The following is a 144179-nucleotide window of genomic DNA, read 5'->3' as shown; positions in this document are numbered from 1 at the left end:
AATCCTTAGCACCTAAGTTCTCACTCAGTAATAAAGGTCTATGACTTTTTAAAAATTTTCACTAAGTAATATAAAGACATGACATTGTTAGGTTACATATGCTGACTACTCGGAGTATTAATTATGCTTGAATCAATTGTTTTCTAAATGGTGAGCGTTATTTTATTAGAGTGAATCTATTCTTTTTATATAATCCTCAGTTCAGTTCAGTCGCTCAGTCGTGTCCGACTCTCCGCGACCCCATGAATCACAGCACGCCAGGCCTCCCTGTCCATCACCAACTCCCGGAGTTCATTCAAACTCATGTCCACAGAGTCAGTGATGCCATCCAGCCATCTCATTCTCGGTCGTCCCCTTCTCCTCCTGCCCCCGACCCTTCCCAGCATCAGAGTCTTCTCCAGTGAGTCAACTCGTCGCATGAGGTGACCAAAGTATTGGAGTTTCAGCTTTAGCATCAGTCCTTCCAATGAACACCCAGGATCGATCTCCCCTAGAATGGACTGGTTGGATCTCCTTGCAGTACAAGGGACTCTCAAGAGTCTTCTCCAGCACCACAGTTCAAAAGCATCAATTCTTCAGCGATCAGCTTTCTTCACAGTCCAACTCTCACATCCATACATGACCATGGGAAAAACCATAGCCTTGACTAGACGGACCTTTGTTGGCAACGTAATGTCTCTGCATTTTAATATATTATCAAGGTTGATCATAACTTTCCTTCCAAGGAGTAAGCGTCTTTTAATTTCATGGCTGCAATCAGCATCTTCAGTGATTTTGGAACCCAAAAAAATAAAGTCTGACACTGTTTCCACTGTTTTTCCATCTATTTCCCATGAAGTGATGGGACCAGATGCCATGATCTTTGTTTTCTGAATGTTGAGCTTCAAGCCAACCTTTTCACTCTCCTCTTTCACTTTCATCAAGAGGCTTTTTAGTTCCTCTTCACTTTCTGCCATAAGGGTAGTGTCATCTGCATATCTGAGATTATTGATATTTCTCCCAGCAATCTTGATTCCAGCTTGTGCTTCTTCCAGCCCAGCGTTCCCCATTATGTACTCTGCATATAAGTTAAATAAGAAAGGTGACAATATACAGCCTTGATGCACTCCTTTTCCTATTTGGAATCAGTCTGTTGTTCCATGTAAAGTTCTGACTGTTGCTTCCTGACCTGCATACAGGTTTCTCAAGAGGCAGGTCAGGTGGTCTGGGATTCCCATCTCTTTCAGAATGTTCCACAGTTTATTGTGATCCACACAGTCAAAGGCTTTGGCGTAGTCAATGAAGCAGAAATAGATGTTTTTCTGGAACTCTCTTGCTTTCTCCATGATCCAGCGGATGTTGGCAATTTGATCTCTGGTGCCTCTGCCTTTTCTAAAACCTGCTTGAACATCTGGGAGTTCACGGTTCACATATTGCTGAAGCCTGGCTTGGAGAATTTTGAGCATGACTTTACTAGCGTGTGAGATGAGTGCAATTGTGTGGTAGTTTGAGCATTCTTTGGCATTGCCTTTCTTTGGGATTGGAATGAAGACTGACCTCTTCCAGTCCTGTGGCCACTGCTGAGTTTTCCAAATCTGCTGGCATATTGAGTGCACCACTTTCACAGCATCATCTTTCAAGATTTGAAATAGCTCAACTGGAATTCCATCACCACCACTAGCTTTGTTCCTAGTGATGCTTTCTAAGGCCCACTTGACTTCACATTCCAACATGTCTGGCTCTAGGTCAGTGATCACGCTATCGTGACTATCTTGGTCGTGAAGATCTTTTTTGTACAGTTCTTCTGTGTATTCTTGCCACCTCTTCTTAATATCTTCTGCTTCTGTTAGGTCCATACCATTTCTGTCCTTTATCGAGCCCATCTTTGCATGAAATGTTCCCTTGGAATCTCTAATTTTCTTGAAGAGATCTCTTGTTTTTCCTATTCTGTTGTTTTCCTCTATTTCTTTGTATTGATCACTGAGGAAGGCTTTCTTATCTCTCCTTGCTAATCTTTGGAACTCTGCATTCAGATGCTTATATCTTTCCTTTTCTCCTTTGCTTTTCACTTCTCTTCTTTTCACAGCTATTTGTAAGGCCTCCTCAGACAGCCATTTTGCTTTTTTGCATTTCTTTTCCATGGGGATGGTCTTGGTCCCTGTCTCCTGTACAATGTCACGAACCTCCATCCAGAGTTCATCAGGCACTCTATCTATCAGATCTAGTCCCTTAAATCTATTCCTCACTTCCACTGTATAATCATAAGTTTGATACGCCCCGGCGGCGCAGACGCAAGAGACCCCGGCCCCGGCGCCCCGGCGCAACCGATATGGCAAAGAGGTGCGGCAGGGAGGAGCTACCCCACGCCTGAGGCCAGGGCCAGGGGCCGAGAGGAGCTGCCCCCCATCCAACAGGCAGTGGCTGTGCAGGCACAGGAGGGCCGAGAGGAACTATTCCACGTTCAAGGTCAGGAGGGGTGGCCTTGAGGAGATACCCCTCATCAAAGGTAAGGTACAGTGGCTGCACTTTGCTGGAGCGGCTGTGAAGAGATTTTCCACGACCAAGGTAAGAGAAACCCAAATAAGACGGTAGGTATTGGGAGGGGACATCAGAGGGCAGACACACTGAAATCATAATCACAGCAAACTAGTTGATCTGATCACATGGACCACAGCCGAATGTGGTCTACTGGAGAAGGGAATGGCAAACCACTTCAGTATACTTGCCTTGAGAACCCCATGAACAGTATCACAGGGCAAAATGATAGGATAATGGATGAGGAATTCCCCAGGTCGGTAGGTGCCCAGTATGCTACTGGAGATCAGTGGAGAAGTAACTCTAGAAGGAATAAAGGGATGGAGCAAAAGCAAAACCAATACCCAGTTATGGATGTGACCGATGATAGAAGCAAGGTCCGGTGCTGTAAAGAGCAATATTGCATAGGAACCTGGAATGTTAGGTCCATGAATCAAGGCAAATTGTAAGTGGTCAAACAGGAGATGGCAAGAGTGAACATAGACACTCTAGGAATCAGTGAATATAATCCTCAAGGCAAAACCTAATGGCAGCTGAGTGATGATCTCAAATTTTCCCTCCCTCTGCATGTCACTTCAGATCTCCAAAGCTGCTATCAGCTGACTTTATAGAAATACAGTTCTTTTGTTGTAGCCACGCGTTCCAGGAAACAAACTGACTCAGAAGGACAATGCAGATAGTGGACTGCAGTTTATTACACCACAGGCCCAAGGCAGAGTCTCCTCTTAGCCAAGGACCCCGACCAGTTTAAAACTTTATATACCCTAAGTGTACTTGCTCAAACCCACCTCCCCAAATTCCTTGAAACTAGTCTGGACAAGGTAAAAGAGAGATACGATCAAAGTTAACCCATGATTCATGTGTCACAAGACTAGATAAACAGTGGACATTTATCAATAAGACTGTGGTCATATCTTGATAAATATAATGGAATTTATGACTTTGCTCTGTTACAGAGATAATTAGCATATATTTTTAGGCAACAGAGAGTCTAAGTACAAGTCCTGAGGCTCTTTTATCCGGGGGGTCTGGTTTTCCATTGGTATGCCGCTTCTATAGACACCAGGCGCAAAGTTCAGAGTCCATTGGAGGGTGACCATGCATGTAGCCTAATGTTCACACACTGGCCTGAAACGGAGTCCAGCTCTGTCTGTTTCCTCCTTCACTTTAAAGCAACCTACTGCGAAATCTGCGAAGGCTAGTGTTATACTGATGATTCTTACAGGTGAATAAAGGTTTTCCTCTGGGGAGGACAAAAAGTTGCTATAAATGTGAATTCTAATAGCTATGGAAGTAGGTGAATAGAGGCATCTCTCTCTTTTGAAAATCATTTTCCACTAGTCAGTAAAGATTAAGCAATCTTTTGGTTCAAAAAATGTATAAAGAGGACTCTTTTCTAAATAGAGCTACAATTCACTATATATGTATTTCATTTTCCCCTTCTAGTTAAAGATGTGCTGACCCACCTAAATCTAAGAAGTTCGGTTCTTAGAGTGCAGCTTTCAGAGAACAGTCTACACAATATTAGAAAGTGGGAAGAGACAGCAAAATGATCTACTCCAGCAGTCTTTATTACATTTCAAGTTCGAGAACCTTCTGTGTTGTTCTTACTTCCCAAACCTCAACAGCTTGAAGTGATCTGAGAATAGAGTTCAAAGGATGTGCAGTAGGAAATAAAACATGTCCGGAAAGACCAATAGATCCTTAAAACCTCTCTTGAAATTTACTAATTCCCGTAAATGCTTTTTATACTTCACAGGTGTGACTTCCTCATCCATTTCTCTTGAACAACCTCCAGCCTATCAGACATCTCTGCGCCACTGCCTATTCTCTCAAACCCATCCTTCACGGAGACATGGTAACAACTTGTTTTCTGAGCAATCAGCTGCAATTCGACAATGCAGCACACTCCAAATCTAAGCCTTCACCTACACACCTCCCTGCCTACCCACCACTACCAGACAGCCATGGAATAAATGTTTCTTGTGGGGGTTAATTCTGTGTGTCAACTCAGCTGGCCAAAGGGTGAAACATTATTTCTGGGTGTGTCTATGAGGGTGTTTCCTGATGAGATTATCATTTAAATCAGTGGATTCAATGTAGATTGACCTCCTCAATGCGGGTGGGCACCATCCAATCCATTGTTGGCCTGAATACACAAAAAGGTGAAGGAAGGAGGGAATTCAGTTCAGTTCAGGTCCTCAGTCATGTCTTTGTGTGACTCTTTGCGACCCCGTGAATCACAGCACGCCAGGCCTCCCTGTCCATCACCAACTCCCAGAGTTCACTCAAACTCATGTCCATTGAGTTGGTGAAATCATCTAGCCATCTCATTCTCTGTCGTCCCCGTTTCCTCCCACCCCCAATCCCTCCTAGCATCAGACTCTTTTCCAGTGAGTCGGAGGGAATTACTCCTTTTCTTTTTCTGCCTTGCTATTGAGCTGGGACATTTTATCTTCTCTGCCCTTTGAGTAGGACTTAAAATAATCAGTTCCCCTGGCTGTCAGGTCCTGGAACTCTGATTGGAATGACATAACTGACTTTCCTGGGTCTCCAGCTTACAGATGGGAGATCATGATATTTCTCAACCTGCATCATCAGATTAAATCTCCCTCTATATTCTACTGGTCTTACGTCTCTGCCTGCCTGCTAAGTCACTTCAGTCATGTCCAACTCTTTGCGACCCTATGAACTATATAGCCCCCCAGGCTCCTCTGTCCATGGGATTCTCCAGGCAAGAAACCTGGAGTGGGTTACCATATGCTTCTCCAGGGGATCTTCCCAACCCAGGGATCGAACTTGTGTCTTATATCGCCTGCATTGGTAGGCGGATTCTTTACCACTACTGCTATCTGGGTATGCCCCTCTACTTCTCCAGGGAACCCTAATACATTTCTCTTTTTAGACAATTTTAAGACACCTTTCATAAGACTCTTCAGAAAGTCCTGACAAGAGTGAAAGCACTAAGTAGCTTCAGTCATGTCCAGCTCTTAGTGACCCCAACTCTTAGGAGCCCACCAAGCTCCTCTGCCCATGGGATTCTCCAGGCCAGAATATTGGAGTGGGTTGCCATGCCCTTCTCCAGATGATCTTCCTAGATTGAAAGCTGAGTCTCTTTCATCTCCTGCATTGGAGTTCTTTACCACTAGAGTGAATATGTCACCTGTAGCAGTGACTGATGCAATCTCTTCATAGGGGTTTCCCTCCCTCTGTAGTCCACAATCCCAGGCCCTCCCTTCTACTCCCTGGACTTAATTTCCCAAATCACTTACCTACACCCAAGGCTCTGATTCAGGCTCCACTTTGAGAAAGGCCTAGCCTAAGATACCTAGGACATTGTAATCATAACTCTGGTTACCTTTGACCAAGCCTGCCATAAACTGTTTTCCAGACTCAGAAAGCTGACAGTCCTAAATAAGATCATTGGTGCTGACTGATGTAGTGAGAATGCAAAGTGAAAGTGAAAGTTGCTCAGTCATGTCCAACTCTTTGCAACTCCATGGACGGACGATAGCCTGCCAGGTTCCTCTGTCCATGGGGATTCTCCAGGCAAGCATGCTGGAGTGGGTTGCCATGTCCTCCTCCAGGGGATCTTTCCAACCCAGGGATGGAAGCCAGATCTCCCTCATTGCAGGTAGATGTAAGTAGGATTCAAATCCACATGTGCTGGAGACTCAACGACTTTCAGCATTGCCTTTCATGTGTTACTGTTAAGATCTACACTCCTTAGACATTGAGAATTTGGCATCAACCAAATATAACATTACCAAGTGTTTCAAGCTGTCCAGGTGCTTACTAATACTAACAACAATAACTCTGTTTATTGAGAGCTTCCCATGTGCCCGGTTCTGTGCATCTTTGTGATCTCATTTCATCTTTATGACAAGCGGTGAAATAATCCAGACCTATTTCCTCATCTTTTTGTCCCATAGTACTGGTTAAATAGACACTTGGTGCTTGCTTATTGGATTAAAGTGAGTTGAAATAAAATTTAGAAAACACAGATCTTTTCTGTGACCCCACTTCCTTTCAGAGAAATGAAGTGAACCTCATGCTCACAAATTTCCTGAAAATCTCCACTTTGTTCTTTGATAACATGTTCTGATGCCTTAAGAACAAAGAGAAACATATTTTCAAAGCCTGGGTTACCAATCCCTTCAAATGAGGAATAGAAATGTTAGATTCACTCAAAGAGATTAGTATCGTGGAATTATGGAGTCACAGGAAACCTCAGGAGGTTGACTAGTTTATAACTTTGCCTCCAGGCAGAACTACAACAAAGCTATCATGAATACATCTCTGCTTGTGTCTCCAGTTCAAATCTTATTATAACCCATGATAATGCCAATCTCCAAACGATAAAAAGATCCCTCTGATCCAACAATTGGCCAGTTTATTTCAAGCAGTGTTTGATAAGGCCAAATTCCAACAAGAAACATTTTAGTGGGCCAGAGAGTGAAAAATCAACAGGAGCAGAATTTCAAAAAGCTCCATAAAGGCCAAAGACTCTGGGAGCATGGATTTGCATCATCATGTTCTTTTTATTTTTTTGAAACTGCAAATCCTGAACTCTGGGAGAAATTAAAGAGCAAAGAAATTCTGTAACTATAAAACTTCATTACGCCAATAAAATAAATACCTGTTTCCTATAGGTCAGGAGTAAATGATCATCATTATATATACTCTTTATTGGACTAATAAACAGGGTCTTGTTCAAGAACCCAAAGGCAAATGTGCAATAAAATGTGAACAAGAACAGGAAGAGAAGCATAATATCTTTGAGCACTTTCTAACCCAACAAGTAAAAGTTTTATGTACACATTTTTCCATTAAAAATGCAAAGATCATTTATGAAAATAGGATGATAACAATGGGGCTTAAAGTGCAGGCATCAGAAGTCCATTATAATCTCACTCGTTATTAGATGTTTTCTGCATTCAGCATGGGTCACAGGACATCCCCCTAGAGACATCTCAACTACACTTAGCAAACACACCATCAGGTTTTCTCACAGTAACAGGTTTATTGAAACAGAGTTGAATATCTTCATTCACTACAAATGAATGAAGATTAGCAAATGAACTTAATTAATCAGTTAATTTATTAATTAAGGAAAGAGGTCTTAAAACCAGTGCGATGTTGTCCATTGAGGATAAAGATGCTGATATTCTGCAGAGTCAGCTACATAATGGGAATGAAAAGTGGCTTTGCCATGATGAAATCACACAAGAATAGAGTGTTAGTTTCCCATTTTCCCTTCATGCCTGTGCCCTATGAACACTTGACATGCTGCCTCAGTGTTACCCAGGCTTCCCAGGTGGCTCAGTGGTAAAGAAACTACCTGACAATATAGGAGCCAACAGGAAATGGAAAAGCTGGTTTGATTCCTGCTTCAGGAAGATTTTCTTGGAGGAGGGAATGGCAACCCACTCCAGTATTTTTGCCTGGAAAATCCTATGGACAACGGAGCCCTGGTAGGCTACAGTCCATAGGGGTTGCAAAAAGTCAGACATGACTGAGCACACACACACACATGCACTCACTGTTACTCAGGTAAAGGCACTGCTGCATCCAGTACTGTGCATGTCATGTGGCTGCAATTTTTTAATGAAGTATAGTTGATTTATCATGTTCTACTAATTTTAGGTTTACAACAAAGTGATTCTGTTTGTTTGCCATGCTGCTGTCATCGCCAGACAGTGGAAAGGTAAAGAGAAGGTACAAGGGGTCATCAACTTGGTGTAAGTCTGAAGCAGGAGTACCTCTCATCATTTTCACTCTCATTCCACTGGTGAGAAGCAGTGTGTGCCTAGGGCAGCCAGAGCACCATATCTAGATTCAAATAGGGTTGGACAGTTCAACCCCTGGCTGGGCAACCACTCTCCAGCTAAAAGTCTATTATGTGTATAATGCAAACAAATTTCACTTTTTCTTTCATTCTCTCATATTGTTCTAAAGCACACCCTTAAAAGGCTTATACTCTTATTGGTTGTTTTTTGAGAGGTGAGGGTTTCAGAGAGGTGAAATTTGGTCTATGGTTGAAGTGTGTGTGTGTGTATGTGTGTTTAGTTGCTAAAGCTGTGTCTGACTCTGTGAAACCATGAACTGCAGCCCACCAGGCTCCTCTGTCCATGAGATTTCCCAGGTAAGAATACTGCAGTGAGTTGCCATTTCCTTCTCCAGGCTATGGTTAAAGTACAAGATATTTAATGAAAAGGTCACCTCTCCTTAATATACTTGCTTTACTCACAGCCAAATTCATTGTCTGAAGTTCCTGTCCAACTGGGTAAAATATTGACTGAATATCTAAATGGCTATTCTTCTTTCTGGTTCTAGATCCATAATTATATGATATCAAATTATTATTGAAATTGGCAAAGTTGGTCACTCCATGAGGGACCTTGTGTAGACATACTCTAACAAGTTTCATGACCTTTTCTTTTTCCTGAATGTATTGATTCCAAAGTGGAGGTGATGTTCTTTGGTTAAATCCTTACAGATTTAATCTATTATGGAAAAAGGAAATTCTGATTAGCTCTTCATTTACTTAATATTGAGCATCTGCTGTGTACAAGATGCTGTGCTAGACTGTGAGACTCCTGAATTATATAAAATGTAGCTCCTACTCCCATATAATCTTTAGGTAACCTTAGAAAATATCATTTAGTTGCTTAGTCGTGTCCAACTCTTTTGCAACCCCATGGACTGTAGCCTACCAGGCTTTTCTTTGCATGGGATTTTCCAGACAAGAATACTGAACTGGGTTGCCATTTCTTTTTCCAGGGCATCTTTTTAACACAGGAATTGAACTCACATCTCTTACATTGGCAGGCAGATTCTTTACCACTGAGCCACCTGGGAAGCCGCAACCCTATGGACTATACAGTCCATGGAATTCTCTAGGCCAGAATACTGGAGTGGGGAGCCTTTCCCCTTCTCCAGGGGATCTTCCCAACCCAGAGATCGAACCCAGGTCTCCCGCATTGCGGGAAGATTCTTTACCTGCTGAGCCACAGGGAAGCCCCCATAAGAAATAGTCCTCCCTAATTTCTCTTTCTTTTTTCCTTAAAAGAAAAAGAAAAAAAAACCTTCCAAAAGCTTACTTAGAAATTAGTCCAGTAGAGGGCAGCACACACACATACACACACCTCCACTAGCACCCGGCACCCCCAATTAAAGAAGCTAAGTAGACTGAACAAAGCAATTCTTTGTGCAGTACCCAGAACATGGTAGGTATGAAACTGACTCTGAAGGAAAAAGACAGACATAGAGTAGCAAGAGAGAACACATTTACAAACAGGCAAATGTGCCTTAAATAAAATTAGTATTCTAAAAGATAACAAAGAACAACCTAATTTATTCCTCACGTCTTAGTAATTGTTTAAAAAACACAGTGTACATAGAATGCAGTAAAAATCCACTTATGGTGAAAATGCTCCATAATTCAGCTCTATTATCATATTACTGTGTTTGATTTGTTTTCTCTGAACTCTGATAAAGCTATGAAAATGAGAAAATCAAGTGTAACATTTTTTTCATCAGGGAAAATAGAGATAGATGGAATCTAATTATTAAAACTGTCATGTACCTTAGTCACCCACATGCTTAGATAAATTATCCAGTTCTTCAACACATTTTAACTATGAAGCAAGAGATAAGCACTAACTCATTAACACTATATGAAATGGTTCGGTTTATTAATAAAAGACTCTAATAACAAAGCCTTGTGGGTCTATAAGGGAGATTTATGACTAGCATTTGCTAAGGGAAAAAATGTATACATTTGCTATTAATAAATTGACAGCAAAAGTTTTTTCTTCTTGCAATAAGCCTATATACAAAGGTTTGTGTATTGGGTTGTAATTATGGTCTTCAAGCCAGAGAATTGCTAAATTAGCACTTCTAATGAAATCAATACATTCTGAGGCACAAAGAACCTTTGTGAGGTCTGCAAGGAAAACTTTAGCAAGGCATGACTGCCTTTTATTTCCATAGAGTGCTGATTCATTACCTCTAAGCAGACAAATGATGACTGACCATCTATTATTGAAAGAGTAAGAAAGATACAATATTAATAAGTTCATTCCTACTTAACCAAAGAGTAAAACAAAAAAAATCCCTTTCATTTGAGAGTAACAAAGTTTTTTTCGGCAACATCAGTAGTAGAAATATAGATGAGTGCAATTGAGGTGAATAAATAAAAAGTAGAAAAACTAAAATAGCACAAAGGAAAAATAAGGCATTTTCAGGAACCCTGGGTCACAAAAGACATTTTATCCTTCTTTCCAGTAAGGTTGCAGCCCATCAGATTTTCACCCTGACATTTGGGTTTTTTAATACTGTGTGGGGTATCAGAGTAAACATTTGTCATGCTTTCAGATCAATTTAGAAAAAAAAATCAATATTTTAAAAGAGTCTGTGTCAAAACATCCCTACCCTTTTACCACTTTGAACTTTTTCAAACTTAAAAAAGTTTTCTTCAATTTCTTCTTTCTAGAATCTAAGTGCTTTTTCTTTCCTATTTCATCAATTCTTGAAAGTAAAAAAAAAAAAATCTGAAATGTTCAATCTAACTTTGTTGATAAAGGAGAGAAAATGGGTTCCCATAGTTTATTCTGACTGGTAAGGACAATCTCCTGAGGCATAATTCTTACAAATACATGCATTTTGGCTGAAGATGCCATCTGAGAGGGGGCAAGCAGCACAGGGGGAACACGAGTTTGGCCAGTTGAACACTGTAGCACCTGGAACTCCCTTCTACTCTAGAAGGAACAAAATAACTTAGAAGTGCTGCACCAATAGCACTTTTGCTTAATAGGTTTTTTCAGATGATGGAACCTATTGACTTTGATTTCATGAAAGGTCTTTAAATTATGTATTTCCCCCAAATCAAGAAAAGGGTAGACCCTCACTGGTTCCTGAGCTGGAAATATTCTTATTTGTGTTTGGAAAAGTTCAGTTCATTGCCCTGAGAATTTTTATTCTGTATTTGTCTCCCACAGTTTTAAGTTGGTCAGCTAACTTAAAGGTCTTCATATCCATGACTCTCAAGTCTTAGAATTTCTCACTGGAAGAAGAGATCAGTTTTGCAAAGTCACCTACCCTGCTTCCAGATAGTGATGATAAATGTTTGGATAGAGCTTTACAGTATATGAAGTACTGCATGATGTATCATGTAAAGCACAGACTAACTGTGATGTAAACAATGTTAACTTTGTGGAATACTGAACTATAACACACTTATACCAAAAACAGATATACATTGACTCTGCCGGTCATTAGGCATGCAATTATATGCTAAATTTTGCTTCTACTTTGCTGCTCTGTATGATTTTTTTTCTCTTCAATCAGCTTTTAAAACCTTTCAGAGATCATATCACTTTTTTATCACTTTCACCCCTAGAACAATACTGAATAAAAAATAAATGTTCAATAAATAATTGAAGAAATGATAAAAAGTGAGTGAATACACGAACTAAGAATGACCCATTATGGAAGAAGCCATTAAAATTTAGCCTGATAACTCTAAAACCAGAACCTTTGAGCGTTAAAAAATGTGACTTCATATCTAGGCTGACTCCCTGCCTATTCAATTTTGGGCTTTAACCACTTTCACAATATGAAGTAGAGATGGAACATAACTAATATTATTTTTTCTCTGCTGGGTACCTCTACCTCAACGTCAAGATACATTTGGCCATTTCCCCCACCCTCCATAAAGTCCTCCTTATCTAAGCCTTAAGATCTTTGCTTCCTCTGAACTTTTGTAGCATTTATAGTCAAACTAGCACTCGGTAATTTCTTAGCCATTTTTGGGGGGGTGGGGGGGCAAACTTGTCTCTGTTTTTGACTGTCTTTTATAACATTTGGATCTGCCAGAGTATTTGTCAGAGTAACAGTCACATGACAGGCATGTATTAGATATTGTTATTTAGATAATGTTTTTAAAGAGATGGGAATACCAGACCACCTGACCTGCCTCCTGAGAAATCTGTATGAAGGTCAGGAAGCAACAGTTAGAACTGTACAGGGAACAACAGACTGGTTCCAAATTGGGAAAGGAGTACATCAAGGCTGTATATTGTCACCCTGCTTATTTAACTTAAATGCAGAGTACATCATGAGAAGTGTTGGACTGGATGAAGCACAAGCTAGAATCAAGATTGCTGGGAGAAATATCAATAAACTCATATATGCAGATGACACCACACTTATGGCAGAAAGTGAAGAAGAACTAAAGAGCCTCTTGATAAAAGTGAAAGAGGAGAGCGAAAAAGTTGTCTTAAAACTCAGCATTCATAAAACTAAGATCATGGCATCTGGTCCCATCACTTCATAGGAAATAGATGGGGAAACAGTGACAGACTTTATTTTGGGGGGCTCCAAAATCACTGCAGATGGTGGCTGCAGCCATGAAATTAAAAGACACTTGCTCCTTGGAAGAAAAGTTATGACCAACCTAGACAGCATATTAAAAAGCAGAGACATTATTTTGTCAACAAAGTTCCGTCTAGTCAAAGCTATGGTTTTTCCAGTAGTCATGGATGGATGTGAGAGTTGGACTATAAAGAAAGATGAGTGCTGAAGAATTTATTCTTTCAAACTGTGGTGTTGGAGAAGACTCTTGAGAGTCCCTTGGACAGCCAAGAGATCAAACTAGTCCATCCTAAAGTAAATCAGTCCTGAATATTCATTGGAAGGACTGATGCTAAAGCTGAAACTCCAATACTTTGGCCACCTGATACAGAGAGCTGACCCTTTTGAAAAGACCCTGATGCTGGGAAAGATTGAAGGCAGGAGGAGAAGGAGAAGGGGACGACAGAGGATGAGATGGTTGGACAACATCACTGGTTCAATGGACATGAGTTCGAGTAAGCTCCGGGAGCTGGTGATGGACAAGGAAGGCTGGTGTGCTGCAGTCCATGGGATCACAAAGAGTCAGACACAACTGAGCAACTGAACTAAACTTTATTCATTCATGCATTCAACAAATATTGTCAAATACTTAGTCTTTGCCAGGGACTGCTCTGAATCATAGAAAGAAAGCAGGAAACAAAGCCATTGCCTTCATGGAGTTTACATTCCAGTTGTGGGAAACAGACAAATTAGCTGACATCTTCCACTCCAAGAATACTATGCCCTATGTCAGCACGAAGTTATAGAAGCTGTACCTTTGCCCCTAATCCCATAGAAATGGAATGATATCTGACAAATGGGGACTTAAGAAGCTCTAACCCTTTTCTGCTTGCCTTTTTCTGTTCCCTTTAACCCTTAATTATAGAAATGAGATCAGGAGGCAATTTAACCCCTGACAAGCTCTCCTGAATGCACACCACACCTTGCTGAACTTGTTGACTATTTTGCTAAAGTGAATGAAACTGCAGCCTATTATACAGAGTGAAGTAAGCCAGAAAGAAAAACATCAATACAGTATACTAACACATATATATGGAATTTAGAAAGATGGCAATGATAAACCTGTATACGAGATAGCAAAAGAGACACAGGTGTATAGAACAGTCTTTGGGACTCGGTGGGAGAGGGTGAGGGTGGGATGATTTGGGAGGATGGCATTTAAACATGTATATTATCATATGTGAAACGAATCACCAGTCCAGGTTCACCACGTGATACAGGATGCTCAGGGCTGGTGCACAGGGATGACCCAGAGGGAGGTAAGGGGAGGAGGGAGGTGGGAGGGGGGTTCAGGAAGGGGAACATACGTACACCCGGGGAGGATTCATTTCAATGTATGGCAAAACCAGCCAATATAATATTGTAAAATAATTAGCCTCCAATAAAAAAGAAAAAAATTATAAAATAAAAAAAAGAAAAGTGAAGAATTAAGTTGTTAAAGAATGACGAGCCCTCTACCTCCAGTGGTTTGCTTAGTAATCCTGCAGGCAGACCATGCGGGTAAGATAACATCTGAAGAGAGAAAACAAGGAGTCAGCCGTTCTTTAATGGAGAATGACACAGAGCTTGACTTCCTTCCTTGATGACTCACTGACATTCTTTCCCCTTTAACACCTGTCATGGCAGAGCAGAATCCTGAGAGTTGGTTTTGAGGAAATGAATCTGCCTTCTCCCCAGGTTGCCGGCCTTTGGGTTAAAGCAAACTTTCCTTTCTACCAACAATTGCCTCTCCAGTATTGGTTATTTATTCTCATTTGTGTACCTGGGTTTTGTTATTGGTTTCTATCTGTTTGGTATCTTTGATGGAATCAAGGTATTCCTTTCCATTCCATTTGCTCCCTTCTGTGCTTTCATTTTGTATTGTGATATCTCAAAATGTTGCTTTTCATAAAAAAGAGAATCACAGGGTAAAATACAGGCATAGGCTGAATAAGGCTGTTGTTTGAGCTGGCCTCACAGATTGGTGGGATTCTCATTAGATTGGTGTCAGTTTGGACAAATTTGGCTTTATAGTGGTTTAGAGAAAGTCTTTGGAGAAGGAAATGGCAACCCACTCCAGTGTTCTTCCCTGAAGGATCCCAGGGATGGCGGAGCCTTGTGGGCTGCCGTCTATGGGGTTGCACAGAGTCAGACATGACTGAAGCGACTTAGCAGCAGAGAAAGTCGCTCAGTCATGTCCGAGTCTCTGCAACCCCATGTTCTATACAGTCCATGGAATTCTCCAGGTCAGAATAGTGGAGTGGGTAGCCTTTCCCTTCTGCAGGGGATCTTTTCAACCAGGGATTGAACTCAGGTCTCCCACATTGCAGGCAGATTCTTTACCAGCTGAACCGCAAGAGAAGCCCAAACTTGGCTTTGAGTCACCAATATAATTTGATGAGGTTTTTCTTCTGTCTTAATTTTGTTTGTCCTGAGAGCCTTACTTTGATAGAGAGACTGTGCTCTTCCTGGTTTTCTGCTTGCTGGGGGTGTACATTGTTGGCTCTGCATCCAGAAGACAGACATCTGGGGTGGGTACCCAGGACATGAAGTAAACAACCGTTACCACCGCTCATAGGGTCATCTAAGTCTAAATCTTCTCTTCCAATAGAAACTCCTGTTTCTCCAATATACTCTCGTTATCATCCTTATTTTTATAACTATCTTTCTAAATGGCATCATCTTGGCAAGGATGATTTGGGCTTTCAGTGGCTCCTCTGGGAAACATTTGACATGGACAATATTGCTCATTTGAGGGACATCATAGAAAAGAGAGGATAAGATTACTTAGCCCAAATTGCTAGAGTTTTTGTATTGGTATGCAGAGGCTACCAAATGAACTCGGAATCAAAAATTGCTTCACTAAAAAATTCTTTGTCCAAGGCTAACAAACCATTTGACAAACCTAAACAACAATAAATTAGACTCATTTCCCTAGTAAATCCACCTTTTCCTGGTCTTCCACTTGCTTACCTACATCCAGCCCACTCTGTCCCCTTGTCCTGTTCCCTCTCCCTCACTGCTGTCATCTCCTCTCTCCTCCCCCTTGTCAAGACTCCTTGATTTTTTCCCAGTGATTTTCCTAGGACTCCAAAATACCAGTTGTTTTAAAGGTCCATCTTCCTATGAGCAAGGTTGCAGGAAACTGTAGAACTTAACCTTTAGACTCAAGCTGAACTAAGAGCTATAATTAAGGATTTTCCTAAACTCTGAGAGGACCAGCAACTATCCAAAGAAAAACTTATAATTCTTTTGAGTACATAAGGCCGAGGGTTACCTGATCCATATTAAAATGCACATGTTGGGCAGAACATGTTAGAAGGTTGGATTCAACCATCACAGAGGTTGAATCTTAAATGGCAAAACCTGATTGGACTGACCCAGAAAGGGACCTATAAGATATGTTTTCACAATAAGCCTAAGTGTCCAAAATTAAAAAAACAAAGTTTAAAGCTCAAAATATATGTCAAAGTTCACTAGAAACTACACTTGAACACTCTAATAAAATTCTGTCAGATGATAAATCAATCATATAAACAAAAGAAAAAACTATAAGATAATTTCAAGCTACACTAGGAGACACCTTCAAACAATACTCAGGAGATGAAGATGCTGAGGCAATAACAGTTCTTTCATCTCACTTTTCATCAGAACTAAAACTTATATTAGAGACCTACTTAAATGACAGAAATTAGAATGAGAAAGCTCCTTTACCTGAATTACAGCTCCTGGCAGAACATTTTGAAAGGCCTTAAGAACAGAAACCATACAGGACCCAAAATAAATGTATGGCCCTGCAGATGGGACATTTGGGGGCCCCCTCTCCAACCTCATAACAAAGACATTTGTACATGCTCTAAACAGAAAGGACACTGCAAAAGAAGATTGACCTAGTTTGCAAAATGGAAGCCAGAACAAAATCCCAGAAAATTCACATTAGTAAGCATGTTCTAAAGAAAAATTGCCCAATATTGCACCTTACTCTTAAACACTGAAGGTTAACTTGCTTATTAACTTCAGGTAGTTGCTCAGTCATGTCTGACTCTTTGCGACTCCATGGACTATATAGCCGGCCAGGCTCCTCTGTCCATGGAATTTTCCAGAAAAGAATACTGGAATGGGTAGCCATTCCCTTCTCCAGGGGATCTTCATGACTCAGGGATCAAACCAAGGTCTTTCACATAGCAGACAGATTCTTTACCAACTTAGCCAAAAGGGAAACCTAAAACACTGAAGGTTCAGTTCAGGTCAGTTCAGTCGCTCAGTCGCGTCCAGCTCTTTGTGACCCCATGAATCACAACACGTCAGGGCTCCCTGTCCATCACCAACTCCCGGAGTTCACTCAAACTCATGTCCATCGAGTCAGTGATGCCATCCAGCCATCTCATTCTCTGTCGTCCCCTTCTCCTCCCGCCCCCAATCCCTCCCAGCATCAGTGTCTTTTCCAGTCAGTCAACTCGTCGCATGAGGTGGTCAAAGTATTGGAGTTTCAGCTTTAGCATCAGTCCTTCCAATGAACACCCAGGATTGATCTCCTTTAGAATGGACTGGTTGGATCTCCTTGCAGTATAAGGGACTCTCAAGAGTCTTCTCCAACACCACAATTCAAAAGCATCAATTCTTCGGCGATCAGCTTTCTTCAGAGTCCAACTCTCACATCCATACATGACCACGGGAAAAACCATAGCCTTGACTAGACGGACCTTGGTTGGCAAACTAATGTCTCTGCTTTTTAGTATGCTATCTAGGTTGGTCATAACTTTCCTTCCAAGGAGTAAGCGTCTTTTAATTTCATGGCTGCAATCAGCATCCGCAGTGATTTTGGAGGCCAAAAAAATACTGTCTGACACTGTTTCCACTGTTTCCCCATCTATTTCCCATGAAGTGATGGGACCAGATGCCATGATCTTCGTTTTCTGAATGTTGAGCTTTAAGCCAAACTTTTCACTCTCCTCTTTCACTTTCATCAAGAGGCTCTTTATTTCTTCTTCGCTTTCTGCTATAAGATGGTATCATCTGCATATCTGAGGTTATTGATATTTCTCCTGGAAATTTTGATTCCAGCTTGTGCTTCTTCCAGCCCAGCATTCCTCATGATGTACTCTGCATATAAGTTAAATAAGCAGGGTGACAATATACAGCCTTGATATACACCTTTTCCTATTTGGAACCAGTCTGTGGTTCCATGTCCAGTTCTAACTGTTGCTTCTTGACCTGCATACAGGTTTCTCAAGAGGCAGGTCAGGCATTCCCAGGCAGGTCTGGTATTCCCAGCTCTTTCAGAATTTTCCACAGTTTATTGTGAGCCACACAGTCAAAGGCTTTGGCATAGTCAATAAAGCAGAAATAGATGTTTTCCTGGAACTCTTGCTTTTTTGATGAGCGGATGTTGCCAATTTGATCTCTGGTTCCTCTGCTTTCCCTAAAACCAGCTTGAACATCTGGAAGTTCACGGTTCACGTATTGCTGAAGCCTGGCTTGGAGTATTTTAAGCATTACTTTACTAGCATGTGAGATGAGTGCAATTGTGCCGCAGTTTGCACATTCTTTGGCATTGCCTTTGTTTGGGATTGGAATGAAGACTGACCTTTTCCAGTCCTGTGGCCACTGCTGAGTTTTCCAAATTTGCTGGCATATTGGGTGCACCACTTTCACAGCATCATCTTTTAGGATTTGAAATAGCTCAACTGGAATTCCATCACCTCCACTAACTTTGTTCATAGTGATGCTTTCTAAAGCCCACTTGACTTCACATTCCAGGATGTTTGGCTGTAGGTGAGTGATCACACCATGGTGATTATCTGGGTCGTGAAGTTCTTTTTTGTACAGTTATTCTGTGTATTCTTGCCACCTCTTCTTAATATCTTCTATTTCTTTTGGGTCCATACCATTTCTGTCCTTTAAGTACTGATGGTTACTTCATCAATTTCTGGTAGATGAGAGGGTGACTCTTTTCACTTAAGGCTCTGCCATCCTTTCCCAGCTTCCTCTCTGGAGAACATATTGCACACATGGTAGGTATTTCAAGTAACCCATCTATTTCCCCGTGTCCTGGGCCTTAACTGTAACCCTTTGGGCCTTTACTGGCACTCTATGACACCACCTTTACTTTTTAATAAAAGGATAATTGGCTTTACTGTAGAGCATATCCACCTTCTTCACTGTGTTTCTGGACCAGACCAATTTCTATGTTTCTATCTTCATCTGGAAAGGACAACAACATACCTGACAGGCATGCCCAGAAGCTCACTGAAGCCCCCTTCTATTTCTCCCTGTTCCTCAATCAGATTTAAACGATCTCAATTTCCATCATGATCCAGTTCTAATGCAATGTGTAGATGGCCTCTGTTAACCTTTGTTCAGAAAACAATAAAGACTGTCATGAAGATTCCATTTTCTTGCTCACATCCTTAGCAAAAGAAGGACATACAGTTTTTTCTTTGCCAAACAGTTCATTTTTTATGATCTAAGCGAGGAAAAATACTCTCCCCTGATATATTACAAAGTATCATAATGTATCCTAGATCCCTTAAAAAATAGCAACCATGATTTCTAGGTTTCAATGGATATTGTAGACAATGAGTGCTGAATGTTTCTGAGACTGTGACACCTCAGTGTGAGTTGACCAACTCCTCAGTAAGAGACCCTCTCTTCTGGAAACCCAAATATGAACAGGCCTCTGTAACTTGGATAAGTCCTTCTCTTCCACAACCTCCTTCCCTAGACACCCCTAACAACAGAAAGGCTTTTTTTTGCTTATACATGAGATCTAGACAAACCCCTGGGATTTTAATTCAACTTCTTGGGAACCATCAAAAACCCATCACTTACTATAACCTCATCCTTGACCCTATTGCAAAAGTTTACATCTGTCTTAGGGCAATGGAACCTCATGGTTCCTCATGCAGGACAGACGTTACTACTGACAGAACACACAACAGCCAGACAAGTAAGCTCTTATGAGACTGTTTTTCTATCCTCACGTTACTATTCACTGCAGCCATACCCTGAGTTTTGCCACTCACTTGCCCCCACCAGACAGAGGGGAATCTCCTGAATGCCTTGACTCAGAGAGCTTTCCTATATCTCATACAACTTTGTTACAGACTCCAGTCAAGAATCCTGACTGAACATTTTCTTACTGATAGAAAACTGAAACCAGAGGTTATTGAGCAGGATATGATGTCACTAATTTAAGCTCTACTTTAGAATATCATCCCCTATAAGAGATAAAATCATCCCAGATGGAGGTTATTTGGGCTTCCTAGGTAGTATGAGTGGTAAAGAGCCCACCTACCAGTGCAGAAGATGTAAGAGACATGGGTTCAATCCCTGGGTTGGGAAGGTCCCCTGAAGAAGGAAATGGCAACCCATTCCAGCATTCTTGCCTGGAGAATCCCATGGACAGAGGAACCTGGCAGGCTACAGTCTGTGGGATTGCACAGAATCAGACACGACTGAAGTGACTGAGCACACACATACCAGAGCTTATTAATTAGCCAAATATGCAGATAGCAGGTATGCTCTTGGAATAATACATGACTTTGAGATGCCTTGGAAACAAAAAGTATTTCTTATTTCTACTGGAACCATCATCAAAAATGGACAAGGAACTTTTAAATGCATCCAGAGGGCCAATATGCACAAGAGAAAATGCTAAACATTGTTAATTATTAGAGAAACGCAAATAAAAACTACAATGAGGTACCACCTCACACCAGTCAGAATGACCATCATCAAAAAGTCTACAAATAACAAATGCTGAGGAGGGCATGGAAAAAAGGAGACCCCCCCACACTGTTGGTGGGAACATAAATTGGCAGAGCTACTGTGGAGAACAGCATGGCATTTTCTCAAAAGACTGAAAATAGAGCTACCACACGATCCTAGCAACTCCACTCCTGGGCATATATCCAAACAAAACTGTAATTCAGTAAGATAAACACACCCCACTGTTCATTATAGCACTACTTACAACAACCAGGACACAGAAGCAACCTAAATGTCCATCAACAGATGAATGGATAAAGAATATGTATTTCATACATGGAATGGAATATTACCATTACATATATGGAATGGAATGGAATATTACTCAGCCATTAAAAGAATGAAATAATGCCACTTGCAGGGATATGGATGAACCTGGAGATTATCTTACTAAGTGAAATAAGTTGGACAGAGAAAGACAAATACCATATGATATGGTTTATATGCCTAAAAATGATACAAATGAATTTATTTACAAAACAGACTCACAGACTTACAGAATGAACTTATGGTTACCAGGAGAGATGGGTAGGGAGGAGGGACAGATTGAGAGTTTGGGGTTGACATGTACCTACTGCTATATATAAAATAGATAGCAAACAAGGATCTATTCTAAAAAAACAAAAATTGAAACCCTGTCAACCCAGAGCAAAAGAACAAATCCCATAGGCCAAGATAGGTTCTTTTATCTTGCTTATTTCCTTGACCTAGAGACAAGTATTAGCACTGGTACAGACACTACCATAGTTAGCCAACGAGAAATCAAGAGCAGTGCAATTGCCCATTTATACTCATGACAATGAATTTCTCTTGCTCTCTATTCCATCTTGGGCAGAGATAGTACGGCTAATAGCTGTAACTAGGGCTAGCAAATTTCATTATAGTCCTTTCTAGTTGTATAATTCCCACCAGTGGGATCAATGATTTAATTTTTCACATAAATGAGCTATGTGAACAGCTGGTAAAAATGCCTAAATAATCAAAAATGAGCTTCATTTTGGAGCTCTTATCTTGAGTTGGAGTATCCTTTCAATTGGGTCAAATTTGGAATTGCTTCTTTTGTTGTGAAATATGAACCCAAGGATAGACTGCCTGAAGTCTCACTTCTGCATGTTATTAATAATACTTCCTAAGGTCCCTGTCAGTGAGATTCTCTCTGATGTCTCTTCCAAAACACAAAATCTTCTGGTCCAAGATCATGTTGCGTATTTTTAAGAAGACGTTGTAGGAAGGCAGTTTTACATTGTTGGTAATGGGACTACCTAAGCCATCTGACTCCTTTGCAATATTTTCCATAACTGCATGAAGCAGGGCAAGTCTAGTTTCAGAAATAAAATCCTAAAATGCATGAACCTTTCAGTTTCAAATCCATAAGGTGGTAACAGATGTGTTCTCAAGGGACTGGACTCCATATGGCTATAAGAGCTAGAATCTTTGGCCAAGTGTTTCTGAAGATTTTTATAATTTTAATTTAAAGATTATATTGATTCTTTCAACACGTCCAGAAGATTGTGGTGATAAGCACAGTATTGGATTTTTAAAACTTTGTATTGGAGTATAGTTGATTATACTGTTTGTAGCTGAAGACATCCAAGCTCTATACCGTCAGCAAAAACAAGACAGGAAGCTGATGTAGACTCAGATCATGACCTTCTTATTGCAAAATTCAGACTTAAATTGAAGAAAGTAGGGGAAACCACTAGATCATTCAGGTATGACCTAAGTCAAATCCCTTACGATTATACAAGTGAAATGAAAAATAGATTCAAGGGATTAGATCTGATAGAGTGCTGGAAGAACTATGGACAGAGTTCATAACATTGTACAAGAGGTGGTGATCAAAACCATCCCCAAGAAAAAGAAATGCGAAAAGGCAAAATGATTGTATGAGGAGGCCTTACAAATAGTTGAGAACAGAAGATCAGCAAAAGGCAAAGGAGAAAAGGAAAGATACACTCATGTGAATGCAGACTTTCAGAGAGTAGCAAGGAGAGATAAGAAAGCCTTTTTAAGTGAACAATGCAAAGACATAGAGGAAAACAATAGAATGGGAAAGACTAGAGATCTCTTCAAGAAAATTAGAGATTCCAAGGGAACATTTCATGCAAAGATGGGCACAATAAAGGACAAAAATGGTATGAGCCTAACAGAAGAAAAAGATATTAAGAAGAGGTGGCAAAAATACACAGAAGAACTGTACAAAAAAGATCTTAATGACCCAGATAACCACAATGGTGTGATCACTCACCTAGAGCCAATCATCCTGGAGGGCAAAGTCAAGTGAGACTTAAGAAGCATCACTATGAACAAAGTTAGTGGAGGTGATGTAATTCCAGCTGAGCTATTTCAAATCCTATAAGGTGATGCTGTGAAAGTACTGCACTCAATATGTCAACAAATTTGGAAAATTCATAAGTGACACGGGACTGGAAAAGGGCAGTTTTCATTCCAATCCCAAAGAAGGGCAGTGCCAAAGAATGTTCAAACTACCACCCAACTATGCTCATTTCATATGCTAACAAGGTAGTGTTCAAAATCATTTAAGTTATGTTTCACAGTATGTGAACCAAGAACTTCCAGATGTTCAAGTTGGGTTTAGAAAAGGCAGAGGTACCAGAGTCTCCTGGACAGCAAGGAGATCAAACCAGTTAGTCCTAAAAAAAGTGAACCCTGAATATTCATTAGAAAGGCTGATGCTGAAGCTCCAATACTTTGGCCACCTGATGTGAAGAGCCGACTCCTTGGAAAAGACCCTGGTGCTGGGAAAGATTGAAGGCACGATGAGAAGGGGACGACAGAGGATGAGATGGTTGGATGGCATCACTGACTCAATGGACACGAGTTTGAGCAAACTTTGGATGATAGTGAAGGATAGGGAAGCCTGGTGTGCTGTAGTCCATTTGGTCACAAAGAATCAGACATGACTGAACGACTGAGCAACATAGTTGACTTACAATGCAGGATAGTATTGTTTTTGAGTGAGGGGTAATACCTGACTGAAGATAATACCTTCTTTGATAATGGTTCTCATAAAATGTGATCCTCAGTTATTTGGTACAAAAGTTGGTCTGCTCCAGGTTGGAAACAAAATCACACAGCATTTTAGCAACTGTTAGGCTGTAGCTTTTTGGCAAGGAAATATCTCAACCCATACTGAATTCAGACATACGATAACTGAAATACATTCAAAGCTCACAGAGAACAGAAACTGAGTACAATCCATCCAAAAGTGTTCTAAAGCCCCGTGAGGTTTTGGTTTCTGGTTGTGTTCCAGCTTTATAGTTTTTCCATCATTATGTATTGTCCCTCTTTATCTCTTGAAACGGTATTTTTATTTTATTTGGAACAGGGTTCCAAATTTTAAAGAATCTTATAGGGATTATTGCTCTTGTTCTCATCATGGCGATCGTGATGCTGGACCACTGCATTCTATTCAGAGCCTTAAATGCTTCTGCACAGCTGCTCTCTCATGAGATGATTGCCATGATGACATATTAAAAGGGTCCAGAAAACCTCATGATAATAGTGACTATGGAGACAACTAGATAAACTGCAGGAGGGGAATATCTGAATCTCTAGGGTTCTGTTAATTACTCAACCTATCGCAATCATGAGAATGAATAAAAGGAAGAACGAAGAGACTGAACACATTACACAAATGCATAATTACCAGAGTATATATGACCACGGAACTCTGACTGGCAACTTTTGTAACAGCACAGAATCCAAACCAACCTCTACAGTATCCAGTCCAGGACGTCAAACCATAACGTCTGCAGCAATTGTCTCAGAGTGGTCAGCACTTGGTCACTGACTTCCAAATTCCATATTTTTTGCCCCTTCTTTCAATTAGAGAAACCAAATACATTCCTCAAAATCCACCATATAAGAGGCTCCACTTTGGGTTAGACTGCTTCTGACTTCCCAAACAACTTCTTTAGTCAGAGCATAACTGAAGCCATCTTCCTTCTGCACTATAAAGCTTTCCTACCATTCTGCCTGCCTTTGCGTCTCTGCCAAACACAAAGTGAGGGTAGCTGACCACCTACTTACAGCAAGTTCTGAGTAAGTAGCCTCTGTACTTACTGGGGTGATTGTTACTTACACAAAGGAAAGAGAGGTGAGGGACAGACCCTGGCTGAACCCGAGAGAAGAAGCCATGATCTGATTTAGAGGGAAATTAGAAATCAAAGTTTTCCCTGGATCTCAGATCCTTCAAAACAAATTCATGCATTTCAAGATGTCTATGTTCAGGTTCTGAAAAAAGAAAAAACTATTCCATAATGTATATTTTAATTTAAAAAAACAGTGTCCATTATTCAGTTGTCTTCAGCAACAGACAAGGTATTAAATGGGATTTCTTTAGGCAATATTCCAATGAAAATGTTGGTCTGTTTAATTGATGGCTATTATGATATTGGACCCTGGGATTGCCTGAATTTTTTTTATGGTCTATAAAGGTGATAAATCATATTTCATTTGGGACCGGAGTCTAATTCACAGCTTATGTGCTTTTGTATTACTTGCTGATATGCTAACAGATGATGTAGACACCTAAATAAACCATACAAATTGTTAAAAGTTTAAATAGCCACTTTGCAGAATCCTAAAAACTACTGAGTTTGGTGGGTTTAAGCAATCAAATATGTGCAGATTCTTGAAGAGAAAATGCTGTTTGGGGGAAATATGCTTCTATGGTGTTTTGGATTCTTCTTCCCAAAATATTTATTACTCAATTATCTCCACAAATGAAATGCAACTTGATTTTCTCTGCCTTACAAAAAGAAAACTGCCTTCCTAATTTTTGTTTTGTTTTAGACAAGTATATTGAGAATGGAAGAAACCCTGGAACAAAGATCAAGACTTGTTTCATTTCCTAACAACAGAGGGAAGAATACTGTGCAGTCATTTAGAGCTCAGAAGTCAAGCAGCCATCAACTGGGACACTCTAAATGCAGAGCCTGCAGAGAGGCCTGCTGAGCTGGGAAAATGGTTGGTGTGGTTTACATGTAGGGAATATCATTTGCTATTTAAAATTTAGGCTAACTTTAAGAGCCACTTTTTAAAAAAAAATAGTTTGTAAGACTGCTTAATCTTAGGGATAACCTGTAGGAACACTGGAGAAGAAGACATCAATTAAAGGCCCCTCAAACTTTAGCTGATAACCAAGAAGGGTATTGCCAGAATCAATATCCAAGGATTTCCCCAGTAGCCCAGTGGTTAAGACTCCACACTTCCCCTAAAGTGGCACAGGTTCAACCCCTGGTCTGGAGACTAAGGTCTAGCATGGTGTGCAATGCAGCAAAAAAAAAAGAAAGAAAGAAAGAAAGAAAATCAGTATGTAGAGTCAGAAAAAATCTCACATTAGACCTTTGATCTCCCAGTGACTACACAGATGAAGGTTCAGCTCATCAGCTAGTTTCACAAGGCTGAATACTATGTTAGGAGACTCAATAGAAATGACTCAATGATTCTTGATTATATCACTTGGCAGTGACTGCTGATATCAGCCCAGTCTTTTAACATTGGTCTGGGAGCATTTAAGGGCATGAGGTTCCTCCAAGGCATATATGGGCATTTTCTAAGCCATAATGGAGTGATTTAAGTATTTCTGAGTGGCAAGTTTCTTCCCCAAGTTTGCTAATCCATGCCTATAGTGAACTCAAACAGAACAACCTCATCACCTCCTCAGAATAGTGATTACACTTTAGAGAACTTTCACATATATTATGTCATTGGTTTTGAAAGGCCACCTAGGGTCTGAGCAATTGGAGGTTTAGGGATCTCTCACCAGCCCTTACTGAGGTTATTTAGACTTTGCAGGAACAGAAAAGAAAGAAAGATAGCTCTAAGTCATGGTCCAACTCTTGGGATCCCATGAACTGTAGCCCGTCAGGCTCCTCTGTCCGTGGGATTCTCCAGGCAAGAATACTGGAGTGGATTTCTATTTCCTTCTCCAGGGGAACTTCCCAATCCAGGAATTGAACCCCGGTCTCCCGCATTGTAGGCAGATGCTTTACCGACTAAGCTACATGGGAAGCCCTTTCCAGGAATGGGATCCTGTAATTTGTATTCTTATTAGTAAGCTCAGCATGTGAATTTTGGGCTTCCCAGGAGGCACTAATGGTAAAGAACCTGCTTGCCAATGCAGGAGACATAAGAAACATAGGTTCGATCCCTGGGTCGAGAGGATCTGCTGGTGGAGACAGCACCCTACTCTAATACTCATGTCTGGAGAATCCCATGGACAAGGAGACTGGTGGGCTACATTCCATAGGGCTGAAAAGAGTTGGACACAACTGAAGAGACTTAGCACAACACATGCCATGTGAGTCTTATTTAAACAGACATTTCAGAACCATTGTCCGTGATCCTCAATCCAGTCATGTAGAACAGTATACCAGGGATCTCGTCTTACTTGTTTTCAGCAACAAATAATTATTTGTTGACTAAATGAGTGAGTGAAACATTAAATGATAAATTAATTGAAGTATGAGGCAAATAAGAATTAAAGATCGCTCATTTTATATATATATAAATATTTTGTCTTATATTCCATTTCATTTTGTATCAGAATGCCTAGCGATCCTGTTAGAAATTAAGATTCCCTATCCAATTCTAGATCCACACTCCCCATTCCTATAATAACAGGGCTTTGTTCAGTCCTCTGGACATCAGCCACTTTTCATTATTAACAAAACACAGTGAAGATAATGATTGCAATTAAATAAGATGTAATTTATTATCACAAAGGCCCGGAATAGAAGATTCTGCTATCCACATTTTATATATGGAGAAACATAAGGTGAAAAAGATAAATCATTTTCTTATTATCTAGTAAGAAGGAGATCTACAAGATTAATTCACACCACTATTCCCCAGTACTTCTAACATCATGGAAAAGAGAGCCTACACATATATAGAGTATATTCATCCCCCAATCCTAAATGCTGAGATTGAAAGAGGACAGCATGCAAAGTTACCATATCACAGAGTCCTTTCTAACAAATCAAATCAATAAGTATGCAGCGACAGTCTCATAGGTGCAGCAAAAATTTAACAGTAATATTGGAACCAGATATCAAGGAAAGACGGTATAGAAAAGCTTCAGAACAATGCCCCACTCTCAAATTAATGGCAAAAAAGTAAACTATAGATCCAAAGTTGTAAAAGCAGGTCATGCTTGCAATGAACTGAGAAGATATCTAGGAAAAGGGATTCAAGCCAGACATGTAGAGGGAGACAAGTTTTAATAGCCAAAATGGAGTGAACAGGTGTTCTTTTTATCTCTTTATTCAGCAATTATTTATTATCTTTTAGATGCTAAAAGCTATCTTAATTAACAAGAAGGCAGTTTTGCCAATATGCCATTCATCTGGGAATCATCTGTATCCTATTTCCTGTGGACTGAGTGGGACTGACTGTATCCACCTGCCTCAGGAGTAGCCACATGATTCAAACATGGGCAGTTAAGTCCTCCATTCTCTTGGCCCCAGTGGGATAACCATGGGACCCGAGATGAATTGACCAGAGTCCTCTCAGAAGTACCTTTTCAGAGAAATGAAAACATACTAACTTTCCGATCACAAGCTATATATTCCAAGTATGTAGTTGCTGCATAAGGCCATCTTCTCTGGCTGCATGGTGGGAGCCTTATTCTATGAGAGAAAATATAGGCAGCAAGCAAAACAGTGAATACTAATATTAATAAAAAATTATTTGACTCTCTGAACCCAGGTCTGACTCAAGTCTAAAACTTATCAGTTTTTGAGCCAATGAACTTCCTTTTATGCTTAGGGGGTTTAAGTTTAGTTCCTTTCTTTTGTAGCCAAAAGATATTCCAACCAGTAATGCAATGGTAGAAAGTAAAGAAATCAGCAAGATAATAGCTAAGCAAACAAGAACACTAATAATTGTAATGCAGTGTGATACAAGTTGTAATAAATCTTAAGCACCAGTTGCTAGACCAGCGTAGAAAAGGGTCACCTTATTCCTTATCTGGAGTTAGAACTATCGCACTTCTACCACTGAATGGTATTAGCAGGGATTATTTAGACTTTATCCCTCTAATTAATCTTTTTCCTTTATTATAAGTGGAAATGATCCAACCAAAGAGTAGATATTGTCTCCCAAACACACAGAATGTAAGCATTAAAAAATGGCACAGAAACCATGAAAGAGAGTCTTCCTTTATTTTCTTGACTTATTAATGAAGGTATAATTTATAAGCAATTTTAAATTAGACCTTTCTTTACTAGGGAAACTCCCTGAAACTCAACATCGAAAGTACTGTTTACCACCTCTTAAAATCCTTTATTTTCTAGTTAAGTAGAAGATGCCCAGCTCAACAATGATCTTTAGGTCCAGAGATCCTCTGAAGCTAAATAAATATTCTCTGAAAATCGTTCTAATGTGTTTTTAGCCTCAAAGGAGTTGAGGAAAGAGGTAGCACAAAATGCGGGAAAGGGAAGAACCTGAAAGGAGATAACTCTGCATGTACAAAATCATGTCTATGTTGTGTTAAGTACAGTGATGGATAGCAAGTAGTTACCAGTCACATCAAAGTTAGCCTGATTTCAAGTTACAGCCAGTATTCATCAGTGGCAGGGGAAAAAATAGCAAATATTGTATAGGATTCGGAGAAGGCAACAGCAAGCCACTCCAGTACTCTTGCCTGGAAAATCCCATGGATGGAGGAGCCTGGTGGGCTGCAGTCCATGGGGTCGCTAGGGGTCGGACACGACTGAGTAACTTCACTTTCACTTTTCACTTTCACACATTGGAGAAGGAAATGGCAACCCACTCCAGTGTTCTTGCCTGGAGAATCCCAGGGACAGGGGAGCCTGGTGGACTTCCATCTATGGGGTCACACAGAGTCGGACACGACTGAAGTGACTTAGCAGCAGCAGTAGCAGCATTGTATAGGATTTAGAGAAGAAGCACCAAAATTTGGTAGGCTTCACTGTAATTCAAGGAAAGGGAAAATTCTCAGTTCTAGAAAATATAAAAAAGTCAGTCTGAATCTCTAGATCAAAGGGTAAAAGATGCTGGGAAGCAGAAGCAAATGGGCTTCAGAAACACATGCTAATTCAAAGTGTGGAGAATTTAAGTAAAAATAATGGACTAAATTCTGTTGCAAGGACCAGCTGAGATTGTCTTCTATGTAGAGAAGAGAAGAGGGAAAATAACTCCCTAAAATTATTTTCTGTATGCTGATTCCATGATTTGATGAGGACTGGAGACTTTCAGTGAGCTGAATTTATGGAAAATTAGCCCTAGTTGTTGTTCTCCCTTACTGCCAAACCGAGTTTGCCTTGCCACTTAGGCAAACTCGAGAACTATAGCAACTCATACTACAGCTCCACCTTCAGAAGGACAGGTGGAGTAGGGGAGAGGAAGCACTTTAATCTACAGTTTATAACTTGCTGCTTCTAAAAGAGGGCTTAGAGAAAACTCAATAATAGACAGGAAACTTGTTAAGGATGAGCACTCCGTCATCTCCATGTCCATCTCTTTTCCAACACTACTCTCATAGCTCTGCACGTGGTAGAAGGCGATTGTGCTCAGACACTCAGTCATGTCTGACTCTTTGTGACCCCAAGGATTGTAGCCCACCAGGATCCTTTGTTCACAGGATTCTCTATGCAAGAATACTGGAGTGGGTGGTCATCTCCTCCTCGAGGGGATTTTCCCAACCCATGGCTCAGTCTGTTACGTCTCTTGCATTGGCAGGCAGATTGTTCATCACTAGCATCATCTGGGAAGTCCAAAGAGGAATAATAGCTGGCGTGCTGTGATTCATGGGGTCACGGAGAGTCGGACACGACTGAGCAACTGAACTGAACTGAATAAATGCAGGCAGATTAATTAATATTCAGAAGAATAAACAAAGCTAAGAGGCCATCATTCATTTGTTCTACTGAAATAACTGGGTCCCTGGTAACCAAATCTCTCTAGGACAATCTCCGAGCCTACCATAATCCCTGCCTCACAGTGCGAGCTAAGTTATTTCAGTCGTATCCAACTCTTTTCAACCCTCTGGACTCTAGTCTAACAGGCTCTTGTGTCCATGGGAATCTCCAGGCAAGAATGCTGGGCTGGGTTGCCATTTCCTCATCCAGGGGATTTTCCTGACCCAGGGATCGAACCTGAGTCTCTTATGTCTCCTGCATTGGCAGGCCGTTTCTTTACCACTGGTGCCAGCTGGGAAGCCTTGCAGTAGATGCTCTAAATAACTGGCATTTTAATGAATGCATGCATGCATGCATTCATTTAAACTGCTATATTGAATCTTTCATCTGGTTCATTTATATCCCCAAACCAGTAATGTAGCATCCAATGCAGACTGATCATTTCCTGAGGCAAAATGTCTAGCTTCTCCCCATCTGGGTCTCACAGTTTTGACAATGTTAGATGAGCATTGGTTGCAGCAGTCAGAAAACTGTCCTTCTCCAAGGAAAAATTCCCCAATTACTGAGATAGTTTCTTCAGGGCCTCCAGATGAATTCACAGAGACATAGATGTTGACCTTGAGGGAGAAATTTTTTTTTTTCTCTACTTGCTGTTATTCAAATGCTGTGCCCAAGTCTGTGACTTTGTGGATTATTTGCAGAAGAGCTTCTGTGCATAGGCATGTTATTCTTTAGAGAGCACATCGTGTGCCCAGCTCTGGAAGACTGCACACTGTTTAACCAAAGGATCTAAATCCTTGGATACATTTTGTCTCTCTCCACTGCTTTATGCCTGATGGAAAAGGAAAGATGCAGAATATTTTCCAAGCAACAGATCTATGGTTTTTCACTTTAAGTGTAGAGTGCCCTTGGTAGGACTACACGAACACCTCGAGTGAAGGAAGCACACTTAGGAATGGGCTGAAGTTTAGTTCAACTCAAATGGTTTATCTGAAACATTTCTTAAAGCAGGTGGTGGCACTAAGCAACACTTCAAAGTCCCTTGTCAGTCCTAAGAGAATGTGAAATCCCACATAAACTGTTGTGTTTGAGCTCTGCTACTGTTCTGGGAGTTGGTGATGGACAGGGAGGCCAGGCGTGCTGTGATTCATGGGGTTGCAAAGAGTCGGACATGACTGAGCGACTGAACTGAACTGAACTGAACTGTTCATTGGAAGGACTGATACTTTGGCCACCTCATGCGAAGAGTTGACTCACTGGAAAAGACTCTGATGCTGGGAGGGATTGGGGGCAGGGGAGAAGGGGACAACAGAGAAAGAGATGGCTGAATGGCATCACTCACTTGATGGAGGTGAGTTTGAGTGAACTCAGGGAGTTGGTGATAGACAGGGAGGCCTGGAATGCTGTGATTCATGGGGTCACAAAGAGTCGGACACAACTGAGCAACTGAACTGAACTGAACTGAATCCTTATCCCCTCCTTGTTTACTAAAGGAATGTCAGAATCACTGCCTTCACTCCCAATGGGAAAGAAGTATCAGCCTGACCCATTCTTTCAGGGAGGTTTCTTCCTCAAACTACCTATTAAGCAAGAATACAAATAATTTCTTTCGTTGAGTCAAATGTGGTGACAAAAGTGCTAAAAAAGGGAAGCTTGAAACTGAAGTAGAGCAGCCTGAAGTCAAGGCAGGCTTCCTGGAATCTACTTCTCCACAGCTGCACCAACTCTTCTAACAGAATTCCTGGGCCACTTTTGAGAACATAAGAAAAGCTCTGAGTTTCTTCCAGGAACATACTCCAAAATAAGTCATGTATCTACAGTCAAGTGGCCTTCAAGGCCCCATGAAACACATTCATAAAATTTCTAAAGGATTCTTGTGCTCCAGGTTAAACATTCTCACACCAAACTTTGTTTTTTTCTGTACCTTCTTGCATTGATTAGACTAGGGGAAGTATCTCACATTGTGTTTAAAAAAAAAAAAAAGAGGAAATAACAAGAATCAGAAACCTTTGGACCAGCTCTAAGCTCTTCAGTTCAATTCAGTTCAGTTCAGTTGCTCAGTTGTGTCCTACTCTTTGCGACCCTACGAATCACAGCACGCCGGGCCTCCCTGTCCATCACCAACTCCCGGAGTTCACTCAAACTCATCTCCATCGAGTCGGTGATGCCATCCAGCCATCCCATTCTCTGTTGTCCCCTTCTCCCCCTGCCCCCAACCCCTCCCAGCATCAGAGTCTTTTCCAGAGGGTCAACTCTTTGCGTGAGGTGGTCAAAGTATTGGAGTTTCAGCTTTAGCATCAGTCCTTCCAATGAACACCCAGGACTGATCTCTTTTAGAATGGACTGGTTGGATCTCCTTGCAGTCCAAAGGACTCTCAAGCGTCTTCTCCAAAACCACAGTTCAAAAGCATCAATTCTTTGGCAATCAGCTTTCTTCACAGTCCAACTCTCACATCCATACATGACCACTGGAAAAACCATAGCCTTGACTAGATGGACCTTGGTTAGCAAAGTAATGTCTCTGCTTTTTAATATACTATCTAGGTTGGTCATAACTTTCCTTCCAAGGAGTAAGTGTCTTTTAATTTCACGGCTGCAATCAGCATCCGCAGTGATTTTGGAGCCCAAAAAAATAAAGTCTGACACTGTTTCCAAGAAACCATTTAAGCTTCCAATTACCCAAGCTGAAGTTTTGACTCCCACTCTAGGATGTGGAACTTTCACGTACAATGAGAATAGGACAGTCTTTCATTTAACAAGTACTTCTTGAACATCTCTTACATCAGCCAGGTGCTAGAGTAGCCACTAAGGTTAGAGATGAACGGTCTATAAAGAGCTCATTTTAAAAATATAGACAAGGGACTTCCCTGGCAGTCCAGTGGTTAGAACTCTGAGATGCCACCGCAGGGGGCATGGGTTCCATCCCTGCTTGGGGAACTATGATCCCACATGATGTGCAGTATAGCCAAAAAAAGGCAAGCACTGCATTATAATACAGTATGATGCTAACATGGATGTTAAGATGGGTGTTTTATGGGAGTGAGGATTGGGAGGAGGTGGGGAATGGCTGGAGAGGACCAAGGAGGTCTCCATAGAAAGCTAATGCCTAGGTTGTGTGTGTGTGTTAGTCACTCAGTCGCATCTGACTCTTTGCAACCCCGTGAATTGTAGCCCACAAAGCTCTTCTGTCCATGGAATTCTCCAGGCCAGAATACTGGAGTGGGTTGCCATGCCCTTCTCCAGGGGATCTCCTGACTCAGGGATCAAATCTGGGTCTCCCTCATTGCGAGCAGGTGCTTTACTGTTTGAGCTACCAGTGAAGTCCTAACGCCTAGGTTGAGTCATCAGTAAATAGGAGCAAGCTGTGGGGAGAAGATGGTGGTGGGAACATGTGCAATGACATGGAGGTGAGAAAAAATAGGATGCTTTCAGGAGGGCAAGGGACTTCCCTGGTGGTCTGGTGGTTAAGAATTCACTTTGCAGTGCAGGGGACACAGGTTCCACCCCTGGAGGGGAACTAAGATTCCACATGCTGCAGAGCAATGAAGCCCAAGAGCTGCAACTAGAGAGCCCATGCATTACGATGAAGGATGCTGCATTGACACCATAACTAAGATCAGATGCAGTCAAACAAACCATTCTTAAAATAAATTAATTTTTAAAAAGAGGGGCAAGCAGTGGTGTGACTAGAAGAGAGGAGATGTAAAATGGAAGGCTGGAGGAACAGGCAGAATCTAACTTGAAGAGCCTCAAAGAGCATGCTAAGAAGCCTGGCTTTTATTGAAGGCAAAGAGCAACTAAAGAACTTAAATGAGGAGTGTCATCCATCTAGCATTTTCAAAAGGTCATGTGTACATGCCCTCAAAATGTTTGATTGCTGGACTGCCAAAGAGTTCTAAGACATCACAGAAGAGATGTCAGTCACTCCCACTCGCCATGATTCCAACGCAAATAGCAATCAGGGCACGTGCACATTCATACCTTCCTGAGACCCTTAGCATTATGTGGATGGGCAGTAACTCACTGTGCTGCAAGTCCTTCTGAATGCAATGACATATTTCCAATAAAAATGAAAAATACATTTACTGTCATAAATATATTTACTTTCATTGTATTTCTTTTGAAATACCATGTGTCAGCACTCTATGGTTGTTATAACAAATTGCCACAAAGTCAGTGGCTTAAACAATACAGATTCATTACTTTATAGTAGATCAGAAGTCGAACACCCATCTCACTAGGCTATAACCAAGGTGTCAGCAACACTGCATTGCTATCTGGAAATTCTAGGGGAGAATAGGTTTCCTCACCTTTTCTAACTTCAAGAGGCCATTCAGATTCCTTGACTTGTGGGCCCCTTTCTCCATCTTCCAAGCCAGTAAGTTGAATCTGTCTGACTTTTATTTCATAGGATAATAACATCGCCCTCTGACCACAGCTGGGAAAGGGTTTTCATTTGAGATACTCATGTGATAAGACTGGACCCACCTGGAAAATCTGAGGTAATCTCCCTATCTCAAGGTCTATAACTTTAACTACATCATCAGTGTAAATTAATATATTCAAACCTTTACGGGGTTAGGACATGGGCATTTTGGGGAGGGTGGAAAGGTGTATTATTCTACCTATCCCAAAGGAATTTGACAATTTGTCCCACATGCCATTATTACTACTTGACCAATGAAAAGCAATTCAACAACAAAATATAATAGAGCCTTATCTACTTTTGTCTTTTATTTTTAGCTCATTGAAAGCATTTAATAAAATGTTTATTTATATTCAAGATGTGGATTAAGGCCTTGAACGTGCGCTCAATATCTTCAACCACTGCTGCTGCTGCTGAGTCACTTCAGTCATGTCCGACTCTGTGTGACCCCATAGACGGAAGTCCACCAGGCTCCCCCATCCCTGGGATTCTCCAGGCAAGAACACTGGAGTGGGTTGCCATTTCCTTCTCCAATGTGTGAAAGTGAAAAGTGAAAGTGAAGTCGCTCAGTTGTGTCCGACCCTTAGCGACCCCACAGACTACAGCCAACCAGGCTCCTCCATCCATGGGATTTACTAGGCAAGAGTACTGGAGTGGCTTGCCATTGCCTTCTCCGTCAACCACTGCAGGGAAAGGTAAACCAGTGAAGGAATCAGTGCTGGCAAAAGAGGCCAACCATGGAAACTCAATGTGAGAATCTAGGACACATGAAGGCTGAAGAACAAGGCAGATTCAGGCCTTTGAAGTATCATCTGAGTAACAGGATTGCCCTGAGACTAAGACAAGCTATAAAGTTGAAAATAATATCAAAGCACTGAAAACTAGTGAAGTGCGATCACAAATATCCATGTGTTTAAAATGAACTAATCAACACAGTCAACAAGCATTCCACATCTACCACATACGTCCCAAAGGCAAAGCTCATGCATGTATTTGCACAGCAACGAGCCTATTGTCAATACTGCACCAATAAATTGTAACAGCTTAAGCTTTTGAACTGTGGTGCTGGAGAAGACTCTTGAGAGTCCCTTGGACTGCAAAGAGATCCAACCAGTTCATTCTAAAGGAGATCGATCCTGGGTGTTCATTGGAAGGTCTGATGCTAAAGCTGAAACTCCAATACTTTGGCCACCTCATGTGAAGAGTTGACTCACTGGAAAAGACTCTGATGCTGGGAGGGATTGGGGGCGGGAGGAGAAGGGGATGACAGAGGATGAGATGGCTGGATGGCATCACCGACTCAATGGACATGAGTTTGAGTGAACTCCGGGAGTTGGTGATGGACAGGGAGGCCTGGCGTGCTGTGATTCATGGGGTTGCAAAGAGTCTGTCACGACTGAGCGACTGAACTGAACTGAACTGAAGCTGACTAAGCTGGCCAGTGTCTGGGAAAGCTTACATTTCAGAAAAGAACCAGAGCTTTCAGCCCTCTCTGGCCATTCACCATTTTAGAACACCCTGTGTTTCCCAAGAAAAGCCCATCTGTCTCAAAAGGTATTGCCTTTTCAATATTCACTTTGAGGAGACTGAGCCAAGCGTGCATATTAAGCAAATATTAAATCGCAATCATCTGGCGATATTCAATATGTTTCCAGAGAACCCAACTACTCATTCTATTCTAAATTCATCGCTAGTTCAATCTTCAGTTCTGTTTTGACTTTTTGCTGTGTTGTCTTGGGCTTCCCAGGTGGCCCAGTGGAAAAGAATCTGCCTGCCAGTGCAGGAGATGAAAGAAATGTGGGTTCAATCCCAAAGTCAGGAAGACCTCCTGGAGAAGAAAAAGGCAACCCACTCTAGTAATCTTGCCTGGGAAATTCCATGGACAGAGAAGCCTGGTGGACTACAGTCCATGGAGTCATAACAGAGTCAGACCCAACTAAGCACCCTTGCACTACTGCTACTACTGTATTTTATGATACCAATTCTGAAATAAATGGAAGGTATTTTGTTTTGGGGAATGAGATGCCTAGACAGGCTGTGAGGCCACCATCACGTGGGGCCCTGGGATGCTCAGAAGGGACTCACACATTAGGTAGAGGTATTAGATAGATTCTTCTCCAAATCTGAGATGCATCCTTTCAATGATACGTATATACATCATTAGGATGCTTCTGGATATTGCTGAGCTATACTAGAAAAAAGGCCCCTGAGTGATGTCTCCTGACGGCTCTGCTCCAGATCAAGCCATCTTCCTTAGAGACATGAGATGCAATCCTAAAGACAAAGTCAACAGACAGCTCTGGGGTGTGATCTCACTCGCACCAAAGGTCGTCTCTCTCCCTGTTCTATGAGAGTCCTGCAGAAAAGGAAGGATTTGAGGGGTCCTAGGAAGCCAGATAGGATTTGAATCAGCTGAGATTACTGGGAGAAGATTCAAGAAGGCCATGAGCAAACAAGGTTGATGTGTTTGGAAACGAGTAAAACAATCTTGGAGAAGTGTCTGCTGGGAGAGAGAGGAAGAGACAGTTGTGGGGGGTTGGGGGGAGGGGCAGGACATTTGGGGTCTTCTAGTGTAATCCTGTACAAAAGCCCATTAGGTCAAATCAGACACAGAGGAAACCGACAGTTTTCAGAGTCCAAACTCTAACCTCCAGGCAACTGGAAAGTAGGCACTGGGGAGAAGGATATCCCATATGAAGCTACCTTGGGTGGGAATTTGCTAGAAGAGGTTAAGGAGAGCTGTGTGTTCAGTAAAAGTTAACAGGAAAGAAAGACTAGACATTCCTCTCTGCTTCAATGGTTTGATGTTGCCTTTATTTATTCCTTTTTATTTTGATCTTTCAAATTATTGAATTCATGATGTTTCAGAAAGTCTCCATTTAGAGGCATATATAAAATTAAAAGATCTATTTCATATAAAACATCCTCACATTTATCTATTTCATTAGTTAATAATTTATTCTTCCAGAATTATTTTTATTTTTTTATTTTTTTTAAAAGTTAAAAGCATTTTTATTGAAAAAGCACAAATGCAAAGAAATGAAAAGAGGAAAATTTATGCGTCAAACCTGGACTGGTCACTTATGATAATATACATGCTACAATTCCATTCTCCCCTAAATACATATCCTTATATTGAGATTTGGTATATGTATATGGACAAGTATATATATATCTGTATATATATACCTATATATATAAACATTGGTATAGAGCATATGTAATACATATATGCATACATACATATATATTTTTGCTTACTTGAGACTCTCCCATTACTGTTTAGCTATCCCAGTAATGGTTTTGAAAAAAATTCTGCTTCACTTAGCTGTACTGAGTGGAAAGGAAAGAACAGTGTATATATGTATCTGCTTCTCCACCTGGCCTAGGTGTGTCCCATTCAGGGGAGCATTTATGCCCACAAACAGAAGCCCTTGAGGCACAGGGCTGGGTAACAGTTAAAAGGGAAAAAAGGATCAGGGAGCAAGTGAGTCCTCAGAAATTCATTCGTGCCAAATAACCCATTCCCAAACACTGTTTTTTTCTTTTTTTTAAGGAATTATCTTGGCATGACAGGAGGACTCAAATGAAAAGTTATGAAAGGATTAACTGACAAGTCAGAACATTTTATACACAGAAGAGATATACGGAGAAAATTGTCAAAAGTTGTTATGTTTTTGCTTTTATACCCAGTGCTCATCAAACAGCAGAGGCCCTGACTCCAGACCCAGTGAAGGGTTATACCAGTAATCTAATCATTCATACTCCTGAAACCTAGCACACTTTCAGGAGCTCCAGTATCTGCTGCAAAGTGGACTGTAGGTGTTTTACTCAATCACTCCTATCAGCCACAGTGTTTGAGCATGGACCTTCAATATCAGCATATTTATTTACAAATTGTTATAACACACCCATATAAAATGTCATAAATAGAGATCTACAAAAGGCATAAAATGGGACAAACTATATGCTTAAACTAACATTTGTATCACATACACCATATGTTGGGCACTTGTTTAAGCATGTTACACATATTAACTCATTTAATCTTCATAATAACCCTCTAAGATAGGTACTATATCAACCCCCACTTTACAAATGGGGAAACTGAGTCATGAGGAATGTAAGTAACTCATCCAAGGTCACACAGCTTGTAAGAACCAGAACTTCAATTCAAACCCAGTAGTCTGACTCTAGCATCTGGGTCCTAACCTCTGCACTATACTCTAATTTTTTGAATGCTTCTCTAACAGTTATTCTTCCCTGTTGACCAGATTGACACTAGTTAATCTCTCAGGACACATTAGGCATTTTGAAAGAAGTTCATCATTAATGACATCACTATTAATCCATATTAGAAATCATCTTCTTGGTAATTGTATCTGATTAGATTGCCATTATTTTTTTTTACACCTTGATAGAGCTAACCAGGAGCTTTGAATGAACAGGTCAATTATCAGCATGGCCATTTTATTGTGCTCCCTTGTGGCATTATGCTCCCTTGTGATAATGCTCCTTTGGCATTATCATCAATTCACAGGTTCTTTGTAGAATACTTGTTTAAGCCACTTGTTTATGCTGTGAGGGGTAGTTTAATTAAACAAGATCATTGACCCTTAAATCCATTTACCCCAGGCAACATAAATCTCTTTATATCAGAGTAAGCAAAACCCAAGTTAACTTCCACCCTCAGTCAATTTATCATGATTCTAAACACTTTGTCCAGGACATGACCAGAAGACTATCAAACAGATTCAACCGGAACACTGGGGTCAATCTGCAGAAAGCTTGGGAACTGTCTTTTCTTAAGATAAACATGGGTAGAAGTTCTAAACTTGTGTTCCTGCACCACAAAGGACTCTTCCTTTGGGACAGAGATGTACAGATCCTACTTTGGAGACCACTCCATTAGCAGAGTATTTCTCAAAGTGGAGCCCTCAAACCATTTAGATCAGAATTAACAAAGTTCTTATAAAAATTTGGATTCCTGGGTTTAAGTCCATGTTTACTGAATGGGAATCTTGTGGTAGGACTCAGGAAATCCAAATTTTACATTATTCTTCATATGATCCTTACATACATCAATATTTGTAGCTGCTATGTTAGGGGCTGCTCAGTCTCTGATACAACATTAACTCCCAAGGTTACAAGAGCCTTTCAGTGGCATCTACCTCAATATTTGACCATCAGAGTAAAGAACCAGATACAGTGGTACTGAGTCTCCCTCCTGGGAAGAGAAGATACATTTGATTACTGCTTTTCAATTACTTAGATATGTTCTATTTATTTAGTTTATTTATAACCACCTGGGAAACACATGTACTTGCTTTTCCATAATACCTATAATTCTAATTCAGCACTAGAATACAGTAGGCCACAGCCAGAGAATAGCTTTTATCTCATGTGATGCCTGATTAATCACTAGTTGCTACCATGAGTGCTCTGTGGACAAGGATTCTGAGACAGAATTGGAGCACAGTAATCAATCTCTGATGAGTTATCAATGTCTGCCATGGAAATCATGTGGAGAAGCGGCAACGTGGGATGGGCATATGGTGATACAAATGAGCCATCTCAACTGCATAGTCTCAAAAAGAATGAACACAGAAAGATATCCCAAGCACTGCATATGTGAGCACATCATCTCTCACTTAGGGAAGTGTATTTTTTTTCAGGTCATTCCTGTCAGAGAAGCCACTGCAGTGAGAAGCCTGCTCACCACCACGAAGAATAGCTCCCACTTGCTCCAACTAGAGAAAAGTCCTCATAGAATTGAAGATCCAACACAGCCAAAATAATAAAATTATTTTTTAAAATAAGTCATAATGAGAAAGACAAATATTGTATATCATATGTATAATCCAAAAAACTCAAATTCATAGAAAAAGACAAAAGATTAGTGGTTGCCAGTGATGTTAGGGGGTGGGGTGGGAATTGGATAAAGGTGGCCAAAAGATACAAACTTACAGCTGTAAGTAAGTTCTGAAGATGTAATATGCAGCATGATGACTATATTAGCTCACAATACGGTACAGCATATTTGAAAGTTGGCAAGAGAGTAAATCTTAAAAGCTCTCATCACAAGAAAAAATTATAACTGTGAGGTTTTGGATGTTACCTTAGTTTATTATTTATACACACACACATAAATATAACATTACACACATAAATACATCATTATATTGCACACACATTCATACAATGGTATATGCCAAATATATCTCAATAAAACCAGAAGAAAAACCACAAGTAACAAACAAAACCAAAGAAAGGAGTCAGAACCTTCCAGAATGAAGCAACAGCCACTGAAAAGAAAACATCTGCAAGTCTCTTTCATACTCACCACATTTGTGGAGCCTCAAGTCAGGAGAATACTGGAAGCTGTTAGACACAGACCTTGGACAGCTCCCACCTTATGGGCGAAGGGCATCAAAAAACCATAATATAAGAAAGCAAGCTTGGCTATTTTTAAATAGCAGCAACCTGGAGTACTCTGGGATAGGGTTAGACATTCCCACCTACCACAGCAATTCTGTGAGTACAATAGCAATGATCCTGAATCATGGAAACTAGATGTAATTTTTGTATTGTTATTGCTTAGTTGCTTAAATCATGTTCTACTCTTTTGAGACCCCATGGACTATAGCCTTCCAGGCTCCTCTGTCCATGGAATTCTCCAGGCAAGAATACTGGAGTGGACAGCCATTCCCTTCTCCAGGGGATCTTCCTGGCCTAGGGATCAAAGCTAACTCTCCAGAACTACAGGCTGATTATTTACCACTGAGCCACCAGGGAAACTATATCCATAAAATGAACTTACCTGCAGCCTATAAATAGGACATTTTTCACCTGGTTACCTGGAACTGTTGCCCCACCTTCTTAGAACACAGCAAACCCTTATGTGGTTGTGAACTGTGCAGAGACATGGGTACACACACCAGCTATAACTGCAGCTTTGTGGGGCGATTGAGCCTCCAGGCAAGCCACTGAGCATGACGCATACAAAACAGTAGTTAACGCATCTGTGTGCATCTGGTTTCCTGTTTCTCTATTCTTAGTATTTTTGGCGAAAATAAACTAGATTTAGGAGAAGGGGATGTTGAGACTTAGAATACTAAGATAGGTTGAATCTATTGGACCCGCTAGGTTTCAGATTGTATCACTTGAATAAATGCTTGGTAGGTGGGCAGATGACTGGGTAAGAGATATAAGAGTAGAATTTTAAAATTTCAATCTGTTGAATGTTTGTTGGTTTTTCATCTCATCTGGGTCACAGATTGGAAAAGAAAAGAATATCCAAATATTTAAATTATGTTATTTATATTAAATTGCAAATTCAAGAATGCAAGAATTTTCTACCTAAAAGTTTTAGGTAGAAAAGGGTTCATCATATCATCATCATCATTATGATTATAATAGCTCGTCGGACACCAGGGATTAACACAACTCTTTTTACTTCAGAAAAACAACTCAAAAGGAAGAACATCTCCTCCTGCTAGATATCCTGTGTTTTATTTCTTCCTGTGAGTACTTGTTAACTGAGTTATAAAAATCTGGAAACCAAAAATCTGGAAGTGCTGACTCTGCCTTTAGTGGCTCATTCTGAGCTCTGTAACTACTACAAGAAAAGTGCTCAAAAGAGGCTGACAAAGAAGAGTTCATTTCCCATCGTGTCTTGTCTGTTTCACAAGAGTAAGCATAGCCACGAGGGAGAGGGAGGATCCTCCAGCAGTTGTCAATAGCGCTGAACATCATTCAAGGTACCAGCACTCGCACACTACATTTAACCTGCCCCGAAATCCTGCTCCTGAAAAGTCAGCATAGACTTTTCCATGAGACTACACTTTTTCACTTTCTGGAACTAATGAGATGATTCAAGTGAAAAAGCTTTCAAAGGACAAGCTATTCTTCTTCACCAAATACACATTGGCCTTTGGCTTGAGCACTTAGGAGACACACTGTAAAAGGAGGAAGCATGAGTTAACTTGCCTTCTTGACTTCTGTATGAACAGGTGGTTAGTGGGTGCTGTAAAAGTGATCCAGCCAGAAACTATCCCACCAGTTATTTATGAAATATTTAAGTGGGACTGTCAATTGCCATTTCTCCCTGCTGGGGGCAGAACTCTTGATTACGACATTAAACATTCAGAAAAATGTTTCAATTTGACCCTGCTGGTGATTTATAAATCAGGATTAAAGAATACTAGATTTTTGCTCATGTCAATTACCACCCTCTACACACACACACACACACACACACACACACACACACACAGCGCAGACACGAGAGACGCTGGCTCCTCGCAACAGACCACGCACAGAGGCGTGGCCGAGAGGAGCTACCCCACGCCCAAGGTCAGGGGTGTTGCCAAGAGGAGCTGTCCCACGTCCAAGAGGCGGTGGCTGCGCAGGCACAGGAGGGCCAAGAGGAGCTACTCCACGTTCAAGGTTAGAGGGGCGGCCTTGAGGAGATACCCCTCGTCCAAGGTAAAGTACAGCGGCTGCACTTTGCTGGAGCAGCTGTGAAGAGATATTCCAAGACCAAGGTAAGAGAAACCCAAATAAGACGGTAGGTATTGGGAGGGGGCATTATAGGGCAGACACACTGAAATCATAATCACAAAAAACTAGTTGATCTGATCATATGGACCACAGCCCTGTCTAACTCAATGAAACTAGCCATGCCGTGTGGGGCCACCCAACACGGACGGGTCATGGTAGAGAGGTCTGACAGAATGTGGTCCACTGAAAAAGGGAATGGCAAACCACTTCAGTATACTTGCCTTGAGAACCCCATGAACAGTATCAAAGGGCAAAATGATAGGATACTGAATGAGGAATTCCCCAGGTCGGTAGGTGCCCAGTATGCCACTGGAGATCAGTGGAGGAATAACTCCAGAAAGAATGAAGGGATGGAGCAAAAGCGAAACAAATACCCAGTTGTGGATGTGACTGGTGATAGAAGCAAGGTCTGATGCTGTAAAGAGCAATATTGCATAGGAACCTGGAATGTTAGGTCCATGAATCAAGGCAAATTGGAAGTGGTCAAACAGGAGATGACAAGAGTGAACGTCGATATTCTAGGAATCAATGAACTAAAATGGACTGGATTTAACTCGGATGACCATTGTATCTACTAATGTGGGCAGGAATCCCTTAGAAGAAATGGAGTGGCCATCAAGGTCAACAAAAGAGTCTGAAATGCAGTACTTGGATGCAATCTTAAAAACGACAGAATGATTTCTGTTCATTTCCAAGGCAAACCATTCAATATTACAGTAATCCAAGTCTATGACCCAACCAGTAATGCTGAAGAAGCCGAAGTTGAACGGTTCTATGAAGACCTACAAGACCTTTTAGAACTAACACACAAAAAAAGATGTCCTTTTCAGTATAGGGGACTGGAATGCAAAAGTAGGAAGTCAAGAAACACCTGGAGTAACAGGCAAATTTGGCCTTGGAGCAGGAAATGAAGCAGGGCAAAAGCTAATAGAGTTTTGCCAAGAGAACGCACTGGTCATAGCAAACACCCTCTTCCAAAAATACAAGAGAAGACTACACATGGACATCACCAGATGGTCAACACCGAAATCAGATTGATTATATTCTTTGCAGCCAAAGATGGAGAAGCTCTATACAGTCAGCAAAAACAAGACCAGGAGCTGACTGTGGCTCAGATCATGAACTCCTTATTGCCAAATTCAGACTTAAATTGAAGAAAGTAGGAAAAACCACTCGACCATTCAGATATGACCTCAATCAAATCCCTTATGATTATACAGTGGAAGTAAGAAATAGATTTAAGGGACTAGATCTGATAGATAGAGTGCCTGATGATCTCTGGATGGAGTTTCGTGACATTGTACAGGAGACAGGGACCAAGACCATCCCCATGGAAAAGAAATGCTAAAAAATAAAATGGCTGTCTGAGGAGGCCTTACAAATAGCTGTGAAAAGAAGAGAAGTGAAAAGCAAAGGAGAAAAGGAAAGATATAAGCATCTGAATGCAGAGTTCCAAAGAATAGCTAGGAGAGATAAGAAAGCCTTCCTCAGCGATCAATGCAAAGAAATAGAGGAAAACAACAGAATAGGAAAAACAAGAGAACTTTTCAAGAAAATTAGAGATATCAAGGGACCATTTCATGTAAAGATGGGCTCAATAAAGGACAGAAATGGTATGGATCTAACAGAAGGAGAAGATATTAAGAAGAGGTGGCAAGAATATACAGAAAACTGTACAAAAAAGAGCTTCACGATGAAGATAATCACAATGGCGTGATCACTCACATGGAAACAGACATGTTGGAATGTGAAGTCAAGTGGGCCTTAGAGAGCATCACTACAAAGAAAGCTAGTGGAGGTGATGGAATTCCAGTTGAGCTATTTCAAATCTTGAAAGATGATGCTGTGAAAGTGGTGCACCCAATATGCCAGCAAATTTGGAAAACTCAGCAGTGGCCACAGGACTGGAAAAGGTCAGTCTTCATTCCAATCCCAAAGAAAGGCAATGCCAAAGAATGCTCAAACTACCACACAATTGCACTCATCTCACACGCTAGTAAAGTCATGCTCAAAATTCTCCAAGCCAGGCTTCAGCAATATGTGAACCGTGAACTTCCAGATGTTCAAGCAAGTTTTAGACGGCAGAGGCACCAGAGATCAAATCGCCAACATCCGCTGGATCATGGAGAAAGCAAGAGAGTTCCAGAAAAACATCTATTTCTGCTTCATTGACTATGCCAAAGCCTTTGACTGTGTCAATCACAATAAACTGTGGAACATTCTGAAAGAGATGGGAATACCAGACCACCTGACCTGCCTCTTGAGAAACCTGTATGCAGGTCAGGAAGCAAGAGTTAGAACTGGACATGGAACCACAGACTGGTTCCAAATAGGAAAAGGAGTACGTCAAGGTTGTATATTGTCACCCTGTTTATTTAACTTTTATGCAGAGTACATCATGAGGAACACTGGGCTGGAAGAAGCACAAGCTGGAATCAAGATTGCCGGGAGAAATATCAATAACCTCAGATATGCAGATGACACCACCCTTATGGCAGAAAGTGAAGAGGAACTCAAAGGCCTCTTGATGAAAGTGAAAGAGGAGAGTGAAAATGTTGGCTTGAAGCTCAACATTCAGAAAACGAAGATCTTAGCATCTGGTCCCATCACTTCATGGGAAATAGATGGGGAAACAGTGGAAACAGTGTCAGACTTTATTTTTTGGGCTCCAAAATCACTGCAGATGCTGATTGCAGCCATGAAATTAAAAGACGCTTACTCCTTGGAAGGAAAGTTATGATCAACCTAGATAGCATATTGAAAAGCAGAGACATTACTTTGCTAACCAAGGGACATCTAGTCAAGGCTATGGTTTTTCCCGTGGTCATGTATGGATGTGAGAGTTGGACTGTGAAGTAAGCTGATCGCCGAAAAATTGATGCTTTTGAACTGTGGTGCTGGAGAAGACTCTTGAGAGTCCCTTGGACTGCAAGGAGATCCAACCAGTCCATTCTAAAGGAGATCAGTCCTGGGTGTTCATTGGAAGGACTGATGCTAAAGCTGAAACTCCAATTCTTTGGCCACCTCATGTGATGAGTTGACTCACTCGAAAAGAGTCTGATGCTAGGAGGGATTGTGGGTGGGAGGAGACGGGGACGACAGAGAATGAGATGGCTGGATGGCATCACCGACTTGATGGACATGAGTTTCAGTGAACTCCCAGAGTTGGTGATTGTCAGGGAGGCCTGGCGTGCTGTGATTCATAGGGTCGCAAAGAGTCGGACACGACTCAGCGACTGAACTGAACTGAACAGACACACAGGGACATCTCCACTCACCCTCCACCCAACCCTTGCTTCCTTAGACCTCTTTGTGAGTTTACTCAATGTCTATGCACTCCAGGGTCCCTGAGGGAAGGAGGTGGCTATTGATTCCCACGTCCTGTAAAGACTGGTGTCTGGGCAGAGGCTCCTCTGCTGAATTTCCTTAAAGCACAGAAGATCCTCAAGATTATCTAAAGTTGAAGTACATTTTCTTGGATTATGGTTTCTTTCTGGAAAAATCGTATTGCGTGGCAGGATCACACAGGAAGAAATTGCTCAAGCAGAGCTAAGCAATTCACCAGTACAGGGCAGTTCATGGAGAATTTTTTTTAATATATTTATTTATTTTTGTATACACACACACCATACACATTTTGCCTAGAAACCCAGAAAGAAAGCTGAAATTTAATGGCCAAAGCCAAAAAAAAAAGAGTAAGAAGGAAAATGGGAATAGAAATTTTTGCTCTACATTAGTAATGTTTTGTCAGACAAAGACAGCCAGCCTTTTCACAGCTGGAGCAGAGGTGCTTGTAACCACCCAGGGTTTTGAGTTCAACAGAAAATGCCTGCGTATTTCTGAGGCCTGAATACAGGATAATTCCATGCCTGCTTCCCATATGCCAGCGCTGTGTTCAGGGCGCCTTTATCATATTCAGCAGGCAGCCTCCCCATGCTGCCCATGTGTGCGTATTGTGCTCCCTGACAGAGCTTGTCTATGTCAGTGCAGACATTGTCAGAAGCCCTGAGGGCTGACTGTGGAATCCATCCAGGAGGGCGAGGGAGCCCAGGAAGTCATCCAGTGGGAAGACGCAGCCCCCTCCCCTCCAGCTGCTGACTATGACCACCCGTGGGCACAGGCTTTTACAAAACCATATACTGTGCAGACCCGACCCTGGGTTCTGAAGCAACATTCTAAAATTTGCAAGCTAGCTGTGCAAGTCAGTTCAAGTCTAGTCCTGTCTGCTCATGGTGTTAGCTGAAGTCATTGGAATTTGAAAGCAGTGTTTTGTCAGAAGAAGATGAACTGTTCTTGCAATAAGAATAGTCAATAAATAATCACCGCAAAATTCACATAGACTTCTAATATTATGAAAGTAATAATAATTCCTCCACTGTACTACCCTCTCCATGTCCTTTGGAAAGTGGAGAAAGTTCTCATTGCCCCGGATCCAGAATGCATGCAAGAATTTCATCATTTGTCCTGCCTTCCATGAAAGACAACAGCCTTCAGATCTTCAGCTGGTAGGCAAATGTTCATTTTTATGGGGGGATCCATTACATCACCTAAACAGTAAGAAAGTTAATTCTCAAAGACAAGTCACAATCCAACCAGAGAGGAACCTCACTTTCTCCCTTCCTTGGGCAGGGGTTGCTGACAGGGAAGGTTTATCACCAAACCCCACCATAACATTTTCAGCCATAGCTCCTCTGCTCTTAATGGAATTTGAAGAGAGACAGTTTCAACTTCATGTGCTATTTGAAAACTTGGAAGAAATCTTTAATAATTAAAATGCTCATTACTTGCCCCTTCCAGAAGTTTCCATTTTAATTTTCACTTGCCTTTTGTGTTGGAAGAAAAAAAAAAGACAATGTAGTAGACAAATTTAGAATATACTCTTTTCATTTGAAAGTTCTGTCTGTTACAACAATGGCATCTCCTTAAATATATGTTGTCATGGGCCCCAAACATCTATCATTAAATCTGGTCATACTTGTATTCAAAATAGTTCCCTCCATAAATTAGACCGTTACTTTAAACTTGCCTCTCTACTCACTCTCATATTCAAACTCATGGTGGAAACCGTTCATAATATGGTTCAGACAGGTTCGCACAGCTGAATGCATCATTGTGCTCCTGGTATCTCATTCAGGATGGAAGGCTGAAATTTCCAAATGAATACTTTTCATAACCACCAGATGAGGTATGCAATACGGTCCACATTCTGCTTTAAGTAAACTACAGTTCCCCATCGTTGCTAATTTTAATTTTATCACTGTCCATTAAGTTCCTACCTGTGCTGTGAATTTTACTGAGTTAAGAAAGTAGAAGTTTTTTCTACTGTCTCAAGTGCGGAGTTATTTGTTAACAGTCAGAGATGGCTATTGGAACAGAGCTTGAAGTTTCACATGCAACACTTAAATTTTATTCCCTGTAATTCATTCCTGTAAAGATGATGCTGTGAAAGTGTGCACTCAATATGTCAGCAAATTTGGAAAACTCAGCAGTGGCCACAGGACTGGAAAAGGTCAGTCTTCATTCCAATCCCAAAGAAAGGCAATGCCAAAGAATGCTCAAACTACCACACAATTGCACTCATCTCACACGCTAGTAAAGTCATGCTCAAAATTCTCCAAGCCAGGCTTCAGCAATACAAGAACCATGAACTTCCAGATGTTCAAGCAGGTTTTAGAAAAGGCAGAGGAACCAGAGATCAAATTGCCAACATCTGCTGGATCATGGAAAAAGCAAGAGAGTTTCAGAAAAACATCTATTTCTGCTTTATTGACTATGCCAAAGCCTTTGACTGTGTGAATCACAATAAACTGTGGAACATTCTGAAAGAGATGGGAATACCAGACCACCTGACCTGCCTCTTGAGAAACCTGTATGCAGGTCAGGAAGCAACAGTTAGAACTGGACATGAAATAACAGACTGGTTCCAAATAGGAAAAAGAGTACGTCAAGGCTGTGTATTGTCACCCTGCTTATTTAAATTGTATGCAGAGTACATCATGAGAAACATTGGGCTGGAGGAAGCACAAGCAGGAATCATGACTGTCAGGAGAAATATCAATAACCTCAGATATGCAGATGATACCACCCTTATAACAGAAAGTGAAGAACTAAAGAGCCTCTTGATGAAAGTGAACGAAGAGAGTGAAAAAGTTGGCTTAAAGCTCAACATTCAGAAAACTAAGATCATGGCATCTGGTCCCATCACTTCATGACAAATAAATGTGAAAACAGTGGCTAATTTTATTTTGGGGGGCTCCAAAATCACTGCAGATGCTGACTGCAGCCATGAAATTAAAAGACGCTTACTCCTTGGAAGGAAGGTTATGACCAACCTAGACAGCATATTAAAAAGCAGAGATATTACTTTGCCAACCAAGGTCCATCTAGTCAAGGCTATGGTTTTTCCAGTAGTGATGTATGGATGTGAAAGTTGGAATATAAAGAAAGCTGAGCACTGAAGAATTGATGCTTTCAAACTGTGGAGTTGGAGAAGATGCTTGAGAGTCCCTTGGACTGCAAGGAGATCCAACCAGTCCATCCTAAAGGAGATCAGTCCTGGGGGTTCATTGGAAGGACTGGTGTTGAAGCTGAAACTCCAATATTTTGGCCACCTGATGCAAAGAGCTGACTCATTAGAAAAGACCCTGATGCTGGGAGGGATTGAGGGCAGGAGGGGAAGGGGACGACAGAGGATGAGATGGTTGGATGGCATCACCGACACATGGGTTTGGGTGGACTCTGGCAGTTGGTGATGGACAGGGAGGCCTGGGTTGCTGAGGTTCATGGGGTCACAAAGAATCGGACACAACTGAACGACTGAACTGAACTGAAAGGTGAATTCCTCAGTTTTCCACAACTGGTCTTAATTAACTGAACCTGATATTCCCAACAGTGTCTAACATGACATTTTCCATTTCCCATTGACCAGCCTCTTCCCAGTTCCCCACACATCTTGTTCATTCCCACCTTCTTGTCATTGACCTGTTTTTACCCCTTTCATGACCCAGAGAGATGCTTCAAGCAGAGAGCCACTGGCATGGTCAGTCAGACTTCATTTTTCCCATTCACACAGGTAATTTCTTCCTCATGTTAATGAACATTTAAAGTGAAAGTTTAACATACATACAGGAGTACACATACCATACATATACAGGTCTATGTATTCTCACGAAGAGAGCAAGCTTGTGTAACCCCTCTGAGATCAAGAGATACAACATCATCAGCACCCCAAGTGGACCCCTCTCTCATCCCCTGTCCAGTTATAAAGCCCTGCCTAACCAAAGTTATCCATCACTCCACATGACAGATTGCTTTTTTGGATTTTCAAACTGTGTATCAGTGAAATTTTCAGTAAACATTCTGTAGCATCAGGTTTCTTTCATTATTATGGTTGTGAAACACAGCTACATTCTTGTCTATGGCTGTGGTTTGCTTTCATTACAGTACAAGATGCCATTGTATAAATCCATTAATGTTTATTCATTGTGCTCTTGGGAAGCTAGTTTGGGGCCATAATGATAATGCATATTCTTCCATGTGTCTTAGATACATACATGTACACACCTTATCTTTTGTTAATTCATCTATTGTTAATTCATCCCCATCATCTGGAGTTTATCATTTCCTGGTACTCTGGCCCAACTTTTAGCTGTCTACGCCACGACCACACACTTGAAGGATCTCTCTGGCCACCAGGGTCCTCTCTGCCTACACACAAAGTAGAAGTACCAGAGAATTTTTAACCCTGGGAAAAACAATGGGATCACCCCAAGGGTGAGATTAACTAGAGTTTCATCCTGGCTTCCAACGTTTCCCAGTATAAAGCTTCAGACACTCCCACAGATAGGTTTCTTGATAATGCATATTTTACTGGCTTCCTTTCCATGCCCGTCTGGCTCACTCACTCCCCTACTTTTACTGGGGTCACCTCCCAAATAAACTACTTGCATTTATTAATAAATTCTTATCACAGAAACTACTTCTGGGTAAACCCAAAGTAAAACACCACTTTTCTCCTCTATTCACTACTCTTTATAACAGTAAGTGGTTTTCCTAGAAATTACAGAATTAATCTTTAACTTATTAAAGTTTAATATAAATTAAGATATGTACATCTCAGACAATTCAAAGGCTTTTGGACATTTTTAACTCCATCCACTCCTTCTTCCTTTCAAGCTTTTATTGTCATGTTTTAAGTAGACTTGAAAGCCAATAATGTATTATTATGTTTGTTTTATGCAGGGGATATTTAGATTCCCTCGCATATTCTTTCCACTGTTCTTTATTTTTTCCTGTGTTTACATGCTTCAGTATGGGATCCTGTTTCTTATACTTGAAGAAGAGCCTTTATTGTTTCTTTCCTTGTGGGTCTACTGGTAATAATTTCTCCGCTTTTTTATTAGTCTGAAGTGATTTTAACTTTGCTTTCTTTTGGAGAGTCTTTTTTTTTATTATTGGATATAGGATTCTAAATTAGCAGGATTTTTTCCCCCCAGCATGTCAATCATAGTTTTCTGGCTTCCATTGTTTCTGAATGATATACTTATTTCTTTAAAAGTAATTTTTTCCTACTGGCTGCTTTTACAATCTTTTGGGGTTTAATTTTTAACAGTTTTACTAAGATGTGCTTAGGAATGGGTGTCTTGTACTTATCTCACTTGAGGTTTGAAGCAAGTCTTTTGGCTTGGAGTCTTGTAAATTTTAGGAAAATCTTAGCAATAACTCTCCAAATATTGCTTCTCACCCATTCTCTTTATCCCAACCTTTTGGACTCCAATGACATAAATATATTCAGCTTTTTACCACCTTCTATATACCTTTTATGCTCTTTCCTTGATAATTTTTCTTCCCATGGTTTAGTCTGATTCTTTTTTACTTTTAAGTTATATTTAATCTGCCAGGAAGCCCATGTATTAAGTTCTTAAGTTCAGTTATAATATTTTTCAACTTCAGAATTTCCACTTGATAATATCTTTAATTTTCAATTCTCCAATGAATTTTTCATTTTATTAATGTCTTGAAAACAGTGACAACAGTTATATGAATTTACTAACGGAGATATGTGGTTTCCTATGTCTGAATTTCTACAGTCCTCTTGATTTCTCGGCTATTTTTCCTACTTTTGCATGCCTAGTTTTTTGGGTTTTTTGGTTCCTCTTTGGGTTTTGTTTTTAGTAACAATTATCACTTTAAAGCTCTGACAAATGTTACATTTCCTCCAAGAAAGGTTTTGCTTGTGGCAGGCAGTGCGAGTGGAAGTGAATCTTCATCTAATCTGGGATTGAGGTAATTTGGATGGAGTTTCAGTTTCTATGAGGACTGGTGAGTTTCCTTCATTTTTGATGCTTGGTCTGTTTCCAGTTGGTCCTTACTCCTAGAATGTAGCCCTTTAAGGGTTCCCTCTGAATGCATCAAGTGCTTATGAGGGCTTTTCTCCATTGGCAGATGCTTACTTTCATTGTTCCTTCAGCCCCATGAGACCATCAAAATGCCTCTAAGCCACTACTATAAAATTCGCAAATATCCTGGCAGATAAGGAAGTATCAAATATTATACCTGCGTCTCTGAATTTTCCTTTTCTCCAAAACCTTCAGAAGTCTTTGCTGCCTTCGAAGCTTTTCAGTGATTTTAGTGGCGGTAGTGGTTTGGTCACTAAGTCATGTCCGACTCTTGTGACCCCATGGACTGTAGCCCGCCAGGCTCCTCAGTTCATGGAATTCCCCAGGCAAGAATACTAGAGTGGGTTGTCATTTCCTTCTGCAGGAGATCTTCCCAACCCAGACTGAATCCCAGTCTCCTGCTCTGCAGGTAGATTTCTTTACTGACTAAGACACCAGGGAAGCCCTTCAGTGACTTTAAACAACAGTTTTTAAACCCATCTTTTCCAGTGGTGTTGGTGCAAGGATGGCTCTGATGCAGAGTCTGCCAGAGCCCAGCCAGTGACCTTCTACCCAGCAAAACTCAAGTTCAAGTCCTTCCTCCTCCCAGAGTCTTCTCATTTACTCTGGACTCTACGGTTCTTTTCCATCTGTGAAATTTATTGACATGTTTGGTCTGCTTCATGCAGTTTAGTACCTGATCCCATGCTGTTATTTTCCTTCACTAGTTGATAGAGTTACAGAATTAAATTATCATAATATATAATGTATAATATATGTATGTAGTAAATAACATGCATTATAATATGATTACAATTATATACTCCATAGAATTAAATAGTCATAAATCGATATCTCAAGCATTCCTAAATTCCCTGAGAGCCCAGGGTCTAGCATTTATATTGCTTTATAGCCATTAGAGGAAAACTTGGAAATCTAAGAAAACTGTAGAAGTGGACTCACTAATTATCTCTTATTTACCAGAAAGTCAGAATTAATTTGATTAATATTTCTTTGGGGCAAGTTATTTAACATCTGTAAATCTCAATTTCCTCACCTGTAAACTAAAGCTGAAAGTGCAATACTTTGGCCACCTCATGCGACGAGTTGACTCACTGGAAAAGACTCTGATGCTGGGAAAGGTTGGGGGCAGGAGGAGAAGGGGACGACGGAGAATGAGGTGGCTGGATGGCATCACCGACTCTGTGGACATGAGTTTGAGTGAACTCCGGGAGTTGGTGTTGGACAGGGAGGCCTGGCGTGCTGTGATTCATGGGGTCGTGGAGAGTCGGACACGACTGAGCGACTGAACTGACTGAACTGAAACTAAGGGTTGTGGTACTACCTCACTGGATTGTTGGGAGGATTTAGTGAGATAATTTCTGTGAAATGCTTACAACATGACATCACATTATGCATGTTCCATTAATGTTAGGTATCAGAGCAAGAATAGAGGGTTCATGTTTATTTCCTGCTTCCTTTCAATGGGCCTGCTCTCTGTGTAACAGAATATCCCACTGATATTTAATTTTATGTCATTATGCAATGGTGTTTAGATATGGAACAACAAACTGAAGGATTTGCTTGGGAGGACCTGTACTGATCTCATCACAACTCACACAGCAGGACATGTATTAATACGCAGGGTCACACTGAAGGCAAAAATCCCTATTTTCTCTGGTTCTCAGTACCACCTCTTTAATACAGTCAGTTTCAAAATACTCATTCTCTGTACCTCCAGCATCCCCAGGAGACTAGCAAACAGATTCTCGAAAAGTACTCTGCCTCTTAACACCTCATCAGCATACAAAGCTCAGAACTTTGCCACAGCTAATGTCCACCCAAAGAGGGTGACTTTTTATGCCTAGAGAAGTTCTCTTCCATACTCTGGAAGGTCTGACTTGCAAGGTGCCACAGGAATCAGAATCCTCGCAGTCCCCACTGGGCCAGGGCCATTCTACGGTCTGTGCAGACATGAGGAGGATGCCCTGCTCTGGGCCTAGGTCACTCTGTCTCTGGGCACCAAGCTTAGATCACTTGCCATGTGGAAGCAGTTTCTCCAGTTTCCTTTTGTGTCTTCTTTCTCAGAAGGGCAATCAATCCCCTCCAGGGAGTCCTTCTTCAGACAATGCTCCACATGCTCAGCCTCCTTCCAGAACTGAACTGGTATTTGGTTGCGTTGGGGGGGGGGGGGATTATCTATGCCTGTGAATTTATTTGCAGCTATTGCCAAGAGGGGGCACACCAGGAGGCGTAGAGTTAAAGAACTCATCTGTCAATGCAGGAGACACAAGAGACTCAGGTTGAATTCCTGGGTCAGGAAGATCCCCTGGAGGAGGGCACAGCAACCCACTCCAGTATTGTTGCCAGGAAAATTCCATGGGCAGAGAAACCTGGCCATGGGGTTGCAAAAAGTAGGACATGACTGAGTACACACACATGCGTGAGAAAGTTTAGATGTAGGAAAAGGCAAGGAAGAAAACGTATTTATCGAGCACCTCTTGTATCTCCAGTCCTTCCTCTCCAGGAAAAAAAAAAAAAAAGAAAGAAAGAAAAATCCAGAAAGAAACGTATAGTCTAAACAAAGTTGCTATAAACAACCACTGGAGGTTGTCAGCCAAGAATTTTCAGTCCTAGTCCAATCTGGTTTAAACTAACCTGGCTCCCATTATATTGGATTACACCTTCCTTTTCCTCTGGCCAAAAGTCACATGCCTTCTCTAGCTCTCACTAACATCAAGAATCAAATTTCCTTTGCTTAATGTGGAAAAAGAGAAAAGCAAATGCTCTTGGGTTCAGCAAGATGGTTTCCATTGAAATCTCTACCTGCCCCAGAGGGAGGAACCAGAGAATGGAAATAGCCCTGTAGAGGGGGCTGTACTTTGCAATTTGCCCCAGGCAACAAAGCAACTCAAAGACTGATGAACTAGAGTGCTTTTCCTGTCTAACACTGAAAGATTAGTTCTGTAGAAGAATTTGTTGTTGTTCAGTCGCTCTGTCCAACTCTTTGTAACCTCACGCACTATAGCGTGGCAGGCTTCCCTGTCCTTCACTATCTCCTGGAGTTTGCCCAAATTCATGTCCACTGAGTCAATGATGCCATCCAACTATCGCATCCTCTGTCACCCCCTTCTCCTACTGCCCTCAGTCTTTCCCAGCATCAGTCTTTTCCAAAGAGTCAGTTCTTTGCATCAGGTGGCCAAAATATTGGAGCTTCAGCTTCAGCATCAGTTCTTCCAAGGAATATACAGGGCTGGTTTCCTTTAGGATTGACTGCTTTGATCTCCTTGCAGTCTAAGAATATAGTAGAATGGGAGACTACAGATAAAAATGATTCAACTTTTGTATACAAAGGCGGGGGGGGAAATCAGACCATATAGGTAATACAGATGCAATATGTACAAAATATAGCACTTCACCTCTTCATGGAGATAGACCAGTGTTCTCCAGAGGGCTTTGGAAGGGGTGGGCTGCAAGAATCCAGATCAGAGCCTAAGCTTGGCACCACCCTTTCACCAAAAGCATACAGTTTGAGGAGAGTGTTGAGAGAGAACTCTTAAGTCAGAGAGTCTGACAAAAAAAAATAAAGTTGAACTTTGTTCCCTCTCTTTCTGGGCTGAGTTTCCCTTTATTTGATTCTCTTAGTGAACCTGGTCCCAGGACTGCAATAACAAATCATCTTAAACTCACCATCATATAACAAATTACATCACTTGAGAAACATTTTCTAGAAATATTTAGAAACAATGTTTAGAAACATTTTCTAAAGAATGGGGAAACAATGGAAACAGAGACAGACTTTATTTTCTTGGGCTCCAAAATCACTGCAGATGGTGACCACAGCCATGAAATTAAAGGACGCTTGTTCCTTGGAAGAAAAGCTATGACCAACCTAGACAGCATATTAAAAAGCAGAGACATTACTTTGCCGACAAAGGTCCATCCAGTCAAAACTATGGTTTTTCCTGTAGTCCTGTATCAATGTGAGAGTTGGACCATAAAGAAAGCTGAGAGTCAAAGAATTGATGCTTTTGAACTGTGGTATTGGAGAAGACTCTTGAGAGTCCCTTGGACTGCAAGGAGATCAAACTAGTCCATCCTAAAGGAAATCAGTCCTGAATATTCATTGGAAGGACTGATGCTGAAGCTCCAATACTTTGGCCGCCTGATGCAAAGAACTGACTCATTGGAAAAGACCCTGATGCTGGGAAAGATTGAAGGCAGGAGGAGAAGGGGACGACAGAGGACGAGATGGTTGGATGGCACCACCGATTCAATGGACATGAGTTTGACCAAGCTCCAGGAGTTGGTGATGGACAGGGAAGTCTGGAGTGCTGCAGTCCATGGGGACAAAAAGAGTCAGACATGACTGAGTGACTGAACTGAAACTGACTGAGAAGCATTTTCATACTTTTGGGCATCACTTTAGGCCAAGATAAAACACGAGAAACGTGAGTTTCTTTTTTTTAAAGGAAATTTTTAAAAGTTTAGAACCTTTCAATCGGACTTAAAACTTTCCAATTGGACTTAAATAAAGCTTTTCTCTCTATATATATATATATATTTTTTTTTTCCCATTCTTGAAAGTTAAACCCTTCAGCAAGTGTGACCCTTGCTAAAGGAGTTCACCATTCTGCTGTTGCTTTTCTGTGTCTTGCAAATGAGTTCAGTGGGTCTTTAGATAGCAATGGCATTAGGAAAGTCAGAATTATTATCAGGGATCAGAGGTTGCCCGAGGTCACTTGAATTTCTTTGTGTGAAAAGCATCACAGAAGAATCTTGTTTGGATGAAGGCACATCTAGAAGCTGCCCCAGTCCATTGGGACCACCAGGAAGCCACTCTATAATTCTATCACATAAGCCTTTGTATGGAGAAGGAAATGGCAACCCACTCCAGTGTTCTTGCCTAGAGAATCCCGTGGACAGAGGAGCCTGGTGGGCTGACGTCTATGGGGTCGCACAGAGTCAGACACGACTGAAGCGACTTCACATGCATGCATGCACTGGAGAAGGAAATGGCAACCCACTCCAGTGTTCTTGCCTGGAGAATCCCAGGGACGGCGGAGCCTTGGTGGGTTGACGTCTATGGGGTCACACAGAGTCGGACACGACTGCAGTGACTCAGCAGCAGCAGCAGCAAGCCTTTGTATCCAGTCCAACTAAAGTAGGGATTATATGGTAGTTTTATGGCTCTGTATCATATAATGCAGTGTAATTTTTAATAAAGGAACCAGATGTTTTGACATTAGAAACAGTCAAAATGAAACATTTTTAATATACGATACCATAGTGCACATGTAATTCTCAGAAGGGGTAATTTACATTATATAGTTTCTTTAGTCGCTAAGTCATGTCCAACTCTTTGCAACCCCATGGACTGCAACCTGCCAGGCTCCTCTGTTCATGGGATTCTCCAGACAAGAATACTGGAGTGGGCTGCCATTTCTCTCTCAGAATTTACACTATACAACTAAACACACACACACACACACACACTTGCTTCTGTATTCATAGACTATTTCTGCAATAACACATGAGGAACAGCAGAAGCTAGACTTGGTTATAACCATATACCCTTTGGCAACTTTTGAATCTTACACTATGTGCATGTGGTTACCCATTAAAAAATAACTATTATCTAACAAAATTTTAAAAAATGAAATGAAGTTAGCTGACTCAGAAGTAACTATGAAGATGAGGAGGGAGTTGGTCTAGGGTGGCTGGGGATTGAGCAAAGGGTGGATCCAGGGTTGATATCTAGTAGAGGGAATAACCTCTGAACAAGAGGGCAGATAAAGCATTCTTTCCTTGGATTGCTGCCTTTGCCAAGGACCATTCTCACCAGGGATGTGTGAGGGATGCTGAATGTCCCAGCAAAGTTCCAGACCACCAGAAGATTCAGAATTGGAATACAGAAAATAAAATACAACATGATGGGTGGTATATGAGGCAAAAGTGGGCTGTGACACATTCTCATATAACTAGTTAAACCCATCTATATGTTTTTTTGCTGCAAAATAATTCCATTTTCCATCCTGTGGACACTTAACAAAGGTTTTTATGACTGAAAGGTTGCAGTCACTGGCATGATGAAATAATGACAACATCCACAGCTGCATGAACCCCTGAGGAGGAGCTGTAGCCTGATAACACCAGAGAAAACGGGTGCTTTACTGATAGGCCACAAGTTTGCATTCTGCTACTTTCTTGATGGGCAACTTTGAGCAAATTGCCTAATATCTAGGAGCATCAGTTTCCTAATCTGAAAAAAGGGAATGAAAATCTTTATATTATAGCCTTGCTGTAAGAAGTGTGTGTGTGTGTGTGTGTGTGTGTGTGACAGGGTTGGGCGAGCATGAGGGGTCTCATGTTATTACACTGGTATACAGAAGAAATGAAATGAATGGTGGTTGTTATGATCCTGGAAAATAAAATATTATTTTATTATTAATAATAATAGCTATGGAGGATGGGGGAGACTCTGATAAATATTTAAGAGTGATCTCTAACCACAAAAGGAAAGCACAGCTCATAAAGAATAAATGCAATCCAGAACAAATAGCTAAATATCTGCTCTCTTATGAGCATAAATGTTCCTCCTCTTGGTTTATAGGGCCCATGATTATCTGTCAACTGGGATATTCAGATAAATGCACTATATTAAGGAGCAGCCCTATTCTATGGAAATCAATCAATAAAATGAAGAGTCCAGAAATGACAGCAGCCCACTGATTATTTTATTTCATCTGTTTATCTGTTCGTCTCTCTGCCATCTGTCACAGCCATACCTGAGGGCAGTCTCCAGGTGTTTTGCCTGACTGCAGGGGAGGCAAGGTTTAGTGGGGAAAGAAGAGCCTGACTGGCATGGGCACTGACAAGACAACATGTGTGGCTGCTTGAAGGTCAGTCTGGATGGTGTAGGACTGGAGACCTGCTTTTTCCTCCCTGTCACAAGGGCTCACAGAAGCCAGTTTGGGGGCAATGGAGAAAGCCCAGAAGATGGAGATCACCAGACCGTCCAATGGTGATCTGCATCTTCCTATTAGGAAATGGATCAAAACACAATACTGAGGACTAAGGGATCAGGCTGGGGCTCTCTTAGGTGGCAACAGGAGGACAGCCATGGCCAGAGACCCCTACGCAGGAAGCCAAGCTTGTGTCCAGGTCAGAACAGGCTAGGGCCTGGTCATCAAGCCACAGGCAGGGCACAGGATGTTAAAGGTACAGCAGGCTGCCAGCCAGGGAAGCAAGACCAATGGAGGTTTCCTGTCAATAGCTGCCTGTCTTGGGGCTGATCAGGGTTTTACTTGGAAGCCCTTCCCACAGGGAGAATGCATCTGCCCTAAAGGAGCCTGTCCTGTGGAAAATAGTAGAGGGAAAGAGCAGAGGGTCTGGTCCTGCTGGGGCAGTAGCCACCTCACCTAGGGGGATCCCTGTCTCTCCTGAGTGGTCATGTCAGTTCATTCATGGAAAAGGAAGGGCTGGTGACATCTGGATTAAAATCAAATAAAGTACAAACTTCGAACCACAGTCTACCAGATCCCACATGACATGGCTCCTGCTGCCCTCTCTATCCTCGTCTCATGCCAATTCCCATTTTGCTCACTTTCCACCAGCCACTGCCCTGTTTCTGATTTGAGCAAAGTTCAGTCCCACCTCAGAAGCTTGCCTTTGCTTGTTGGTGTGGCTTACTTTCCCCTCTGATTGTGAATGGCTCTTTCATCTTACAAGCCATCACTCAAGGATACCTTCTTAAGAGAAATCCTCTAGGGCCACCTCATCTACTGAAGCCCTATTGCCTTTTCTCTCTGATGACACTTATGTCACCAAATGTGTGTGTTTTCTTTCCCCACAACTAATTTTCCAACTTTCCAGATACCAACTGGGTGCCATGTGTGCTTGTGTGTGTTTAGTTACTAAGTCATGTCTGACTCTTTGCTACCCTACGGGCCATAGCCCACCAGGCTCCTCTGTCCATGGAATTCTCCAGGCAAGAATACTTGATTGCATAGCCATCTCCTTTTCCAGGGGATCTTCCCAACCCAGGGGTCAAACCTGGGTCTCCTGCATTGCAGGCAGATTCTTTACAATCTGAGCCACCATAATTCAATTCAATTCTGACACCAACTACCCGGAGTTATCACAGACCCTGAAGGTTAAGGGCTCAGTCCCACAAGACTGCCTCCCAACTCCTGATGCCAATTGCAAGTCCTGAGTCTCCCATACTTCTGAATGACTGGCTATAAATCAGGGGTTCCCACATCCACCAGCCCCCCTGCCCTAGTTCCATAATTTGTTAGAATGGCTCACAGAATTCAGGAAAGCATGTTACTTACACTTAGGGGTCTATTATAAAGGAACAGCCAAATGGAGAAGATGCACACAATTAGGTGTGTGTGTATGGGGGCGTGGGGTGGGGTAGAGCTTCCAAGTTCTCTCCAGACATACCACCCTGGCAACACCTCAATGTGTTCACCAAACAGAAATGCTCTGAACCCTGGTGTTTGGGATATTCATAAAGGCTTCACTATGCAGATACAATGAATTAAATCATTGGCTATTGGTAATTAACTCATTCAACAGCGTCTCTCCCTCCCCAGAGGCTGGAGACTGGGACTGAAAGTTCCACCTCTCTAACCATCCCTTGGCCCTTCTGGTGACCAGAAGTCACCAGCCACTTGTCATCTCATTAGCATACAGAAGACACTCTCTCTCTCCAGAGATCCCAAGGGTTTTAGGAGCTCTGTGCCAGAAGCTGGAAACAAAGACCCAATATGTATTTCTTATCACATGACAGTATCACACACACTTTGTGATTTTTTTGTTGTTAAAAACCAAACATAATTGAGTAAATGTACTGTGGTAAAAAGGTCTTTATGAGGAGTTTTACATGCACCTGGCTAGGAAGTGAGACTGTGTGTTTACTCCTTGCTGCAGCTGTAGGTGTCAGAGGCTAAATTTTTCTGCAGTGTCATGTTTTTGTCTCCTCTGTTAGCTTTGGTTTCCCCGGAGAAATCTTCTTAAATAGAGTCTGAGCTTTGCAGTTTTTCCCATTGTAACTCCCTGTTATAACACAGGGGCCCTGCGGATGCTGTGAAAAGGTGTGGTGAAGGCGAGCACCTTATAATCCTATGGTTAGGTCTCGGTCTTTTTGTGGACCTGTGCCCCTGGCTGTCACCCTCACAAGCAGTTCTTGGCCCCCAGTCCCCAGGTAAGACAGGAAGACTGGAGGAGGATGGTGTTGCATATTCCTCTTATCCTATGTTACTCAGGCTCTGGTAAAACCCACTTTGGTTAGACTCTGGTAGCTTTCTTTGAGTGAAGACCTTTGTTAAGAAGGATAGAACATTCTGGATGTATTTCAAAATGGTTACTTTTCCCTTCTCCCTGCCAGAAACAGGAAGGGATTTTTTTCTGCACTGCTTACCCTGAGAATCTGAAACCCATCCACTGTTTATAACACTACTTTATTTCATTTTCTCCTTTATTACCGCACTTATTACACTCTAGCATCATCTTGTATATGTATTTGTGGGTGTTTAATATCTGTCCTTAATTTGAATATAAGCTTCAAGAAGACAGAACCTCATCTGGATTGTTCACCATCATAACCTCAGTACCTAGACTAGTATCTGGTATGTAATAAATACAATACTTTTTTAAAGTATTCTTAAAAATCTGATTCCCTGAGGTTGATTCAAGTGACCAAGATACAACCTTGATCTTTACTGGACCTGAGAAAGGACCTTTCTCTTTCTCCGTCAATAACAATGATTACTCCTTAGCTTGCCTTCTGATCCCAATCTGGCTTCTAGCCCCTGGCTGCTCTCCTTTCTCCATAGATCCACCTCATACACAGAAACACACACACACACACACACACACACACACACACAGCCTCTGCTGACCCTGCAGGGCAAGCTTTCCTTTGATCTCCCAAAGCCTCTCTTGTGTCTCCGGTCACATAGGAATCACTGCTCTTATCCAATCTTAAAAATACATTCAGGAAAATAGAAGATTCTGACGGTTCTGAAATGAGGTGATCATCAATTTAGCACTTCCTTGTCCTATTTATTCCCAGCCTCATGTGTGAGACGAGTAATGTTTTAAACAAATTGGATCATGCAGCTAGGATGATAAGAGTTAGTATCAGCAATAATGAATATTCTTGCATTTTTATAGAACAATTATTGATTGTCTAGAAGAGTTTAGAGCTCAAGGTAACTTTACCATTAAACAGCCAGTTAAAAATTCCAAAAGATTCATTATTGCTCTTTAAAAATATATTATGAAAGAAATGGAGTTGCATTTTCTATGCTATAAAATGAAAAGTGCTAAAGATGGTATGTTCTCAATAAGCCTACACTGTGATTAAAAAGAAAATGAATATCACAGAAGAAAATATTAGCTAAGATGAAATGAGGAAAGGGCAAGCTGAAATCCAGTAATGTTGTAGGAATTCAAACTTTCAGTACCTTATTAATATTCAGTCATAAGATAAAAGTGAGTTTTTAAACCTCTGTAATTTGAATGGTGATTATATATGCACTGGCATTGCACTGACGTTATGCGTCCAACTGGCTCCTCAGTTTCTGGGTTTTCTCTGGGCCTGAGCTTACGACCCTCACTGAGTCTTACTCACCAAGGGCTATGAACTACAGTCCATCATGAGTCCACTGGACCGCAGGCAGGCCCCAGACATCCTTCGCTGCTTTTCCTCTGGCCCAGTCAAACAAAGCTGCTCACCTCTCCTGCCTTCCCCAAAGATACCTGACACTTTCCTTCTTGACACCTGAAGTGCTGTTCTTTACTCTTCCTTACTTACCTGCAGGGCTCAAAGGTGTAACTCATCCTGGCCTCCTCTGAGACCTAAGATGCCTAATACCCACCCTGTTCACTTGACATAGACCCTTGGCTTTGTGACACTGCTGGAGAGCATGGACTGGGCTTGTGTTTCTTTGTGTTTTGCCCTTGCACCTATTGGTGATAAGACATTTGGTCTACAATAATATTTTTTAATAATAAATTGAACCAGTGAAACAGCTACAATCTCTCTTCTCTAGCTCAGGTATGAAGTCTGTCCATGTTCATATCAACCTTAACTACTATCCCAAATATTGGGTTGGCCAAAAAGTTAATTTGGGTTTTTCCAAATGCTGTTATGGAAAATCTGAATGAACTTCTTTTGCAAACCCAAATACACCTTCTTGCTCATCAATATGATGCTAACTGTTGCTGCTTATTCTTTGAGAACGCACTATGTGGAAATCACTGAATATGTATTAACTCTCCTCAAATGCCTCATTGAAATGGGTGAGTGTTATTTTTTTAAACCACGATTCATCAATAAGAAAGAATGCTCAAAGAGACAAAGCAAGTTGTTCACGTTCACCCAGCTACTACATGGCAGAAAGAGAATTTAAAATCAGGTCTGTTGGAAATCCTTATATGAACTCTTCTCAAATGCCCGACACCTTCCAGCTCTATGCATAATTCTCAAAGAATCTTCCATTTACAGAGAAATTTAATTCTACAAATGGGAGTCCAAGTGGCGGACTCAGCAAGCAATAACAGCCTCATGTTGCATGAGACTCATTTTTCAGGTTTAAGGTATGTTTTTCAGAGAGACCAAGAGTGAGATCTAGAATCATATTCTAGAATATTCTGAGCAAAACAAGAGCTTGGGTTGTGTGATTTTTGTCTCCATCTTGGCCTCCACCAGTGGGCACTCTGCCTCTCAGAGAATATTTGGAAATATCTGGAGACTTTTTGGTTGTCACAGCTGAGGGTGTTGGTTAGTGTCATCTGGTAGGCAGAGACCAACAATGAGCAGGACAGTCCTCTTCTCAACAAAGAATTACTCAGCCCCAGACATCAAGGGTGCTGAGCTGCGGAACCCCTGCTGAGGAGGAAGAAAGCAGCCCCAAATGCCCCTTAGCTTGGTGCTCTGGATATCAAAAGAACCAGTGGCTTCTTTCAGCTTCAGGTGATGCCAACTTTTGGTTTGAGAAATGAGTATTATAGGTGAGAGGAGGCTTTAAGTATAACCCATGCTTGTATTTTTAAGGTGCAGCCTGGAGAATGGGGTCTGGCAGTATCTCTTACTTATGTGGCCTTGTAACTTAAAGCCCCCTTCCATCATTTCTGCCACATATTCCCCCCTTTCCCTTCCTCCACCTCCCACCTTTTTTCATTCTGTTCTCACTGGCCTGTTTAAAACTCTCTCTGGCCCCTCCAAGGCCTGAGTCTTCTGAAATGTGCCAGTCTAAACCCTTTGTTCTTTTCAGGGTCAGTTCAGGACTCCCTTCATTTAGGAAAAGAGAGAAAGGGAACATTCTCAGCCAGAGAACTTCTCAAATTCTTAACAACTCTGCTTATATTTACCACCATCCCTGTAATAGACACCTCGCCTGAGCAATCTGGGGGTTTGGGGCAGAATTTGGGACCAGTGTCCATGACCATTCACTGCTGGAACCAGGTTTGTTGGAAGAATTTCCTGAAAGTGCTTCCCCCATGTGAGTCCTCACATTTATTGTTAAATCCCCCATTCTACTCATCGTCCTTACTCTAGAGCCTAAGCCATAGCTGAGAAGGGCTCCACTGTTAAAGAAACCAGTGGAAAATAACATATTATAAATGCAAAAGTCATTAAAGTAATACTTTATAAGATATATTCGTTAGACGCATTCTGAGTAAATTGAACACTTTAACCTTGAGGAGGCACAGGAAAAAAATATGTCCTTGGCTTGGTGATTGTTAGGGGAGAGTTTACCCTGTGAATGATATGGCTTTATATCAAAAAATAAACTAGGATTTCAAGATCCCAGAGAACAGAGCCTTAAATAATGTGGTGAGATAGTAACTTAAAAGATATCTGGAGCCTATGCAAACTCAGAGTCAGAAATTATATATTTCTTTCTCCTCCTCATAAAACATACTCCACAATAGAACATTTCACCTTTCATCTTAAAACATTTCTCTTCTCCTTGCCTCTGCCTCATAAATAACAGCAGTGAAGGAGAAAAATTAAGTTGGTATCCACATTGTCTGAGATGTGTTTCAGAGGACAATTACTTTCTATAGCAGATTTCAGATCAAAATGGTATCATGTTTTCATGAATTAGGTCAAGGAGCCTTGTGTCACAACCCGAATAGTGTTGTAAGACAAAATGCTGTTTCCTGCCACATGCAGCTCAGAACTCTTGAAATAACAGGAGCAGATAAAACCTTGACACATCAAGGGTAGTCAACTACTCAGATAACAGGGATGGGAGTGGGGGTGGGGCACATCTTTACCTGCTGTGGGAATCTCAAAATCACATAGTGCCTTATTCACTTGTCAGTGCTCTAAAAGCTGGCTGGATAAGGGGAGATCAGATTGGAAAAGCCTTGACCACGTGTGAAGATGACCTGAGCTTTAACAAAAGGAATTTAGGGAAATTAAACTCAATTAAAATTGACCAAATACCCCCTATATGGAAGATGCAGAATTTATTTAAGAATTTTACTAGAAAGAGAGGAGACAAACAGGTTAATATTCACTAATAGGCCTAATAGGCTACAAACTGAGTTAGCACAGAGCAGGAGGGGGTAGAGACAATTGGGATGGTTCATCAAGAAGGCCAACTTTGAACCAGGGTTTTAAAGACTGAACAGAAGTTCTCTGGCTAAACAAAATAAAGGGGATAATCTAGGAAGAGAGAACATTTATCCATTCACACAACACAATGTATTTGTGGGAGGGAGCATAGGAGAGTTTCATTTTACATTTATAAATGCCTAAGGGTGTGCACACAAGGATCCTCAGGGGACCCTTAAATAAACTGATTTATCTAGGAAAAGAGGACCAACAAGGAGAAAATTTTATGACTGTGCCTGGAGAGACAGATGAGAAAGTCAGTAAGCATAAGAGTCACCTTCTGGATTCAGGACTGTCCTGATGGCGTATGAGCTCTATGAATAGAGAGTGCAGCAGAAATAGGCTACCGGAGCAAAAATATTAATATATAAAGAAATTTTGAAATGATGCGGGGCCACTATGAATGACATCCAAAAGTGACTCTAAGTGTAGAGGACAAATCAGTGTAAAACAGCACTTCCATGGCATTGAGAAATTTAGTTCATCATGGAAGCGCAGGTTAGCAGAGACTGAGATGCTCAGCAGGAGATGGCAGATGCCCAGTGGACATGGAAATGCCCAGCAGGTGCCCAGCAGGAAATAATGGAAGCTGGACCAAAATGCAGTGCCCAGAGGATACTGGCAGAAGAACAGAAACCATCTAATGCAAGCCAACCTGTTTGGAAACTGGTTGATGCCCAGAAGACCTTCCAGGGCTCCACAAATTCTTTTTTTTTTTTTTGCAAATTCTTTGGAACACTGTGAACATGATCCAGTGGCATTAGAATATTATTAATGGGATGCCATTGGTACCCGCAGGCTGGAGAGGTCTGAAGCAACTCGAGTTACGTATTTATTGAAGAGTGAAATAGAGAAATGTGACATTGGTTTGCTCTCAGGTGGCAAGAAAATGCTTATCAGAGGTTGAAAGGATGGCAGTTGTATTATAGAGGCAAAACACCTGTCAAACTTTTTTTATATGGTAAGTAAGGAGGCAGGCAGGTCTACTGAGTCTACTGCTCTAAGAGGCTGAAAAGCAAAGTTCTAGTAGTAACAGTTACTTTGGAAAGAATTGGCTGATATGCAAGCAGAAGTGAACAAGGATAAAGAGCAAGTATGCCAGGCTTTGCAAGGTTGAAAAACTGACTTCGTCAAGACTCCAAACACTAGGAGATGAGAATTAAAAAGTACAAACAGTCCTGAATCACAAACATTTAAAACTTCTTTTGATTGGTTAAAGTGGCTTAATAGAAACGTCATATTAAGATTTTATCTGTCTCACATGAAGTTTTAAATATCAGGTGGCCATAGTTAGGTAGAAATAGGGGTATGAAAGAAAGGAAGCAATGAACAAAATCAACATAATTATTATACCTAGTAACCCTTGAGGTGCTCACAGGCACCTGGAATTGACTAGAAGCAAATAGATCAGAAGAAGACCAAATTCTGAAGAAACATTATTGCCAAAGAAAAGTCTTATCAATATTTCAGTGGTATAATAACCTCCATGTGCTCTGGTTGGCACAAGAGGAAGAAGGGTGTAAAAACTAGACTGTCCCCAAGGAGGGCATGCTTCCAACACTTCCTTCTGATGTGGTCAAGGAAGACATGCAACAGAAAAAAATAAAACCAAAAACACAGCCCAAAGACAGACCCTAAGGCAAAGGAGAACAATGGAAAGGCAACTGTTCCCAGAAAATAGTATCAGGGTCCACACAAGAATATCCCCCATTATCAAAGTAGGAGTCCTTCAAATGCTTGTGGCTCCATAACTGCTAAGGCCTAGTAGCTGTGTCTTGCATGCTTCCTTTTCCCAAATAAGAGTCTGCCCTGAGGTTACCCTGGCCATGCTCCTCCACTGAATGTAGGAGCAGCAGCAGCAGCAGTGTCGGGGTAGGAAGTATAACTTGTCCTTTTAGTTCACAGGTTGCTGAGTCAAGAGGGGTCCCATCTGAACTAGAAGGGGACAACTGCACATCATTCAGAAATCACGGGCTGTAAGCTGGTTACCATACCGGATGGGACTCTGGATTAGCTTTTGTGGGGAGGGAAGTGAAAGTGTGCTGTGTGTGGAAACAAGGGGGCCCATGGATATTTTTATTTAGTGAACAGAGGACAGAAGGGGCATCTTTCTGATGACAAAAAGTGAGTGCTCTTGTTCCAAAGCAGCTTCCCGTTAAGACTACATTTCCCAGCCCCCCTTGCATCTAAGTGGGCCCATGTGACTATTTTTGGCCAATGAGCTAGGAGCAGAAATGATGTCCCTAACTTGGCGTCTGTGTCCTTTAAGTATTCAAGATGCCTTCCCTCCCCATATTATTTGCCCTGTATATGGGCACCTGAGACAGCACCTCAGGACAGAGGGAGCCTAGATCCACTAGAAAGAGTCTAAGTACCCAAGTAAAAGAGGGCCACTGAGAAAAGCGATCTATTCAGGAATAGCTGTATTGGACTTTGAAGACAAGAGAAATAAACTTCATTCTATTAAGTCACCATGATTTTGTTGTTGTTGCTGGTATTAACTAGCCCAATTAATATGACCAGCACACCCTAATGCACAGAGGTAAGAAACACTTCATGTGGTTAAGGAACTAAAATAGTTTATACTGTTAAAATATAAGGTGAACATGAAGAAGTGACGGTAAAGCTGGAGAGGTAGGCAAAGAACAGGTAAGTGCTTCTCAAAGAGTGGCCCACCAACTACCTATATTCAAGTCACTTGGAAACCTAATTTAAAATGCAGTTCTGGGAGCTCCACCACAGATCTACAGAATCATAGTATCCTAAGATGCCCACAAACACACATGTTAAGCAAGAACTCAGGTGATTTGAACATCCACAACAGGTTGAGAAATACTTGGCAGGATGGTGAAGAGATCTTGTGTATAATTTTAAGATTTCTTTATTTTACCACAGAGACATTTGGAAACTGATAAAAAGTCATTACAGGTGAAAAGGAAGCAATATGATAATTCATGTATAACATCAGTAGGGCGTTAACTCCATAAGCACAAAGTGTTTGTGTTTTTTGTTCACTACTGTATCCTGTAAATAAATAGCATCTGGTATTTAGTAGGTATTCAATAAATATTTATTGAGTAAATGAATAATATCCGAGTTCTAAAATGAACAGTGCCAAGGAAATACAGATAATTAATTGGAAGGGAAGATAATGGCTGCTGTTAAGAGGGTATTAAAACTGTTGAGGTGTGAGATGATGCATTTTTAAGTTAAGGCAACAGCAGTGAGAATTGGGGAGAGGGTATAATTTTGAAATATACTTACAAGGATATATTGGTGTGCCTTTTTTTTTTTTTGGTCATGCCACGTGGATTGCAGGATCTTAGTTCACTGATTAGGGCGTAGCAGTGAAAGCATCGAGTCCTAACCATTGGACTGCTTGGGAATTCCCAAATTGGTGAGTCTTAGTGATTGATTCAAGTAAGTAGCTGGGGTAACAGGAAGAGTCTAGAAAGACTGATTTTTTTTTCTTGTTTAATAAACTGACGATCACGTTATTCACCATAATCCAGAACCTATCCGTTTTCAGGAGAATGTTTAAGTATAATATTGGATATTCTGAGGGTGACAATCTGATAATAAACTTAGATGTTCAGGACATGGTTCCCTGTATGTTTCAGGAACATGTTGTAAAAACCAGGTTATGGATACAGATTTGGGAGTTTGCATTCATTCATTCTTCACACATTCAACAAACATTTACTGAGGGTCTACCTTATTAGACACTAGGCTAGCGGTTCAGTTCAGTTCAGTCACTCGGTCGTGTCCGATTCTTTGCGACCCCATGAACCACAGCACGCCAGGCTTCCCTATCCATTACCAACTGCTGGAGTCTACCCAAACCCATGTTCATTGAGTCGTTCATTGGTGATGCCATCCAACCGTCTCAACCTCTCCTTCTCCTCCTGCCCTTAATCTTTCCCAGCATCAGGGTCTTTTCAAATGAGTCAGCTCTTTGCATCAGGTGGCCAAAGTATTGGAGTTTCAGCTTCAACATTAGTCCTTCCAATGAATACCCAGGACTGATCTCCTTTAGGATGGATGGCTGGATCTCCTTGCAGTCCAAGGGACTCTCAAGAGTCTTCTCCAACACCACAGTTTAAAAGCATCAATTCTTCGGTGCTCAGCTTTCTTTATAGTGCAACTCTCACATCCATACATGCTGCTGCTGCTAAGTCACTTCAGTCGTGTCCAGCTCTGTGCAACCCCATAGACAGCAGCCCACCAGGCTCCCCCGTCCCTGGGATTCTCCAGGCAAGAACACTGGAGTGGGTTGCCATTTCCTTCTCCAATGCATGAAAGTGAAAAGTCAAAGTGAAGTCGCTCAGTCATGTCTGATTCTTTGTGATCCCATGGACTTCAACCTACCAGGCACCTCCATCCATGGGATTTTCCAGACATGACTAGTAGAAAAACCATAGCTTTGACTAGACAGACCTTTGTTGACAAAGTAACGTCTCTGCCTTTTAATACACTGTCTAGGTTGGTCATAACTTTCCTTCCAAGGAGTAAGCGTCTTTTAATTTCATGGCTGCAGTCACCATCTGCAGTGATTTTGGCTAGCAGTTAGACATACAAATATGCCTTTCAAGAGTCTTAGAGTTTCATGAAAGGACAAGAGAGTAGTAAGCTCCCTGAGAGAGGTATACCCAAGGAGGTCATCAGGGGTACCCAACCCAGCTGGAAGATTGAAAGAAAGCTTCCCAGTGGAGGCTTTCAAGGAAGTCACACAGTAGGCAGAAACAATGTAGACAGAGGCAGCTGCAGCAGATTCAGAAAGACTGCAGCGCGTTGAGAAGTGAAGGGGAGGTTAGGAAATAGGGATCATGAATTTAACACAGACTTTCAAGAAATGTTGATGCAAAGGAAACAGAGAAAGGAAAGCAAAGGAAAGCAGAGAAATGGGTCAACAGCTAAAAGCATGAATGAGGACCCAAAATATCCTTCAGAAAAGGAGACAGTTGAGCAGGTTTTCTTGCAGAAGGTCCAGAAATGTTGAAGTTATAGAAAGAGAGAGAGAGGCAAACACTGATGAAGCAAAATCACAGAGTACAGAACAGGGTGGAGTACGTTCACATAATGGAATAAACTACACAGACAGGAGGTAAGATGGCTTCTTCCATAGCTCATGGTGGGAAGAAAGTACAGGGAAATGATGTTTGGAGGTGGGAGGAAGGGGTTTTGGGCAGGGGTCTGATGCATGTATAGCAAGCAGTGGTAGAAGTTTTGAAGGTGGGGCCATAATATAGTACTTATGGCCGGGGGCAGGGGCAGGGAATGGGAAAAGGAAAAGAAAAGAAAAGAGTTATAACTTTTAAGGAGAAGGAAAAACCAATCAACCCAACATGCAGAAAATATGCGGTATGACTAGAGATGATATTCGTTTTTATAAAATATACTTTTTCCCAAATTATTAGAATCTTCATAGCATCCCAGGAGTCTGTTAACTATTTATCTTTGAAACCATTTACCTAGCAGAGTGCCCTAGCTCATGACAAATGTTTGCTGTGTGAGTTCTGGGTCCAGTCATACTGCTATCACAACACTTATCCATTTCTGCTGCTGCTGCTGCTAAGTCGCTTCAGTTGTGCCCAACTCTGTGCAACCCCACAGACAGCAGCCCACCAGGCTCCTCCGTCCCTGGGATTCTCCAGGCAAGAACACTGGAGTGGGTTTATCTATTTCTAGCAGCTACAAATTATAGTGAAATGAATGTCCTAATTAAAAATAAATTACTAAGAATTAAAAGTAATAGGCATCCATTTCAGTAAAAGAGCTTCTCATAAGAGCCCTGGACCAACAAAAATCACCAAGATTACATTCAGAAAACCTGCACATGGTTCAATGCCTCTGGGGGGAAAAATAGGCTAGAATTCATGACACTATCTCTAGTTGCTCAGAGTTCTTTTGGGGCCTCTTTATATTCAGACAAGATTCTTTTGGATTTAGAGTAAGATTTAAATAATCTCCTAAAACAACATATGCTCAACTCATAATTGTTACTAAACATATGTTCAGAATGCATAAGCCAGAAACTATGATTTACGCAAGAGAAGACAGTGGGCCTATTTATCTTCTTCCCAAGCTCAGATGCCCTGCAGATCTAATTTGCAAATAGTCATGGAAATTGTATCATTTCCTTTCTTCAGCTTTACTTGAGTAAGTACTAGAGGGACAATTAATGACCTCATTGTCCTCACGCTACCCACCACTGCCAGCATCACCATCTCACTCGGCCTCTCTGAAAGACCTAGATGCTGTACCAGTGATTCGCACATTCCTAGGATGTGGAAAGCTTATCAAGGTCAAGTGACACAACTAGAGGAAGAAAAGACATCTACTTGTGGCCAGGGGAGGCTGCCTTCCCAACTGTGTTGCCTGAACCAGTTCATATTCAGACCAGAGTTCTCAACCTTCACCACACGTTAAAATCTTATAAGAACCTTTAAAACATACGGTACCCCAAAATCAACTACATCCGAATCTGGAAGAGTGCATGTGTTGGGGAATTCATGCAAACAGTGTGTGTGTGTGTGTTTAAAGCTTCTTAGTTTTTGCTGTTAAATTTTTTATTTTGAGATAACTATAGATTCACATACAGTTGTAATAATATAATACAAACAGATACTGAACAGTTCCATCACAAGGATCCCTCTTATTGCTCTTGCACAGCCACATCCACTTCTTTCCCACCTCTGCTCCATCCTCCAACCCAGGTAACCACTAATTTGTTCTCCATTTTTATGTCAGTGCAAGAATGCTGCATAAATGAAAGCATACAGTATGTGAACACTTGGGATTAGCTTTTTCCATTGTGCACAATTTCCCTGAAATACATCCACATTGTAGTGTTTATCAATATTTTGCCCCTTGTCATTGTAATCATATATGAATATGAAAATTGGACCATAAAGTAGGCTGCTGTGCTGTGTGCTTAGTTGCTCAGTTGTATCCAACTTTTTGAGACACCATGGAATGTAGCCTGCCAGGCTCCTCTGTCCATGGGGATTCTCCAGGCAAGAATACTGGAGTGGGTTGCCATGCCCTCCTCCAGGGTATCTTCCCAACCCAGGGACTGAACCCAGGTCTCTCACATTGCAGGTGGATTCTTCCCTGAGCCACTAGGAAAACCCAAAGAAGGCTGAGCACTGAAGAATTGATGCCTTTGAATTGTGGTGCTGGAGAGATGCTTGAGAGTCCCTTGGACTGCAAGAAAATCAAACCAGTCAAACCTACCTAAAGGATATCAACTCTGAATATTCATTGGAAGGACTGATGCTAAAGCTCCAGTACTTTGTACATTATGCGAAGAGCCAGCTTATTGGAAAAGACACTGATATGGGAAAGATTGAAGGCAAGAGGAGAAGGGGGTGGCGGAGGATGAGATGGTTAGACAGCATTATCCACTCAATGGACATGAATGTGATCAAACTCCAAGAGGTACTGAAGGACTGGGGAGCCATGTGTGCTACAGTCCATAGTGTTGCAAAAAGTTGGACACGGCTTAGCAACTGAACAACAAACAACAATCAATACACTTAAAGTAATTTTTGATATGTTAGGGTTAATTCTGCCACTTAATTGCTTTCTATTTGTTTCCTCTGGTTTAGTTCCTCTGTTTCTCTTCGTCCTATGTTCTCTCTTCTTCCTTTCTATATTTTTTAATGTTTAAAAGCTTTAACCTTGATTTTGTAGTATTTTTTAGTTTTTAGTTTTATAGAGTTCTCAATGATTGCTATTGTTATTAAAATATGAATATGTAACTTGTCCTAGTCTACTGTTTTATCATTTTGAGTATAGAAATCTTATTTTCTTCCTATTTTTTCAAAGTAATTATCAAAAGTACTTCCTTTAACATATATTGAGCAACACACCTTATATTGTTAAAGATTTTACTTCAATCAAATATAATTTAAGAAACCTATGAGAAATAGTCTATTACATTTACCTTTTTCACAGCCTAGTCTTATATTCTTCTTTTACCTGTTCTCATGTTCTTGAGTTTTCTTTTGCTATAATTACTTTGGGGATTAGAGAATTTCCTTTAGCCATTCTTTAAGGCTGGGTGTGCTAGCAAGGGATTCTCTTAATTTTCCTTCTCCTACAAATGTCTTTATCCCCTTCATTCCATAAAAATATTTTTACTGTATGTAGAATTCATGGCATGAATGGTAGTATAGTGTATAACTTCTCTCTGCCTACTTCAAAATTTTTTAATGTTCAGAAGTTCAATTATGATGTATCTCAGTAGGAATTTCATTGGGTTTATCCTACCTGAGCTTTGCTTGACTTCTTGAATCTGTAGATGTATGTATTTGAAGTTTCTCACCATTATTTTTTCAAATACTTTTTCAATCTTCTTTCTCCTTCCCTTCTGTAATCCTGAAAATACAAATTTTAGCTCTTTTTGTTATTGTCCAACAGGTCCCTACAACTATTGTGGTTTTTGTGTTTTTTTCAGGATATTTTCTCTGTTGTTCATGGTTTGATAAATTCTGTTCTCTTTTCTCGAGTTCATGAATTCTGTCATCTCCACTGTACTCTTAAGCCCATTAAGCAATGATTTTATTTCAGTTATTGTATTTTTAATTCTATAATCTTCATTTAATTGCTTTTTATAATTTCTATTTCTTTTCTGAGATTTCTATTTATTTTCATTTTGTTTCAAGAGAATTACAATTGCTTACTGAAGTATTTTTATGATGGTTGCTTAAAATGTTTGTTAGAAAATGCCCACATCTATTTACCTCTGTGTTGGTACTTGAAGCCTTTTCCCATTCCTGCTGTCATTTTTTTGGCTCATCCATAACGTGTGATTTTCAGATGTACTCCTGAAATTTTAGTTATTATGAGACTCTGGATCATCTTAATCATTTTTAGCAGATAGTTCCTTGTTGAGGTATAGCTTGAAAACCAGCTGGTTATGTCTGACAAGGCCCCTGTGATGCCATCCCTGCAAAAGCAGGGCACTGACTTAAACCACCTGCTGCTCCCTCTACATCTCTTGCTGCCACTGGAGAGGTAGGAAGTAGAGGGCTAAAAATAAGCAGGTGGAGTGGGGAATAGAGGGCTGACTCAAACCACTAGCTGCAAGGTGGAGGTGGAGACTCAGCTCCTCACTAGCTTCCTTTGACATAAGAAAGGGGTGTGAAGCAAATGGCAACTATCCTACCTCTCACCACTACCTTCTGCCTCCTTTTTGCTTGGTAGGGGTGGAGCTGCTGTTGTACCTTGCCAACACTTTCCTGGCAGGAGCACCAGAGCACACTGCAAATTTCTGCCAGATGAGAAAGGAAAGTATTTCCCTGTTCCCTGGGGATACTACACAGTGATATCTTCCAGTGCATCCATGCTTCCACTGGTAGGGACAGATCAACTTCTTGCTGGATCAGGTGAAGTTACGGAGAGGGAGTGAAGAGGTACAGTTATAACATGGATGTTTGGTTGGAGTCTCATCTGGGTCACCCTGAGATTAGTTTGGGGCTTCCCTGGTGGCTCAGATGGTACAGAATCTGCCTGCAATGCAGGAGACCTGGGTTGAGAAGATGCACTGGAGAAGGGAATGGCAATCCACGTAAGCATTATTCCTTGGAGAATTCCATGTGTTAAGGAGTCTGGCTGGCTATAGCCATAAGGTCACAAAGAGTCAGACACAACTGAGTGACTAACACTTTCACTTTCACTTCAGGTGATATTACAAACAGTTTCCTGTTGCTAAGCCACTTTTTTGTCAGTTCTTTGGCCAGGGAAACTGGCTTTTCTTGGAGTTTGTTCAGCCCAAGCCTACTGGCAGTTCAAGATACACGGAAGACAATAAAGAAATTCAGAGAACTCACTGCTTTGTTTCTCCTCCGTCTTTCAAAGACTTACTGTCCTTTTTAGTTGTAACAGAGAGGACCTGGAAGGAATGGGCTACTCCATCTTCAGAGAACTCCTTGAGTGACTTTAATAAGCATCCAGGACTGAGAATCTCTGATTTAGGCCAAATGATTAATCTGGATGGTATGTTTTCCCATATAATTAATTGGTTGTTTGAATGATATAATAAAAATTCTATAGATATTAAGTTTTCAGGGATGATTTGCCATAAACCAGGCAACTGTCTATGTGCTGAAAACTGAGAACAGAGAAAAATTAAGTCCCTTCTTTCACAGAGCATACATTATGGTCACTAGAGCGGGAGGAAGATGCTTAGAAGATAAAACCATCATCCCTGCAGCTACTCCTGGCTTTTAGCTCTTCGGCATCTCCTGCTGATGCTATTGAAATAACCTCCTAACTGATCTTTTATTCTTTGCACCTTCCTCACTGAAGGAAATGTGAACAACTTCTCTTCCGCTTTAAAGTCATGAATGACCACATCTGTCTCCTACCTAACACCCTCAACAGACTGACTGTCACTATAAGATACAGTCTAAGGTACCCTCAGCAAGACCTTGAAGTACTTCCATGATCACCAGAAGCGTCTCCTGCCACAATTTCCAGAATTTGCCACTCCAGCACCATGTGGCATCCCACCACTTGTCTTCTTCTATTCTCTCTGGAATACCCCATCCTTCTCCTTTTATACCAAGTTAGTTTGTAACTTTCCAGTATACTTTTTTTTTTTAATGTAATCCTGGCCCTTTAGGGTCTTAAGCCTCAAAAATTAAAAAAAAAAAAAAGAGCAACCAACTTAACTTACAGAAACATGGAAGACCTTATTCTGGGTCAAATGTGTTACAGAGAAAGTATCTGCCTACTGGAAGTAAGCCAACACTTCACCAAAGGTTCACATTTTAAAGCACTTTATATAGGCACAAGAAATCCCTTCTCAGAGTTCAAGAATTGCATCGTCTCTTATCCGAGTTTAAAATACATTTCAACACAGCAGCTTCAGCATCTCCAATAGTGTAATGGGAATGGATGAAACATTAAAAGAATGGAATCAATCACCTCATCACTGCAACCTTCCCCCTCTCTCATGGGAGAACTCCTCCACTTCTTCTGAAGAGTTCGCATCAATTTGTGCCATTCCACAAATACATATGGACCTGAGCTTTCAGGAAATCTAGGCATTGGTTCCCTTTTTTTTGTTATTAGCTGTAAGTCAGCAAATGAACCCTCTGATGACATAGATCTAGCATATCAACCACAGCAGTGTTTCTCCATGGCTAAACTTCAAAATCCACTCATTTTTCTATTGAACAGAGTCATCTTGGGCAAATCCTTATGTCTCAGAATACTTTTCACCCTTCCCTAAGCCAATACCCTAGGTCAGCATCAGAATGACACAGAGAACTTGTTAAGAAATGTAGATCCCAGGTCCTCATTCCTAACATATTGGATGTACTAGTTCTGCATTTATTAATAGAATAGAGAAGAACAGAAAATTTAAGAATGAATCACAAGTGGTAAAGTTAATAGTTTGTATTTCTGTTAAGTGAGAGTGTCTGTGTGTGTGTGTCCATGCCACAATGTGTATTTCTTACTGTGGATAGAGGTCAAAAGGTTTGAAAACACTGAGAAATATTGAGATGTAAAAATTCAGGTAGTAGCAATGTCTCACATTTAGAGAAGCTAGGACTTCATATCCCCATAATAATGTATATGGCTCAGAATACGTCCTGAACTCTAATGGGAGACACTCCCCACCACCACCACCACTCCAGAATTACCTCTTCTGTGAGGTTCTCCTTGATCTGCTTTCTCCAGGCAGAGCCTGTTGTGATCTCTTCTGAACTACCCTTTCTCTGTCCTTACAACTTGCCACTCTGACTGTAATGTATTGTTTTCATGTCTGCTTTTCCTCATGACTGAGGTTAGAGACTGAGTTATGTCAATCTATGTATCTGTCTAATACCTGAAACATAGAAGATATTCATTAGATTGGTCATTCAAAATGAATAAGGCAAGAATCATGAATGAATCCTAAAATTAACAGATGAAAGTTTGATAAGAAGATGTTTACATGGTAAACTATGATTATGTTAGAAACATTCTAATTTCTAAAAAATACACACTGAAATATTTGAAGGCAGGAGAACAAAAGAAAACATAACTTCCATAAATTTAAAATTTTAAGAATTAAAGATAAGAATGAATGAATAAGTAAAGCAATTATGACCAACCTAGATAGCATATTAAAAAGCAGAGACATTATTTTGCCAACAAAGGTCTGTCTAGTCAAGGCTATGGTTTTTCCAGTAGTCATGTATGTGAGAGTTGGACTGTAAAGAAAGCTGAGCACTGAAGAATTGATTCTTTTGTACTGTGGTGCTGGAGAAGACTCTTGAGAATCCCTTGGACTGCAAGGAGATCGAACCTGTCCATCATAAAGGAGATCAGTCCTGAGTGTTCATTGGAAGGACTGATGTTGAAGCTGAAACCCCAATACTCAGGGCCACCTGATGCAAAGAACTGACTCATTTGAAAAGACCTTGATGCTGGGAAAGATTGAAGGCAGGAGGAGAAGGAGACGACAGAGGATAAGATGGTTGGATGGCATCACCAACTCAATGGACATGAGTTTGGGTAAACTTTGGGAGTTGGTGATGGACAGGGAGGCCTGGCATGCTGTGGTTCATGGGGTCGCAAAGAGTCAGACACGACTGAGTGACTGAACTGAACTGAAATATTATTAACAAGTAAAGAAAGTAGCGGTCTTAGGGTTACTTGATTGTAGATACAACTATGCATTTACATAATTAGGTGTTTTGGAATCCAAGATCAGAGGCAGGAACAAAATCCAGACCTGTTTCATGCATAAAACATCACAAATAGGGGACCTTGGCTATGCCTATGTACATCACCAGTCCATCTCATTTAGCTGAACTGATGAGTTACTAAGTAGTTACAAGCTGGTACCCAGACCATAGAGTCAACATTTCTAAATGGCCTAAATGGTCTGAATCACCCCTGGCCGTGTGGAAGCACCAGCTGTCTGACCTTTATGTGCTTCACCCCTGGCCAGGTATATACATAGCCCCATGCTGGCCCAACCCTATCACAGACTTCCCTCTTAACCTCTTATCCTTAGGGTAAAAAATCCCCACCAGCAAGAAAGAATTATTCAGAAAGAATTCCCCTGCAAAACTTCTATTCCAGCTTACCTACAAATTCCTTATTATTTCATCAAAGCTGGACAAGGGCAGGGCCAGATCTGGTGTTCCACATGCATTATATCAGCACAGAGCTGCCAGACTGAGGGTTCTGATACAAATGACCAGTTGTTTCCAGCATTAACAGGTTCAGCCAATTTGGTTTTTATTCAGTGATTTTTACCAGATGTTTGACCACATGGCATAAATTGTGTTGTTTCAGCATCAGACAGACATAATTAGCTACCCTGTGCCAAAATCTCCTCTTGGCCTGGAGTACCTACAAAATGACAGCTTCGAGGTGGTGGCAACAGAAGACCCTTTGGCAATTATATCCTCTTTGCGAGGCAGGGTAGTGCAGCTTCACAGTTTCAATATGTGGGGGGTGATGAAGAGACAGAAAGGCAAGAGGAAAAGGTGATAGTGTGGCCTACGTTACTGAAGGCCAGGGAAGAGATCCCTCTGACTAGATGTAGCCCCAAGACCCTCTTTCCAATTAACCACATTGAAAACTTTTCTTTTCACCCATAAGACTCTCAGTTCTCTGCTTCTCTCTTCTAGGTGTTTGGGTGCTTCAGGGTCCCAAGTGATTCAGGATCAAATATGATGATTCATAGCAACATCAACAATAAAATGTTAAAGAATCACAATGTTGAACTCTAATTTCAATTTCTCTCCTAAAATCTGTTATCTTCTGTAAACAAAGTTACACGTAGAGAGGAGAGGAAGGGGTACATGGTAGGAGTTAAAACAGGAAGTAGGAAAGCCCAAGCCTTCAATCCCAGTTGAGTCATAGAGAGGTGGATGGTGTTAAACTAATTCCATAATTTAAAAAAAATCTTCATTAAGTATGAAATAAGAGTTTGGACATAACAGCCTTTAAGAATACTGACATGTCCAAAAGTCAGTGCTTCCAAGTAAATGCTCCCCTTTGTAGAAATAATCTTTTCAGGAGGCTGAACAAGTCAAACTGACCATGTTCTCCCACAGACAATTCATACTAAAGGTCACTCTTAGGGATGTTTTCATACCTAGTCCTGAACCTAAGGTACGTGTGTGCCTGTGTGCATAGACAGACACATACTACACACACATACACACATACATATATACTATATACAAACTACTACATACACACGTGTGTGTGTAGTATATTTTTAAGTGCTTAACTACACACTGTTTCACAAGAAAGAAGGATCACTCCTCATCAGTAAAAGAGGCTAACTTAAAAACATTGCAAAGGTCACATTTACACAAAATGTATAGGACACCTCTGTAAGCACACTGACAAGAACCAGAGACAAGCCACAAGACCAGCAAAAATATCCAGAATGGGAGGACAGGAAGCTTCAAGGAAGACACCCTCGAAGCCATCAACATGCAGACCACACCTGGTCGTGCATATTAAATGAGAGCTCAGACACATGAGCTGGTGCTAATGTGGATAAAATATGGACAAGGAGACACCAGATATTAGCTAAATGAATAAAACTGAGACATTGGAAAAATGAAACGCAGCCCTTGAAGCCAAGTGACCAACATTCAATATCCAATTCAGAAAAGTTTGGAGGTGGTGAACAGACTACCAAACAGAGCAAAAACCTGGACTGATTCTAAGAGTAAGTTACTCGGGGGCTTCCTTGGTGGCTCAGTGGTAAGGAATCCATCTGCCAGTGCAGGAGACATAGGTTTAATCACTGGTCTGGGAAGATCCCACATGCCGTGGAACAGCAAGTCCGTGAGCCACACTACTAAGCCTGTGCTCTAGAGCCCAGGAGCCACAACTACTGAGCCATGTGCCACAGCTACTGAAGCCCACGTGCCCTAGAGCCCAGGCTCTGCAACAAGAGAAGCCCGAAAATTGCAGTTAGAGCATAGCCTCTGCTTGCTGCAACTAGAGAGAAGCTGGTATAGCAATGAAGACACAGCACAGTCAAAACTAAATAAATAATTTAAAAGGGTCAGCTACTTGGTATATTCTCACAGACACACAGAGTTGCAGAGCCCCACTGGATGAGCCCATGTGATGGGGAAGACAGTACAGAGTTGCAGGCCATATTCTGGGTGCCAGGCTTGGCTCTCCTATCACCTACAAAGGTATTATTTAACTTTACACCTCTATCTCTTTCCATGAAATCAGGACACTATTTGCTCTACTTCCCTCAAAGAGTGTTTGAAGAACAAGAGAATAGATATGAAAGCCTTTGGGGGAAAGTATCCTTCATTATGTACAGAAATGTAAATATTTGTACTGAATCACTAGGATCTGATCAAACTTCATTATTCAAAAAAGGATCTCACGATGTAGCAACTATTGCATCCAGAAGTTTCAGCCAGAAGCATCTTCTACCAGTTTACAGAATCCCCAATGGATGTTTGATATTGTCACTTCAAGCATATAATCTACTCGCATTCACTTCAACTTCTATGACCCTCATGACACAACGGAACATGTTCTCAGTAACTGTGGCTCTCTCTTACTCTGATTTCTGAAGGTCAGGGGACATGCCTCCTTACACAAACTCTACTGGTCAAATCTCTCAGGATTTCCCCACACATACCTTATGCCATTTCTGTCATGGCCCTTCCATAATTATGTTCTCCTAATGTCTCTGATATTCCCCTGATCATCTATTCTCAGACTGAACAGGTCTCATGAATGATGACTCCAACCTGTATCTGCTGCCACCTTGGTCCAGGTGTCTATGGTTTCACTCTCAGGTGAAGACACCAACTTCCAACCTCTTCTCTGCCTGGAGTCTCTAATATTTTCAACTTACTCTAAGTCTACTCCAGATCCATCTTCCAAAGGTACTACTTTTTACACATCTTCCTTTCTGTTTTTTTTTTTTAAACTACAAAAGTAGTACTCTCACTGTATAATTTTTTCTATCAATTCAAAAATGTATAATAAGAAAAACATACAAATATTCTTGCTTTTGCTCTCTGGGTAAGCTAAGGGCATAAGTGGCAATTTTGCACATGCTAAGCTAAAGGAATCCTGACTGTAACTCTCATATGCATGTTTACAAGGGATGAACTCAGAGAGGAGTAAAGGTCTTGTCGGGTTGGCTGAAAAGATGGTTGGGGGTTTTCCATTACATCCTACAGATAAACCTGAAAGAACTTTTTGACCAACCCAATATACTTCTCTTAGACCTGTGGCTTCCACACTGCAGTCCTTAGGGACAAGGGGGCCACAAGCAGGGGCCACAGAGAGGCTGAGGACTTTTCACCCTCTACAGTCAGAGCACCCCCACTTTCCTCAATTTCCTGCACTGAGTTTCCAGGGAAGATATCATTGAAAGAAAAAGACCTGATGCAAAAGAAAATGTTTGAAAACCATTCCTTCAAGACTATCTTCCTTAACTACCTCTTCTCTCAGATTGGATTCTGATAGGGGATAGAGAGCTGACAATTTGAGGCTATTTTCTCTGATAAGAGTCTGGAAGGCAGGTGGCCTACATTATTGACTGAGCAAAGATTGATATGTTTTAAATACAAGGCAAAGAGTGGTTGGCTTGATATTCTGTTATGAAGTCTTCAAAACTATAGTGTGAGATTCCCAGGGGAAAGGATAAGTTCTTACACGCCTCATGTATGCCCTGTGAGACAGTGTCTCATGGGGCTCATAAGATATTGACATTTAATAGGTGCACATGATCACTTTGAACTGTATTCAATTTGTTTTGACCAAAAGCCTTGCTTTAGCTTCAGTTTCCCATCTGGGTACATGCAGGGTCTACATGTGTGTTTTCAGGACAACTAAGGTAAAAAGTAGACCCAGGTATCTTAGCCCAACTTATAAATCTCCCAACAAAATGCTAGGTAAGATGTAAACTATTTGCAGACTCCTGCTCCCCTTATCCTACCTTCTTCTGTTCCTCCAGGTACCTGGCCTGAAAGTCTCTCATCCGGACCTGCTCTGTCATGACAGCCCACTCTACCTCAGTCAGATGACCAGATAACCTGATCCCATCCTTTATGCTAACCCTACACTAAGGACCAATATATAAAAGTCCTTTCTTCCTTACCTTACCTTCCTTAAAACACAGCCATCCTGTGTTCCAGGCCCACATTTCATTCCAGTTGATCCGATATCAGAGTTTTAACAAGTCCATGATCATCAATACTTCTGCTCCATGATTTACATATCCATTTTGACAGGCTGACAGTGAGTGGCCCAAGTGGTAAGGTATGATATGCAGAGACCTCAAGAGCCTTCAAGTCAGAATAAGTAGATGACATCACAATCATCTCTCCTGTCTGGGTCTTATAGCTACAGGAGAACGACTCGCAAACTTATCCTTCCAGGGAAGTCAGAAGAAATAAAATCATGTTCCTTCCCATGGCCACACTACACAACTACTACACTACAGATGGCCCTACGTATTGAACAAAGTGAATCCTGGCACAAAGTTGTTCTTCAAACAATACAAATCCATTATTTCACACCGGTAATTGCTGGGTATCTACTATGGGTCCCCGAGCTAAATTCTAGGATTATAAGGCAAAATTTCTGCTCAATAGGCATACAGTCTAATGGAATAGACAGATGTTTAAAAGGAAGTAATAATAAAGTATATTATGGTTTCTCACAGGGAAAGAACAGGAAGTCCATTGGCAAGAACACCCATCCCAGGCTAGAATATCCACACCAGGGAATTACGGCAAATTTCCTCTCTCTTTCCTCAAGTACATCACAGCTTTCTACTTACTCTGCATCCATCTCCTGTTCCATGGAAAAGGCTAAGGTTCATCACTGAAGACAGGCTTCCATGGTGGCTCAGTGGTAAAGAATCTGCCTGCAATGCAGGACACCCTGGTTCAATCCCTGGGTTGGGAAGATCCTCTGGAGAAGGAACTGACAACCCACTCCAGTATTCTTGCCTGGGAAAACCCATAGACAGAGGGGATTACTGGGCTATAGTCCATAGGGTCACAAAACAGCTGGACTCAACTTGACAACTAAACAACATCGCTAAACACACTGTTAACATATGCCTTCTCTATGCTAGAGACAGTACATAGAAAAAAGGTTCTTGAATACTTAGTGTCCAATTAATATATGTTTACTTTAAAGAAGATAGTAGTAGAAAGAACTGAGTAGAAAAGAGGAATCTAAAGCATACCAAATTCCAATGATATCCTCAGTGAGCTATAAGCTCCACCAAAAATAGGAAACTCAACCCTAGAGAAATGGAAGAGAGCTCTACCTGGAATAAACTATAGGAGCGTATGTTCTGCCCTTTCCCATCAGGATCATCTTTTCTCCATTTATCAAAGCTTGGTTCCAAGCCCTCAGCCTCTCTCCCTGCAATATAAACACAGAGAGAGTTCAGATATGCACCCGTGAATACAAAGGAAACCAACTAGAGCCACCATAGTAGTTAGAAATGTCATGGGCCTTCTGGCTGTAGGGTTGGAATGAATTGCAGGAGTTGAGGAGGTTCTCTTCATTTGTTCTCAGGTGATATATTTCAGGCTGGGGATATCTTTTCTACAATATCCTTAGCCTAAGAGAGCCAAACAGGGACTAGAACTCAGAACAGGAAGTGGCTAAGGATCTACTTAGGGGATAACTCCACTCTATGTTTTAGGTGAGAAGAATCAAACAGGAGGAAATTCAATATTTCTAAATGGTGCAGCTCACCTAACCAGAGCAGCAATGAAGCTAAGGCTTCATAGAGAAACTAAGAAATGAGTTATTTTTCTGAGGTGGTTTGTCTTTTGTCTATTTTAGTACCTCAAGGTGGACAGATAATGATTTGAGATTTAGAGATCCCAGACATTAGTGTCCTGTGAGAATGGGGACCAAGGGACCAGAGGGAGAGAGTGAGAATAGAAGTGGAAAATGTCAGACAAGAAGGCAGGGAACATGAAGAGGGGTTGCTGGTGTCAACAATAGTGTCCAGTGTTCACTGCAGCACTACAGTGGTCAAGACATGTTCCCTCCCTTCCAAGACCCAAGGAGAGAAGAGTCAGTTCTCTTACACTCTAGGGACGTCATTTTCTTCATTGTTCTCTGAATAAACCAATTCTGCTTAGGGAAGAGTTTATGGAGTGTTTGCTGCAAGGCAGGCACTTTGGTAAGCAATAGGAATACAAAGATTAATACAAACCCAAAGCCACATGTATCTTGCTATCCAAAAGGTTATAACATAGTTCAGTTCAGTTCAGTTCAGTCGCTCAGTCGTGTCCGACTCTTTGCGATCCCATGAATCACAGCACGCCAGGCCTCCCTGTCCATCAGCAACTCCCAGAGTTCACTCAAACTCATGTTCATATGCACAAACAAGTCATGGCAAAGTGTCATTATAAAGGCAGTAAGAGAAGTGTGCACCAGGCCCTCTGGGCCACAAATTGATCACTTCATCTTGGGTGGGGTGCCAGGTATATCCTGTTTATCCTTTGGGTTCCATGCTTCAACCTCCTTCATCCTCCTCTGTGCCCCAGAAGGCTGACTAATAATGTCCATGTCAAAGGCTCCCTGGCCTCTCCTGTCCTAGTCCTATTGATTGCAGCCAACGCTGAGTGCTGGCAGGAGATTGAAGGGAGAGAAAAGAGTAAGGTTAGGGTATTTGTTCCCTTAACTCCCTTCCTGCAAAGAGGGCAGGTAGGTGGCTGTGGGCTGCCCACATGCCTCAAACAGCCCTCTTTGTCTCTGGGTTCAGGTAACAGCTTCCTTGTGCTGTGAGCCTCAGGGTCCTGACTTCTCTATCTCCCTTGTGATTTCCCCACATCCTGCTCAGATCTTTGTAAATATTCTCTTTATTAAACTCTCCTCAAGTTACCCACTTTGAATGAGCTATTTCCTACCAGAAGGTGACTGACACAGGTGATTCAAGAAAGAATTCATAGAGAGATGAGTCAAAGGAGTTTGACAGGGAGATTAGAGAAGAAAGGGAAATCAAATAATAGGAAGAACACAGGCAAAGGCAGGAAGAGAAACTGCAAGGCATATCTGATGAGTTTCTCATCGTTAAGTATGCCTGATGCATAAGATATATGAGAGGGAATCGAAAAAAAAGACAGTTGGTGAGGAAGGCAAGCTGAATGACAGAAGGTCTTCTGTGCTGTGCTAAGAAATTCAGTATTGGTCTTAGAGACACTAAAATATTAAGCAGGATCAGTTTTGTAACTCTGTAATAGAAGTATTGAGACCAAAGGCAGCAAGACCCACTGATAGGCTACTACAGACATCTAGATGAATGATGTTTTGAAACAGGATATGAAAACTTTTTTTCTCTCAATTAGAAACCTCCATCTAGCTATACGATCACTAAGGAGAAGAACGGAAGAGATGTAAACAAAGTTAAAGGAATAGAAATAAGACTCACCAATTAGGACAAAAAATTGAAGACAGTGAGAAGTGTGGGATGACTCCTAGATTCTCATGAGGGAAGACGGTGGCATCACTCAGACTGGGAATCTAGGAGGAGGAAGAGATGTGGGGAGGAAACTGGACGGTTCTGAGTTTCCCCTTCTGCCAGTAGTATGAGCAGGGACAAGACAATGACCAGCCTAGGAATAACAGATGTCGCTTTCTACTTAACAGCACTGGGGAAGTGGCTTATGAATATTTTGGTTACCAGTGGATTCAGCCAGGCTGGGACCATCAGAAAGGGGGTGTCCTCAGAGTTCACTGCAGCACTACTTACAGTGGTCAAGACATGCAAGCGATGTAATTGCCCGTCAACAGATGAATGGATAAAGAAGATGTGATACATATATACAACATAATATTACTTAGCCATAAAAAAGAAGAAAACAATGCCATTTGCAGCAACCTGGTTCAACTAGAGATTATCGTACTGAGTGAAATGTCATTAAGAGAAAGACAAATACCATATGATATCACTTATATGTACAATCTAAAATATGACACACATGAACCTATCTATGAAACAAAAACAGACCCACAGACATAGAGAACAGACTTGTGGCTTCCAAGGTGGGGGTGTGGGGATAAGAGAGGAGGAGACTGCGAATTTGGGATGAGTGATGCAAAGAATTCTATATGGAATGGATAAACAACAAGGTCCTACTGTATAGCATAGGGAATTATACTCAATATCCTGTAATAGACCATAATGGAAAAGAACATACATATATATATGTGTATAACTGAATCACTTTGCTATACAGCAGAAACTAACACAACATTGTAAATCAACTATACTTCAGTAAAACTAATTAAAAAATAAAGAAAGGGAGTGTGGTTCTCATGGTCAGCTCAGAGGTCCTTCACAGGCTGGCTCTCCTAAGAATGCCGTGTAAACTCCCTTCCCTCCCAATTGCTAATGCTCCCAAAATACATTCTGTGTGAATCTGTGTGAAACAGCCTTTTAAAGTTAAGACTGTCAACTGTGAGACTGCAGGGACAGTAATAGTAAAATTCAAGGGAAAAAAATGTTTCCATTTCTTCATCTGAAAATTGTCTTTTCACTTGTAAGATGTGGCACATTTAATTTTAATGAATTGGAAACTGAGGTGGTTTTTTATCTGTTCTCACTATGATAGTTTGTTGAAAGTCAGGCAAGTGACAAAGAGCAGGAGAAACAGAAAAGGTGATTGTGAGAATCGCCACTCCCATCCTTCAGACTCCCTCCACAAAGAAGATGGTTTTATTTTGAAATTCGTAAGTTGTCTCAAAGTTTTAAAATCTCATTTCTTATGAAAGAATGAAACTCTGAGTAGCGAAGAATGTGGACTTGATATGCAAACAGTTTCTTGATTTGGTTTGGCCAGAAGGTCATCTCAAAAGCACAATAATAGACCAAGTCTGGACTCCATCTTCAGAGAGAAGCCGGTGGTTTATAAGTGGCAGTTCAAATGCAGCTGGGCCACCAGTTCCCAGAATAGGAAGGAATTCTCCCAGTATGATGCTTCCATTAAGCATGGAACTGTTGCCAAAGTTAGATTAAAATCAGGAAATACTCCAGAACCAAGAATCTTACTGCCAAACCAAAGAAACAAATGAACAAACAAAACGGACAAAAGATAATAGCATATTTTCCTCCCCTATTCTTCATTCAATACGTGTTTTCTTTAACATTTTGGGGCCTTCCTGGTGGCTCAAATGGTACAGAGTCTGCATTGTGGGAGACCTGAGTTCAGTCTCTGGGTCAGGAAGATCCCCTGGAGCAGGAAATGGCCACCCACTCCAGTATTCTTGCCTGGAGAATTCAATGGACAGGGGAGCCTGGCAGACTACAGTCCATGGGGTTACAAAGAGTCAGACACAACTGAGCAACTAACACTCTCATTTTAACCCTTTCATTCTCCCTCATTACTCACACTCTTGACAATTCAACTCCTACTTGCACCTGAAAGGCCAGCAGAGTATTTAAAACCTATGTAAACCATTTCCTTATAAACTTCCTCAGAGGACAGTCTCCCTTCACTCTACTACCTCTGGAGCTTTATGTCTGCATCTCTTATTCTTTTCATCACACAGAATTAAACCTACTATTTGCATATCTATCTCCTCTACTGAACTGTGTATTCTTTAAGACAGAGAGTGTGTTGTATTTATCACTGTGTTCCTAGTGCCTGGCCCAGGGACTGACACCTAGTAGGTGTTCAGTGAGTGTGTACTGAATGCCAGTGCACTGAATTTTGCCCAGACTCTGGACTAGATACCAACTGTAACAGGAAAAACACTAGTTATCCTCTGACAGCAACTTAACCTTCAGAACAACCCAGAGAGAGAGAGAGAGAAAGAGAAAGAGAGAACACTAAGATTCTCCATTTACCAATGAGTACACTAAAGCATAGATAAGAAACTAGGAAGTTGGAGTCCAAAGTCTATTCCCTTAATCTCTATGCAATACTGCTTCTCTGTAAAACCTAGTACACATGTTTGTATTGCACGTGCTTAATATGGTGCTTTAGTCTTAGTTTTCTTCTGAATTCCCTAACGCTGATTTAGATATAGAATTATTTTACTCTGAAATCCATCTTGAGACCTAGTCCTCCAGCATTCCTTGGGGCTATAACCCTGCCAGGCAGGCTGGATTCAGATAAGCACCGGAGCCATGCCTAAGCCTATGGTGAGGCTGCTGGATGCTCTTATCTCAATCCCCGCCACTCACTTGGCCTCCTCCTGGGAGCCAGAAGGTACATACAACTACTTCTTGGCCATGTACTTGTTTGCTTAGCGATATCGACAATATTATCCATTAAAGACAGCAGAGATGGTAATATGTGGCATTAAAAGCCAGTGGCTTAATAGAAATCTGAGTTGAAAAAACATCACAGTGCAGCCAGGAAAACATTCACCTGGAACATCTATATTAATGAATTGCATCACATTTATTCTCCCCTATTGGATGCCTGAGTCAGTATGCAAATGAAATATTTCGATAACAATCTGTGAAGATTACTGTGTTTGCTTAATAAATTAGTATTTTCTAAAACATTTTTTCAAAAAAGGAAAGATTATAAAAAGGCAAGCAGTGTCATCAACCTCTGAGGCATAACCTCTCTTTAGCAATTAGTTACCAGTTTCCACAAAAGGCATTCAAAATGCTAAGAAAAGTCATCACAGATCTTTCTTTTAACATCAGAATTTGATTCTTGAAGATTATCATATCTTTCCATATTTAACTGATATTGGACATATAGCCACCACTACTTGTTTGCAACTTCAAAACCAAGGCTGACACCAAAATAATAATAAAAGCAGCAGAAGACAATGAACAACAGACAAGTTCAAAGTTAATGGAATCTCTCCCTTTCTGGGCAATGACTTGTGCTTTTGGGAACTTTTTAAATGAAAATAAATTCCTCAGATCAAACTGACCTTCTCCAGATGGTTCCTGAAGGCCCTTGCGCTACCTCCGGCAGTAGTACTGGGGAGACACAAACACGATCAGCTTAGCTCCAGCCAGGCCAGCAAATGTGCTGACAGCTGGAGAATGCCCCAAATGACAGTACTAACAGAATACTCAGGTTCACCACTAGCACCTTCCCGCAGCATTCTGCTCAGGACAAGCAGCTCCCCTCTGTGCTGACAAACTGTCATTGTCCTTATCCAGCCTTTGTCATTTATCAACTGGATGGCTACAAGCCCTGCAACTTGTCTTCCTGCCTCTAATCCCACACTTCTCAGGGTCCTTCTCCTCGCTGCTTCCTGAGTGATCTTTCAGAGGTATAAATCTGGCCACACGAAACTCTTTTTAAAAGTCCTTAAAAGGAGAATGGTTAGATTTGAGATTTGACCTCCAGTCGTAATGTACTATTACTAGCTAGCTCTGGAGAACCTGACCTCTCTGAAGACACTTGTGTGCTCCAGGTATCTTGCTCACATTGCCCCACGTGAGCTGTTGCTCATGGCTTTCTTTTCATCTCCAGCATTCTCTACATTATAGTTCTTCCTTTCAAGATAGACAGCATACATTACCAGAGTCATTCCCGAGCCTGCATCTTTCAGGTGGGCATGAGAGCTGTTCCTCTGTCTCTCTCTCCCTCAACTCACTTATTTCCCAGTACATAACTACTATAACATTTATCTTATTCTTTATTCTGTTAAGTTGACTGATCAGTTCAGTTCAGTTCAGTTGCTCAGTCGTGTCCGACTCTGCGACCCTATGAACCACAGCATGCCAGGCCTCCCTGTCCATTACCAACTACCAGAGTTCACCCAAAGTCATGTCCATTGAGTTGGTAATGCCATCCAATCATCTCATTCTCTGTCATCCCCGTCTCCTCCTGCCCTCAATCTTTCCCAGCATCAGGGTCTTTTCAAATGAGTCAGCTCTTCGCATCAGGTGGCCAAAGTATTGGAGTTTCAACTTCAACATCAGTCCTTCCAATGAACACTCAGGACTGATCTCCCTTAGGATGGACTGGTTGGATCTCCTTGCAGTCCAAGGGACTCTCAAGAGTCTTCTCCAACACCACAGTTCAAAAGCATAAATTGTATGGCGCTCAGCTTTCTTTATAGTCCAACTCTCACATCCATACATGACCATGGGAAAAACCATAGCCTTGACTAGACAGACCTTTGCTGACAAAGTAATGTCTCTGCTTTTTAATATGCTGTCTAGGTTGGTCATAACTTTCCTTCCAAGGAGTAAGTGTCTTTTAATTTCATGGCTGCAATCACCATCTGCAGTGATTTTGGAGCCCCCCAAAATAAAGTCAGCCACTGTTTCCACTGTATCCCCATCTATTTCCCATGAAGTGATGGGACCGGATGCCATGATCTTAGCTTTCTGAATGTTGAGTTTTAAGTCAACTTTCTCACTCTCCTCTTTCACTTTCATCAAGATGCTCTTTAGTCCTTCTTCACTTTCTGTCATAAGGGTGGTGTCATCTGCATATCTGAGGTTATTGATATTTCTCCTGGCAATCTTGATTCCAACTTGCGCTTCTTCCAGCCCAGCGTTTCTCATGATGTACTCTGCATATAAGTTAAATAATATTTAACGGCAATTGACAACTAAGGTTCAGAACTGTGCTCACAGTTCACATTCTTTCAATGAGTTGTTCTCTCAAGAATATTCTAGGACTTCCGTGGTGATCCATTGGTTAAGAATCCACCTGCCAATGTAGGGGACATGAATTCAATCCCTTGTCTGGGGATATTCCACAGTTACTGGTGGTACATGTGAGCCACAACTACCGAGCCCATGGTCTAGAGCCATGCTCCACAACAAGAGAAACCATGGCAATAAGAAGCCTGCACACCACAACTGAGAAAGCCTGTGTGCAGTAACAAAAACCCAGCATAGCCATAAATAAGTAAATAAAAGTTTCTAGTGAGAGACATAGGCAAGTACACAGCCATTGTGATACCACATAAGTGCTACTCTGAAAGTTGCAGGAATCTGTGGCACAGAATCAATAACTAACTCTGATTTGGAGAGTAGGAAGGAGGCAGATGAAGCAAAAGTTCTTGGTCGACGAACTCGAGGTATGAAGGACAAGAAAGAATAGATTATATGAAAAGAATATCAGGTAAGTGGGAACAGTCCAGAAAAAAGATCTGGATGTGATGGGGAAGCAAACCAAGACCAGGGAAACAGACTTGGGAGAAGAAATGAAGGGCTGTACTGTGGATTTCTTTTGGCTGTGATATCTGTGATACTTATGGAGTAGGATATTTGAGGCTAATTTGAAAAAAGAGATCTGGGCTAAAGATATACATTTGGAAGTCATCACCATAAATATAGAAGGACAGAATGGAGATAAAGGACATAAAGGACAGAAACGATATGGAGCTAACAGAAGTAGAAGATATCAAGAAGTGGCAAGAATACACAGAAGAATTGTATAAAAAAAGATCTTCATGACCTAGATAACCACAATGATGTGATCACTCACCTTGAGCCAGACATCCTGGAATGTGAAGACAAGTGGGCCTTAGGAAGCATCACTACAAACAAAGCTAGTGGAGGTAAAGGAATTCCAGTTGAGCTCTTTCAAATCCTAAAAGATGATGCTGTGAAAGTGCTGCACTCAATATGCCAGCAAATTTGGAAAACTCAGCAGTGGCCACAGGACTGGAAAAGGTCAGTTTTCATTCCAATCCCAAAGAAAGGCAATGCCAAAAAGTGCTCAAACTACCGCACAATTGCACTCATCTCACACGCTAGTAAAGTCATGCTCAAAATTCTCCAAGCCAGGCTTCAGCAATACGTGAACCGTGAACTTCCAGATGTTCAAGCTGGTTTTAGAAAAGTCAGAGGAACCAGAGATCAAATTGCCAACATCTGCTGGATCATGGAAAAAGCAAGAGAGTTTCAGAAAAACATCTGTTTCTGCTTTATTGACTATGCCAAAACCTTTGACTGTGTGGATCACAATAAACTGTGGAACATTCTGAAAGAGATGGGAATCCAAGACCACCTGACCTGCCTCTTGAGAAACCTGTATGCAGGTCAGGAAGCAACAGTTAGAACTGGACATGGAACAACAGACTGGTTCCAAATAGGGAAAGGAATATGTCAAGGCTGTATATTGTCACCCTGCTTATTTAACTTATATGCAGAGTACATCATGAGGAATGCTGGGCTGGAAGAAGCACCAGCTGGAATCAAGATTGCTGGGAGAAATATCAATAACCTCAGATATGCAGATGACACCACCCTTATGGCAGAAAGTGAAGAAGAACTAAAGAGTCTCTTGATGAAAGTGAAAGAGGAGAGTGAAAAAGTTGACTTAAAGCTCAACATTCAGAAAACTAAGATCATGGCATCCAGTCCCATTCAGTTCAGTTCAGTTCAGTCGCTCAGTCGTGTCCGACTCTCCGCGACCCCATGATTCACAGCACGCCAGGCCTCCCTGTCCATCACCAACTCCCAGAGTTCACTCAAACTCATGTCCACAGAGTCGGTGATGCCATCCAGCCATCTCATTCTCTGTTGTCCCCTTCTCCTCCCACCCCCAACCTTTCCCAGCATCAGAGTCTTTTCCAGTGAGTCAACTCGTCGAATGAGGTGGCCAAAGTATTGCAGTTTCAGATTCAGCATCAGTCCAGTCCCATTACTTCATGGCAAATAGATGGGGAAATAGTGGAAACAGTAGCTGACTTCATTTTGGGGGGCTCCAAAATCACTGTGGATGGTGATTGCAGCCATGAAATTAAAAGACACTTACTCCTTGGAAGGACAGTTATGACCAACCTAGACAGCATATTAAAAAGCAGAGACATCACTTTGTCAAGAAAAGTCCATCTAGTCAAGGCTATGGTTTTTCCAGTAGTCATGTATGGATGTGAGCGTTGGACTATAAAGGAAGCTGAGTGCCATACAATTTATGCTTTTGAACTGTGGTGCTGGAGAAGACTCTTGAGAGTCCCTTGGACTGCAAGGAGATCCAACCAGTCCATCCTAAGGGAGATCAGTCCTGGGTGTTCATTGGAAGGACTGATGTTGAAGTTGAAACTCCAATACTTTGGCCACCTGATGCTAAGAGCTGACTCATTTGAAAAGACCCTGATGCTGGGAAACATTGAGGGCAGGAGGAGAAGGGGATGACAGAGAATGAGATGGTTTGATGACATCACCAACTCAATGGAAATGAGTTTGGGTGAACTCTGGTAATTGGTGATAGACAGTGAAGCCTGACATGCTGCGGTTCATGGGGTCGCAAAGAGTCGCACACGACTGAGTGACTGAATGGAACTGAATTGAACCATAAATATTATATTTAAATCTCATAGGCTGTGATAAAGTGACCTAGGTGAGAAAGAAAAGATGGCCTAAGACCAGTTGTAATGTACTCTTATCTTCATACATTGTTGGACTGATTTTGGAGCTCTTTGCTAAAGAGTCTGCCTGCCAATTCAGGAGACATAAGAGACACGGGTTCAATCCCTTGGGTGGGAAGATTCCCGGGAGAAGGGCATCAAAATCCATTCCAATATTCTTGCCTGGATAATCCCATGGACCGATGAGCCTGGAGGGATACTGTCCATAGGGTCGTAAAAAGTCAGACACGACTGAAGCAACTTAGCACGTTGAGGATTTTAGAGTATATGTCTATAATTAAGACTAACCTACACTTCCCTTATTTGTACTGCCTTAGTTTGGTGTTAGATTTATGGCCTTTTCCCTGTCTATCTGATGATTACTGACTGTGATCTTCAGCTCCTTAAAACTTTATCTGCAGATACTTGGGATCTGAGTTTTTAAGTGTGTGATTCCATAGAGGGTTTGCATTTGCCAAGCTCTTCTGAGCACTGTCAACTTGAAAGGCATGTTACGTCTGATATGTTTGTGTGCTTTTTCATTGTAATTACACACGTGGCATGAATTGCATCCTCAGACCTAGTGAGTAGACAATTTGAGGCAGGAATTCTTAAAAGAAACTGCCTTCTTTCTCTTCTCACTCTACATAGAAACAAGGCAGAGACAGACAGGTCTTCTTTCTGTAGGCAGATTATATTCTTGTTCACTGACCAAATGATCTTTGTGAATTGAATCTTTGTGTAGGAATTGTACTTCAATCCTCCATCCTGTTCAGGCATCAAGCTATGCCACCTATACAGCATGTATGCTCACAGCTCCTGGAAACCCAGGCCCTAGGATACCAGAGTTCAAGTTCTAATTTAATATACACGTGGCCAGGTGTGGTCTGCATGAAGATGTCTTTGACCACATCTCTCTAGAATCACATGCCCTCAGGACAATCATCAGCTCTAATGCTGACTTACCTTGTAGACAGTGTGTTCTTATTTATAGTCTTTGCTTATTCTCCTTACTTCACTGACAGCCCAACCTTGCTTTACAAATACATGTTGAAGTAATTTATCCAGCATTTTTATCTGTTCTATACCAAGAGGGGTTTATCTGCTCACCAACTATCATATTGCTGGAGATGAAATCTATTCCTTTATAATCTAATTTTTACAACACATTTCTGAACCATCCATCAGTCTGGCCTTGCGGTTAATCTGAATTGAGCTGGCTGTTTCTCCACTTGCAAGAAAAAAGCAAAACAAAACTGTGAATTGCTTCTGAGGAGCACAAACATTTTTCAGACCACTTAAGGGGGCCACAGAAAGCCTGTCCACCCCTCTCCTCCAGCTGGACTGGCACTATGCCTAATGTCATTGCATCTGAACACCACGGCTGTTCCTCACCCTACAATCCCAGCCCCCTCCCCATGGCAGACCTTCACTTAGCGTGGGTAGACACTAGTATTTTTAAACAGCAATAAAGTCAAACAACTGCAATATCCTCAAAGATTAATTATCACTCACTTTTAAAAAGTCAATTTTCTCTAAACTAAGGATGCAAATGAGAAAACAAATGAAAAATGGATTTCCAGAAGAACCACATTTCCTGCTATTCAGCAGAAATCATCCCCAAACACTGATTAAAATATTGGGCTTGCTTCACATCTTGTTAATCTCCAGTGAAGAGGCGGTGTCATTTAAAATTAGCAAAAACCTTGTGATGTTGGAAGAAAACCAAAGCAAAGAAGTTATAAATGTTAATTTACTAAATAGATTTCTTTTTTCCAACCAGGTCAGTTTTGATTGGCGGTACAGTAGCCAACCACTTATGTGGTCAGGAGGGTTGGCATTGCCTCCTGCCACTCCACCCAGTAACCAGTCATTAGAAGATAAAAATTCCATTATAGCTTTGGATTAAGCCTCTCTTTGTCTCTCTTGTGAAACTTAATTTATCTATCCCTTTCTAACTTATCTTCTATTGGAAAGCAGATTAGGCTAAGTCCACAAGAAATGAGTAGCTGTATTAGTCAGCTCAGGCTGCCATAACAAAATGCCATAGATTGGATGACTTACACAGCAGACATCCTTCCCAGTTTTGGAGGCTGGAAAGTCCAAGATCAAGGTGCCTGAATGTTTGGTTCCTGGTGAGAGCTCTCCACGCTTGCGGATGTCTGCCTTCTCCCTCTGTCCACACAAGAGGGAAGAGCGCACTCTGGTGTATTTTCTTCTAAGAGCAACTAATCTCATTTTGAGGATCCAATCCTTATGACCTCATCTAACCCTAATAACCTCCACAAACCCTCATCACATTAAGGTTTAGGACTTCAACATATGAATTTTTGGAGGACACAAACATTCAGTCTATAACAGTTGGTTACTAAAGGCATATTAGAACTTTAATGATAAGGAATGGAGAAAGAATGTTCTACAATTGGCATAGTCTGGATAGGGAAGAATAGTACAACCGTGGTTCTCTGTCCTGGGAGGTAGAGACAGTTTAGCAGTTCTCACTGCACTGTCTAAAAGGAACAATGAATTTGGATTTGAACTACAGTTGTGTCCATACTGGTGGGGATCTGGTCTGTGGGGTGAGACAGCAATACAAGTCTCCACATGGCTGACCATGTGGTGTCAGGAAGTGGGCAGTGGTTGTCCTCACAGCTTGTAACAGAAGGCCAGCCCGGTGAACATAGCACACTCAACAAGGGACATAAGGACCAAGCAGAAAGCCAGTGACCCTACCAAGTCTGGGGTCCAATACAGCTCTCCTGCCCGTCTTGGTTGAGATGGAGTCATAAATTCCTCAGACTGCTCTTCTAGGTACCACATCTCCCTGACCCCACTAAGATGTCCAGAGATGGCAGAGCCAAACAAAGGGTACACAAGACTCAGAGATGCTGCCACAGCAAGAAGGAGAGAGTGCCAAGAGGGAAGAGGGGGCCCTGAAAGGCAGTAAGCAACACATTCCACCTACCTCTCCATTTTGCTTCTGGTTGTCTCATGTTTGTACTTCACGTGCGCTCTAATTTCTTATTCATTCAGAATCAATCGATTGGTAAGGCCCCGAAAGGCAGTTTACTGCCCATTTCGTATTGGTATACTATGGAGACCCCGACCCCAATTTCAGTTCAGTTCAGTTCAGTTCAGTCGCTCAGTCGTGTCCAACTCTCTGCGACCCCATGAATCACAGCACGCCAGGCCTCCCTGTCCATCACCAACTCCCAGAGTTCACTGAAACTCATGTCCACAGAGTCGGTGATGCCATCCAGCCATCTCATTCTCTGTCGTCCCCTTCTCCTCCCCTCCCCCAACTCTTCCCAGCATCAGAGTCTTCTCCAGTGAGTCAACTCGTCGCATGAGATGGCCAAAGTATTGCAGTTTCAGCTTTAGCATCAGTCCCTCCAATGAACACCCAGGATTGATCTCCTTTAGAATGGACTGGTTGGATTTCCTTGCAGTACAAGGGACTCCCAAGAGTCTTCTCCAACACCACAGTCCTTCCTCTCAAATGGGGCATATACGCTGTCAGATAACTAGCAAGTATTAATAATAAGAGCCAGTGATCTTCCATGACTGCCACGTGCAGCCACAGTGGGGGGCGGAGCTGGAATGGGGCCCCATTCAGCCTGGAATTGGCTCAGAGCAAGGCCAGAACACCTTTGAACCTTGCCCAGTGGTCTACTGCCCAACATTTCAGATCAGCCAGAACTGATGTTTTTCTTTGCCTGTTCAGCAATTTCCTCTGAACTGTTCAGTGAGTTAGTGTTCAGCCTTCAGAAGTTTCATTTCTTTCTTAGAAGGAATAAGGAAAAGGTATAGATTCATGCTTAACTGAAAAAAAAATCAGATATCACTATTTATCTCTAGCTTGAGAAAAGATTCTTTAAAAATTATTCATATGCAGGAAATCTTCCTTAAATAAAGTACTTACTTCAGTCATTCTTGCTTCATTCATTGGACATCATTGAAAGCCTTTTCAGTGCAAACCCAGGCTGCAAAGGCTTTGAAATACAGATGTTCTCTTCTATGTTCAGTTCAGTTCAGTTCAGTTCAGTCACTCAGTCATGTCCGACTCTCCGCTACCCCATGAATCACAGCACGCCAGGCCTCCATATCCATCACAAACTCCCAGAGTTCACTCAAACTCATGTCCACAGAGTCGATGATGCCATCCAGCCATCTCACTCTCTGTCATCCCCTTCTCCTCCCACCCCCAACCTTGCCCAGCATCAGAGTATTTTCCAGTGAGTCACCTCGTCGCATGAGGTGGCAAAAGTATTGCAGTTTCAGCTTTAGCATCAGTCCGTCCAATGAACACCCAGGATTGATCTCCTTTAGAATGGACTGGTTGGATCTCCTTGCAATCCAAGGGACCCTCAAGAGTCTTCTCCAACACCATAGTTCAAAAGCATCAATTCTTTGGCGATCAGCTTTCTTCACAGTCCAACGCTCACATCCATACATGACCACTGGAAAAACCATAGCCTTGACTAGATGGACCTTTGTTGGAAAAGTAATGTCTCTGCTTTTTAATATACTATCAAGGTTGTTCATAACTTTCCTTCCAAGGAGTATGCGTCTTTTAAATTCATGGCTACAATCGGCATCTGCAGTGATTTTGGAGCTCCAAAAAAATAAAGTCTGACACTGTTTCCACTGTTTCCCCATCTATTTCCCATGAAGTGATGGGACCAGATGCCATGATCTTTGTTTTCTGAATGTTGAGCTTCAAGCCAACCTTTTCACTCTCCTCTTTCACTTTCATCAAGAGGCTTTTGAGTTCCTCTTCACTTTCTGCCATAAGGGTAGTGTCATCTGCATATCTGAGGTTATTGATATTTCTCCCGGCAATCTTGATTCCAGCTTTTGCTTCTTCCAGCCCAGCGTTCCTCATGATGTACTCTGCATATAAGTTAAATAAGCAGGGTGACAATATACAGCCTTGACGTACTCTTTTTCCTATTTAGAACCAGTCTGTTGTTCCATGTACAGTTCTGACTGTTGCTTCCTGACCTGCATACAGGTTTCTCAAGAGGCAGGTCAGGTTGTCTGGGATTCCCATGTCTTTCAGAATGTTCCACAGTTTATTGTGATCCACACAGTCAAAGGCTTTGGCATAGTCAATGAAGCAGAAATAGATGTTTTTCTGGAACTCTCTTGCTTTCTCCATGATCCAGTGGATGTTGGCAATTTGATCTCTGGTGCCTCTGCCTTATCTAAAACCAGCTTGAACATCTGGGAGTTCACGGTTCACATATTGCTGAAGCCTGGCTTGGAGAATTTTGAGCATGACTTTACTAGTGTGTGAGATGAGTGCAATTGTGCGGTAGTTTGAGCATTCTTTGGCATTGCCTTTCTTTGGGATTGGAATGAAGACTGACCTTCTCCAGTCCTGTGGCTACTGCTGAGTTTTCCAAATTCGCTGGCATATTGAGTGCAGCACTTTCACAGCATCATCTTTCAGGATTTGAAATAGCTCAACTGGAATTCCATCACCTCCACTAGCTTTGTTCGTAGCGATGCTCTCTAAGGCCCACTTGACTTCACTTTCCAAGATGTCTGGCTCCAGGTCAGTGATAACGTTATCGTGACTATCTTGGTTGTGAAGATCTTTCTTGTACATTTCTTCTGTGTATTCTTGCCACCTCTTCTTAATATCTTCTGCTTCTGTTAGGTCCATACCATTTCTCTCCTTTATTGAGCCCATCTTTGCATGAAATCTTCCCTTGGAATCTCTAATTTTCTTGAAGAGATCTCTTGTTTTTTCCTATTCTGTTGTTTTCCTCTATTTCTTTGCACTGATCACTAAGGAAGGCTTTCTTGTCTCTCCTTGCTATTCTTTGGAACTCTGCATTCAAATGCTTATATCTTTCCTTTTCTCCTTTGCTTTTTGCTTCTCTTCTTTTCACAGCTATTTGTAAGGCCTCCTCAGACAGCCATTTTGCTTTTTTGCATTTCTTTTCCATGGGGATGGTCTTGGTCCCTGTCTCCTGTACAATGTCATGAACCTCCGTCCAGAGTTCATCAGGCACTCTATCTATCAGATCTAATCCCTTAAATCTATTTCTCACTTCCACTGTATAATCATAAGGGATTTGATTGAGGTCATATCTGAATGGTCTAGTGGTTTTCCCTACTTTCTTCAATTTAAGTCTGAATTTGGCAATAAGGAGTTCATGATCTGAGCCACAGTCAGCTCCTGTATAGAGCTTCTCCGTCTTTGGCTGCAAAGAATATAATCAATCTGATTTCAGTGTTGACCATCTGGTGATGTCCATGTGTAGAGTCTTCTCTTGTGTTGTTGGAAGACGGTGTTTGCTATGACCAGTGCGTTCTCTTGACAATTCTCTATTAGCCTTTGCCCTGCTTCATTCCATGCTCCAAGGCCAAATTTGCCTGTTACTCCAGGTGTTTCTTGACTTCTTACTTTTGCATTCCAGTCCCCTATAATGAAAAGGGCATCTTTTTTGGGTGTTAGTTCCAAAAGGTCTTTAGGTCTTCATGGAACCGTTCAACTTCGGCTTCTTCAGCGTTACTGGTTGGGGCATAGACTTGGATTACTGTAATATTGAGTGGTTTACATTGGAAACAAACAGAAATCATTCTGTCGTTTTTAAGATTGCATCCAAGTACTGCATTTCAGACTCTTTTGTTGACCATGATGGCTACTCCATTTCTTCTAAGGGATTCCTGCCCACTGTAGTAGCTCTAATGGTCATCTGAGTTAAATTCACCCATTCCAGTCCATTTTAATTCACTGATTCCTAGAATGTCTATGTTCACTCTTGCCATCGCCTGTTTGACCACTTCCAATTTGCCTTGATTCATGGACCTAATATTCCAGGTTCCTATGCAATATTGCTCTTTACAGCACCGGACCTTGCTTCTATCACCATTCACATCCACTTCTGTCCTTTTTCTTGCCAGGCACTGGACCACATGTATTAGCTTTCTTGTCTCATTTAAGCCTCAACAACCCCATTATACAATAAGGACAATATTAACTTCCCATTGATATATATATGTGGAATCTAGGATTTAGAGAAGGTAAGTTGTTTGCCTGAGGTCACCATATAGTTAGAGCAGTTCCAGAACTTCTGGATAAGAAAGATCTCCACCCTCAAGAACCTGGCAACCCACTAAAGGAAAAGGGAACCACAGATAAACATGTACTATAAAGGGTCATGGGTGTTATGAAAAATAAAATCAGCTATACTTGTTAGAGCAGGATATAGAGATCTGAGTGTGGGCATTTCTAAAGGGCCAAAGTCCAAAGGCATCACAGAGCTGAGTGATATTCATGGGTAAAAATGTGTGTGTGTGTGTGTGTTGGTGGTGGACGCCAATATGGGGTGGGAAGTGGTTTGAGATTCAAGTCAGGGGGTGGGGGCAAGGTCATGGAGGGAAAATATATTGACTCCTTCAACTCCATATTATCACGTTGTTGTATTATCACATGGCTTGCCCTCTACATTGGAGGGCAAAGCATTGCAATTTCTACCTGCTAGCGTCATTTTCTAATGTTTCCTTTTGTATATATTCTATATACACAACCAGATAATAAAACTCTACCAAGACATTTGATACACAACAGTTCCTTAGCATGGTTTATAGAAGACATACTCTAAAATAGTTGTTCATTTCTTAAGTGCCAGAAGCCAGGGGTACTGGTGACCATTACTCAGGAAAAGTCTTTCTGAGAAGCAACAAGTGTTCATTTATGACCTTCCTTTGGTTTTTCCTAATCATCCAATGAACCTCAATCACTTTTATTATTGAGAGGAGAAAAAAAGAAAAACCTTTGTAAAACCTCAATACCGATCAAGACTATCCCCTTTTCCTATTTTAATCACACCAGGATTTCTGTGTCAACTGTCAGTCCAAGAAGTCGCCGATTATGGGAGGACAGTGGTGCATCCTACTTAGGACTCAGCAGACCAGCACAGAGGAGGCAAGAGCCAAGGTCATAACGGATGATTCATGATGCTAACAGGAAAAACCCAAGCATTGCCAGGATCCTATCAGCTGAGGTTGTGATCCTGGTAGTAGCTTGTCTCTGTTTTTTTTCCCTTCATTTTTTAATGAGCTGTTTCTTTACACTCCCTCCTACCTCTTCCCCTTCTCCCCTATTCTATGAACCTTGTCAAAAACAAATAGAGAGTGATAGTAAAAGCAGCAGGAGGACATTCTAAAAATAAAGACAAATACCAAGGGTTGTTAGGAAGTAGCCTGTGTTTGTCATGGTCCATTAATAAGTGCTGTTTTTCTCTCCTCCTCTTTTTATTTTATTTGGAAAGAAAATGCTATCAGATATGACTTTTTGAAGTTCTACACTGTGGAGTCTGGGTACAACCTGGGGAGTTGGAGACTGTAGGAAAAGATGGGGAAAAACCTAACGGGGGTTGATTGGGTGGGGGAGGGTACCTTAGGCAGCAGCGAAGAGATCCATAGTTTCAGGGCCGCTGAAGGAGTAGGGTTTTAACAAGAAGAAGAAAACAGATAAGAAAACTCAGCCAGAGGATGAGGTGAAGGGTTGGGCGCTGTAAGTTGCTAAATTGGACAGCAGAATTTCCAAGTTTATGGGAAAATAGAGACAAAAAGGCCAGAACCACCCAGCAGTTAGCAGGATTCAGTGACGCTGAAAGGCTCAGGCCTGAGGTCATGAGCTCTGGGTAGCAGGTGACATGCTCCTGTCTTGGCCAAGAGACAGACCTTGAAAAGTTTTGGCAGGCGAACCACCCCATGTCTATAAAACTGATCTTTTGAGACCAAATTAGCCAGGAGAGACCCTCAGTTTTACTGAAATAATGGATTTTTCTATTGGACTGTCTGAAGTTTGGCTAAAAAGATCAAGCTCATGCTCTGACAGAACAGGGGAACACAAGGTTGAAGGAGGATTTATTGTTCTACTGTTGAATCTCAGCGTTTGTGCTCTTTGGACACAGGAGTACAACACTCTCTGGCTTGGAGAAAACCTGCTAATAGGCTGGCATCAGGTCAGAAGCCTTCAGCAGTTGCCAGGCTCCAAAATAGATCCTAACTTGGGCCACTAAAGACTCCACAAGTCCCGCCTTCTGAAATGAGTGCTTGGACTTCTCAGGTTAATGATGTTCCATGGTTCATCCAGATGATGAGGGAATTGGCCCTGACTGAGAAAATACTGTATGGAAAGTGAATGTTCTCTTTCTAAGAACCATATGAAGAAGAAGTTCTGACCTGAATTAATTTAGCACCTCTTTCAACAGCACATCATTTCACTGGAGTATCATCATGTCTCTTCAAAGATTCATACCATATCAGTCTGAGACATCACACTTCAAATATGGATAAGGAAGCCAAAATTTTAAAGAAATAACCTAATCTGCATTTCCCAAAATGATTTCTACAAGTATTGAAGTAAGTTTGGCACACCTTTTATTCAACCCAAGTTTCATGGGGAGACACGATGCATTTTAGCACATTAATGACTCTGAGAAGTCCTGCTGTATTGAAAACTGTTCGTTTATTTCACCTAGATGTTCTCCAAACTTCTTTAGCCATCACACATTTGCTGGTGTAACCATTTGGGAAACACGGACTGAGCAAAAAGTCTTTTCTTTCCTTCCTTCCCTCCCTTAATGAGAGAGCAGAGACCAACAGAGGTGAAGAGGCCTGTCAAGATATCTGAGACTGAAGCTGTCTCCTGGCTGCTGACCCTGGGTGTTTTCAATTTCATCCTAACGATGTCTTAACTTGTGACTTGCACAGCATGGGAAACATGATGCAGAGCAGGTTTAGGGCTTTTTCACTGCATTGTCTGGGGAACCTGCCTACCTATGAGGCTGACTCGAGCAGCAGAGTTCTATAGGCAAAGTGTCAGCAGCCCTGAGACTCAGGAGTGCTGCCTGAGACAGAGGGCCAAGGGAGACCCCACAGCCTCAGACATGACTCTATAAACTACTCCTGAAGACCCGAGCAAGTGGACGAAGGATGGTGGTGAGAAAATCAGGTCACAGACTGGCTGGCAGACAGTCATTAGCTAAGTGATCCATCCCCCAGGATGGTCTCTGTCACCAGGCTGAGGCACCTGGCTGGCCAGGCTACAATGTACAATCAGGCTCCACTGCTTGGGATTAAATGGTGACTCCTGGAGAAGGCAATGGCACCCCACTCCAGTACTCTTGCCTGGAAAGTCCCATGGATGGAGGAGCCTGGTAGGCTGCAATCCATGGGGTCGCTAAGAGTCGGACACGACTGAGCAACTTCACTTTCACTTTTCACTTTCATGCATTGGAGAAGGAAATGGCAACCCACTCCAGTGTTCTTGCCTAGAGAATCCCAGGGACGGGGGAGCCTGGTGGGCTGCCCTCTATAGGGTCACACAGAGTTGGACACGACTGAAGCGACTCAGCAGCAGCAGCCTGCATATCAAAGTCTAGTAGAGTGAGAAGATATTAACTGAATGGCTCTCATAATCATACAGCAGTGTTAGGTGTTATTAAAGACAAGTACTCAGTATTTTGAGAGTCTGTTTTAGAGTTACTTGACCTAGCGGAGGAAAGGGAGAGACAGGACACTGGGGTTGAAGCTGGGAGGTGATAGAGCATGTACAAGGGAAGAATATATGAGAGAGAGAGACAAGGAGATCAAACCAGTCAATCCAAAAGTAAATCAACCCTGAATATTCATTGGAGAAACTGATGCTGAAGTTCCAATATTTTGGCCACCTGATGTGAAGAGCTGACTCATTGGAAAAGACCCTGATGCTGGGAAAGATTGAAGGCAGGAGGAGAAGGGGACAACAGAGGATGAGATGGTTGGATGGCATCACTGACTCAATGGACATGAGTTTGAGCAAACTCTGGGAAATGGTGAAGGACAGGGAAGCAAGGTGTGCTGAGGCCCGTGGGCCCACAAAGAGTTGGCATAACTTAGTGACTGACGAACAACAACACAGGTCAAATGCTGAGAGCAGGAGTGCCTGGCGCAAGAGGAGTCTGGGAAGATCAATAAAGACCAGACTACAAAGGAACGTGCTTCCTCATTAAGGAATGGCAAACCATTCCAGTGTTCTTGCCTGGAGAATTCCATGGATAGAGAGGCCTGGCTGCAGTCCAAAGAGTTGGACACGACAGACTTACCATCACTATAAGCATTGGAAGCAGTAAGTGGTAGCATTTAAGTCAAGAGGCAGCATTACCACATTTGTGTTGTGTGTGCATGTATTGACTTTTTATTGAAAATCCCAAACATACCCAAAATTAGAAAGAAGAGTAAAATGGATCCCCTCTGTGTCCATAACCTAGTTTCATTGGTAATCACATGCTGCATCTTGTCTGATCTTTCTCCTGACCATTACTTTTTCTGGAATATTTTAAAGTAAATCTCAAATATCATCAGTTCAGTTCAGTTCAGTTCAGTTCAGTAGCTCAGTCGTGTCCGACTCTCCGCGACCCCATGAATCACAGCACGCCAGGCCTCCCTGTCCATCACCAACTCCCGGAGTTCACTCAAACTCATGTCCACAGAGTCGGTGCATACCACCTCATTTATGAATGTTTCTGTATGCATCTCCAAACAAGGACATTTTTTTTTCAGCTGTTTTGAAAGTAAAAGTTGATAAGTTGTATCCGACTCTTTGCGACCCCATGGACCAAACAGTCCATGGAATTCTCCAGGGAGTAAAATAATCACTTGGCTGCATTATAAAGAAAGAATTTGACAAGATACAAAGTAGATGTGAGTAAACCTGTTGGTGTGGGCAATAGGGGAGGTTAACTTGGACATGGTGTGGTGGTGGAAATGAAGATGACTTGGTGCACTGCAGAAACATTCATGAGGTAAAACCAGTGGGGCCTGGTGATGAATGAGATATGGTGCTTGGAGGAATGGGAATGATCTAGGCTGACATATTTCTAGAGGGATGAATGATGGTGCCATTCATCAAAAGAATGACTCAATGCAGAGGACCAAACCTGGGGAAGATGACTGTGAGTTGGATTTTGGACATGCTGAATAGGGAGTACCTCAGGACTGCCAAGATGTAATGTCCAGTAAGCAGCTGAATACACTAGCTTGAAGCTAGAGGAGAACTCTTGGCTAAGGATACACATGAGTTATGTACCAAAAAAATTATATTGAAGCCATGGGCACAACTGAGATTAAGTAGGGAAAATGCCCAGAGTCAAAATAAGGAGAGAATTTAGGATTAAAAAACTACTCTTAATGGCTGGGTGGAGGAAAATATTCTTGTCAAGAAGAGCAAAAGGAATAGGCATAGAGGTAGGAGAAAAATTCAGAAACCCCCCAAATTCAGGGAAAACAAGTCCAAGATGATCTTCCATGTCCTGAGAGCATACCCAGAGGAGCCCAGAGGGCACCGATAGCAGCCAACCCTACTGATCAACTGAAGGAGTGAACTACATAGACACACTGATGTGTGTGTGTCCCTGCCCCTACCTCATCACTCGGTACCCACATTACCCTCACGGTATCTATTTTTTCTTTTTAACTTTTTAGATTAGAGTGTAGTTGTTTTACAACGTTTTGTTAGTTTCAGGTGTATAGCAAAGTGCTTCGTTAATATGTATTCAGTTCAGTTCAGTTCATTCTCTCAGTCATGTCCGACTCTTTGCGACCCCATGAATCACAGCACGCCAGACCTCCCTGTCCATCACCAACTCCCGGAGTTCATTCAAACTCATGTCCATCGAGTCGGTGATGCCATTCAGCCACCTCATTCTCTGTCGTCCCCATCTCCTCCCGCCCCCACCTTTCCCAGCATCAGACTCTTTTCCAGTGAGTCAACTCATTGCATGAGGTGGCCAAAGTACTGGAGTTTGAGCTTTTGCATCAATCCTTCCAATGAACACCCAGGATTGATCTCCTCTAGAATGGACTGGTTGGATCTCCTTGCAGTCCAAGGGACTCTCAAGAGTCTTCTCCAACACCACAGTTCAAAAGCATCAATTCTTCGGCGATCAGCTTTCTTCACAGTCCAACTCTCACATCCATACATGACCATGGGAAAAACTATAGCCTTGACTAGACGGACCTTGGTTGGCAAAGTAATGTCTTTGCTTTTTAGTATGCTATCTAGGTTGGTGATAACATTCCTTCCAAGGAGTAAGCGTCTTTTAATTTCATGGCTGCAATCAGCATCTGCAATGATTTTGGAGCTCCAAAAAATAATGTCTGACACTGTTTCCACTGTTTCCCCATCTATTTCCCATGAAGTGATGGGACCAGATGCCATGATCTTTGTTTTCTGAATGTTGAGCTTCAAGCCAACCTTTTCACTCTCCTCTTTCACTTTCATCAAGAGGCTTTTGAGTTCCTCTTCACTTTCTGCCATAAGGGTGGTGTCATCTGCATATCTGAGGTTATTGATATTTCTCCCAGCAATCTTGATTTCAGCTTGTGCTTCTTCCAGCCCAGCATTCCTCATGATGTACTCTGCATATAAGTTAAATAAGCAGGGTGACAATATACAACCTTGACATACTCCTTTTCCTATTTGGAACCAGTCTGTTGTTCCATGTCCAGTTCTAACTGTTGCTTCCTGACCTGCATACAGGTTTCTCAAGAGGCATGTCAGGTGGTCTGGGATTCCCATTTCTTTCAGAATGTTCCACAGTTTATTGTGATCCACACAGTCAAAGGCTTTGGCATAGTCAATGAAGCAGAAATAGATGTTTTTCTGGAACTCTCTTGCTTTCTCCATGATCCAGAGGATGTTGGCAATTTGATCTCTGGTTCCTCTGCCTTTTCTAAAACCTGCTTGAACATCTGGAAGTTCATGGTTCACGTATTGCTGAAGCCTGGCTTGGAGAATTTTGAGCATGACTTTACTAGCGAGTGAGATGAGTGCAATTGTGTGGTAGTTTGAGCATTCTTTGGCATTGCCTTTCTTTGGGATTGGAGAATGAAGACTGACCTTTTCCAGTCCTGTGACCACTGCTGAGTTTTCCAAATTTGCTGGCATATTGAGTGCAGCACATTCACAGTATCATCTTTCAAGATTTGAAATAGCTCAACTGGAATTCCATCACCTCCACTAGCTTTGTTCGTAGTGATTCTCTCTAAGGCCCTCTTGACTTCACATTCCAAGATGTCTGGCTCCAGGTGAGTGATCACGCCATCATGATTATCTTCATCGTGAAGATTTTTTTGTACAGTTCTTCTGTGTATTCTTGCCACCTCTTCTTAATATCTTCTTCTTCTGTTAGGTCCATACCATTTCTGTCCTTTATCGAGCTCATCTTTGCATGAAATTTTCCCTTGATATCTTTAATTTTCTTGAAAAGATCTCTTGTTTTTCCTATTCTGTTGATATGTATACATGTATCTATTCTTTTTCAAATTATTTTCCCATTTAGGTTGTTATGTAATATTGAGCATACTTCCCTGTTGTATACAGTAGGTCCTTGTTGGTTACCCATTTTAAATACAGCAGTGTACCTTCATAGTACCTTAATCACCCTGAACCTCATTACCTGATACATGGCCTGGCATATGATAGCTTCTTAATAAATGTGTGCCGAACTAAACTAAAGGCACTGAGAACTGAGACATGGTTCCACCTTCTAAAGAAGAGAACTCAGACATCACAAATGCCTGCCACAGGGGACTCAGCATGGTGCCCTGTGGTGACCTAGCATGCTGGGATAATAGTGGGTGGGAGGGAGGCTGAAGAAGAAGGGGATAGATGTATACTTATAGCTGATGCATGTTGTTATACAGCAGAAATCAACACAACATTGTAAAACAATTATCCTCCAATTAAAATTAAATTAAAAAATCATAAATGGCACCTGTCAGGTGAAACCTTTAGGTCTCTAGGCACCCCCCAGCAGACCCTCTACCTACTATTCCCATGCTTCCTCAGTCAGCCAGAACATATGTCAGGCTGAGTAAAACTAAATACAACTGACATTTGGATTCTCTGCACCACGGCCCCCTCCACTCACACAAGCAGAAAATTAACTGATTTTTTTTTCTTTTAGAAATTTTCTTTGCCAGAAATATTTTTAATGATAGTTTTCATCAGTATTAGCCTGAAGGCTATGTCAACGGTGTTTATCAGCTTTCTCCTCTGGACTCGGGTCCATGTGACTGATTCCTGTCATTCCAGTCAGAGATGGGCAGAAATACACAGATGAATCTTGAAGGATGTGAGTTACTTCTCAGCAAAGAGTTCATAGAGCCATAATTCACTGTGGCAACACCAGCAACAGAGCAAGTCAAGTCGGGCTCACTGAGCTTCAAATAAGGGAGGAAAAATACCGAAAGTGCATTGTTGAGAAGCAGTAATCATTGTTGAGAAACAGTAATCATGAATACCCTAATAGATAGAATACAGACAAAATACATGGGATATAGAGAAATCTTGGTTTCCTGAAGGAAGCTGATCTCATTCAAAGAGCCCTTTTGGTTTGTTTTATGGTATCATGCAAGGAGAGATTGCAGGATGCTCAGTTCCCGTCTATATGTTCAGATAAAGGGCAGGGCTAAATATGCAGACGACGGAGAATGAGATGGCTGGATGTCATCACTGACTCTGTGGACATGAGTTTGAGTGAACTCCAGGAGTTGGTGATGGACAGGGAGGCCTGACGTGCTTTGATTCATGGGGTCGCGGAGAGTCGGACACGACTGAGCGACTGAACTGAACTGAACTGAACTGAAATATGCAAACTCCAAAATGATGCTAAGATAAGGATTGTTTCTATGAGGCTTTGGAAAGCATTGCAACCCATGAATTTGCATTGTACCCAGGGCTTCATGTGTTCACAAATCATTCAGTTCAGTTGAGTTCAGTTCAGTCGCTCAGTCGTGTCCGACTCTCCGCGACCCCATGAATCACAGCACACCAGGCCTCCCTGTCCATCACCAACTCCCGGAGCTCACTCAAACTCATGTCCACAGAGTTGGTGATGCCATCCAGCCATCTCATTCTCCATCGTCCCCTTCTCCTCCCGCCCCCAACCTTTCCCAGCATCAGAGTCTTTTCCAGTGAGTCAACTCGTCGCATGAGGTGGCCAAAGTATTGCAGTTTCAGCTTTAGCATCAGTCCTTCCAATGAACACCCAGGATTGATCTCCTTTAGAATGGACTGGTTGGATCTCCTTGCAGGCCAAGGGACTCTCAAGAGTCTTCTCCAGCAACACAGTTCAAAAGCATAGATTCTTCGGCGATCAGCTTTCTTCACAGTCCAACTCTCACATCCATACATGACCACGGGAAGAACCATAGCCTTGACTAGACGGACCTTGGTTGGCAAAGTAATGTTTCTGCTTTTTAATATACTATCGAGGTTGGTCATAACTTTCCTTCCAAGGAGCAAGAGTCTTTTAATTTCATGGCTGCAACCAGCATCTGCAGTGATTTTGGAGCCCCAAAAAATAAAGTCTGACACTGTTTCCACTGTTTTTCCATCTATTTCCCATGAAGTGATGGGACCAGATGCCATGATCTTTGTTTTCTGAATGTTAAGCTTCAAGCCAAACTTTTCACTCTCCTCTTTCACTTTCATCAAGAGGCTTTTGAGTTCCTCTTCACTTTCTGCCATAAGGGTAGTGTCATCTGCATATCTGAGGTTATTGATATTTCTCCCGGCAATCTTGATTCCAGCTTGTGCTTCTTCCAGCCCAGCGTTCCTCATGATGTACTCTGCATATAAGTTAAATAAGCAAGGTGACAATATACAGCCTTGACGTATTCCTTTTCCTATTTGGAACCAGTCTGTTGTTCCATGTACAGTTCTGACTATTGCTTCCTGACCTGCATACAGGTTTCTCAAGAGGCAGGTCAGGTGGTCTGGGATTCCCATCTCTTTCAGAATGTTCCACAGTTTATTGTGATTGACACAGTCAAAGCTTTGGCATAGTCAATGAAGCAGAAATAGATGTTTTTCTGGAACTCTCTTGCTTTCTCCATGATCCAGCAGATGTTGGCAATTTGATCTCTGGTGCCTCTGCCTTTTCTAAAACCTGCTTGAACATCTGGAAGTTCATGGTTCACGTATTGCTGAAGCCTGGCTTGGAGAATTTTGAGCATGACTTTACTAGTGTGTGAGATGAGTGCAATTGTGCGGTAGTTTGAGCATTCTTTGGCATTGCCTTTCTTTGGGATTGGAATGAAGACTGACCTCTTCCAGTCCTGTGGCCACTGCTGAGTTTTCCAAATCTGCTGGCATACTGAGTGCAGCACTTTCACAGCATCATCTTTCAAGACTTGAAATAGCTCAACTGGAATTCCATCACATCCACTAGCTTTGTTCGTAGTGATGCTTTCTAAGGCCCACTTGACTTCACATTCCAAGATGTCTGGCTCTAGGTCAGTGATCACGTTATCGTGACTATCTTGGTCGTGAAGATCTTTTTTGTACAGTTCTTCTGTGTATTCTTGCCACCTCTTCTTAATATCTTCTGCTTAGGGACTCTTAATTAAGAAGCCAATCCTCTAGCAGCCTCCTTCCTCCTGCTCATTTTCTCCACATTGCATGCTAAAGGCAGGGTTTCCTTCCTCCAGCTGGTGCAAAGTGTCTGCCTTTGTTTAGTGACCCTTCTGCCCATGTGGCCTTATTCTCATTGGATCATAATCCTTAGATCACCTAAACAGGATCACCTGGAACAGGACTAGTTGCTTAAATGTTAACATTTTAAAGTTTTGATTTCTCACTATCAGAAGTATAGTCTGGCAACAACTAAATGAACTCTATCAGCAACTAAATAAACAAAACCCCTTATTCAACCTGTGTCTTAAAAATGGAGTGCATTCCACTGTGCTTTCTCTGTTATGGCAATCACTATACTGTACATAATGGGATTTTTGCAGGATCATCTCTGAGTGAAGGTAATCTTTTTGGCAGAGAGACCATATATGTTTACCTCTAAGTCCCTAGATCTTGATATAGCTCTTGGCTCCTAGTTGGAGCTTGATAAACATTTTGAATAAATGAGGTAGTGATTTCATCTTTCACTTACTCTGGGATATTCTCATAAATAAGAACTATAAAGAACCATAAAAGTAATCTAGTTTCTTCCGATTGATTTGCTGAGAAGAAAACTGAAGCCTATAGAGATGAAGTCCATGTGACCCAAACTTGGTGGCTTTGGGTGACAGCAGCAGTTCTGACTATTTATCACACCAAACTTGCTTATGTCACGTCTTCTCCTTGCTCTTAGGCAACATCCCAGAGGACAACAAAACAAGGAAGGTATCTGCAGTTTTGTGGGAAAGACCCAAAGAATCCCAGGCCAGGAGGCTTTTCTATTGGAGATACTTAATGGTCACAACAGATCGTGACGGGCTAAGTGATTCATCAACATTACTCCCCAGTAACAGAGACAGGTCCTAGTTAGTGGCAGAGACAGAACCAAACCCAAGTCAGACTTCTCCTTTCAAAATCTTTCAAATCACCTACCTTTCAAACCCCGGGAATATAAATTCAAAGACACCTGGGGTGTCTTTCCATCTTCAAAGCCTTTCTGGAGCCTGTGACCCAGGAATCTGGAAGGAAACTTTAGTGACTCATTCACCTTGAATGTGCCACTGAATCCCTCTCTTCCTCCTGTAATGAGAATTTCTGCTTGAGGCAGCTTCCATTTTTAGCACAATTGCCTGTGTGCACTTCAGACCCCACCACCTCGTTCCCCCCACAGGACATCTAGATGGAGATTTTCTGCCTTTCTGTCTGGCTGATGTGCTTGAACTTCATTTCTGTTGTCCTCTACTTTTTGCCAAGTGCTGTAATTATGTTATTTCCAGCAGAGCTCATCTGCTCCGCAGCACACGGTGTGGGGGTCATCTCAGTGACACACTAATGCCCAGCAACTAAGAACTTTCAGATTCTAGTTTCAAATGCCAGGACTGATTTCTCTCCCAAGTCCTCCCCTGGAACAGTCTTGTTCTGGGAGTTCTTACCTAATAAACAGGAATTCTACAGGAATTTACTCTGGCCCTTAACAGAAAACTTGAAGTCACCACGGGAAATGATTTGGGTCTACATGGGATAATTTATAGACAGGGTTGACCAGTAGACTAGGCCTAAGAATCCCCTTTACACAGAGGTCATTGCTTCTTTCATCATCATATTTAGCAGAGCCTGTCCTGAGAGACAACTTATTCTATGCAGACATCTTCCTCTTCTCAGAGCTATCTGAGACTGTCAGGTTGAGTAAAAATTTGAGGGCTTAGGAATTCAGCTGTGATCTGTCTGAAGGTGATTCTTGGACTAGAGTTGCATGAATCACTGTTCCAGAGACAGCTGCATCCAAAAGTAAACTCAGGATAAAGAGTATCTATAAATTCAAAATACTCAAGGGACTGGCAGAGTTGTACAGACTGACTCTACTAACTCTGCAGTGTGGTTCACTGAGTCCAAGTTTTAATTATTCCCATAAAAGATTGATTCTTTGTTTGTGGTACATTCTCCCACTGTGTAAAAATAGCTCTTCAGAGAATCACAAAGCAGTTAATGCAGGCTGGACTTGATTTCAGGGAGTCCTTGGCTAGTTAGTGACACTGGCTATAGCACTAGATTAAGGAGGCCAAGGTCAGGCGATCAATTTTTTGTCCTATTCCACATCCAAAGATGGTGCCTTTTAACTTTCCTACAAATGCATCCCAAGGCCACAAGGGTGGTGGATACAGGAAAGAAAAAGAAGGAAATCTGGAATAGCAGATTTATCAGAGATAACGGCATAAGCAATTCAAAACATATGCAGAGGTCTCCTCTGACATTACCTCAAAAGAATGTCATTTCTCTACTTCTGTCTCACTCTTTCCCCACATATTTAAGAAACTCATCTATACGACCCACCAGAACCTTGTATGTAATACTTTAAAAATGAGAGCACATTCATTCTTTCATTCATCAAATATTTATTGATCATCTACTGTGTTCCAAGCACAGCCCTGGGCAATGGGAATACAGAATAAAACCCTTGCTTCATGCAACTTTCATTTTATTGGGAGGAGACAGAAAACATAAACACATACATAAATAGGACAAATTTAAGATAGTGAAATGCTATGAGCACAAGAAGACTACGGAATAGAGAGCAACCGGTATTGTTTCAAGCAAGTCTCAACATTAGTTTAGGAGGTGAGGGCAGGGTTCTCTGAGAAGCTAGACCTGAAAAGAAGGAAGTAGCCACTCAAAGACTGAGGGAGATAATCTGAAGTGGAAACAGGCCTGAAATGGGGTCAAGTCTGGCATGTTTGAGAAATGTAAAACTGGCCTAATGGTGAGATCATGGTGGAAGAAGAGAAGCAAGGCAGGAAATGAGGTGATAGAGGGAGGCTGAAGACAAATCAGGCAGAATCAGAAGTCCAAGATTAGGGGTGTGCCTTCTATTACTAATTATACATCAAAGGCCCTGGAGAGTGGTGGTGGCCAGTTATGGCAGTTAATGATTCCCACCTCCTGGCATTCAGACCTTGGATTATCCCTTTCCATAGTGTATCAGCATTTATCTGTGTACAACAGCATATGGCAGAAGTAATATGTGGCTTTTCAGGTTAGATCAGTGTTTTTCAGCTACAGCACTATTAGCATTATTAAACCAGGTAATTCTTTGTTGTGTGTGTGTGTGTAGGGGGATGGGGACTGTCCATCCAGCTGCAGAATGTTTAGCAGCATCTCTGGCCTCTACCTACTAAATGCTGATAGAACATTCCAACCAACTGTCACAACCAAAAGTCTCCAGACATTGCCAAGTATCCTTGGGGGAGAACAGGGAAGTAAAAGCATCCCTGGTTGAAAGTCACTAGGGAAGATCTTAACAGACATTGTACTCTCTACTTTGTTCTCTCTCTCTCAGATACTCAACACTGAGGAAGTCAGTTGACAAGCTGGGACAACACTGAAGAGCCCTATAGAGAGGCCCGTGTGGCATAGAACTGAAGTCTCCTGCCATAGTCCTGTGAGAGAGCCGTCCTGGAATTGGATCCTCCAGCCCCAGTCAAGTGTTCTGATGACTGTAGCCCTGGCCAGTATCCTAACTGTGTCCCATGAGAGACTCTGATTCAGAACCTCTCATCTAAGCCTCTCCTGAACTTCGGACCCATAATAACTGTGAGATAATAAGTTATGAAGAAGTTTCAGCTAATTTTGTGAAAAATTTGTTACACAATAAATAACTAATATGGAAGAAGTAAGAACCAGAGTGGTATGTACCATCTCATTTATGCCTTAGGATCCAGCTGTCTGGTGAGCAGATAATGGGCCACAGGAAAAGCAAAGGAAGAAGCTGGGAGCTGATTTAGAGGTTATTGGCATAATCTGAGCAAGAGTTGATCATGGCCTAATGGGAATTATAGCAATGGTCAGGGTCACTGCTAGCTCTTATAGTGCCACTACAAGAGTTAAAAAGAGGTCCCTAGTCCTGAGAGCATTTTAATTCTATTTATTAGTATAATATTTTGGTTTTTTGAGAACATTTAGGTCATCTGATAAAATATTTTATTAAAAAATGCAAATCTATAATGTCTACCATAATGGGAATTTCCTTAGGAGTGCATAATCTACAAACTATACAAGGAGATCCCAGCAATCATTACACTGAAAAATGATTCTGTTGAGACTGGAGCAATCTTGGAGACAGCATTGGACTGGGTGGGATAAAAAGACAAGATGATTGCTGGTTTGGGACGTGAGTGATTAGTTAATTTACCAAAACAGAGAAAAGGAAGGGGAGATTCACAGGTGGGATATGGTTGGTGATCAAAGAAAATACATAGTTCTCTTTTGGTCATGTTAATTTGCAGGTGGTAAACTAATATAAAAATGGAAATGTCACAAGGGAGTTTATTTTACGTGCCTGGAGCTCAGGGGAAGTGTCAAAGCTAGGAAGACATTCTGGGGAGTCATGAGCATATATAGATTGATTTAAAATCACAAGACAAGATTACCTAGAGGGCAATTAGGTAAGAAAGAGAAGATGGCCAAAGACTGAGTGAGTTGTAAAACACTCCAACATTTAAAGGTTGAAGAGAAAGGAAGAACCAGTAAGTTTTGATCAATGAAAAAAGAACGAAAAAGAAGAGGGGACAATGGTCTGAGAATGTAGAGCATGAAGAATTTCAAAAGGCTGGAGTGAGCAACAGAGACACTGTCAGACCCAAGCATACACACTGAGAAGAGTCATGTCTTATATGAATCGGACACTAAATAATTCCTTATCAATCAGTGAATGAACAAGCAATAGCAAGCATGCATATTGTGCTTTCTACTTTGCCAGGCAGTGTTCTAAGCCCGGTATGTATGTTCAGTTCAGTTCAGTTCAGTCGCTCAGTCGTGTCTGACTCTGCGACCCCATGAATCACAGCATGCCAGGCCTTCATGTCCATCACCAACTCCCGGAGTTCACTCAAACTCATCTCCATCGAGTCGGTGATGCCATCCAGCCATCTCATTCTCTGTCTTCCCCTTCTCCTCCCGCCCCCAATCACTCCCAGCATCAGAGTCTTTTCCAGTGAGTCAACTCGTCGCATGAGGTGGCCAAAGTATTGCAGTTTCAGCTTTAGCATCAGTCCTTCCAATGAACACCCAGGACTGATCTCCTTTAGAATGGACTGGTTGGATCTCCTTGCAGTCCAAGGGACTCTCAAGAGTCTTCTCCAGCACCACAGTTCAAAAGCATCAATTCTTCGGCGATCAGCTTTCTTCACATTCCAACTCTCACATCCATACATGACCACGGGAAAAACCATAGCTTTGACTAGACGGACCTTGGTTGGCAAAGTAATGTCTTTGCTTTTTAGTATGCTATCTAGGTTGGTGATAACTGTCCTTCCAAGGAGTAAGCATCTTTTAATTTCATGGCTGCAATCAGCATCTGCAGTGATTTTGGAGCTCCAAAAAATAAAGTCTGACACTGTTTCCACCGGTTCCCCATCTATTTCCCATGAAATGATGGGACCAGATGCCATGATCTTCGTTTTCTGAATGTGGAGCTTCAAGCCAACCTTTTCACTCTCCTCTTTCAATTTCATCAAGAGGCTTTTGAGTTCCTCTTCATTTTCTGCCATAAAGGTGGTGTCATCTGCATATCTGAGGTTATTGATATTTCTCCCAGCAATCTTGATTCCAGCTTATGCTTCTTCCAGCCCAGCGTTTCTCATGATGTACTCTGCATATAAGTTGAATAAGCAGGGTGACGATATACAACCTTGAAGTACTCCTTTTCCTATTTGGAACCAGTCTGTTGTTCCATGTCCAGTTCTAACTGTTGCTTCCTGACCTGCATACAGGTTTCTCAAGAGGCAGGTCAGGTGGTCTGGTATGTTAACTCAGCTAATTTCATCCTAACCCTATAAGATAGGTACTAGAATCCCTATTTCCAGATGAAAAAAATGAGGGTTAATAATTTGCTTGGGATCACAAAGCTAGTATATATTATAGTAAAGCCAGGACTTGGACCCAGCAATCTGGCTTCAGAGCCAATGTGCTTAACCTCAGTGCCATGCTGTCCATCAGTTCAGTTGAGTTCAGTCACTCAGCTGTGTCCGACTCTTTGAGACCCCATGAACTACAGCACACCAAGCCTCCCTGCCCATCAGTTCAGTTCAGTTCAGTTCAGTCGCTCAGTCGTGTCCGACTCTCTGCGACCCCATGAATCACAGCACGCCAGGCCTCCCTGTCCACCAACAACTCCTGGAGTTCACTCAAACTCATGTCCACAGAGTCGGTGATGCCATCCAGCCATCTCATTCTCCATCGTCCCCTTCTCCTCCCGCCCCCAACCTTTCCCAGCATCAGAGTCTTTTCCAGTGAGTCAACTCGTTGCATGAGGTGGCCAGCGTATTACAGTTTCAGCTTTAGCATCATTCCTTCCAATGAACACCCAGGATTGATCTCCTTTAGAATGGACTGGTTGGATCTCCTTGCAGTCCAAGGGACTCTCAAGAGTCTTCTCCAGCACCACACTTCAAAAGCATCAATTCTTTGGCGATCAGCTTTCTTCACAGTCCAACTCTCACATCCATACATGACCACTGGAAAAACCATAGCCTTGACTAGATGGACCTTGGTTGGCAAAGTAATGTCTCTGCTTTTTAATATGCTATCTAGGCTGGTCATAACTTTCCTTCCAAGGAGTAAGCGTCTTTTAATTTCATGGCAGCAATCAGCATCTGCAGTGATTTTGGAGCCCAAAAAAATAAAGTCTGACACTGTTTCCACTGTTTTTCCATCTATTTCCCATGAAGTAATAGGACCAGATATGCAAATGAGATAATAGGAATTTTACTTAGGAATACATTGAGTTATCAGCTTTTCAGAACTCACTCCATCTAGAAGGCATATAAAAGTCAACTGGGAAGAAATGAGTCAATGGGAAGAATCAAGACTGACTTTAATACTGCATTTGACCTGATGCACGAAAGTACTATCATTGTGCTGGCAACCAAGTTTGTCTAAGCTCCTTAACAGCATCAAAGGTTAGGTCCATTGGTTTTTAATTCCTCTGAATTCAAAAGAATCCACCCTCAGAGCTTTCTAGCCTCTCCTAGTCCCCATTTTTGACTCCCCCAGCTGTGCCATTCAGTTTCTTTCCCCTTGGTCTGTGGACGTCTTTGACACTCCTATCACATCCTCTTGAGCCACCTTTTCAGTCTCAGCTCTTGCTGCTGGAGGCCAGCACGAGTACAGTCTGGCAGGTCCTCGCTTTGGCAATAGTAGGTGCCCCTTTCATTCTGCACAGGGGTGCTCTGCACCACTCAGTAGTGTTGGTACATGCAAGGGAGATTCATTCTATATATAAGGCTTATCTGTGGCCAGTGGAGACTGCAGCTGCTGGATGAATACTCCCCTTTCCTGTGTGTCTGCTGGACAACTTTAAGGAATTTTCCACATGGTTCCTAAACAGTCGTTGCAGGATTGAACCTTAGTGGCCGACCCTCAGTAATAGCCCTTGGCACTGGCTTTCTCTTTCCTATTTCACTTCCTAGACTCTGGATTCTGTTCCTTCTGGATCACCTCCCAAAGGAAATTATGTGAGCCATGCCACTGTCACAGACTCAGCTTTGCAGGTAAACCACCTTAAGGCCATCCCAGTCACGTGGTCAGTAGCCTACTGAGAGAACTGTGAGGCCAGGTCTTCGAGAGATTCACGACCACCACCTTCAACCTCAGAATTTAGAAACAGGCCTGAGTTTGAGCCTTGGTTGCACTGCTGGCTTACTAAGTAATCCTAGATCAAACATGGAACTTCTCTGTGACTCAATTTTCTCATCTATAAAATGTGAAAAATAAAAGCATCACTCTCCTATGATGCTATAAAATAATGGATGTGATCATGAAGTGATGGATATACAGACACTTGGTAGTTAGAATGTCAAGGGTGTGTGAGTGTGTGCATGCATGTGCTATTTCACTGAGCCATCTCCAAGCCATAATTATTCCAACATACATTATACAATGCTGTGGCCACTAGTTACATGTTGCTATGGAAATTCATGTGAAATAAAATTAAATGGAATTAAAAATTCAATTCCTCAATCATACTAACCACATCTCAAGTGCTCAATAGCCACACATGGCTTGTAGCTACCATAGTGTCCTACGGCACATAGATATAGAACATTTCCATCACCACAGATAAGTCTATTGAACAGTGTTGTTCAGTATTCTTATTGCCATGAAAGATTAGGCAGGGTGGGGAGGATGGCCTGTCTCAAACTCTCTAAGCTGTGTGCGCTACTCAGCTGTCCAGGACTTTTTCTCCTGGAAGCTTTCCACCCAACTGGGCATCCAGGCCCTCTTGATGGCGCACATGACTGGAGCCAGGATCTCCAGGCTTCCCCTGTCAGAGCTGGTTCACTGTGTGTGCCACGTGGGAAAATAGGCACATCTCTGAGCAACAGAATGATGCCTTCTCACTTCCTGGTTAGAATAATGAAAACTGGGGACTAACAGAAAAGGAAGCAAGCCCAGCCATATTGCAGAGCCACACACCCTCTTCATAGAACTTTCCACTTGCCCACATGAACCCGCAACCTGCCTGAAAGACACAGCAGACACACTGAAGGCAAGCTACTGGCAGCACAAGGGATTGAAGAGTGGAAGTCCACTAAGCCCTGACGCTGCTTCCTCCTGACCTTTTGGAGGCTGGAATAATTTTCCACTGAGGGTGCTAAGGTGCCCCATACTTCTCCTGACCCATCCATAAACCTGATAGGTGAAGGCAGCTCTGTTCCTGGGAGAGATGGGTCAAGGGAGACTGACATGCACTGCTGGCCCATGAGGTGCCCATTGGTCTCATGTGGGCCTACATTCCACCTCTGACACCCCACATGACACCCCAGCAAGTTAGCAGACTTGCTGATTTTCTGCTCTGACTTCCCCACCATCAAAATTTGTCTATGTCCAAGTCATGCATCGGAGAAGGCAATGGCAAGCCACTCCAGTACTCTTGCCTAGAAAATCCCATGGATGGAGGAGCCTGGTAGGCTGCAGTCCATGGGGTCACTAAGGGTCGGACACGACTGAGCGACTTCACTTTCACTTTTCACTTTCACACATTGGAGAAGGAAATGGCAACCCACTCCAGTGTTCCTGCCTGGAGAATCCCAGGGACGGGGGAGACTGGTGGGCTTCCATCTATGGGGTCACACAGAGTCGGACACGACTGAAGTGACGCAGCAGCAGCAGCAGCAAGTAATACATGGTAACAGAAAAATGAGTAAAAATGTTACCTGCATCACATCTAAAGTTAACAGACATATAACTGAGGTGCAAAAAAAATCTTAATCCAAAACTTCCCCAAGAGGAAAACTATTTGTTGATCTGAAAATAACCAATTACCGTGAAAAATGCCTTTCATTTTATAGCCACCTTCCACTGTACACACACACAGGCACAAAGAGTGGTGATCATGGAGACAAGGGAAGTCAAATCCTTACCCTCAGTAAGGATAAACAACAAACACAGAGAACTGGATTCAACATCCTATGATATATCATAATGGAAAAGGATATACAGAGAACCACTTTGTTGTGCAGCAGTAATAGACACAGCATTTTGTAAATCAACTATACTCCAGTAAAAAAAATAAACAGTTTGGACTGTAGGAAAACAAAAGAGAAAAAATTAAACATATGGTATAATAAAAATATTGATTGGCACATTAAAAATAATAATAAATATTAAAAACCAGCTCTCTGTGAGGGTCAAGTGTGTTGAGTCTTGCCTTCATCTGACCTCTAACAGGTAACCCAAATGCCCACACACCGCACACACAGGAAAAGGAAGACTGAAGCTCTTCTCAGAAAGTGCTCTGAATTTTCCTACTACATTTTCTCCTCGTCTCTCAGACTGTCACACTTGTGACCCTTGACACTCTACAGGATGTAGTATATATTCTTCCTCTCCCTAGCTCTGAAAAACTTTCCCATCATAAACTCCCCATCTGACATCCCATTTGATTTGCCAAGGCCTGGAAAGTAAGGCTCACAGTAGAACCCAGAAAAAGGAGTGTATCAAGCAAAGACACAATCCAACAGGGGAAAGGGGTGCATAGATCTGAGAGTCTTTCACACTAAACCAACACCAAAAGTCATGGTATAATATTGAATTAAAAGTTTTAGCTTCAGAGTCATGAGTTCGAATGATGACTTACTATATGACAGGTACAGAAGTACCCTAGGCAAGTTTCTAACCTTTTCACCGCTACTTCCTCAACTGTAACATATGACAAAATCACTTTCATGCTAGGATGCTTAGCGGATTAAAAATGGGATAAAGTACAAAAAGCTTTTAGTATAGTATCTTCTCCATAGTTAACAACCAGTTAATGACAGCAGTAATTATACTAGCATTATTACCTTATCAATACACCATTATTATTATTAATATACCACCAGGCTCCTCTCCTTATGGAATTTTCCAGACAAGAATACTTAAGTGAGTGGCCATTTACTTCTCCAGGGGGTCTTCCCAACCCAGGAGTTAAACCCATGTCTCCTGTGTCTCCTGCATTGGCAGGCAGATTCTTTACCATAGTGTCACCTGGGAAACCCTATAGATATACCATTATTACTATTAATATTATTATCATTATTATCCACCTAATTATCAGGACTTCTTGAAAACAATTTAGAGTTAGCAGTCTAAAGAGATGGAAGCAAGAAAACAAGATCTATCTCCCCATATGAATAAAAGCTGCCCTCTTGACCCAAAGCCCCCCAGCTGCTAGGCCACAGTTGCTACCCAGAGAAATGATTAGACTTAAGTGATTTGATTTTGCCACTGTTTTTTCCTGTTCTTCTCTTGACTGCTTCTAGAAATAGATGTTTATTTAATCAGCTAGCCAAGGGAAATTTCCCTTTATAACTCTCATGGAACTGAGGAATATAAAGAATGTGATCATTTACAAAAACAGGTGAAATGGCTCATTTTCCTGTAATTTTCAACACATGCTTAAGGTGATAGTTTCATGAACACAGCAAAGAGGATAAACAGAATGATTCACTATTTTCTCAAACAGATTTTTGCAGTGACGTTTTGCACCAGTATAGAAATTATTTCTTGAGGGGAAAAAAAATCTCATCTTCACACACAAAAGAAAGAAAACCCCTACCAAAGAAAACCCCTGACACTTTTCTTCTCTAGAGGATGTCTTTCTACAAGACCTGCCTTTCACCTTTGCAGTCAGCTCCAGGTGTTAATAGAAAATACTTTGGTGTCTCTAACTCCTGCAAACCGTGAATTATTTCCACTTCCTGCAGAAATGAGAATTAACATCCCGAGTTTACAAGGTTAGCATTCACCTACAAAAACTAGGCCTCACATTGGAATATAAATATTTCTGGATGAAAGCAAGGCTTAGAGAAGAGAATCCCAAACTTCTCACATATTATTTCTTTCCATGTCTCCTCCTCAATCTTTAAACACACACACACACACTCTTTAAGACCCTTTGTACTAGTTCAAAAAGCTACTGGCACTACAGTAAACAGCAAACACCAAATAATTTGCTCCAACAAAGCCCTTCAAATGACTAGCTAGAGCAAATCACAACTATATCTTTTGTCCTTTCATTTTAATAGCCATTGCAGAGGTGTGTAGGGGGCCATAAGTAATTATTTGAGGGGTAAGAGACACTGGAGAGATAAAGCAGGGATCATTCCAAATAAAGATTTCACACCACGTCAATGACATCATTGGCCTCCAAATGAAAATTAATCTGCTTTGGCCTTTATGACTAGTTAGCGGGCATCCCATTCTTCATGTGGTGTGGAGGACACCCATATTTTTCCAACTTAGTGAGTGTGGAGGACGCACAGGCTGTGATAAAGACAAACACTCTCAAAATATATAACTACCAAGCCTGGAATCCTACTGCAGGAACTAATCACAGTGCTGCCCAAGTTTGCTCCCTAATATCATTCAGAATTACAAAATCACTAGCACCTTGCACTGTCTCTTTCATTGACAGATTAACAAGAAGGCCAGTGGCTAAATGGCCTTGAGGACCCCCCTTGTCTTGCCCCTTAAAGTACTTAGTGATATTTTCAGGGACACTTGTGCCTTTCCTCTGGGAGCCTGGCAAATCCTAGTAGAAGGATGGCTACTGGATAGCAATCCAAATCCAACAACACATTAAAAAGATCATACATCATGACCAAGTGGGCTTTATCCCAGGGATGCAAGGATTTTTCAACATCCGCAAATCAATCAATGTAATACACCACATTAACAAACTGAAAAATAAAAACCATATGATTATCTCAATAGATGCAGAGAAAGCCTTCGACAAAAGTCAACATCCATTTATGATAAAAACCCTCCAGAAGGCGGGAATAGAAGGAACTTTCCTTAACATAATAAAAGCTATATATGACAAACCCACAGCAAACATTATCCTCAATGGTGAAAAATTGAAAGCATTTCCCCTAAAGTCAGGAACAAGACAAGGGTGCCCACTCTCACCACGACTATTCAACATAGTTTTGGAAGTTTTGGCCACAGCAGTCAGAGCAGAAAAAAGACATAAAAGGAATCCAAACTGGAAAAGATGAAGTAAAACTCTCACTGTTTGCAGATGACATGATCCTCTACACAGAAAACCCTAAAGACTACCAGAAAATTACTAGAGCTAATCAATGAATATAGTAAAGTTGCAGGATATAAAATCAACACACAGAAATCCCTTGCATTCCTATACACTAATAATGAGAAAATAGAGAAATTAAGGAAACAATTCCATTCACCGTTGCAATGAAAAGAATAAAATACTTAGGAATATATCTACTGAAAGAAACAAAAGACCTATATATAGAAAACTATAAAACACTGGTGAAAGAAGTCAAAGAGGACATTAATAGATGGAGAAATACACCGTGTTTGTGGATTGGAAGAATCAATATTGTGAAAATGAGTATACTACCCAAAGTAACCTATAGATTCAATACAATCCCTATCAAGCTACCAACGGTGTTTTTCACAGAGCTAGAACAAATAATTTCACAATTCGTATGGACATACAAAAAACCTCGAACAGCCAAAGCAATCTTGAGAAAGAAGAATGGAACTGGAGGAATCAATCTGCCGGACTTCAGGCTATACTACAAAGCCACAGTGATCAAGAGAGTATGGTACTGGCATAAAGACAGAAATACAGGTGAATGGAACAAAATAGAAATCCCATAGATAAATCCATGCACCTATGGACATCTTATCTTTGACAAAGGAGGCAAGAATATTCAATGGAGAAAAGATAATCTCTTTAACAAGTGGTGCTGGGAAAACTGGTCAACCACTTGTAAATGAATGAAACTAGAACACTCCCTAACACCATACACAAAAATAAACTCAAAATGGATTAAAGATCTAAATGTAAGACCAGAAACTATAAAACTCCTAGAGGAGAACATAGGCAAAACACTCTGACATAAATCACAGCAGGATCTTCTGTGACACACCTCCCAGAATATTGGAAATAAAAGAAAAAATAAACAAATGGGACCTAATTAAAATTAAAAGCTTCTGCACAGCAAAGGAAAGTATAAGCAAGGTGAAAAGACAGCCTTCAGAATGGGAGAAAATAATAGCAAATGAAACAACTGACAAAGAATTATTCTCTAAAATATACCAGCAGCTCCTTCAGCTCAATTCCAGAAAAATAAACGACCCAATCAGAAAACGGGCCAAAGAACTAAACAGACATGTCTCCAAAGAAGACATAAAGATGGCTAACAAACACATGAAAAGATGCTCAACATCCCTCATAATCAGAGAAATGCAAATCAAAACCACAATGAGGTTCCATTTCACACCAGTCAGAATGGCTGCTATCCAAAAGTCTACATGCAATAAATGCTGGAGAGGGTGTGGAGAAAAGGGAACCCTCTTACACTGTTGGTGGGAATGCAAACTAGTACAGCCACTATGGAGAACAGTGTGGAGATTCCTTAAAAAACGAAATAGAACTGCCATACTACCCAGCAATCCCACTCCTGGGCATACACACCAAGGAAACCAGAATTGAAAGAGACACATGTACTCCAATGTTCATCGCAGCACTGTTTATAATAGCCAGGACATGGAAGCAACCTAGATGTCCATCAGCAGACGAATGGATGAGAAAGCTGTGGTACATGTACACAATGCAATATTACTCAGCAATTAAAAAGAATGCATTTGAATCAGTTCTGATGAGGTGGATGAAACTGGAGCCTATTATACAGAGTGAATTAAGCCAGAAAGAAAATACCAATACAGTATACTAACGCATATACATGGAATTTAGAAAGATGGTAATGATAACGTTGTATACAAGACAGAAAAAGAGACACAGATGTATCAGTTCAGTTCAGTTTAGTCGCTCAGTTGTGACTGATTCTTTGCGACCCCATGAATCACAGTACACCAGGCCTCCCTGTGCATTACCAACTCCTGGAGTTCACTCAAACTCATGTGCATCGAGTCGGTGATGCCATCCAGCCATCTCATTCTCTGTCATCCCCTTCTCCTCCCGCCCCCAATCCCTCCCAGCATCAGAATCTTTTCCAGTGAGTCAACTCTTCACATGAGGTGGCCAAAGTATTGCAGTTTCAGCTTTAGCATCAGTCCTTCCAATGAACACCTAGGATCGATCTCCTTTAGAATGGACTGGTTGGATCTCCTTGCAGTCCAAGGGACTCTCAAGAATTAAAAAGCAGAGACATTACTTTGCCAACACAGATGTATAGAACAGTCTTTTGGATTCTTTCAGAGAGGACGAGGGTGGGATGATTTGGGAGAATGGCATTGAAACATGTATATTATCATATGTGAAACGAATCACCAGTCCTGGTTCAATGCATGAGACAGGATGCTCGGGGCTGGTGCACTGGGATGACCCAGAGGGATGATATGGGGAGGGAGGTGGGAGGGGGGTTCAAGATGGGGAACATATGTACACCCGGGGCAGATTCATGTCAATGTATGGCAAAACCAATACAATATTGTAAAGTAAAGTGAAGTGAAGTCACTCAGTCATGTCTGACTCTTTGCGACCCCATGGACTGTTGCCTACCAGGCTCCTCCATCCGTGGGATTCTCCAGGCAAGAGTACTGGAGTGGGTTGCCATTTCCTTCTCCAGGGATCTTCCCAACCCAGGGATCGAACCTGGGTCTCCCGCATTGGAGGCAGACGCTTTAACCTCTGAGCCATATTGTAAAGTAATTAGCCTCCAATTAAAAAAAAAGAAAAAAAAAAAGAAAAGAAAATGCAAAAAAAATCAACATGAGCATATTTATTGCATCATCTGGTCAATTACATATTCTCACTATTAATCTCCCCTTGTGTTGAGCAACTAAATCAATCTAAAACTAGGATTGTCATACAAAAGCTAGCACACCCAGTTAAATTTTAATCTCAGATAAAACAGATATTTAGTATAAGTATGCCACATGTCCTATTTGCGGTATAAGTATGTGCTAAGTTGCTTCAGCCTTATCCAACTCTTTGCAAACCTATGGACAGTATCCTACCAGGTTCCTCTGTCCATGGGATTCTCTAGATAAGAATACTGGAATGGGTAGCTGTTTTCTTCACCAGGAGATCTCCTGACCCAGGGATAAACCCCATATTTCTTATATCTCCTGCACTGAAAGGTAGATTCTTTACTACTAATGCTACCTGGTAACTTACACTTAAAAAATATTTGATTATCTGAAATGCAAACTTAACTGGTTATTCTGTATTTGTACTTGCTAAATTTGGCAGACTAGATTCCTGTTCAAAGATATTCATGCCTCATCTTCAATATGAGAGTTTAAATTACCCCTCCATCAAAATGTATCTGTCTTAACCACATAATCTGCTTTGACTTCATGGTGGGTGGAGTGTGATTCTTACCTTGAGTTGGGTTTGGTTTTGTAAATTACCTTGATCAATGAGATGTTAGCGGATGTGACATAAGCAAAGGCTTGAACTGGGTTTTGTAGTTTGGCTTGAATTTATATACTTCCAGCATTACCGTTTACCAGGGATTAGCTCAGACCCCAAAATGAACATGTGTGGAACAGGCCTGAACCCAGGCAGCTTGAAGAAGTGAAGCCCCATCAAGTTCAGTACTGGATGCAGAGCTGCTCAGACAACCCCAGCCTAGATCAGCCAACGACTACCCCGTCGGCAGTATTGTTTCAGACCCTGAATTTGGGGGTGGTTACTCAGAAGTAATATAATATTTGCTCAGTATGACACTACTGTTACATAAAACTGGTTTTAAACATATGAAAAAAAAATCTTTGTTCCCTTAAACTTATTCTGAAAATAGCCAAAGCTTCCCTTCAGTCTTCACTAACAAAGGCCTTACAAATAGCTGTGAAAAGAAGAGAAGCGAAAAGCAAAGGAGAAAGGGAAAGATATAAGCATCTGAATGCAGAGTTCCAAAGAATAGCTAGGAGAGATAAGAAAGCCTTCCTCAGCGATCAATGCAAAGAAATAGAGGAAAACAACAGAATAGGAAAAATAAGAGATCTTTTCAAGAAAAGTAGAGATATCAAGGGAACATTTCATGCAAAGATGGGCTCAATAAAGGACAGAAATGGTATGGACCTAACAGAAGCAGAAGATATTAAGAAGAGGTGGCAAGAATACACAGAAGAACTGTACAAAAAAGATCACGACCAAGATAATCACGATGGCGTGATCACTCACCTGGAACCAGACATCTTGGAATGTGAAGTCAAGTGGGCCTTAGAGAGCATCACTACAAACAAAGCTAGTGGAGGTGATGGAATTCCAATTGAGCTATTTCAAATCCTGAAAGATGATGCTGTGAAAGTGGTGCACTCAATATGTCAGCAAATTTGGAAAACTCAGCAGTGGTCACAGGACTGGAAAAGGTCAGTCTTCATTCCATTCCCAAAGAAAGACAATGCCAAAGAATGCTCAAACTACCGCACAATTGCACTCATCTCACACGCTAGTAAAGTCATGCTCAAAATTCTCCAAGCCAGGATTCAGCAATATGTGAACCGTGAACTCCCAGATGTTCAAGCAGGTTTTAGAAAAGGCAGAGGCACCAGAGATCAAATCGCCAACATCCTCTGGATCATGGAGAAAGCAAGAGAGTTCCAGAAAAACATCTATTTCTGCTTCATTGACTATGCCAAAGCCTTTTACTGTGTGGATCACAATAAACTGTGGAACATTCTGAAAGAGATGGGAATCCCAGACCACCTGACCTGCCTCTTGAGAAACCTGTATGCAGTTCAGGAAGCAACAGTCAGAACTGGACATGGAACAACAGACTGGTTCCAAATAGGAAAAGGAGTACGTCAAGGTTGTATATTGTCACCCTGCTTATTTAATTTATATGCAGAGTACATCATGAGGAACGCTGGGCTGGAAGAAGCACAAGCTGGAATCAAGATTGCTGGGAGAAATATCAATAACCTCAGATATGCAGATGACACCACCCTTATGGCAGAAAGTGAAGAGGAACTCAAAGGCCTCTTGATGAAAGTGAAAGAGGAGAGTGAAAAGGTTGGCTTGAAGCTCCACATTCAGAAAATGAAAATCATGGCATCTGGTCCCATCACTTCATGGGAAATAGATGGGGAACCAGTGGAAACAGTGTCAGACTCTATTTTTGGGGGCGCTGATTGCAGCCATGAAATTAAAAGACGCTTACTTCTTGGAAGGAAAGTTATGACCAACCCAGATAGCATATTAAAAAGCAGAAACATTACTTTGCAACCAAGGTCTGTCTAGTCAAGGCTATGGTTTTTCCAGTGTCATGTATGGATGTGAGAGTTGGACTGTGAAGAAAGCTGATCGCCGAAGAATTGATGCTTTTGAACTGTGGTGCTGGAGAAGACTCTTGAGAGTCCCTTGGACTGCAAGGAGATCCAACCAGTCCATTCTAAAAGGAGATCAATCCTGGGTGTTCATTGGAAGGACTGATGCTAAAGCTGAAACTCCAGTACTTTGGCCACCTCATGAGACGAGTTGACTCACTGGAAAAGACTCTGATGCTTGGAAGGATTGGGGGTGGGAGGAGAAGGGGACGACAGAGAATGAGATGGCTGGATGGCATCACCGACTCTGTGGACATGAGTTTGAGTGAACTCCGGGAGTTGATGATGGACAGGGAGGCCTGGCGTGCTGTGATTCATGGGGTCCAAAGAGTCGGACACGACTGAGTGACTTAACTGAACTGAACTGAACAAAGATGTGGTAAACTCACAAAATATTGTGCCAATGGTCAGAACAAGTAGGTTAAAATTTCACCTTTGCTATTTGTAAACCATATAATTGTGGGCAAATAGATGAATTTCTGAATATGAGGATACCTGTGATATGAGGATAATTTCTATCCATCTGCTCACTAAAGTTAAAGTGAGTATTCAATGAGCCAATGTGGCAAAAGTGCTTTGGTAAATTGTAAAATTCTGAATGAATATGTATGAAGCATTTAGAAACCTGTTTTGCAGAAAGTAAGTGCTGTATGTGTGTTTGCTAAATAAACAAGTGTGTACATGCAGAAATGCACAGCCATCTCCATTATAAAAATTTTATCTACTCAACATTTTTTTGGCACATGCACTGTGTTAAGCATGGTAGATAATTATAGTTAAGGAGGGTGTTAAGACAACTAAGAGGAAAGTTTCCTATCAGGTGGGAAGGTCAGGAAAAAGCTTCTCAGAAGAAAAAGCTGTGAGATACTATAATTACATGCCACATTAAGTTACAGAGATCTCTCTCACTCACATGCATAGATGCTGGCTGCACTAATGATGTTATGGAAATTCTTTTGTAGGTTCAGAGATATGGTCATTTAGAGAATGACAGCAACAACTCTCACTCGTCCTACTGTACATAGTTATATTTTTCCAGCACAAATATAAATGGGGGTTTGGAGAAGAGGAAAGGAGAGAGAAAAAGCCACAAAAGCCTGTCGGAAACTCTATAAATCAATTCGACTGAAGCTGTCATTTTCAAGAAAGCTGAATTAACTTTTTCTGTTTGGCTTGGTTTTGGGTGGCATGAAACCCAGTTTTTGCATACAAAAGATGTGAACTTTTCAATTTTCAATTTATATTGTCTTTGATAAAGCTAAATGCTGGTTTTTATCTACCGAAGAAAAGAATCATTAATAAATGTTTTAGTCAAACTCTATTTATACAGCTACTGTCATTTTAATCAGGGCTCCAGCTTTCATTACAGACACCAGAACTGCATTTCAAGGTGTGAACCGAGATGTGTGAAATCCAAACATGTAGAAATTCAAGCACCCTTGTGGCTCAAACAGTAAAGAATCTGCCTGCAATGTGGGAGACCTGGTTTCGATCCCTGGGTTGGGAAGATCCCCTGGATAAGAGAATGCCAGCCCACTCCAATATTCTTGCCTGGAGAATTCCATGGACAGGGGAGCCTGATGGGCTACAGTTCACAAGCTCACAAAAATCAGAAAGCAGAGCAACTAACAAGCACTAACAACATCAACTCTCTTAGTGCAGACAGAATATCAAAAAGAGAGAGGAAGGAAGGAAGGAAAAGGGGGAGGGAGGGAAAGATTACGTTTGATAATAGTTGTACAGAAAATCCACCAATAAGCATTTGTTGAAAACCTATGTACATTTAATGCTGGACATTTAAATCTAAATACAGTGTTTCCTGTCCTGAAGGAGTTCACAGTTCCATGTAGGAAATACACAGGCAGATGGGCAATTAAAACACAGAAACTGGCTAAAAACAGAGAAATTATATAGTAGGAGTAATAGGCTGTGGATACACAGAAGACTGAGTGCTATAGAACTTTACAGAAGGGTTTTACAGAGAACATTCAATCAGATGCAACACTGGGATCTTATGGAAAACAGTTGGTGACCCAGCTAACAACATTACACCTTTCCTTCCTAACAGAACCCTCCTCTGTTCAGATATCAAGCAGATAACTGAGAAGACAGCTCTAGACCAAGTTATTGTTGGTGGTGTTCAGTCGCTCAGTCGTGTCTGACTCTTTGCAATCCCATGGACTGCAGCACGCCAGGCTTCCCTGTCCTTCATCATCTCCCGGAACTTGCTCAAACTCATGTCCATTAAGTTGGTGATGCCATCCAACCATCTCGTCCTCTGTTGTCCCCTTCTCCTCCTGCCTTCTACGTTTCCCAGCATCAGGGTCTTTTCCAATCAGCTCTTCTCATCAGGAGGCCAAAGTACTAGACCAAGGGAATGAGTCAAACTTGTTCTGACCAGTTAGGGTCATCCCATTCCCTTTGCCTGTGATGATTTAGGAGTAACCATGTGACCCATTTCTATCCAATAAGCTATAAGAGGAAATGCGTTGAGCACTGGGAAAATTTCTACTTAATTAATTAAAAAAAAATGAAGGCTCAAGAGAAAATAGCCCTTGATCTACTACTTCTGTCTTTCTACATCAGCATATCACCTTGTCGATATAGAATCATGAATCTTTTCCTTCCTAACATAACCTAACCTGGTGGTTGTAGCCATGGCAACTCACATAACCACAAAAGGAAACATCACCAGCCCTCTGAGGTTGGCAGAGGGAAGAGATGAGGACAATAATCGTCAAGACACAGAACCAATCCTGAAACCACTATCTCCAGACTTCCAGTTAAGCGAGATGATAAATTCGCATATCATTTAAGCCACTCGGCCAGTACGCTGTTGCTTGTAGCTGAAAAATTCAAACTCAGTGCAGAGATGAATGACACTCTGTCACTGACATCATGGACTCACAGTATAGTCAAGAAGCTTACAGTTTAGGGATATTCTGGTCTGGGTCTTAAAGTATGAGTAGAAGCTTATCAGATAGACTGATAATGGGATGAGGTATGATAATCCAGGGAGAAGCACAGAGCATGAAATATAATTAGATGTCAGACCACTTAGGGCTCAGGCCACACTAAGTGTTCAGGTTTTATCTTCCAAGTAATAAAAGGCCAAGATTTAAGCAGAGGTTGATAGAACTTACTCTGCCTATAGCATAAAAGCTGGATGGGAAAGAAGGGAGGTCAGGGGAAATAAACCAGTTAGCAAACTGCCCAGTGGGGGTGAACGTAACATCACCTTCAAACAGGCATTTTTGCTTTGCCTTGAGGTAAAGCTTAACTGTTTATACAGCTTAAACCAACTTCCTCTGACTTGGCCTGTCACTTTTTCTACACTCAATAATCCTCAACTGATATTAAGCAGTACTTATCATTGAAATTCTCTCAGAATGTAGTTTACTTGGCTTTAGCATCAACAATCATCTAGGAAATTTGCCCTGCTATCAGTTCAGTTCAGTTCAGTTCAGTCACTCAGTCTTGTCCGACTCTCCACGACCCCATGAATCACAGCACTCTAGGCCTCCCTGTCCATCACCAACTCCCAGAGTTCACTCAAACTCATGTCCACAGAGTCGGTGATGCCATCCAGCCATCTCATTCTCTGTCATCCCTTCTCCTCCCGCCCCCAACCTTTCCCAGCATCAGAGTCTTTTCCAGTGAGTCAACTCTTCACATGAGGTGGCCAAAGTATTGGAGTTTCAGCTTTAGCATCAGTCCTTCCAATGAACACCCAGGATTGATCTCCTTCAGAATGGACTGGTTGGATCTCCTTGCAGTCCAAGGGACTCTCAAGAGTCTTCTCCAGCACCACAGTTCAAAAGCATCAATTCTTCGGCGATCAGCTTTCTTCACAGTCCAACTCTCACATCCATACATGACCACGGGAAAAACCATAGCCTTGACTAGACGGACCTTTGTTAGCAAAGTAATGTCTCTGCTTTTTAATATGCTATCAAGGTTGGTGATAACTTTCCTTCCAAGGAGTAAGCGTCTTTTAATTTCCTGGCTGCAATCAGCATCCACAGTGATTTTGGAGCCCAAAAAAATAAAGTCTGACACTGTTTCCACTGTTTCCCCATCTATTTCCCATGAAGTGATGGGACCAGATGCCATGATCTTTGTTTTCTGAATGTTGAGCTTCAAGCCAAACTTTTTACTCTCCTCTTTCACTTTCATCAAGAGGCTTTTTAGTTCCTCTTCACTTTCTGCCATAAGGGTGGTGTCATCTGCATATCTGAGGTTATTGATATTTCTCCCGGCAATCTTGATTCCAGCTTGTGCTTCTTCCAGCCCAGCGTTCCTCATGATGTACTCTGCATATAAGTTAAATAAGCGCTGCTATATAGTCAGCAAAAACAAGACTGGGAGCTGACTATGGCTCAGATCATGAACTCCTTATTGCCAAATTCAGACTTAAATTGAAGAAAGTAGGGAAAATCAGTAGATAATTCAGATATGAGGTAAATCAAATCCCTTATGATTATACAGTGGAAGTGAGAAATAGATTTAAGGGACTAGATTTGAGAGACAGAGTACCTGATGAATTATGGATGGAGGTTCATGACATTGTACAGGAGACAGGGATTAAGAACATCCCCATGGAAAAGAAATGCAAAAAAGCAAAATGACTGTCTGAGGAGGCCTTACAAATAGCTGTGAAAAGAAAAGAAGTGAAAAGCAAAGGAGAAAAGGAAAGATATACCCATTTGAATGCAGCGTTCCAAAGAATATCAAGGAGAGATAAGAAAGCCTTCCTCAGTGATCAATGCAAAGAAATAGAGGAAAACAACAGAATGGGAAAGACTAGAGATCTCTTCAAGCAAATTAGAGATACCAAAGGAACATTTCATGCAAAGATGGGCTCGATAAAGGACAGAAATGGTATGGACCTAACAGAAGCAGAAGATATTAAGAGGTGGCAAGAATACACAGAAGAACTGTACAAAAAAGATCTTCACGACCAAGATAATCACAATGGTGTGATCACTCACCTAGAGCCAGACATCCTGGAATATGAAGTCAAGTGGGCCTTAGAAAGCATCACTACTAACAAAGCTAGTGGAGGTGATGGAATTCCAGTTAAGATATTTCAAATCCTGAAAGATGATGCTGTGAAAGTGGTGCACTCAATATGCCAGCAAATTTGGAAAACTCAGCAGTGGCCACAGGACTGGAAAAGGTCAGTTTTCATTCCAATCCCAAAGAAAGGCAATGCCAAAGAATTCTCAAACTACTGCACAATTGCACTCATCTCACACGCTAGTAAAGTCATGCTCAAAATTCTTCAAGCCAGGCTTCAGCAATACGTGAACCGTGAACTTCCAGATGTTCAAGGTGGTTTTAGAAGAATCAGAGGAACCAGAGATCAAATTGCCAACATCTGCTGGATCATTGAAAAAGCAAGAGACCTCCAGAAAAACGTCTATTTCTCCTTTATTGACTATGACAAAGCCTTTGATGATGTGGATCACAATAAACTGTGGAAAATTCTGAAATAAATGGGGATACCAGACCACCTGACCTGCCTCTTGAGAAACCTATATGCGAGTCAGGAAGCAACAGTTAGAAATGGACATGGAACAGACTGGTTCCAAATAGGAAAAGGAGTACAACAAGGCTGTATATTGTCACCCTGCTTATTTAACTTATATGCAGAGTACATCATGAGAAACGCTGGGCTGGCAGAAGCACAAGCTGGAATCAAGATTGCCAGGAGAAATATCAATAACCTCAGATATGCAGATGACACCACCCTTATGGCAGAAAGTGAAGAGGAACTAAAAAACCTCTTGATGAAAGTGAAAGAGGGGAGTGAAAAAGTTGGCTTAAAGCTCAACATTCAGAAAACTAAGATCATGGTATCCAGTCCCATCACTTCATGGGAAATAGATGGAAAAACCATGGAAACAGTGTCAGAATTTATTTTGGGGGGCTCCAAAATCACTGCAGATGCTGATTGCAGCCATGAAATTAAAAGACACTTACTCCTTGGAAGGAAAGTTACGACCAACCTAGATAGTATATTAAAAAGCAAAGATATTACTTTGCCCTCAAAAGTCCATCTAGTCAAGGCTATGGTTTTTCCAGTGGTCATGTATGGATGTGAGAGTTGGACTGTGAAGAAAGCTGATTGCTGAAGAATTGATGCTTTTGAACTGTGGTGCTGGAGAAGACTCTTGAGAGTCCCTTGGCCTGCAAGGAGATCTAACCAGTCCATTCTAAAGGAGATCAATCCTGGGTGTTTTTTGGAAGGACTGATGCTAAAGCTGAAACTCCAATACTTTGGCCACCTCATGCGAAGAGTTGACTCACTGGAAAAGACTCTGATGCTGCGAAAGGTTGGGGGCGGGAGGAGAAGGGGAAGACAGAAGATGAGATGGCTGGATGGTATCACCGACTCTGTGGACATGAGTTTGGGTGACCTCCGGGAGTTGGTAATGAACAGGGTGGCCTGGTGTGCTGCTATTCATGGGGTCTCAAGGAGTCCAACACGACTGAGCAACTGAACTGAACTTAACCTGCAAGGATGAATGAAATTAAAATAATGAAAATCAACCAAAAAACAAAAAGTAGGAGCAATTCAATGCTGTACTTTGTTTCTCCAGAGAAGCAAGGAGGCTTAGCAAGGAGGCTTAGCAAGAAGGACACAGAACAGGGACACAAAAGCCAGAGACTCTGCTGCTTATGACTTATGCAACTTGGATGAGCCATTGATGTCTCTCATTATCAGACACCCTACCCGTGTTACTTAAAGATTAGATAGGATAATCCTGAAGCACTTGAAAATTTCAAATTTTGTGATTCTAATATTCATGAAAGCCTCCTCTAGGTCGTGTACTATACTAACTTGTTTACATATTTTATTTTATTTTATTTTATTTCATTTGATCTTACTAGCAAACCTCCATGCTCTATTATATCCATTCAGGTGGGAAAACTGATGACATATCACAATATGAAGTAGTAGAACCAAGATCAGAACCCAGGTCCAACTGACCTCAAAACCAATGTCTGTGTTTTTAATAATTTTTTCCCATGATATTCTACACATACATGATTAGTGTAGAAATTCTGGAAATACAATCAACATAAAGAATCATATGTGCTGTCTTAAGTCTGCACTGAGAATTGTGACATTATGCTGGTCTTTATTTTCCTCTTTGTAGCTATACATAAAAACTTTGTATACTTTCTTTCTTTACTGTGTGCGAACATTCTTTCATAGTTGACATCTAATATTTCATACAGCTTTGTACCACGCTCTGTTTCCTAAATATCCTTCTGAGCATTTGCTCTGTTACTAAAATTCTTCATAAATATTTTGTGGCTACATCACATTTTTTAAACTATTCCCCTATTATTAAATGTTTAGGATAGATTTTCATGGTTTTTTAAATATAAATAACACCTTGTCAAATATCTTTTAGATTGATTTTAGAAAAATGATTTGCAAATTGTATAAAATATTTCCCATGGTCCTCTTATATGTTATCAATAGGCTTTGCCATTAAAAACAATTTAAGCAACTCACTCTCACAAGCAGTATATCAAAGTGTCTACTGCATGCAATCCTCCTGACATGATTTTTTTAAGTCTTAGCCATTATACTTAAAGAGGTTGACCATGTTTTCGGTGTTTATTAGATATTTTGAGTTCCTCTCTGATGAATGGACTATCCAATTTTCTGTTCTGGGCTATCCAGTCTCAGCATTTCACTTGTCAATGGCATGGGCTCCTTATATATCAGCATCTTCAACCTATTGTCTGTCATGTATGCCAGTTGATGCCTTTTGCAAAAACCCAATATAAGAATTTCTCACTCTGTTTTTCCCACTGATTCTACAGAACATAAATGTAATGATGTAAACCAGAGAAACAGGAGGTTGTGGCCTGAAAAACTGACACAAAAGATGTTTTAAAAATTAATCTGTCTAGGTCACTCCATTGGTCTGCACCATGGTGATCAGAGGCTGTCATGCAGGTGATTAAGCTTGAACATTAATGATTCCAGGAATCTCCTGTGAGTACATCTCCTTGGCCCTGAGACAATCACACTGCATGTGGGAGCTGATGACTCCAAGCAGTTTGCCAGCAAGAGGTTGACCACCTTCACAGCAGGGCCCTGACTATCCGGGTTCTGCCCCTATAGACTGGCCACAGCAGATATGATTACAGGTACTTCTCTCCATTCCATTTGTACAATGAAGTTCATTGACTTGCTCTGACTCTCCTGTTTCTGTGATCCTTAACCTTTCCCTTAATATCAGTGAGATATGACCTGAATGCCAATCATTTTTTCATCCATTCATTCAAGTATTTATTGAATATTTGCTAGGCACTGTGAGTGGCAATGGAGATAAATGATAAGCAAAAATGAACACAGTCTCTAACCTCATGAATTCTAGTGAGAAGAAATTACATTAACCACATAATCACACAAGTACAGATGGCTGGAGCATAGTATTCTCTTAAAGAATAAAAGACATAGTTGAAGAGGTAAACTTGAATGGGCCAAAGAGAGCCTTGAACAAAAAGAAGCTACCGAGTGCGGTAACTATATCTGGACTTTGGAAAGGTCACTCTGGCTGCTGAATGGGAGGAAATGTGGAGGTAGAGGAAATTAACATTTAGAAGGCAATAGAACATTTGGAGCCTGATGCTGTGGTCCAGGAGAAGTGATGGAGTAGCTTGTACTGGGATAGACATAAAGATGGAGCTTCTTCATTTGCTCTTTGCTTCCTTCTATCAATGGACATGAGTTTGAGTGAACTCTGGGAGTTGGTGATAGACAGGGAGGCCTGGCATGCTGTGATTCATAGGGTCGCAAAGAGTCGGACACGACTGAGCGACTGAACTGAACTGAACTGATTGATATACTTTGTGGAACCAGGTTCCTAACGTCATAATAGTACCACCAAGTAGGGAAAATGCACTCAGGGGGAGGATAGGGATATCCTATAAATACTCTTTTGGCTGTCACCTGAAAGACAAAACTGAATCTCAAGTGTGCTTTTCCCAGAGTGAACCTGGTGTTAAGAAGCCAGCTAGTCAATATAGTAAGCCAATGAATTCCCATTCTGTGTGGTGTTTTCTGATATCAAATACATCACTTCAACACCAAACAGTTCTACGATTCTCTGACTCCAACCGGGTGTCCTGTAATTCAATTCCGATGGCTAACTACCTAGAGTGAGCACAGACCCCCTCAGGTTGAGGGTTCAGTCCCACCAGACTTGCCTCTTTCCAGACACTACATCCGATTCCCAGGTTACCTCCACTTCTGACCAACTTGGATACAAATTCAGGGATCTTCCCCACTCCTCCCTCAAATTTTGTAATATCCTTATTATTACAGTTTATTATAAAGGCTGCAAGGGAAAGTTGGATGAAGAGGTACATAGTCTGAAGTCTAGAAGGATCCTAAACATAGGAGCTTTCATCCCCATAGAGTAGGCATGCACCATCCTCCTGGTAAGTGAATATGTTCACCAACATTGAGGATCCCCAAACTCTGGTATTTAGGGGCTTTCATGGAGGTTTCATTATGTAGGTACAATTGACTAAAACCATGGTTAATGGTAATGAAACTCCCCTCACCCTCTCTGGGATTAGAAGAAAGTAGGAACTGAAGGTTCTGACCCTCTAATCACATAGTTGGTTTTTCTGGTGACCAACCCCCATCCTGGAACCATTTTATCTCACCTTTCACTTGAATCATATCATTGACCTACAAAACACATTCTTATCCAGGAAATTCCAAGGCTTTTAGGAGTTCTGTGCCAGGAACCAGGGACAAAGACCAAGTACTTATTTTTTCTTCTACCACACACTTCTTTTCCCAGTATATTTAAGTCCCTTCTCATTTGTAGGGCAAACATTAAAAGCAAGCCTTTCTTCCAGACAGAAAAGTAACATCACATTGGGAATTCATACAATCATTCTAAAATCTATTTGGGGTCTTTTAAAAATACATGAATTAATTTTAAAAGAGGTCATTGTTGAGTGCCTACTATATGCCAGATACTGTTCCAGGAGCCAAGAATATAATGATGGCTAAGTTGGACAAGATTTACATGCTGAGAGAACTTACACACTATCGGGAAGACAGACCCATGAACAGTGGACAAATACATTTCTAATCTCAGGGAGTGGTTAGTGCTGTGAAGAACACAACTAGAACAACTGGATAAAAAAGAACAGTGGAAAACTATTTCAGATACAGGAGAGGTCAGAGGAAACCCTACTGAGAAGGAGTGGACATTTGGCTGAGCCCTAAACCTAGAGAGGGAGGAAGCCACACAATGACTTTGGAGAAAGAGTATTAAAAAAAGAGGAAAAGCAAGTGTAAGAGATTTTGTTTGTCAAGTTGTGGTTATACATAAAACAAATGGCCCCAAAATATCAATGATGTAACACTAAAAAAGTGTATTTCTCTCCAAGACTAAAGTACAATATGCCCCTCAAGGGAAGGGGAGGACATGCCCTGCCCCACAAGATCACTGAGGTACAGACTCCTTTCCAAGTATGGCTGCACCATCTGTTAAGGCTTCATCCTCCTCTGCATTCAAGTTGTAGATGGAGAAACACATCACAAGGTTGCATGTGGATGGTTTTATGGACCAGAACCAGAAAGGACCATTTCAATCCACATTTTATTGCTTGCAACTCAGACACCTACCTGACAGGAGACAAGGAAATGTGTGTGTCCAGGAATAAAAGGGACATGATTTAGTCAACAACCAGCCAGTGTTTGTCACAGGCCCCAAGATGGCAACAATGTTGTGTTTGCACCAGTCATGAAGAAAATGGATTTTCTTCTAATTGACAATAAAGTGTTAGTCACTTAATCATGTCTGACTCTTTGTGACTCCATGGACAGTAGCCTGCCTGGCTCCTCTATCCATGGAATTCTCCAGGCAAGAATACTGGAGTGGGTAGCCTTTCCCTTCTCCAGGGGATCTTCCCAATCCAGGGACTGAACCCTGCCTCCTGTATTTCAGGCAGATTCTTTACCATCTGAGCAACCAGGGAAGCCCCAATAAGGTACTGCTGCTGCTGCTGCTAAGTCACTTCAGTCGTGTCCGACTCTGTGTGACTCCATAGACAGAAGCCCACCAGGCTCCCCCGTCCCTGGGATTCTCCAGGCAAGAACACTGGAGTGGGTTGCCATTTCCTTCTCCAATGTGTGAAAGTGAAAAGTGAAAGTGAAGTCCCTCAGTTGTGTCCGACCCATACATATGATTTCCATTTGGAAATCTGTACACTTAGAATGCTGTGTAGAGAATAGATTGAAAAGGTTGTAAAGAATGGAAGCAAGAGAAATGCTAAAGAGGTGTTTGCACTGGTTTTGGCAGCAGAGACAGTGAAGTGTCAAACTCAGAACATTGGCAAAACTGGCTTATAGGTTGGATGTGGGATTTGAAGGAAAGATGATGTGTAATTTCCTCAGATGGGAGATTTGAGGAGAGAAGCAATTTCTGTGGAGTAGAAACATCCAGAGTCTGTGTTGGCCATGGCAGATGTGAAGAGTGGAGGGACATGCAAGAGCTGAGGTTCCAGGAGAGATGTGAGTACGTGAATTGGGAGCTGTGGAGAGAGGCCAGTACATTTAGGAATCCCAGAGTTAAAGATCTCATTTAACACCATGGAACTGAATGGGAGAACTGTGCTAGGACAGTGGGCAGAGCCTGTGGGGTAAAGAAGGTCAGAGGCTGATGGATTTGGGGAAGAAAGTATGTTGCTGTTGTTCAGTCACTCAGTCATGTCTGACTCTTTGTGACCTCAAGGACTGCAGCATTCCAGGCCTCCCTGTCTTTCATCATCTCCTGGAATTTGCTCAAACTCATGTCTATTGAGTCAGTGATGCCATCCAATCATTTCATCATCTGTCGTCCCCTTCTCCTCCCTTCAATCTTTCCCAGCATCAGAGTCATTTCCAATGAATCAGCTCTTTGCATCAGGTGGCCAAAGTACTGCAACCAATATGGCAACCATTATTTCCAATGAGAGGCTTGTAGAAATGGGGCAGGAGGTATGTATAGAGACAAGTGTTAAAAGCATACATTAAGCAAAGTGTCTGCACCAGGAAAGTGTGGTAGACTGTCTGGCAGAGTCCGGTGCCCTTGAGAGATGTGTCAATGAAGTGAGACCAACCTACCCTGTTTGGAGATATTCTCCACCAGTACTCAGCTGCTTGGTGCTCAGTCAGTAAAGAATCTGATTGCAATGCAGGAGATCTGGGTTTGATCCCTGGGTCAGGAAGATCCCCTGGAGAAGGAAATGGCAACCCACTCCAGTATTCTTTCCTGGAGAATCCCATGGACAGAGGAGACTGGCAGGCTACTGTCCATGGGGTCACAAGATTTGGACGCTAGGCTGGAGTTTAATCAGATGTGTTTACTTGGGGCAGCAGGAAAAGAAGAATGGGTGCTGTGTAATTACGAATTTGGCCTCATCAAAAGAGAGGTCCACTCTTTGTTTTGACATCTGGGATGAAACCTCTAAGCCCTTGGAATTTTCTCCATGATAGGAATGCTTTTGTTATTCCTGGTGGGCCCCTCAGAAGACACCTAAGAGCTTATGGAAAGAAAATAGCTCAGGGTGGGAATGGTCACATCTGATAGAATTGAACAGGAGACTGGCTACCGCAGAAACACCAAATGTGTGTTTAGAAAGCAGGGGCTTTGGGTCACATGGTATCAGTTGACCTTGAGGCAGAGTTTAACCACCTGGGTAATCAATCAGTCATTTCTAGATAATGAAGCTCTAAGAAAAACCCTAACCTCCAAAGTTTGGATGAGCTTCCTGAGCTGGCTATAATCCAGAGTATTTTCACATTATCAACACCAGAGGGTGATTTGCCCTGAGAACAATGAAAGCACTGTATCTGGAACCTATCCAGACTCTGCCCAATGATTCTCTTCCTCTAGCTGATTTTAAATATAATGCCCTCATCATAAACATAACTATGAACATGAGAGCTTTCAGTGGGTTTCTCTAGCAAATTATCAAACCTGAGGATGGTTTCAGAAACTTCTGTTATGGGTTGAATTGTGTCCCCTCAAATTTGTATGTCAAAGTCCCAACTCTCAGGACCTCAGAATGTGACCTTGTTTGGAAACAGGACCATTGAAGATGTAATTAGCGAAGCTAGGGCAAAGTCATATTGTAGTAGAGTGCATGCTCACTCACTCAGGCTTGTCCATCTCTTTGTGACCCTATGGACTGTAGCCCACCAGACACTTCTGTCCATGGAATTTTCCAGGCAAGAATACTGGAGTGGGTTGTCATTTACTACTCCAGGCGATCTTCTTGACCCAGGGGTCGAACCCACATCTCTTGCGTTACCTGCATTGGCAGGTGGATTCTTTACCACTGTGCCACCTGGGAAGCCCAATCTGGAGTAGGGTGGGCCTCTAATTCAGTATGACTGGTGTTCTTACAATGAGGGGAAATTTGGACACAGACACAAACACAGGCAGAACATCACATGAAGATGAAGGCAAAGACTGGAGTGATGCTTCTGCAAGCCAAGGAATGTTAAAGATTGCCAGGAAAACACTAGAACCTAGGATAGAGGCAAGGAACAGATTATCCCTCGGCGCCTTTACAAAGAATCAATCTTCCCAACACCTCAATCTTGGACTTGTATCTTGCAGAACTGTGAGACAATAAATATATGGTGTTTAAGCCACCCAGCCTGTGGTATTTTGTTACAACAGTTCTAAGAAAAATCTTCAAATTGGTGACAGAAGTTTAGGGAAGACTTGGCAGTCTGGAGCATGAGGCTTGTAACCTCACAATTTGGCTGACTCCAGGGAGGTGTCTAGGCTAAATACATAAGGATGTAATGACATATGGAAAGACGGATGGTGAGAAAGTAATAAGGACAATAGACTGATGGTTAAAGAATTACTATAGTTGGGATATTCAAAGAGTGAGATGGAAAGCTGGGATTGATGTCAGAAGGTGATCTCATAATCCCAATCTCATAATAAAGATTTTGGAGGTGATGCAGTTATTGGCAATTACAAAGTGT

This window comes from Moschus berezovskii, chromosome 2, assembly GCF_049115385.1.
Source record: "Moschus berezovskii isolate FMDL1 chromosome 2, NW_MosBer_1.0, whole genome shotgun sequence".
In the NCBI taxonomy this organism is placed as follows: Eukaryota; Metazoa; Chordata; class Mammalia; order Artiodactyla; family Moschidae; genus Moschus; species Moschus berezovskii.
This window is presented reverse-complemented; position numbering follows the sequence as displayed.